The sequence below is a fragment of the Eulemur rufifrons genome, chromosome 3, assembly GCF_041146395.1.
Source record: "Eulemur rufifrons isolate Redbay chromosome 3, OSU_ERuf_1, whole genome shotgun sequence".
Taxonomy (NCBI): Eukaryota; Metazoa; Chordata; class Mammalia; order Primates; family Lemuridae; genus Eulemur; species Eulemur rufifrons.
The window spans coordinates 5,181,647-5,297,134 of record NC_090985.1 but is presented as its reverse complement, the minus strand read 5'-3'; the positions used below and the strand labels follow the sequence as shown (position 1 = coordinate 5,297,134).

At 41.5% G+C, this 115,488-nt stretch overlaps 1 protein-coding gene and 1 non-coding gene across 2 annotated transcripts; both read right to left on the bottom strand.

Annotated features, from left to right (window-relative positions):
* Positions 1-5,473: 5,473 nt before the first annotated feature.
* Positions 5,474-103,221, bottom strand: IQGAP1 (IQ motif containing GTPase activating protein 1). The gene is made up of 38 exons (XM_069466585.1): positions 103,072-103,221; positions 101,275-101,374; positions 73,625-73,781; positions 72,055-72,132; positions 67,433-67,509; positions 62,960-63,027; positions 61,601-61,714; positions 60,871-61,049; positions 58,811-58,895; positions 54,036-54,199; positions 53,127-53,211; positions 50,160-50,323; positions 49,814-49,974; positions 48,176-48,300; positions 45,418-45,581; positions 38,478-38,568; positions 38,123-38,290; positions 37,220-37,362; positions 32,527-32,697; positions 31,771-31,854; positions 31,603-31,674; positions 31,434-31,503; positions 30,867-31,075; positions 29,983-30,138; positions 29,569-29,732; positions 28,888-29,112; positions 25,291-25,431; positions 25,114-25,198; positions 23,781-24,013; positions 23,045-23,177; positions 21,885-21,987; positions 21,271-21,406; positions 20,422-20,509; positions 16,971-17,183; positions 16,081-16,247; positions 13,742-13,864; positions 9,958-10,066; positions 5,474-7,685 (listed from the first exon to the last, which is right to left on the bottom strand). The coding sequence occupies exons 1-38, from the start codon at positions 103,124-103,126 to the stop codon at positions 7,572-7,574; spliced, it is 4,974 nt and encodes a 1,657-aa protein (XP_069322686.1). The 5' UTR covers positions 103,127-103,221; the 3' UTR covers positions 5,474-7,571.
* On the bottom strand, positions 12,264-12,367 carry LOC138382297 (small nucleolar RNA U13). Its single transcript, XR_011233384.1, has one exon. It is a non-coding gene; the product is annotated as a small nucleolar RNA U13 (small nucleolar RNA).
* Positions 103,222-115,488: the final 12,267 nt, after the last annotated feature.

Here is a 115,488-nt window from a genome sequence, read left to right as displayed (position 1 = left end):
GTCAGCCGAGTTTCTCCACTATGAAGTTTCTATTTGTTTCCTTTTGTAATCAATAAGCATCTTGAAGGGAGATAACCTGAGCCTATATAATTACCCTGTTATTCAGCAAACTTACACCCACAAGTTTTAGCACCCGTTGATGTTTCTTTCCCTCTCCACATTATTTGTTTATATCAGGATGGGCTCGCGCACTCTTATTCTATCCCACGGGTTATAATTCATTACGGTGATTATTTTGGTACTTAAAATTTTCCCAGATTTGACCTTCAAGCTGGCTTGTGTCCTTTTCACATGTTCTCATTCATTTTTTAGTGTTTCTTCCTTTCTGGGCACCCCGTGTGTTCTGTTCATTTTGTGCTTTTCCTGCTTGGCCCTAGAAACAGCCATTTCCCAAGGACCTCGGCTCCCCGTAGAAGGCACTGGGGCGCTGATTCTCCTCATTTCTGGGAGCTGGTTCTGCCTGGGTTGGCCGTTTCTAGGAGGAGTTATCCTTTGTCTCATCACATTGTCCTTCCTATCATGCGCCTTTCCAATGCCATATTGTCCTCTGCCACGCAGGTGTCTGCGCCTCGGCACCTCCAGGAATTGGGGATGTGTTTCCCCACAGACATGGCTCTGCGCAAGCACAGTAGGTGTATCAAGCACACGTCCTTACATAGTCATATCAAAATTGTTTTCTAAACAAGGAGAAGCAAACTTTAGACAGAACAGATATCTGCACCTTAAGATGAAAAGTTTTAATCAAATTTACCAAACTAGACATGTAGAATGGTGTCCAGAATTCTTTAGCAAATGTGAGTTACAAATGCACATTTTTGCCTTTTTTTTTCTTTTTTTATTTTCCATTTTAGAGTCAGAGCTGCATTGTACATGTTTGCCTTTTTTTGTTTTCTAAGTACTGTTTACCATTTGCTGAGAGCATAAGGTCGGGTTCTGTTCTAGTCTCCTGTTTCTCCAGCATTTCACAGACTGTTCCACGGAACGAGTTCCATAGGTGGCTCAGAGGAGCTTCCTGAGAGTAAGAGGGAGGGGATTTCACGGCCAGATACAGTCGGGGAGAGCTAGGTTGCAGCGAGGCAAGCAGATTTTTTTGGCTGTAAGACTTCTCAGAGCTTTTTAATATGTGTTGTGACTTCCAAGTAGAGTGACGGAAGCCAGCACTTCCCAAACCTCCTTGATCACGGAATGCTTCTTGGGGAGCACTTGCGGCCCAGTGTCCCACTGTTCGTCCCCCAATATCCAGTAAATCAATTCTATTTCCTAAATAGCTCTAGAATTCACCCACCTCTTTCCAAGCTCACAACCACGATCCAATTCAAGCCACCACGTTTCTCACTAATTGAGACCTTAATTGGTCCACTGTGTATCAGTCAAGGTCCCAGCAGAAAACAGGTGGCGCACTCAAACGGAGTCGTTGGAAGAGAAGTTAATAAAGAGGCAGGAGTTTAGGGAACGGCAGTGCCCGCCGGGGCTGGTTACAGCAGGAATCATTAGTTCTAGGCCTGAAGGGACTGGGAGGAGTTGCCTGCGCGATGGGAGGTGATGCAGGAGCTGCCTGACAGGCGCCAGCTCACAGTGACCTGGCGGGATCCACCCTAACTTCACCTGCGTCCAGACATCCATCTCCCGAGGTGCCTCCCATGGCGGAACCAACCGGAAGCTAGAGACAGAGCTGCAGCCCCTGTGGCCGGCTTTCCCAGGGCACCGGGCGGGGGTGGAGAGTGGGTCTGGAGGGACAAAGAGAAGATACACGGCACGGCCTGTTTGAGCTTAGCCTCGCCGCCCACATCCATCCTCCACATTTCCAGAGCCCACATCTCTCCTCGCTCTTCTTCAAACCCATCAGCATCCCCCGTTACACTTGGAATAGAATCAGCAGTTCAGGACCAGCTCACGCGAGCTGTTGGCGTCTCCTCCCAACTGTGCATTCAGTGACTGATGACATCAAGCTGTGGGGAAGTATTTATACCGCACAATTGGCAAATGCTACTAATCAGGGCATTCCTTTCTTTAACTGAGCTGCATATCTTAAGATAAAAATATTCTATATAAAATTTTTTTGGTTGCAACTCAGGAAGTGTTTTTCTCCATTAAACAATTTCCACTGAAAAAGCTTGGAAGCAATGACTGACCTAGTGGTGAGGAGCTGTCCTAGCACCCAGACCATAGTCTCCAAATACCACGTCCCCTAATAGTCACCGGGGCTCCTCGGAGAAGTGGCTGCTTCCAGGTCTGCGGTGAGAAGTGTAACAAGGTGAGGCCAGAACATCGTGTACCAGCAAGCGAAGGAACTATCAGAGACGACTGGGCCATGTCAGAAGGACCCCACAGTAGCCATGAAGGTATTTCTATTGGCCAAAGAGAGGACAGTTTCAGCATTAATGTATATACATATGCATGTATGTATGTATATACATGCGTTGGATTGAAAGACATCACATATATTAAAAGTCCAGGAGTTCATGCTTTTTAAAAAACCTCACTGGTCACCTTCAGAAGATGCTAGGGAACCAATTATTCCTGAAAACTGGTAAATAAAGCTAGAAAATGAATCATTCATCATCTTTTCCAATATTAATGTTCTAAAAAGCAACAAAATAGTTGATGAGAGGAAATTATTTTTAGAAGAATTCTGTTAAATGAAGAAAGAATGATATCACCATTTTGCAACCCCTAATAAGAAATCTAGGCCGCCGTTGCCAGTGGCTGCTGAGTCCAGGTGGTGTGTGGGGAAAAGCTGCTGGGAAACTGCCATGAACTGGTTAAGCTGGCAACGTCTGAATCAGTGGTCAGTCTTCACATCATAAAGATATTCATGTAAGCCCCCGATGTGACGTAATAGGAATCCTGAAATACTCTTGCCGACAGTTTGAAACCGAGTCTGATCCACAAGGATGAAATGAGAAACCCAGCATGAGATTCTACAGGATCAAACTCAAATAAATTGCAAGGAAAAAAAGAATTTGTAGATTTTAGAGACTTACAACTAAATGTAATGTGTGGATCTTGCTAGGCACCTGATGCAAACATATAAACCGTTTAAACTGTTAAAAGATGAATGGGGAAATTTACATAATGACTGCATATTTGATATTTTAAAATTCTTAATGTTTAGGTGTGATAATGGTATGGGGATTTTTGTAAAGTCCTTATCTGTGAGTGGAGTCACACGCCAGGTGCTGTCAGCGTCCGAGGCTGTCACGGTGCACGGTGAGATGTGATGCCGCATCCCTGGCCTCGGCCCACTGGGAGCCGGGAGCGCCCCCTTCCTCAGGCCACACAAAAATACCTCCCAACGTGGCCGAATGTCTCCTGGGAACTGGTCCCCGTTGAGAAAGCTGTGTTGGGAGATATGTACGGAAGTATTTGTGGTTGAAATGATGCCATAGCCGGGATTTGTCAAAACAGCCCACAGGGGCGAGGGTGGAGGTGACACGAGTCTGACCATGCGTTGGTAACTGGAGAGGCCGGAGGTGGACAAACGGGAGTTCATCATACTGTTCCCTCTGCTTATATGTCAAAAGTTTTCCATACTAAGTGTAAAAATTGTAGTGCCAAGTATTAAAATATTTCTATTTCCCCAAAGCATCTTAGCATATTTGAATAAACGAGTCATCTTTAAGTCAAACGGTTATGAGTGTAATTAAGTCATTTAAAAAGTCTTGGCAAAGCCCTTGTCTACTTTCCAAGTTCTGAGAAAAATAGATGATCTAATGATTAGATAATAAATTATTCTCCAAATTGAGTAATTTTGTTTTTAACAGAATTGAAGGACCTCATCATGTTATAATTTATTATAAATCATTGAGGGTTTTTTGGATATTTCCTAAGAAACGGGTGACATTCCTACAATAAAACACCTCAATGTTTCTCAGAGCTTACATTTATAGAAATGAAAAGTAGGAAAAGAGTTGGTCATGAGCCTTAACTCATAGCAAATTTATCCATAAAATTTTAAACCTTCATTTTACAACACCTTCATTTGTCTCAATAAGAAATGCATTTCAAAGATCTTTTAGAATTCTACCTCAAGACAATATATTTCGTTACTATGATGACATATGTACTAACAATAAATGTAAGCGTGCAAAATGTTTTTCTGGATTTATAGCCTTATGGTCACAGAAAATAAATTTTAATTTTTGTTACAGATGAATCAAAAGTAAGACATGCTTTAAAATATTATATTAGGATAAAATTCTGTGAGAGAAGTGGACTAGAAATATGAGTTTAAAGAGAAAAAAAGTTGTAAAATTTCCAACTGGCCAAGAGCTTTGTTCATGCACTTTTAAAAGTGAATGATAGTGGATTCCATTTGCTATTTTTATGGGCTAATTTTTATCCTGAAATTCACATTGTTGGCAGTTATACACATTACAACTTAAACATAAAAATTTAGTTGTCAAATTTAAATGTGTGAAGGGATATCTGAGTTTTCTCAAATTCTTTTCAGGGTTACACAGGCAAAGGTGTGGCCAGCATGGCTGTGACAGCTCCAGTCCCCTTTATTCACTGTGCCTGCTAGTGTCACTCCAGCTTCCGTCGTACTCTGACTTCCCTTTGTCTCGTTCTCCTTGTTTGATATTATCATACCTTAATAAGCACCTAACTCCCTTGATTCCTTTGCAGACCGTAGAGCACAAGTTATAAAAAGTATTTCAGGTTTCAATAACAAACCTACCAGACAGCATCACCTCCCGTGAGAACAGACTCCGAGGGGCGACTTGCGCGAGGTCTCACCACAGGGACAGTTGCTTCTTACCTCCCCGCTTGCTCAGAGTCGTGTGGGGTCACCCCCAGCCACCTGCACAAACCATTGTCACCTCCGATTTTTCGTTTTATTTTAGAAGTGTTCCGTTTGCCCTCTTATTTCACACTGTCACTAATTTTCTAATGGCGACTCCAGCCAGTTTACAAACACAACAGGATGCATAAAGACGTTTACATTTGTAAGTAGGCTGCCCTCTGACCCCGAGGAAGCCACTTTCGCTGTTTACTTTTTCCACACCCAATTTCCCCCAGTCTTTTCTGGTAATTCGCATGTAACACAGGATAGAAGCGCCCGGCGGGCACACCCGCCCACGTGCTCAGCACCCAGCGAGCTGTCCACGGCGTGTTAAATGCCACTGCCGTTGTCAACTTCCAGCCACGAGCCCGTCAGAATTAAGTGCCATTATGTTTGCTTCCCCTCACCCCCTTGCTTGTATGTTGAAGATACCTTAAGCATGTAATAGAAGGATACTTTGTAAACGAGGTCAGGTAAGGATATTTTAAGTTTAAAAATGGTACACTCAACATTAAAAATCACTTTGAGATATTCAGTGACTTGATAGTGGAATTGCGTTTGCTCCTTTAAAAGACTGTAAAGGAAGGGGTTGTTTTCTGTTGTAGTTCTAACTATTAAGTCTCACTGTAGTTGACACTGTTTAGCAGGAACTGCTAACAATGAAACTGAGAAAAATAAACACAAACATGAACAAATGACCTTTTATTTCATACAGAGATACAAAGGCAATTGTGTGCAGCACAGTCCAGACTCTCGGGAGGAAGTAAATTCATGGTAAATGTCATAATGGCTGCTTGAAGAGAAGGTCAAAGAAGGAGAGATGAGACAGAGAATACTACAGCTAATAAATAAAATCTGTAAGCCACGTGGTGTGGGCGCCACAACTTGAGTTAGGGATTCTCTATGCTCTTAGTAATTCTAGAGTCGTCATCACATCAACATTCTTGAAGTGCATTTTGTGCTATTTTGCAGTGGAAGTTTCTCATTAAGGGAACTATAATCCTTACAAATAATTGAATCATTTTATTAAAGGAGTTACAAACTTTGCTGATTATTATCTGTCTGGATGTGGCCTGTGAGACGGATACCCTCTTTTAAGGAAACAGGGTTGACACACTTGGTCGGTCCCAGTTTTCGAGGTGATGCTAGTTGTAATAGCATATTCTTTTAAGCTGAGAAAAATGTTTACTAAAATAACTGTCTTCCAAAATACAGCAAAAACCGAGGGCAGGGTACTGGTGAGCCCTTCCCCGCGCTGCGCGCTGGGGCTGAGGAAACGATCTCACAGCAACTTCTCCGGCACCTACACTTGTAATAGGGACACGCAGCACTTTGTTATTAATTAAAACAGTTTATTGGCTTTAAATATACATCAGCAAATTTTTAAATGTATATTAAGTTTTATGATAAAAGAACACTGAACCAAAACATCAAAGGAAATAGAGGCTCAGTAGCATGATTTTAATGTATTTTCCTGGATAAACATTTTTTTCAAAAATAAGTATACATGACTTTTTATCCATGAACAAAATCTTCCTAAATTCAATGTTTAGAAATGAATTAATTTTGACTAGGCCCAGAACACTGGGGTTCATAAAATAAAGGCATAATGTGGGTAGCAAAAGAGGAGAAAGAAACGGGGGAAATTTATTTTAATCTCAAGTGTGACGTGGGTTGGCTGGTTTTGTTTGGTTTTGTTTTAGACTATTTAAGGCAGGATTCTCTCTGCAACCCTGTAGATAAATCCTAGTGTTTTAGCTATAAAAGTTTTAAGAGTTCAGATATACAGATAAACCAATTTTTTAAAAAACTCTTTTCTTAAGAGTATTCTAAAGGCTTTTGTAGCATTATATAAATCTTTAAAATTCCTATTACCCACATTTTAAGAAATAAATCTATGCTTTAATAAGGCACTCAAGATATAAAACAGTTAAGAAAACAATTACATTCTATGCCAGGGCGAACCCCTTCCTCCGCTGTGAGGGCGGAGAGGACCGTCTCCGAGAACTGAGTCGATCTCTGTGCACCAGTAAGAACGGGCGGGTGCCTCAGCCCGTTCTGAATTTACCAAAACAGCCAAATTTTATCAGTGAGATTCCCTCATCCACTGGTGAGGGAGTCACACAAATGGAATTGCTGAAACTTGATGGTGAAATTTAAAAACGGTATCTCCTTTTTTTCTAGAAATGCTTCCTTTGAACACAGAACGGTGACTTGCATTAGCTCCTGCCCATAGAGGTAAACAGAATGGAAAAGAACCAATGATCCCCCACATACTTCAATCTTACTGATGGGACAGAAATATAACGGAACTTCGCTTCTAAAGGACAACCTAGTAAGTGTTGATAATTGGCCTTTTAGCTGTGCATCTCATATGTATGTGTGTTCCTGGTGCTAACAGTTCCCCTTCTGAATAACAAGAATTCAAGTCCTACTGTCCCCACCGCTAATTAAAACAAACATTAAAGCTTACGATACAGCAATGCAACCTCTAAGACTGTAACAACAGAGAGATTTTACTGGAGGTTCCACACTTTCCTAAGTGATGGAAGAAAATGAAGGATCCAGAAAGGTCAGACTAAGCCTGAAACAAAATTTCACTATGAAGAAAGGACAACGAATGTCCGGTCAGAGCAGAGCAGGTAACAGTGTGGCGTCAGGAGTGTAGCAGACGGAGGCATGGCTGCCGGCGGGGCCGTGCCCCCAGGGAGTGAAGGAGGAGCCCAGACAGGCCGCCGTGGGTGCTCCTTCCCTTCCTCGTCCCCGGCCGGCAGCAAATGATCAATTACTTCCCGTAGAACTTCTTGTTGAGAAGGAAGATCAGAAGGTTGACATTTACCTTAGCTCTGTCAAATAATTTCATGACTGCGACGCCTTCATATTGTAGCTGCAGTAGGTCCTGTTCAAAAAAAACATTTTGACAGTTAAGTCTGCGGAACAGGCAAAGAAAGGACGCGATGTGGGGAGGCTCCGGGCGGAGGGAGGCGAGCCTCTGTGCCAGATGTGACGTGGGCGAGAGAAAGTCCCCAGCTGGGAGCTGCCACCGCACAGCCACCCGAGAGCTGGAGCAACGGGCACGTTGACCGATGTGATCCGCTGGTTAATTTGGAGTTGGGAAGTCATGTTGTTCATATCAAAATACACAAAACAGGGAAAGAGAAAGAGGCACGCTCAGGTGTCACACACACCTAAGCTTTTTATTTCAGAAGTTACAATGACATTTTCCCATTTCATCTACGTTATGGGTCACCAATTTTAATAAATCTGGAAAAGGTGAAGGCATTTCAACCTGCGATGACATACACTAACCATTAAACACGAGACAAGGCTAGTAATGTTGTCTCAGTACTATCTACTGGCTTCTTCATTTCTGGTTCACTTGAGAAAGCTTTTCTACCCTGAAGGCAAGCGGAAAAGACGACTTCACATTCATTAGGCGGCCACCATGAGCTTGGCAACACAGCACATTGGATGGTATCTTGTTAAGTCCACACAAAATTCTACGAGGTGCGACCATCCAGCTTTAAAGATGAGCCAGCGAGGCTCAGAGATGCTGAACAACCTGCCCAACAGAACAGAGTCGGACGTGGCGAGTCCCGAGCCAGCCGCAAAGCGCCCGCTCTTCCCGCCACTGCCCAGAACAAGCTCGGCAGCTCCGGGTGGTCTCACCCCCGAACGTCGGAAGAGCGGTGAGGGAGAAGGCAGGAGGCAAAGGGCTTGAGGGGGCCCCAAAAGTCCAACCAATTCGTCTTCTGGAAAAATCCTGGCAGCCCCAGGAAAGCTGGGATATGTCACCTGTGCCCAGCATGATCCCACACGCCCGGCAGTCGCTCCACATGCATGAATTTGTACATGAGTGAACACATTACCTTGGGCAGACCGGCTGCCTAATAGAATTGGGGAAACTGAGGAAATAAGAGCATCGTTTTTGCGTGTGAAGTGCTTTAGCTTGCTACGTGCGTCACAGAATCCTCTCCCGTTTGTTCGGCTACCATGTTCTAAAGGCCTACTGGTCACCGAGAAGGAAACAAAAGGACTGAGGAGTTCGGCGTTTCGGGGAGGCGAGGCGAGTCAGTCAACACCCCCTGTAAACAGAGGGTGTCTCTAAGGGCCGCCGAAGCAGAGGGGAAACCTCTACACCGGCGTGGCCGGGGAGGCTTTCGGGGGCAGCGCACAGGCGAGCGCTCAACTAGCGAGGGAACGACAAAGGCGGGGCGTGAGACGCCCAGACGCGCCTGCGCAGAGGGGCGCCCGCGCGGGGCGAGCGCGGGGCAGACCGGCGGGCGCCGCGCACCAAGCTGACCGGGTCCGGACACTACCTGGGAACCCGCGCTGGCCCTGAGGTTTTTTTAATGTGCAAAAACTTTCAAAATAAAAATTAGTGCTCTTTATGCTACAAAAGAGGCCGGGCGCAGTGGCTCACGCCTGTCATCCCAGCAGAGGTGGGCAGATCGTTTGAGCTCAGGAGTTCGAGACCAGCCTGAGCAAGAGCGAGACCCCCATCTCTACAAAAAATAGAAAGAAATTATCTGGACAGCTAAAATTATATATATAGAAAAAATTAGCCGGGCATGGTGGCGCATGCCTGTAGTCCCAGCTACTCGGGAGGCTGAGGCAGGAGGATCGCTTGAGCCCAGGAGTCTGAGGTTGCTGTGGGCTGGGCTGACGCCATGGCACTCACTCTAGCCCGGGCAACAGAGCGAGACTCTGTCTCAAAAAAAAAAAAAAGGAATCACAGCAGAGTTCTTTTTGAATTTAAGATGCAATTTAGTTTACAAAAAAAAATTTACACACACCTTGTCAGAAGTGCATCTGGCCTTTAAGTGCCTATAACGTACCTACAGCAACTCAAAATGAGAAAAAAGATTTCAACCCACTAAGTAGGCTCCCAATTTTGCGCCGTCAACACTTGTCCTTAGGCGCTCGGCTCATTTCAGCTGCACCGCTAGGCAGAGGCTGCAGATAGACGCTTTCCGAAAACGTGCACAACTCGAGAGCTCTGCGGAGCCGCCGAGCAGACCCGACGCCGAAACCCTCAGCCCTTGCCCCGCGTGGAGCCGCGCCCGCCGACCGTGGCCAGCCTTCCCCGAGCGGGTCTCCTGGTTACCTGCCCCTCCGACCGTGACAAGAGCCGCACCCGGAAAGCTGCTGGGCCCACGGGGCAAACCCACCTGGTAATGTAACATAAAGGTCTCCATTTGAACGCCCATGAATTTGGCTTTCACTTCAAAGTCTCCAACTTCTTCTGTTGGACTGATTTCAAAGATAACATTTTTAAACCTGTTGAAACAAAACATCATAAGGGTGTGGTTTCTGTTTGCATATAAAAATCCTGTGAAACGGGGGAAGGAGACGAACCGAGTCTAAGGGTGCAAAGGGGCAGAGAATACAAGTCTGAAGTACTTCTGCAGGCAAACAGCGTGGGCTGCCACCAAGCGTGGGCTGCCACCAAGCGTCATCTGCTCAGGACTTGCAGAGAGGAGCGCCAGCCGCTGCCCGCAGCACTGCATTCTACTGAAAGAGGAACACTGAGGAATGCTACAAGTGGCCCGTGATGGGATGACATCCGGGGATTTTCTTGGCCTTCCACGTGGCTGGCCACTAATGAGACCTAATGGTAAAAGGAGAAAAAGGAAGAAATTGGGCTGGAAGGAGAGGCTGTGTGCTTGAATGCATGCATCTTCAAGGATTGGGAGAAGCACGTAAGTAAACAAAAGGCAGTCAGTACCACAACAACAAACGGTGGAGGTTTTCTGGAAAGAGCAGATACTATGTATATAAATGTGCTGAGAATAACCAGAGATAAATTTCTATTAAGAATATTTAAGGTATCATTCATTCTCAACATGTTACATGCCAGGACATTTTATAGCACCAGAAGAAGGAAAGATTACGCTGTTCCCCACGTGATGAAAGTGTATCACCCCAGAACACAACTGTGGAGTTCCCTTGCGTACTACGAACAGAGCTGAGAACCACGAAAGAGGCAAAAGAGGCCACCGAGAAGCTAAAAGAGAGGTCACAAAGTCCACGCACTGACACACGCGCACTTCACTCAAATGGAGCACCTCCCGGTTATTCCTTAAAGATGTTTATTTTAAGTGATAAATTATTTTAACAGAATCGGTTGGCCAATTGGTTTCTGAGCCCATAGAAACAAATTAAAAAGAAGTTAGAGAGGCAATTAGAGGAAGGCACTTGAACAGCAGTGGAAAATAAGGACCAAAAAAAGGGAAGAGATAATAAATATTATGAGACAGAGTTTTAAAAAATCCATAAAGTATTCAACAAAAAGCCCACAGAAAATAAAACAAAACAAAGAGGCCGGGCACAGTGGCTCACGCCTATAATCCTAGCAATCTGGGAGGCTGAGGCGGGAGGATCGCTTGACCTCAGTTCAAGACCAGCCTGAGCAAGAGTGAGACCCTGTCTCTACTAAAAATAGAAAAATCAGCCAGGTGTCGTGGCACGTGCCTGTAGTCCCAGCTACTCGGGAGGCTGCGGCAGAAGGATCAATTGAGCCCAGGAGTGAGGTTGCTATGAGCTATGATGATGCTACTGTACTTTATCCTGGGCGACAGAGCAAGACTCTGTCTCAAAAAATAAATAAATAAATAAAAAATAAAGACTAAGGCCCCCAATTGAAAAACTGACCAGAGAAAATATAGATAATAAGCCATGTTTAAAAAAACAAAACAAAAATAACCCTCAACAAGAAATCTAAGAAATACAAGTTATCAAAAAGACAAAAAAACTACTGAATTCAAAAACATCAAAAATTATATTATTATTCAATAGTAGCAAGGAAGTAGTGAGACGAGTACTTTCATACACACTTCAGATTATTGGTAAAAGTTTTGGCAAATACATATAAGTTTAAAATTTTTCTCAAGCACTCTGAAAACAGTATGCCAGGCTCCTCAAAAAATTAAAAACAGAGTATATGGTCCAGCAACCCACTTTGGAGCGTACGTCCCAAAGCACTGGAAGCAGGAAGCTGAAGAGATACCTGCATGTCCACGTTCACGGCAGCGCCATTTACCGTGGCCAAGCCAGGGGATCGCCCCAAACGTCCACCAGGGTGGATAAAGCACGCCTGGTGTGACACAGCCAGCCTTACGGAGGAAAGAAGTCCTGGCACATGCCACAACGTGGGTGAACCTTGAGGACATCATGCTAGGTAGAACAAGCCAGTCCCAAGACAACTAGTATGTGATGCCACTCGTGTGAGGAAACTGAGCAGTAAAACGCACAGAAACAGAAAGCAGAGCTGCGGTGCAGGGGCGGGGCAGGGGCAGGGGCGGGGCGCGGGGGGCGGGGCCGCTGTTCAGCGGGCGCAGAGTTTGTTTGCTGAACTCCTGCGGATCTGTCGCACAGCAGTGTGAATCTACTGAACACTACTGAACTGCACCCTTGAAAAGGGTGACGATGGTAAATTTTATGTATTTTTATAATTAAAAAATTATTTTTCTTTTCACATCAGATAGGTAACGTGCCAATGTCCTAACAAGGTTTGAGGGAGACACATCTCACACGTGAGCATGAAAACCCAATCATCACATTCACGAACTACAAAAGGATCATAAAAAAATTTTTTAGACTCTGGCCAGAAATTCCGTTTTTAGGCATCTATTATTTTTTAAAAATCGAAAGATCAAAGATTTACATATAAAGGTATTATCACGTGCATAATGATGTAAAAAGTAAAGTCCATTTAAGTGTTATACAATAGGTGAATGATTAAAATATAGAATATTACGTAGTCATTAAAATGACTACATATGAAAAATGCTTCCGACAATGTTGTGAGAAAAGGTTGGATACATGACTATCAACACTACCCGGGTTTACGATGAAGAACAGTGAGCAGGTAGCTCAGCGTGTGGGTGGGATCATCCTTACGTGACCAGGGCACGGAAGGAAACAGACTGAAATGCCATCAGTGGGTATCTCTGGCCTGCAGGATTATAGGTGCTTTCTCCTCATGCTTTGCCATATTTTCACACCTTGATAATGAATATATATTATTTTTAGAATCAGAAAAATGTAAACCTTTCTTTTTTAAAAAATGTCCTTTTTTATCAGACACAAGAGGAGAAAGCTCAGTGGCCCAAGTTCACAGGGCTGACTGGGTAGGTGCTCAATTAATGCTTGCTGATGCCGCTGGGCCCAGGACCCACGGGAAGACATCTGGTCACACCTGCGAGCTAAGAAAAGAAAAGAGGCGAAGTCCCTGGTTCCCAGCCACAAGTGGAATAAACTAAACTCCTCTTATTGTTACTCTTCCTTATTCTTGGTTCAGACACAGAAGAAATCCAAGGAATGGCTTCCTGCTTTAGAGAGGAAAAATTAAGGCCGGGTGTGGTGGCTCACACCTGTAATCCTAGCACTCTGGGAGGCCGAGGCGGGTGGACTGTTTGAGCTCAGGAGTTCGAGACCAGCCTGAGCAAGAGCGAGACCCCGTCTCTACTAAAAATAGAAAGAAATTAGCTGGACAACTAAAAATATATATAGAAAAAATTAGCCGGGCATAGTGGTGCAAGCTTGTAGTCCCAGCTGCTGGGGAGGCTGAGGCAGTAGGATCGCTTGAGCCCAGGAGTCTGAGGTTGCTGTGAGCTAGGCTGATGCCATGGCACTCTAGCCCAGGCAACAGAGTGAGACTCTGTCTCAGAAAAAAAAAAAAAAAAAGAGAGAGTTAAAATTAAGATCAGACCCCAATAAACAGATGTGAACATGCCCTGAGACAAATGCTTCACAAAACAAGGAAAAGAAATACTTTCTCTTTATGACAGACATTAATTCTGAGTATGAGGCCTAACTCTGCACATAAAAATATATAAATACATAAGAAAATATTAAAAGTAACCATCCGAAAAAGAGAAATAAAAGCAAGAAGATAAAAATGTGATAAATGCAGAAATAAAAAATCAACTAATAAAGTAAAAAAATACTCACTGATTCACTTGCAGGTCCTCAATTTCCAGTAGAACCCCTTTTTCGTGTAGTCTTGCTGCCGTGTATTTCAGAGAAATCTTTTTGCTTTTCTTTCCTTTCATTTCCCTGGGCTTTTTGGAGACCCTGTAAAAATTACATCATGTCACTTTCTGTAAGTAACCATCTACGATGCATCTTCACCGTTGATAATTCAAGGAACTGAGGTCAGAAAACAAACTCCCTACACAAGCATAAGTAACGTACCAATTCTAAAATGGCAAATAAATGTTAGGGTTAGCCTAAGCAATATCTCTGCAAAACAGGGGAGACATTACTAAATTGCTTTTATCTTTATTGAACTTGAGAACACTCTTGTGAATTTCAGTGTCTTAACCCTTCTATCTCCTTCTGGCAGTCTAAGCCCCTAACCCATAAGTGCGAGCTTCACACGCCAGCTGAGGGAATGGCACCAAATGCCGGGTGAAGTCAGTCTAAGCCCCTCAGCTGTGTAGGGAAAAAATAAAAATAACTTCAAATAAATAATTTTTTTCTTTTTGAGACAGAGTCTTGCTCTGTAGCCCTGGCTAGAGTGCAGTGGTGTATCACAGCTTACTGCAACCTTACACTCTAGGACTCAAGTGATCCTCCTGCCTCACCCTCCTGAGTAGCTGGGACTACAGGCCTGTGCCACCACGCCTGGCTAATATTTTTACTTTTTGTAGAGACGGGGTCTCACTATGTTGTCCAGGCTGGTCACGAATGCACAGATTTTTATCCAGCCATTACATTTCCAGGAATTTATCTTCAGAAATACGCTCACATTTGCAAAATGACATATGAACAAGAGGTTGTTACAGAATGTTTTATAATAAACTGGAAACAAATGTTCAGCAAGGGAAAATTGATTACATAAATTGTAATATCTATCTATACAATGGAATTGTATGTGGCCATTAACAAAGAAATACAAATCTAACTCTGTCTGCTTAGAAGGCCTATAAGCAAAGACGACTCTGGCAACGAGCACTCTGGCAACGAGCACTCTGGCAATGAGCATACCTAGTGTCTAGATCTTGGTTCTAAATATCATTCTTCTCTTTTTTTTTTTTTTTGAGACAGAGTCTCACTCTGTTGCCCGGGCTAGAGTGAGTGCCGTGGCGTCAGCCTAGCTCACAGCAACCTCAAACTTCTGGGCTCAAGCGATCCTACTGCCTCAGCCTCCCGAGTAGCTGGGACTACAGGCATGCGCCACCATGCCCGGCTAATTTTTTCTATATATATATTTTAGTTGGCCATATAATTTCTTTCTACTTTTAGTAGAGACGGGGGTCTCACTCTTGCTCAGGCTGGTCTCGAACTCCTGACCTCGAGCGATCCACCCGCCTCGGCCTCCCAGAGTGCTAGGATTACAGGCGTGAGCCACCACGCCCGGCCAAAACATCATTCTTCATTAAAAGCAACCAGGGATGTTTGGGGCAATAGTTCATTCTGGGCCTGGGGAGGGAAACTACAGGTGGAACATGAAACATCTTAAGTCAGAAAGTCAGGAAGTGCACAAAGAATGGCAGGGACATGTCACAAGGTCACAGGAGCCAGCTCTGCAAGCTGGGTGAGATGGGTCTGGTTTTCGTGCCTTCCCATCTGCCTGAGCGACCACAGGGAGTCTCGGGGAGGGAGAGGAAAGGACAATGTGATTTAGGAGTGAGCGAGCCAGTGAGAGGGGAAGCAGATGTGGCAAACTGTTAAAAACAGGTGAATCTAGGTGAAGGGTACATGGCTGTTTCTTATTCTATTCCTTCAGTCCTTCTGAGACTTGAAAACTCTTGAATAGTTAGGAGTGAAAAATAAACTAACCCTACGAGTAGAACCTGATCTTATCACCTCACCCCTCTGGGTTTTCAGGTCCCTCCCTGTAAAATGGGCACGCTGATGGCTCGTGGCCAGTGCCAGCAAGGCCGTGCCAGACTGTCCTCAGCACCTGGGACAAAGTTGGAGTCTGTGATCCTCTCCCCAGAAGGTAGAGAGGAGCCAGGAATCTAAATTTTCATAATATTCCTTAAGTGATTCTGAGGCACACCCAGGTTTGGGACCACTAGATGTTCTCCTTTCCATGATTCTAGGGCCAAGAAGAGACCTGGGAAGAAGGGATGCTTAGCTATGTATTATTTACGTCATATACTAACGAATGGACTAGTCAATTATACAAACAATTAAATGCAAAATAAAGGACTAACGCAATAAATAGACCCAGTGTGTTAGGTAAAAATTTCCAAAGTCACTTCGGTTGCCTCTACTTATTTTTCCCCACCCTAATTCTTTCCCCTGATATCTATTCTTTGAAAAAAAAAAAAAATACTCACTTGCCCTTGCTGGCTAAGTTATCCAAACAGGTTTTGATATAGCTTTTGTAGTAATCCACCTGCTCCCCATAAAAGGTGGCCTTAGAGTTCAGAGCAGCATATGTTTGCTGTAATTTCACCAGTTCAGCCTTCCTCCTCTGTCGGTATCTCCTCTGATTCCGAATGTCCTGAAACACAGTTATTAGGAAAATAAGAACAGATGTCATATGCTTCTTGAATCATCCTAACATTAGAACCCAGTGGTGCTTAACTCTGCCTTGAATATGACCATGCATTCTTAACAGGTCATCTGTGTTCACAAATTAATAGAGAAATTCAGATAATTCTTTTTCCCATTTGTATCTTCTAGTGGGGAAAAATGTGTTACTTTCAGACTTACACATTTTTAGAATTTACTTACAAGGCTGGTTCAGACCTCTTAAATATGTTGTTGGGATGGGGAGAAAAAGAGAATCGTAACACAGTGATCACCAAGTCCCCAAGTGTGCGTGGCGTTATCTCACCGCAACAGCAGAGACTCCTAAACTCTCACCACCGAAGCCATTCGCTTGAAATGATTTGCACAAATCAAGGACTACTGTGAATTTATTTTTCACAGTAATCATGAAAAATATCTGGAAGAATTCTCTAAGGCCAAAGTCCAATGCAGCCATCGGAGGCTCTAGTGAGGGTCTTCTCCCTATTAATTTAGGCCATAGAATAAGCCACCTCCGGACAGGCAAGGCCCTCGGGACAGAGTCAGAAGTGGCTTCTCAGCAGGCAGGGCACCGACTGCCTGTGAACTGAGGCTGTGCTGTTATCTGAACAGCTGCTGTCTCCACTGTCTCTTTATGAGCCTCTCAAACAGCTTTAAACGAGGCCAGGCCATCTCTGTCCCCCAAATGCAGTACCCTGGCAATGTCGTTGATCAGTTCCTGGTATTTGTTCTTTGGGTCCACAGTTCCAAGCTCCGTTAGCTTCTTCAAACCTGTGTGGATCTTCTGTTTCTTCTCCTGAAGAGTGAGGTTGCCATCTTCCTTTCCAGACTTTGGCTTTTTCATCTTATCAGGAGTTTTGGCATCACGCATGGCCCGTCTCTGCATGGCCCTCTGATGTTCTGCTTCCTACAGATGAGAAAAAGAAGTTCCTGGCAAGTTCGCCACACTAAACCTTAGCTTCAATTTACGTAACATATCTGCACCTGAATTTCTTTTGTTCTTAAACTCCATCCTGGAAGCAGAGGGGAACAAATCTTGCCCCCTGCTAAATGACAGATGAGAAACTGCATAAAACAGAGGCAGATCTCTTTCCATCTAGAAGCGATTACATCCCTGAAATCACACAACTTCTTAGGGCTTCTTTCCTGGACTCTGGGTACGACTGGGTGATTGGACTCCACTATCAAATCTCTCATCACATTTTGAGACACAAAAGCCCTTTAATTGTATTCCAAACGCAGCTCTGTGAATGTTATAACTGCACTAAGGCAACACCAGTACTCAGTAAACCCTTGCTAATTCTTTTTACTACCTTGTCCAGGCTGAATCATGCTCAAACCTTCCTGCTGCTTTCGAACATGCTGCAAATGCCACGATCTCAACAAGGAAAAACCTCCCCTTGATCCTGACATCTTTCCCAGTCACCATCTGATATTTGCTGTCCCCGTTTAGAAAATGATCTGCACTTGCTGTTCCATTCTTTCAGCACTTTCTTCTCTCTTTAACTCCTTACTGGCTTCTGTACCTACTGCTCTCATCACCGGTTACCATTCCCTCACCCCAAATCCAGTGCCTTTTCTTTCATGCATTTTCTTCTTGCCCTAAGCATGGGTTGGGTACTTCCAGTGACTCAGGGCCATTTCTCTGTTCACTCTCAGTTTGTCAATGACAGCCTCCCTGTTGACAGATCCCAATCTTTGTGGCTAAGGCTCCAGTGCCATATTTTGGGCTGTTTGCACTAGGATGTTTACATTTGGAATGGCTTATAGTTCAGACTTGTAATTCCTCCCAAATTGGAACAATTTCCTTTCCTAATATGCCTCTTTCCTCTAGTGTCAACACTACTCTTTTCAGTTCCTGGTTATACCTCTTTCCTTGCCCCTCACACACATCTAATCAATAACCAGTCAGAGCATCTAAAAGCTGAGAGCTGTCACGTGTCTTCTGTGCAGCCTTAAGAGTTTTCCAGAGGCACCACAGGGTCCCAGAGGGCTGGGTTCCAGACGCCCCATTCTTGGAGCTACCATAGTAGCTCCGACTTTACCTGCTTTGTATACTGGGCTTCTAAGAAAGTTGTCATTTAATGAAACAGATTCCCATGCTTAAAATTTAAAAATGAAAGACCTGACCTACTTTCTCATTTGACAAATGAGAAACAGGGGTCTCAGACATGCAGTGACTCACCCAACCCTTCCCATTGCCATGCTCCACTCCCCAAGCCCCCTGGACCTTATCGCACACCTGGATGACTCAACTGATGGCACTGCCCAATTAATTAACATTAAAAGGTCTCCAAGCCTATGAAGGCGCTACTCCTTATCTCTGCAGTGCCGGATTTATATTTCACAGTGATCTCAGTAATGGGGTGCCTGTGCTTCACTTCTCACCACTCACCCCCACCTACACTTTCATCTGGTCAGGTCCTGCTTGTTTCTCCTTTGCACCTTTGTCCACACAGGCTCTCCTGCCTAGCATGTCCTCTCCTATGTGCATACCCAAATCCTACCTATTCTTTGTAAGTTTGGTTCAAGTTCCAAATTTTTTAAAAAATAGAGATGGTCTCTGTCACCCAAGCCAGGGTACAGAGTCCCGATCATGGTTCACAGCAACCTCCAACTCCTGGACTCAAGCGATCCTCCCACCTCAGCCTCCCAATAGCTGGGACTACAGGCACGCACCACCGTGCCAGGCTAATTTTTAAACTTTTTGTGGAGACGAGGTCTTGCTATGTTGCCCAGGCTGCTCTCAAACTCCTGGCCTCAAACAATCCTCCCACCTCATCCTCCCAAAATGCTGGGATTACAGATGTAAGCCACAGTGCCTGGACCTTTTTTTTCTTTTTTAATAGACAGAGTCTCTCACTGTATTGCCCAGGCTGGAGTGCAGATGCTATTCACCAGCACGATCATAGCATAGTATGGCCTCAAACTCCTGGTCTCAAGTGATCTGCCTGCCTCGACCCAGAGTAGCTGGGAATACAGGCATGTGCCACCGCACCTGGCAAGTTCTACTTCTTTTATGAAGCCTTCCCAATGCATTACTCTGCATTGGCCTCTTTCCTGAAACTTCTATCATTTGTATAGTCAATACCATAGTTAATTTTTAATGGTCTTATCATTATTTCAGGTATATATGTCGTATTTCCCCAACAAGATTATGAGTTCATTTAGTTTAGGAGCCACACTCTGCATTTTTCTTCTACCCACCAAAGCACTTAATAGAATTCCACCTATATAATATTCAATGAATTACAGTCAGCCCTCTGCATTCATGGATTCAACTGACTCTGGATCAAAAATATTTGAAAAAAGGCTGGGCGTGGTGCTTCATGCCTGTAATCCTAGCACTCTGGGAGCCAAAGTGGGAGGATGGCTGAGGTCAGGAGCGTGAGACCAGCCTCACCAAGAGTGAGACCTGGTCACCATGAAAACAGAAAAATTAGCTGGGCGTTGTGTCATGTGCCTCAACGCCAAGTCCCAGCTACTTGGGAGGCTAAGCAGGAAGATCGCTTGAGCCCAGGAGTTTGAGGCTGCAGTGAGCTATGGTGACACCACTGTACTCTAGCCAGAGCAACAGAGTGAGACTCTCAAAACAAACAAAAAACCAAAAAAACTTTGGAAAAAAAAAAAACAACCAATGAAAAATAACAAAAAATATTACAAATTAAAAACCAATACAGCATAACAACAATTTGCATAGCATTTACACTACATTAGGCATAAATAGTCTAGAGACGATTTAAAATACACAGGAGAGTACAGACAGGTTATATGTAAATAAGGGACTTGAGCATCCTCGGGTTTTGGTAGCGGCAGGAGGTGCGGGTGGGGGCTATTTGGGTCCTGGAGCTAATCCCCTGCACTGGATGGACTCACTGAATCTGCCCCAGGTTAGATGAATACATGCACACTCTCTGCATGTAAGCGCCAGTAGTGAGCTTCATGTGCTAAGAACATCTCCTTCTGGATTTAGGAACCAGTAACTTTCTCAGACGAGCCCTAACTACCACCAGGCTCCAATTACGTCCATGCTCACCCCCAGGCTACCACCTCTTACCTGCGTCTCCCCTCCTTTAACGCTGGCACGCCTATCACAGGAGAGCTTATCTACCTTATGAAGGAACGCATTAAATCCTAAATTTTACCTGTTCGTTCGTGGCTGGTGTTTCTAGGATTTCAGTCAAGGTCTCTCCTGGTTGGAACCGGATGACATCCACAATTAAACGTTTTGTGCTGAAATGAAAAAAGTATTTAAACATTAGCAGGTGGGCCGGGCGCAGTGGCTCATGCCTGTCATCCTAGCACTCTGGGAGCCAAGGCGGGAAGATCGCTTGAGGTCAGGAGTTTGAGAACAGCCTCACCAAGAGTGAGACCCCATCCCTACTAAAAATAGAAAGAAATCAGCCAGGTAACCAAAAATAGAAAAACTAGCCGGGCATGGTGGCGCATGCCTGTAGTGTCCCAGCTACTCGGGAGGCTGAGGCAGGAGGATCGCTTGAGCCCAGGAGTTTGAGGTTGCTGTGAGCTAGGCTGACGCCATGGCACTACTAGCCCGCGCAACAGAGCAAGACTCTGCCTCAAAAAGGGAAAAAAAGAAAAAAAAGGAAAAAAGAAATAAATATTCCCAGGTGTTCTAGCTCCTCACAAGTGGACCTAAGCAGCAGCAGTACTAACGCCACCTCACAGAGGTCCCATGAGCAGCTGCTAATATACGGTACTCAAGGCCCAAGGCTTGAGTTAATCGTGCATATAATATAAGCAACTATAGAACAGAGCAGGTACCACGGTTAGGATTTCTAAGATTTAAATTTCATTTTAGCATATTAGCGAAATAAGGCAGAGAGGTCCTGTATCAAGTACAGTATGTGACGTCACCAGAGCTATGATGACTGTGAAAGGCCAGGATGACCGACTCAGGTGCCACTGAGCAGGCTCACTCACCAGAGCCAAGCGATCTCTGGATCACACTTCGCTCTCCTGCTTTGCATACTCACTTCAGCAAGATGGTCCGAGCATCCATTTCTGCATTCTCATCTCCGGGCACATCAAACTTGTTGGTCAGCGTGAGAGATACTTCTGTCTTAGCCAGTGCCTCCTTATTTGGGTCATTTAAATTGCCAGAACTTTCCCCTGAGGTTTTGGAAGGGTAGAACAAGTACAATTAAAGGAGATATTGGGGGGAAATAATACCACTAAAAGATGCAAATCTAAGATGATACTTAAATAAGCCAACACGTGCAATATGGCAAGAACACTCTTTACTGAGAAATGAAAGAAAGTATTAAGCCAAATGGTAAAAGCAAAGGATGAGCAATAAAATAATTTCAAAAATAAGTGACAAATCACTTCAACACTGTAATATCAATTCTCTCTCAAAGCACCCTTTTCCTTTGCAGGACTTATAATGTCTTGTTTTATAATTATATGTGCATCTGTATTTTAAATGATCTCTTCCACGGACTTCAGTTCCTCATAGACAGGGACCACCTCTGTTTTGTCTCCCAATCTACACCCAGAGTTCGGTACAGGACAGAAACAGGAGGTGACCATTACAGCACTCCTCTGTCACGTTCCCTCTCACCATCTGGGCAGTTAAGTCAGAACTTACCTATGAGGGACTCGATGGTGGGCACCTCGCCAAGGTCGTCCAGCAGCTCGTGGATGGGATCGTTGTGCTCTGGAGCGATGGCGTCCTGGTGATCTAACAGGAGCTGCACCAACACCCAATGATCAATTCCATGTCCACACTCAACTCTCTACCCCTGACCCCTGCCCACACTGCCTAGCAGTGACCTGCACAGAAGAGGTTAGACAGAAAAGCCCCTATAGTCAGAGAACTGGCAAGCCAATCCTCAGGAAATTAACTCCCCAAAATCAATATACTATATAAAGCACCACACTGGGCTTTGTTGAAGAACATATATGTTATGAAGGATGGAGAGAAAAGACTGGTACTCTCTTAACCTCATGGCCATAAGGATTCAAATGTTCCCTGTTTAAGGAAGAACAATGAAACCCACAGAGTTCAATACCTGAAGTCATCAACGTACCCTACAACCTGTTCAAATAACTCACATTCAGACTTTTATTTAATGTTTCCAGTGTACAGCATCTTTTAATTCATAGAAAAGTATACCCAACCGATGCTATCATATCTTAGCAGCACTCAATAAAGCCTTCCAGATGCCATCATCCCAGGGGACGTCCTCAGAAATAATAGTACCTGAAATTTCATTTACGTTTCACATGTGTCCTCATTTCCTGTTCTACATGTCCCCAAAGGTGAAAGAAATGAATCATTTGAAAGATCTGAAGAGGGAGCACCCAAGGGAAAGACCCACTCCAAGGCTACACAGAGGAAGAAGCTGGCATTGTTGGCCATGTTAGAAAAATGACGCAGAGGGCTGGGGTAAAAAAGAAAGAGCAGTAAAAACATTATTTTAACAAGCCACTACTAGAGTGTGTGGACTTTGGAGCCCAGTGCTGGGGATTCCGATTCAGTAGGCCTATGGCAGGGTCCAAGAAACTTCATTTTTAACTATCAGCCCATGTAATTCTGACACAGGTGGCCCGGGTAGAACTTGTAGAAACTTAGCAGTAGATATTGTTAAGAATAATAAGCAAAGGAAGAGAGACAACAAGGAGAGGTGGTGTCAGTAAGATCACAGGAAGGTGAGATAACTTGGTTTCCAGAGATGATAAGCAGCAGCCAGGGAAGGTAATTAAGGACAGAGCAACAGAATTAAGTAATTAAAGAAAAACACTTACAGTGTGGGTGTTGATGATTTCACCAATGGAGATGTAGATAACTGGTTTGGTGAGGGTTACCAAGTCGGAGTACTCATCCACATTAAATTTATCCTGAAGCTCTGGGACATCACAGGCAGTTTGGAAAAACCGCCTGAAAATAAACACAGGAGGCAGCCCCCCAACAAGGGACATACTCATGAGAAACTGGCAAGAGGACACTCCACAAGCCCATCATGCAATGATTTCAAACAGAAGCCAGTCGAGACAGTTAATTCTAGACAAAGTACTACATGTTCACTTGACGGCCTTGGGATAGCGACTGATAACTTCTCTCTCTACCTGGTTTTACAGTGTTAGTTCTACCCACAGGAACCACTGAACTGTAATTTAAAACATTTCTCAGACACCGGAGCCATCAGGAGAAGCAACTCTCACTCTGTAACAGTGCGACGAGGCACTGAATACAAAACCAGAAGTTAATTTGCAAATATTAAAAGCACTCTCCAATTCTTCTCTGATTATCAAGTAACACGTGCCTAATGCATAACCATTGTTTTTATGTTAACTATTGTCTGTTTCATATGAAAATCCTCTTCAAAATAAATGTATCATCTTCTGGGGCCCTGAGCACGTCAAACACGCATCCTACATGGCAGTGCAGGGGAAGCCAGGGGTGGTATTTAATCTTGTCTTTCCCTGGGAGGTAAAAACATACCCACGGAACCTTTTGAGTACCCTGCACCTTTCCCCTTACCTGAACTTCTGGTAGGACTGGGAAAGATACTCATTAATGATGCTTAGGTGAGCATTATCTCCCAGAAACATCTTATTGGAGGCAGCGTGCTGCAGCATCTTTGCGATGGAGCCCAGGTTCCGGCGTTGGTCTGTGGTCAGCTGGCCTCCTGCCGACAGGTCGATGATGTCAAATGCATCAGGAGCAACAATGGCTGGATTCATGTATCGATAGTAAAGCAAGTTGCCAATGATCTGGAACGGATGGCACAGAAAGATGAGTATGAAAAACCACACCATCAAGTAAGCCACAAATGACTTTGCTAGCAAAGAAAACCAGAAAATGCAGTCCTGTGAGGAAAAAATAAATAAAAATACACGCACACATGCACACATGCAAACACACTTTCTCTCAAGGCCTAGATAAAACCACCAATCATCCCTTTGTTGGATGTGGTTAAAAAAAAAAAAGAAAGAAAGAAAGAGAACAGAACTGAAAACCACTACCAGTAATTAACGAAAGCAGATTCAGAAGGTAAAAATGACAGGCTCAAAGTCTGTTATCAAGCATTTGGGGGCATCTTTTGTTCACATATCACAGTAGCAAATGAGGCTGCTGTCATCTACGTGCACTTTTTACTTGCACACAGGTGGGCTTTCGTTATAAGAACCTAATGAGCATAGTTAAAATAAGTCCTTAAACACGACCTAATTAGCACAGTGCAACCTGTCCAACCCCCATCACCCTCATGCTGCAGACTTCAAAGGCCAAGTTCATGCCTTTGAAATTAAATTCACTCAACACACATCTCTTCCACAGAAGAATTCGGGGGCAGTCACAGCATTTCCCCTAGAGTTCATTCAGAAAAAATAAAATTAATTCACCTGAACAGAAAGTCTAGAATCGAGGCCTCACTGTAGGAAAGCACAGAACTAGGAGAGAGAAGAAAAAAGCATTCAGATTAAAAAAAGGAGGAGGAGCACGGCTGGGTCAGAGTTCCCAGCCACAGCCTTAGCAGAAGCAACCGCGCTTGCAACTATTCGCCTCGCCACCAGCAGAGGGAGCAGTTCTCCAGCGAAAAGATAGGACTCAAAGAAATTTATCTCCAGACAGGAAAAATCCATCTTTCTCTACTTGTCTGCTGTTTATGCACCATTCAAACTGCATAGGAACGGTTCCACACTGAGAGAGTTAGCGTTTACGTTTCCAGTTGCTCTCAAAGGCTCACAATCAATGGCGAGTTGCTGCCGGGGTCCTCAGGCACTAAAGATCCCCGGCCTGACCGAGGTTTATTTAATGGCTTTTCCTACAGGGCTGTACAAGGGCAGGAATCTGCCAGCTCTCAGACTCTCACCTTCAGCAGCTCATCCTCACCAGCATCAGGGAACTTCTCATGCAACGAGTCCTTCAGCACTTTGGCGATGAAGCGCATCCCGTAGCTGCGGGTGGACAGAGCTCAGTGAGAAGGGCCAAGGGGCAGGAGGGCACTAAGGTCGGCCCCCCCGGGGTCATGACCACTGCCGGCACTCACGGGATTTTGTCCACAGAGCTGATGATGGCGGAGAGGAACTTGTCTGTCACAGCCCGCATGTTCCTGATGGAGTTGTCCAGCCGTGTCTTCACCTCCTCGTGGGCCAGAGCTTGCTCGGGGGTCACGTCATACGGCAGTTTGCTGGGAAAGCAGAAAAAATCCCCAACTCCGTTAGACCAACAGCCAGGTCCAGCCTGAGGCAGGGACCACGTCCTTCCTCAACAGAAAGACCAGAGAGATCAGTAACTTACGCTTCTGCGCACAGAGTTGCTAAGTGGGAGGGCTAGAATTTGAACTCAGGTTTTCCACTGTGAATCGGGTGCCTTGAATTGTGTGCCAGGCACTATGATAGGCGCTTGGGAATCAAAGGCAAGACACAAGATCCCTTCCTGAGCAAACAGATCATCATAAAGGAACAGTGCTAAAAATAACAAGTTTAGCAAATGCACCGCAGGACCATGGGGAAAGGGCTTCACTCAGACTGGAGAAAGCAAGGACGGCTTCCGAAAGGAAGCAACACCTGAACTCAGGAAAAAAGGAGAGCTGGAGTCTTCTAGGAAGGAAGGTCAAATGCAAAGAGGAAGAGGAGGAGAAATGAAGATGGAAAAGTAAACAGGAAGCAGGCCATGGAGGACCCTATGCATAATACTAACAAGTCTGGACTTTCCTAGAAGCTGGGATAGGGGTGCCTTAAACACAGACCTAAGCTAGACATGTTCGCACACTGTGGTCCCAACCACTTAGGAGGATCACTTGAGCCCATGAGTTTGCGACCAGCCTGGTCAACAAGAGCGAGACTCCCATGTTTAAAAAATAAAATAAAATTTTAAAAATTAAAAAAAAAATTGGAGATCTTCATTTTAAGGAAGATTGCTGTGGGCCATGGAGGAATGAACTAAAGATGGACAGGCACAGACAAAAGAAACAGGGGACCAGTGCCATGGTCTGATCAAGAGATGCTGAGAGCACAAACGAGGACGCCACAGTGGGGACCAAGAAAAGGCCTTGGCCTGACAGATACTAAGGAGACACCATCAATGGGACCTGGTGGCCCTTCAGATGCTGGTGAGGGAGGAGACGGTTACACATGGGAGTTGAAGCTAGAGGTGCCGGCAGGGTCACTGCAGGAGAGGGCACAGTCGGTCAGAAGGAACTGGCCAGGACAGTCGATGCACTAGGACGCCGGGCCAAGGCTTAATCGGGAAGGAAATAAGGAAAGAGGGGCGAAAGACAAAACAAAGTGTGTGTCTGTGTGTGTGTGCGTGGGAGGGGGTATCAAGGTCCTGGTACTTTCTTGGATCATCTGGGTGGGCCCTACATCCAGTCCCAGGTGGCCTCATAAGAAAGAGGCGGCTTGCTATTCGGTGCACACAGAGGAGGCAGTAACCACCGAGGCAGAGACTGGAGCTGCGTGGCCCAGAGTCACGGGAAGCCAACAGCCACCAGGAGCTGGAAGAGGCAAGGAACAGACTTTCTACTCGAGTCCCCGGAGGCTCTGCCGGCACCTTAACTTCAGAGATATTGATTTCAGGTTTCCGGCCTCCAGAACTGTGAGAATAAATTTCTGTCGTTTTAAGCCACCATCTATGTGGTGATTTGCTGTGGCCGACATAGGAAAGCAATACAAGTAGACAGGGACACAACTCCATTTGCCATAGTGTGGCTGAGTTACGACAGGCAAACTATGAATACAAGAACTCTGCAAAAATTAACAGAAACATTCGGTGAGAAACAACTGGATTTATGGGATAATAAAGAGGACTGCATATTTTACCTGTGACATTTAATAAGTAGTAACAAGCAAAGAGAATCAAAGTGCTAAAAACAATGGTTATAGTCGGAAAATAGAACATTAAATTTCTAAGATTTCAGAAGTGACCATTCCCAAGAGGTGACAAGATCCCCGTCTGCTGTGTGTGGAGGCTGACGTGGAAGAGGACAGCTCACGGCTCCGTGATGCTCACATGTGGGATGAGCTCCCACCGCACCGTCACCCTCGCAATCAGGGGTATTTTCAAAAAGGGTAAAATCAATTTCCCTTTTATAAAAAGCAAAATAAGATGCCAGTTTCTTATAGGCACCCATAAGAAAAAAACCCTGAAATGTCGAGTGGAATTTTGATCTAAAAATGACTGACTCATGGACCAGAGGAATTAACTTAGTAGCTTGAGCCAGCGTCCACGGGCCTAAGACCTAGGGATGCCCCGGGTTGCGGGCAGAACTTCCCAGACAAGTACTGCAGTTGGCTGACCACCTTCCAGGACTTGGGCCTCAGATGTGCAGGCCAAAAAAAAAAAAAAATTTTTTTTTTTTAATCACACCCAGCACAATGATCTGACTCCTGGTGACAGACTTATGTAGTACTAAGAACCAAATCAGATGCCAAATGATTCCCAGCAGGGAATAAGCTCTTTCCAGGAATCAGCAGAACACTCCGTTCTCTGCCCAGGGTATACCTGCCCCTGGTACACATGAAAGGCAGGACGCTGCAAGGCAGTGCCAGTCTACAGACCAGTCGTTGATAAGATAAGGAGACTGAGCCAGAATGTAAATCAATACACGCTTCCTTCATTGAGAAAGTCTCGCTATGAAAAAAAGTCAGTTAAAATAAACACTGTGCTTAGTGACACAGATGATTTTCCATTATTGGTCTGCAAACCACACTTTGAATAGCAATAGCACGGGAAGCTACGCCTCCTAAGCCCCAGAGAGCTTCATGCATGATCTAACACTACTCCACAACAAGAAAAAACCACAACTGCTCACATCTCCATTCCTCACCCAGGCTGAATGAGGCCAGAAACATTTTGGCTCCGTGAACTCAACTTTCCCAGCATTACTCATATTTGATTGACACACTTTTGCTTTAGATAAGTGAATGTTGGTAGTTAAACTACTGTCTCGCAGATTAATCTCCTATAATATGTTAATTTAGTTAGCCCAGCTTTAAATGTTCCAAGGCAGCTCACCACTCACCCCACACCATTTTCTCTTTCCTTTAATGAAACACAGTGATCTCCCCCAATCTACATAAACCTTCCCATTCAACAGCATCTCTAGTTACGCCAGAGTCCTTTCAGGTCCTCGACCCTCCACGTTAGAGGGTTCAGACACGAACACTCTGCAAGGCGGGCCCCATCTTATCCCGTAGGCCTCAGCTAAATGAACTCTCACCTTCTCAGACAGGCTTTCCCTAATCACCCTATGTTAGCTCCTACTACAGTACCCCACATAAAACTGCACACAACTGCCCTCAATGTTTAATAATACTTTTACGGATCTGTTTGTTGTCTCTCCTACCCAATCAACTACAAAGAAAGGGCAGGGAGCATGTCTGTTTCATTTATTATTGTATGTTTCACTATAATAATTGCATTATTGTATGTGTATCTAACACAGTGCCTGGCACATAGTTAAGTGTTCAATAAATATTTGCTAAATAAGTGAATTCGTTACCAGGTCAACAATTTACAGAACAGTTTTCTAAAGAAAAACTATTTGGATAATTCTCTGTTTTTAAATCAAAGGTTAATAACTACATTAATAAAAAAGAGAAAAAATAATAACATGAAAGAAAAAGGGTTATGGTCACCATACCTTGCCTCTCCTGTCTGAGACTCCATCTGATTAACCCAAGATTTGTAAATATCCACAGGGTCGGTTTTAATGTTGAGAGATTTGTCGTCCATAATCTCCTTCACAACTGGGGCCAAGATCTGCCGCAGTGCGTTCTGGCCCCGGGCGCCACGGTTGAAACTTACAACCATCTTAATGACGGTAGGATTTCCTGTCACGATCTCTTGAATCTGATCTACCTTTGACCTATAAATCATCAAATACAAATTCAATTTCAACTAATCACAGAACCTATAACTTAAAAGATCCTTCCTACTTAAAGATCCTCTCTCCTGGAAACAGCCTTTCTCTAGAAACATCTCCCAGCACTCACAGGCCCTTCCTGCAGCTACACAATCATGGGAGTCGTGGGTAGGTCCTCTATTAGACAAAAACATGGACTCTTCATGTTTGGATCAGTTTTTGAAAGTATATCTCAATACAGAATGTTCCTAAAATTTAATTTAGCAAATTATCTTCTTCTACCCCCTCCCCGGAAGTATCAACACTTTATATTAATTTTAAAAGTGCATGCTTCCTTAGGGTAAGCATTATTCACAAATTAATTGAGATAAGAAAAGGCATAGGCAGACGTGACTCTCAAATCGGGTGCCTCTGCGACAGTGGGAAGGAGCCCCGGGCCCCGTGGAAGCCTGTTCATACTTGATTTCCTCCTGGAGCGCCGTCTTGAAGAGCCGTAGGAGCAGGTACTCCTCTCGCTGGTTGGATGCATAGTTGTAGAGTGTGAAGATTACAGAGTCCATGAACTTGGTGGACTTGTTCTGAGGCATCTGAAAAATCAGCTTGGCCAGATAGGTGGGATTGGTCTGAAACAAATCCAAGGGAAAAGTCCTTTCTAGATAACAAAGACTGGTAAAAAACAAACAAACAAATAAAAAACCCTCAAACTTTTTAAACTTGAAGGATAAGAAGGTATAAGTAAGGAAAAATAAGACAGCCTTTCACTCACCCCTCAGTGGAAATCAGAATATTCCCTGAGGGATTTATGGGTAAGGTTTTCCTGTGCAAAAGTAAATTAACTAAATTTGCATAATACTGATTCCAGGAGCTACTTACCTGCAATAAATAAAACAGATGCTGATAAGCTTCCAATTTCTCTCTTTTCTCCTTGCTCAAAGCCTTGAGACCGCCCTTCTGTTTGTTTATCATCATCATATCAGATAACTGTTCCTTATTTTTTTTAGTAAGTTTTTTACTGTGGGAAACCACATCCTATAAACAAAAACCAATACATAGATCAAAAAGCTTTCAAAGATGAAACTCTGGGCATTGAGGAAGGGTCTTGTAGCACTTGCACGAAGGTCTAGCGCACTGGCAGATCCCCACTGAGTATTTTAGAACCACTGCACTTTACCCTGTTGTCAGTACACCCATCAAATCCGTTCCTACTTCTTCCTATAAAAAACTTGAGCCATAAAAATGTCCACTGACTCAGGAAACCAATTTCTAGGAATCTGTCATAAAAACAAGTCTTAAGTACAATGAAAGTTATGCAGACATTAAGACATTAACTACAAGGTTATTTATAATAAAAACTTGGAAAACAACCTAAATGACAAATACTCAGGGGGGAAAAAAAAGAGGTAAATCATAGTACATCTTCAAATGATTTATTATGCTGCCATAATAAATAATATAATAAATATACTTTAAATATTATAAATAAATAGTATTTATGACTATATGGGAAGAGTCTTAGCCTCTAATATTAAGTAAAAATGTAGGGCACAAAATCATGCTAAGGTGGTGGAATTAGGGGAGGATTTTTATCTTCTCTATCTAAAATTTTGTTGTTTTATTGTCTATGTAATTTTTAAAAAATTTATGGCATTAGCTGAGAAGAAAGTCAGCCTCCACCCACCCCACCAGTCGGAAAGTGGAAGACAGGGGTGACACAGCAGGACGAAGTGCCCGAGGTCCCCGCTGGCCCCGAGCCGCACCTGCAAGGTGATTTTATTTTTCACTAGCAGTCCGATTTTGATATCCATGAGATTGAGGTCATTCTCCAGCTGCTGGTTGGAACGAATGAGGGTGATGACCTCTTCCCGCATTTTCATAAGATCAATCTCCTCCTGAAAATCCTGATCGCTCTGGTCCAGCAGGTGGACAAATTTTCGGACCACAATCATAGGAGGATCCTCGGCATTGACTGGCAGAAAGAAACCATGCATCAGACACAGAACGGAGTTACCAGAAAAAGTTCTGCATCTTGGGAAATACCAGCATTGTCTTGGAAAAGTAGTTCGATTCACACATAAGATGTTTATTTTTGAGACGTGCTAACACAACCATCAAGTGCAGTCTTCTCAGTCATGCCACTGCTATGTTATGACACAGGCTAAGAAAGCAAGCAACGAGACACCCATCTAGCCACATGTCAGCAAAGGGGCTCGAATCACAAGCAGCGCCCACTCCCCAAGCCTTGCCTTCAGGACAACAAGAGATCCGTGGCGAATACCCAGAACCCGCTGGCTCTCACCACGGCCTCACTCTTCACGCTTACTCACTGAGAGTCTTGTAGTCATCACGAGCTTTGTTTGCCCGAATAAATGCCTGGATTTTGATAATGTCATTTATCTAAGGAACAAAAAAGAAGACGAAACTCCTTTGTCTGTCTGCCCACCAAAAATACGGCAAAACCGATTCTACTGGCCGTTATCATCTAAGGGTACTTACGTGGTCTCGGAAATACTGCAGGCGATCTCTGTAGCGCTTCCTAGCTTGATGCATCCTTGCCAGGGACTGGATCTGTGGAAAACGGATCCTGGGCATTAGCAGAGGCCTCCACCTCGACACATGTCACACTTGCGCCGCACACGGCGCAGCCCTGCTCAGCTACCATACCTTTACAACTTCATCTTTATGCGAGCGCAGATAAGCCAAACGGTCTTGATACGCCTTCTTCTGCTTGTATCCTCGCCACTGGGACTGAAACCATCAAATATCACATGACTTGTTATTCCCCAAGACTGGTGGAAGCTAACAAAAAACTTCATCTTGATGCATTATGCAAGTACGATTTCATGATGAAGCTTTAGAAAAAACCGCTTGCAGCAGTGAGGGGGAACGAGGGCCTGGGCTGTATCTCCACCAGGGGAACACAGTGGCTAAATGCCACTCCCCTGACGTCAGCACAGCACTTCACACCATGCTAAGTGCAGCCACAAAGATTCATTTGCTGGCTTCTTATAACAAATCAGGGGAGGAAAATAAGATAAAACGGGGATATTAGCATCTCCATTTTACGGACAAGGAAACAAATGAGAGCAATGCACCACTATCTAGCGGCAGTGGAGCCACAGTTCCTGACTCGGAATTCTTTCTGTGACAGTGTGTTATTCCGTCACCAAAGCAAGATCACAATTGTTTCACTCAAGGCTCAAATGTTACATAAGACAAGAAGAAGAGGTGTCTAGGAACTGCCACCAAACCGCCATCACCACCAAGCACACCAGGATTACACTGGCAGTAAAGAGGTACCAGCCAACAAGACTGAGAGGCCGGAAGTCAAAAAACACACCTAGCCCGTCAATAAGAGCGGGCAGTTTGCCCCGCTGTCTGGGAGCCCGCTTGCTGTGTGCCTCACAGACTCTGAGATACCTGAATGCAGGTGATGGCGGGGATTTGTTTCTTCAGGAAGTTCATCCTGGATCGGAATTCCTGTCGAACCAAGTACCCACGGCAGCAAGCCTGCAGCTTGGTGATCAGGCCTTCGTTGGCCAGCCACAGCTGCTCTCGGTTATACGCGGCCGTCACCCCAGAGATGGAACTCTGAAACAGCATTGGGTCACATTTGAAGACGCTCATAGGTGAGAATGGACAAAAATTTTAACAAAGTATCATCCACAGCATACAAACTAACCCCTAAAAATGTTTCCTCAGTCTATACTAGATCTTTAGCTAAGCAATGGGAATAAAGAGCTCAAGTCTGTTTTTCAAGGCCAGGCTGTTCTCACATAAAAAAAAAAAAAAAGAAAACAACTCATAAACAAAAACTTGATCATCTTTTATCTCATGCCGTCTCATTTAGCCACGCACCCATCCAACACTGACACGCCGGGCACCGTGCTGGCTGGTCTGGGGTCACCGCTGACGAGAATACGGAGTGACAGGTACCCCACAGTGCTATGTGCCAAGTGCTGGGACCTAGAATGCCACAGCGTAGGACACCTCAGGGGAACTGGCCAGAGAGGAGGACCAAAGCCTCATCTCTAGGCAGATTGCAAATGGTCTTGAAAAGCAGCCCAGAGGGTTGGGACTCTTAGCACAGGTCCTGGAGAACCAGCACACTGTCAAGCAGAGGAATGGAACATCCAGATTTATTTTTAATAACAGCCCTGTTAGGAGAGTAGCTGACAGGTTAGAGAGAAGAGAGACTCGCATCAAGTGGGTGAATTAGGATTCTGCTGTCATGATCCAAGTGAGAGATGACCTGGCCTTGAACAGCCAGTAAGCACATCTAGCCACCCACCCAACGGCCACCTTCTCCCTTCTCCTTGGTGTCAGAGCTTTGATTTTTTCCTGGGCAATGATGGTGTGCTTTAAAGGTTACATGAGCTAGGATAGTTCGCAGGCTGTGAGCACAAGTAGTTCGGCAAGATCTTTGGGAAAGCTCCCTAAGAGACGGATGGGCAGCCGGCCACCGGCCTTTTCTGCTTTTCTTTCCCTTCCTCCTACTTCCTCTCTGGACTGCCAGCTTGATGGTTAGATCTCCAAGCCATCATTGTGGAAGACAAGGTGACCTTGAGAATGGGAGCCACATGCTAAGAATGACAGAGCACAAAGACAGAAGGATCCTTGGACAGATGACATCACAGAGCCACCATACCTTCCCTGGCCTGCCGAACTCCAGAATTATTTTATGTGAGGAAAAAATACGCCCTCATATGTTATCACAGCCACTGTTTTTTTCTGTCAAACTGTGTTTGAGGTACCTGCTGGACTTCTAGACTGCAAATGCAAGGGCAAACCCGGTGGTGAGGAAAAGGGCTAAAGTCTAGAGGTACAGATGTTGGAGTCACCCTACAAAGGTAAGAGCTGGAGCCACTGGCTCAAATGAGGCCACTACGAAGCATGTGCAGAGGAGGAGAGGGCCAACAGAACCCCAATATAACTCAAGCAGAGGATGAGCAAAGGGAAGTAGCAAGAGACATTAAGAAGGGACATTCAGAAGCAGGAGAACCAGAAGAGAATTGCACTGGAGAAGCCAAAGGAGTTGAGGGTTGAGGAAGGGACTTTAGAGAGGTCAAATAGGATGAGACCTCCTAACTGAATCCGGCAACCAAAGGTTACTGAATTTGAAAGTAAGAGGTTTTTTTTTTTTTTGAGACAGAGTCTCTCTCTGTTGCCCAGGCTAGAGTGAGTGCCATGGCGTCAGCCTAGCTCACAGCAACCTCAAACTCCTGGGCTTAAGCGATCCTACTGCCTCAGCCTCCCGAGTAGCTGGGACTACAGGCATGCACCACCATGCCCGGCTAATTTTTTCTATATATATTTTTAGCTGTCTATATAATTTCTTTCTATTTTTAGTAGAGATGGGGTCTCGCTCTTGCTCAGGCTGGTCTTGAACTCCTGAGCTCAAACGATCCACTCACCTCGGCCTCCCAGAGTGCTAGGATTACAGGCGTGAGCCACCACGCCCGGCCGAAAGTAAGAGTTTTACCAAAGTAAAAGCTAGACGAGAAACCACACTTCTTAGCTGTGAGCTAAGAAGTGAATGGTGATGGAGGATGAATTAGTGAGGGGAAGACTAACTGTCAAGGCACTTAGCAAGGACAAACAGAAAGCATGAATGTAGATGAGGCCAAATCGGGAGATTCCATGGGCTCTCATTATTTTTTCCCCAGAGACAAGGGATTTAAAGATGATCATGTAGGCCGCTACCTAACACATAGTCCTGGGGCCAGCGGCATCAGCATCACCTGGCAGCTTGTCAGAAATGGAGATTTGCTCAGGGCCACGCCCTAGACCCACAGAATCAGAGTCTGCGTTTGAACAAGATCTCCAGGTGATTCATACACACGTTAAACTCTGACAAGCGCTGATCTGGATTGTATACAATAATCGAAAATATAAGAGGGCTGGGCGTGGTGGCTCATGCCTGTAATCTGTAAGCACTTTAGGAGGCCGAGGTGGGAGGATCACTTTAGGAGGCCGAGGTGGGAGGATCACTTGAGGCCAGGAGTTTGCGACCAGCCTGGGCAACATAGTAAGACCCTGTCGCTATAAAAATAAATTTTAAAAAGGAAAAAAAAAGAAAAGAAAATATCAGAAGAGGAGGAGTACAAGGTCTGTAAGGAACTGGAAGAGGATGAAATCAAGCAATAAGATGGACAATGAGCTTTGGAAAGGATAGATCTTACTCCTCCAGAGAGAAAATGGCAAGGGATTCAGTGAAAGTCCAGGTAAGTTCAAAGTGCAGAGAGCAGGAGTGGCGAGAGGGCGGATCCATCCCCATGTGACGGCGAGGTGTGCAGGTGGGGCGGGGTGGGCAGTTATGTCACGTGCTGAAAACGGGATAATATCACTCTCCTGTTTAAATTCTTAGGTCCATATGCAAATTGCTATCTAAGCATGAGCATTTCTGTGGAGGTTAACAAGATTCTCAAAGGGTACTTCTCCTAACAAAGTTAAAAATCACGCTGCCAGAAGATGCCACGCGGATGCCTGAGCATTGCACATTAGGCCCTCAAGCTTCAACCCCGGCCTCCCTCCGCCTGCTCTCCTGCCACACGGCACCTGCCCGGCCACAGCGCCATTCGCCTTCCTTGAATGGCCCGTGTTCTTCCAGTCCTCGGTGCCTTTCCCTTTCTGTCCAGAGTAGCCCTTCCTCCTCTTCTCACCTGCCATAATACTATCTATGCTGCCTTCCTGTAGGACAAGATTCCACTTTCCCTCAACACGTCCTTTATCGTGCTGTTACCAGAGCAGCACTTCTCTCTGCCTTACTGCGGTACTCAGTTCTACGTCTGCTGTTTTCACAACACGGGAACTAGAAGGCAGAGACTCTCTGATACATTTTATATCCCCTCAATGCCCAACACAGAGTCCAGTGAGTTTAGTCAAATGTGATCACCTGTGACATCATTAGCGCTGAAGGGGAGACACTGGAACGGTGTTTCCCTACTCGCAGACCTTTATCCACAGGGAGAAATCATCTATCTGATAGGGAAGTCCTTAAGAAAAGGACCATTTAACTTTTTCCGTATGTGTATATTCTACTGGTACACAAGATTTGGGACATGCTGCCAAGTAGATAACATTTTAAAAGCCCTTTACTGTCCTTTTTCTCTAGGAATCTTTGATGCCTATTAGTAGCATGTCTAACGGTGGCCTACAGGAGCTTATGGGCCCTCAATTTATATCCTCTCCCTCGATGTTCCTTAGACAAGGCGGTTTCATTACCATGAGCGCAGCACCAAGTTACAAGTGCTCCACAGCCCGACAATGACAATGCAAGTGCCCAGCACACACAAGCACTGCGAACTTGGCAGCTCATGTTAAAAACTAGTAGGGGGCATAAGACAAGTACCAACATGGCAAATTCACATCCAAGTAGATTAAATTCTGAATGAATACAAAGCTCTCCGAGGGTTTTAAAGGAAGATGGAAGGGGGAAGGAAAGGAATTAAAAAAAAGATTCATTGAGGAGGTGGCTCTTGAGATGGGTGTGCCCAGAAGGACAGAATTTTGACAGATAGCAGGACAGAGACATATGACAGCAGGGACTTTGTTTCATTCATGACGACATGCCCATTGCTTAGAAGAGTGCCTGCTACATTGAAGGAGGTGTTCAATAAATAACTGTTGATGAATGAATAAATTCTAGTAAGAAAGAACATAAGCAGAGACACAGAGGATGAAAAAGCACTTTAAAAGTTGTTATTAAAAAAGGTTGACTTTATTTGACAGTGCAGGTTGTATTCTAATAACAGTACAGTTTGGAGTTTGTGGAACAGTCAGAAAGATTGAAAATGTAAATTGAGAGAGATTTGGCAGCAGTTGCATTTAATGAGGAGTCAGAGCAACTTTTCATTTTTTCTTTTCTGGATCATTCAAGTTTTCTTTAATAAGCACAGGATTTGTCTCACATAATTCTACAATTCAGATGTTTTACTAATTCAGGCCTTAGTCACTCCCCCAACCACTACAAAAAACACTACTCCAAAACAGTTCATTACATAAATTTTAGTCTAGGGCTTCTGACCACATGCCCTATTCCTCTAAACTAATATTAGCAAAAAAAAAAAACACTTTCTCTCAGCTTTTTCTGATGTGAAGGAAGGTGACCTACCTGGATCTCTTCCCGAGAAAGTTGCGTAGAATTTTGCACAAAGTTTGGGGGTTCGTCCCATCCTCCTTCCTGGGTCTCCAGGTTGTGGTAATAATAATACCCACCTTTCACCCAGTGCTTCACCCACTTGCTATTATTGTCTCCTGGCAGAAAATAAAGAAAAGATAAAAGAAACCCAGAGCCACACTCCCCAATTATATGGCCAATACTACAGGATTATTCTAGTCAGGTTTAACAATCTAAACGAAGACCATTACGAACACCTGCTCCTTGGATCGATGCAAGTGAAGGGGCATCCTAAGTCCCCGTTAAGTTATGGCTTTGCAATGTCTAATTCAGCTCATTCATATCTATAATAGAAGAAGAAAATACCTACAAAGTCCAATTACAGAATTAACTGTGATTGATGTTGTTCTTTACAAAGCCTATATCTAAGACCTCTGTGTCAGAAAATCCTTCCGATAAAAGGTCTGTGATCATTTGGCCTCTCCAGTTAATGAGAAAGGCCATGAAATGAGATGAGAAATCTTACCTTTATTCCCCTTTTTTGCAGATAAACTACTTTTAACTGCCTATAGGCTTAGATAATCGGAGCCACTGACACGCAATGAAAGATAAATTCAAATATTTTGATCTTTCCCACATTCTTAGAAAACTGGTCTTGTTAACATAGCTGTCCACAAGGGGGGGGCAAAAAGAACTTTCAAAAATCGGGATATTAAAAAAAAAAAAAAAAAAAAAAAAAAAAAAAAATCGGGATATTATCTCCTTTAAAACAAGCCTAAATACTGTACGTCTACACTAAAATATCTGTCCCTCTAGCTTGTCCCTTCCTCTACATCTGTCTCCTCATATACTCAAGTGCTTAGCTTCAGGGCACACATTTATTTTCCCATAACTCACCTGCTGCCAGTTTTTTCTTCCTGGCTTCAGCAAGGTCACTCTGGTAAGTGTCACCGCACTCGGGGATGACTCCATATAAGCCGACATCAGGGGAACGAAGGGCACTCAGTGTCTTCCCAACATCACCACTTTCCACTGCCTCGTTAATGGCAAAGACTCCTAAAGCAACTAGCACAGAAAAGAGCTGTTACCAGAATGGTTTAGAATGTGTCTAAATTCACACACCAGTTCACCTAGCTCACCTATAGGCAAACTGCTCCCCCAGATCTATCTTGGGCAAGCTGAATACTGAGACATGGAGCACGCTGTCACCCCCACACTCCACCAAAACGGAAACAAAACGAGTGATACATACACCTCTGTGCTTCCTGAGTGTCTTTGTTGGACTGCCAGACTCCACCTTGAATTTCATCCAACCATAACACAGCTGACTCGTCCTGGGTTTCCTACACATCATTAAAAGCAAAACAATATTAAAGTCATGAAATTGGGGTACATGTGATGAGGGGGGCTTCTGAGACCTAGTTAGACATGGAGAAAGAGTTTTAAAAAATAAGAGACACACAGGTCAGTCAAATGGAAGCAGCCAGTCATCTGGTAAAGGTTATAAGGGAAATGGCTCGATGCAAGTGAGGAGCACTCGGAGATGAATTCAGGTGGTTCAGGAGGTCAAGAGCAGCCAACAGGGGCCAGAGGACCAGATAAACTGGACAGGGCCCCATGACTTATACAGTGACAAAGGCCAGAGATGCATATAAATATGCACTTATTCTAGAAAGCCTCTTTTGCCAACAATATTCAGAGAAAGTTAATATTCTCTATGACTACCAATGTTTTAAGACTGTCAAGTCTTACTTTAACCAGAACCTTTGAATTATCATATTTAAAGCCGCCAGAAGTCACTACAGGCAATCTAAACTTACCACCAGCTTATATTCCAAAAGTGGATGTTAAAGCAGTTGCTGGGAACTTAAAAACCCATGTTCACATAGACACATTATAACACAGTGATTAGTTTCCTCAGTATGGCCAAGAAAAGCCTCCCTAGCCCATAGTTTGAGTTGGCTGCTGAGGACAAGGTGATAGAGCAGTAGCAGTGGCTTACTTTCCTCTTCCTAAGTATGATTTTAAACAAATTTTTTAAAAAAGTATAGTTTGTTGGTGATCATTTGTTCTGAAAGTCAATTTAAACAGAATTGGGGCCGGGCGCGGTGGCTCACGCCTGTAATCCTAGCACTCTGGGAGGCCGAGGCGGGTGGATTGCTCAAGGTCAGGAGTTCGAGACCAGCCTGAGCGAGACCCCGTCTCTACTAAAAATAGAAAGACATTATATGGACAACTAAAAATCTATATAGAAAAAATTAGCCGGGCATAGTGGCGCATGCCTGTAGTCCCAGCTACTCGGGAGGCTGAGGCAGTAGGATCGCTTAAGCCGAGGAGTCTGAGGTTGCTGTGAGCTAAGCTGATGCCACGGCACTCACTCTAGCCTGGGCAACAAAGTGAGACTCTGTCTCAACAAAAAAAAAAAAAAAAAAAAAAAAAAAATAAACAGAATTGGATTAATAGAAATATCTTCCTCTTGTGTTTTCCAATTCTGAAGAATCTGGCTCTCAACCTCTGATTAAGGAAAGTATGACAGCTTGTGGATTAACCCCAGCTAGTTGTTACTGTTACTGATAGTTGGCACAACAGGTATTCTACTGTCTACCTATGCTCAGCGTGAGAGTCAGAATTGGAAACCACTACTGACGCCCAGTTAGACTTCAGTGGTCGTACTCGGGTTATGTAAGCTTCAACTGGGTGTCCTGTGATGGCTAAGATGTCCCTAAGGTCTTTATAGAAGGTATCAATTCAGCAGATTAATGTGGCAGTCTTTTCTAGAAAAGCCAAGGCACCTTGGGTTTTTAAGTGGCCAGGCTGAGAGAGTCGTGTTTGTGGTGATCTTGGCAGACCCAACAAAATTAGCATGCTCTTGAAGCTTGAGCTGACAGCAAGTGGGACAACTAGCTCAAAAATCCATTTAGATTGCTTGACGTGAATATAATTTGTCAAGGTGCCAATGAGGCAGAATAAAAAACTCAGCCAATAACCACAACTGTGTGGCCAGATGAGGCAGGGTCTGAGCTCCGGGGCAAAGTGGAAAGGTTCACTGCCTAATGGCCGAAGCCACAAAACCTTGGGGGAGGCTTGGCTTTCCTCCTGCCTTATTATGGGATGACACAACAGTTTAGTCAGAGCGAAGCAGCCACAATCCCTGCAATTTATAAAGAGTACTGGTGACAGGATAAGGCCAAAGGAAAGCATTTGAAATTGAAAGCAGTGATTTCTCTCCAATGCAGAGTTTTACAAAGAAAGATCATTTGACCTAATTATGGTAGGTGCTGGCCTTACAAATGAGAAGCACTGTCCCAATTTTAAGCAGCTCACAGTCTTGGGGAAAGGAAGAGAGTAAACAGGTAAGGAGAATGCAAGAACAAATCACTACTAGCTACAGAACCTCGCACCCTCCTACCGCCAGTCACTTTCTATTACTGAAAATAGGAAATGACCACACACAATCCCAGAGTCCTAAGAATAACTACTGGAAACACGAAGCGATAGTTCCAACGTGAGACGGCACAGTGAGTCAGCCCAGGCCTGTAAACTGAGAAGCCACGAGCAAGAGGGCCGAAGGTCTATCTCCACGAGAAGCAGCATGAAAATCCTTGCGTCATAAAAACAGAAGCATTTCCACAGAATCAGGCCATTTTGGGTTTGCTTAGCCTAATCATACACCAGATATCTGAGTGGAATCTGCTGTAAGCAAAGCTGGGAGGCTCAGGCAACCTCCCTTCCTTACGCTGAGAGAAGGGCAGAGCTCGTGAAGAATTCTGACCATTCAGAGTTCTGCCTTCCCTGCTCCATGCAGACCACAGTAAAAGGAATAAAGTAAAACCTTTCATACGTACTCCTCTAAAAAACAAGCAATCGAGCTATGGTACGAAAGGCAAGAAAAGGAGAATGGACCAGTGTGGCAGGGAAACATGATACAGAAATGCCCCTCACCAGGAGGAAGGACACGAGACAGCACACACCCCCTCCCAGTGGAAGGAAAGAACAGGTTCTTTCTGCTCCAATTAGATCAAATAAGGTGACAAAACCCAAAATCCTCCTAGTAAAGTTTATTAACTCAAATCACTGAGCAGAGCGTTAAAACCTTGGGCTAGACGTTATGGAGAATATCAAAATAAAACAGATTTACTGTAAAAATGCTGTATAAAATATATTAAAGTACAGCCCCCTAACAACTCTGACACTTACAAATACATTGACTGCATTTCAGAAGAGGTAAAGAGATAGGGACCAGAAATAAGAATTAAAAAAAGGAGTGAGGCCAGGTGTGGTGGCTCACGCCTGTAATCCCAGCAGTCTGGGAAGCAGAGGCGGGAGGATCACTTTAGGTCAGAAGTTCAAGACCAGCCTGAGCAAGAGCAAGACCCTGTCTCTGCAAAAAATAGAAAAATTAGCCAGGTGTGGTGATGTGCACCTGTAGTCCCAGCTACTCGGGAAGCTGAGGCAGGAGGATCGCTTGAGCCCAGGAGTGTGAGGTTGCTGTGAGCTAGGCTGACACCATTGCACTTTAGCTTGAACAGAGCAAGACTCTTGCTCAAAAAAAAAAAAAAATCTTTTCCTTGCTAAATTTGGAACTCAGCAATAATTATTTTTAAAAACACTCCCAAGATGGCTCATAGGAACTTAGAGGCTAAGCTGATGCCTAAAAAAAGATAATTCCACCTAGTATGTGGTTCACCCAGTTAGGCCTGGCAATGTTTAATAACTTTTCCTTTAACTGGCTCCCCCCCGCCCCCGCCACTGCCTTTGATGAACTCTAAAAAGTTATTCCATATCAAAAGGAAATGCTTCCAACTCTAGTCACATCCTGTAAAAGTTTAACTCCTTTGACCCAGACATAAGGAGCAGACAGCCTTATAGCATGAGTGAGCACTATGTAAGTTATATCCTCAATTTACTTTCCTCCTTAGACATGGAACCAACCTAGCTTATTCTCCCAAATCCCACTCCTGACGGGAAGGCGCAAGCCTCCTTTTGGCCATTCCTGGCAGCACAAACACTACCACCACCAGCCTGTACAGAATCGTGGCAGCCAGGTCCCACATTAGAGATTCTGAATCAGAATTTGAATTAAAGTGTAGGAATCTGTATTTTTAAAATGACTTTTTAAGTGTTCTGATGATCCACCAAGTTTGGGAAGCTCTGATCCAAAAAAATGAATCTTGAGACTTCCATTTCTAGTTCCCTAGAGCCAACTACTTCTTACCTGAGTAAATCAGTAGATCCCTTCATCTCGATTTCCTGGCTATGAAACAGGAGCTGTGATTCAACCCTCTCCATAGGATCAAGTGACACTCTGCATAATAATGCGCCTCTTAAATGAAACCTGGTCCTATCAGACGTTTACATGATTAGGGCATGTTATGTCAACTACTGTCATGGTACTGTCATCAAAGCAGATCTGTCAACATTATAATATTACCCACAACTCCTCCACCTCTAACCCTAGTTTATAGAGCTCAAGTGGGTGTCAGTGTACAAAAAGCTCTAATACACTAAGGGCTTGGTCTGTTTTTCTACCCTGGCTTCCCAGAAAAAATCTGACTCCCTGAATTAAAATTTTCTTTTAGCTCTTCCTCTTGCTGCCTCGCTTTAGGAATTTTCAGAAAAGGAAGAAAAGAAAGCTATGGTTCTCCCTATCTAGTTGCTGTTACTTAGGAAGCATTTAGGGCCGGGCGCGGTGGCTCACGCCTGTAATCCTAGCACTCTGGGAGGCCGAGGCGGGTGGATTGCTCAAGGTCAGGAGTTCGAGACCAGCCTGAGCGAGACCCCGTCTCTACTAAAAATAGAAAGACATTATATGGACAACTAAAAATCTATATAGAAAAAATTAGCCGGGCATAGTGGCGCATGCCTGTAGTCCCAGCTACTTGGGAGGCTGAGGCAGTAGGATCGCTTAAGCCCAGGAGTCTGAGGTTGCTGTGAGCTAAGCTGACGCCACGGCACTCACTCTAGCCTGGGCAACAAAGTGAGACTCTGTCTCAACAAAAAAAAAAAAAAAAAAAAGGAAGCATTTAAAAGGAGATGAATCACAATTAGAAAGACAGATGTAATTATACTGTAATCATGCAACTAATATGTTAGGGCCTACTACATATGACGGAACTTCCTAGATAGCAACAGCATAAAAAATGGTACAAAACTTGCCAGTTCCCTCAACAAACTAGCTACGGGGCAAGACAAATGAACTTCTTAAAAGATGGGTTTATTACAATTACTTTGAAAAAGTGTATGTTCATAGCAGCATCATTCCTGATAGTCATAAAGTGGAAATAACTTGTATGCACCAGCTCGAGAATGGATAAATAAAATGTGGCATAGTCATACCATGGAATTTTATTCAGCAATAAAAATGAAGTGCTGGCTGGGCGCGGTGGCTCACGCCTGTAATCCTAGCACTCTGGGAGGCCGAGGTGGGCGGATCGTTTGAGCTCAGGAGTTCGAGACCAGCCTGAGCAAGAGCGAGACCCCATCTCTACTAAAAATAGAAAGAAATTATATGGACAGCTAAAAATATATATAGAAAAAATTAGCCGGGCATAGTGGCGCATGCCTGTAGTCCCAGCTACTTGGGAGGCTGAGACAGGAGGATCGCTTGAGCTCAGAAGTTTGAGGTTGCTGTGAGGTAGGCTGACGCCACGGCACTCACTCTAGCCTGGGCAACAGAGAGAGACTCTGTCTCAAAAAAAAAAAAAAAAAAAAAAAAATGAAGTGCTTGATACATGCTACAACTTGGATAAACAAAGCTAAATAAAAGCAGCCAGTCACAAAGGACCACATATTGCATGATTCTATTAATATGAAATACTCAAAATAGACAAATCCATAGACAGTAGTAGACTGATGGTTGTCTAGGGCTGGGGGAGGTTAAGGGAAAATGATGAGTGACTGCTAATGGGTACAGGGTTTCTATTTCAGGTGAGGAAAATGCTCTAAAATTGATTGTGGTGATGGTTGCACAATTCTATGAATATACTAAAAACCATCGAATCATATACTGAATTGTATGATATGTGACCTAGGTCTCAATAAAGCTGTTATTAAAAAAAAAAAACTTATGGCATTATCTACTAAAGCTTAGCATATATGTATTCCCTATAACCCACTAATTCCACCCCTAAATGTATACCTAATAGAAATGCATATATATATTTACCAAAACACATGTACTAGAATATTCACAGAAGCACTATTTACAATAGCCAAAAATTAAAAACTAAAACTTCACCAACAATATATAACCACACGATGGAATGGTATAAAACAATAAGAATGAACTACTGCTACATGTGACCACATGGATGAATATCACTAACATTATGTTGGGCAAAAGAAGCCAGACACAAGAGAGCACGTAATGTATGAGCCCCCTTAGATACAGCTCAAAACTAGGCAAAATGAACTCGGGGCATTATAAATCAGAATAGTGGACACCATCGAATGGAGAGTGGACAAGGACAGAAGGGACACGGAGGTTTCTGTGGTGCTGGCAATGCATTCTACAATCTGAATACCCATTATGTCGTATGCCCACTTGTGAAAGTTTATGCAGTTGCACACTTATATAACTTGTGCATTTTTCTGGACCTTATATTTCATTAAAGAGACATGTCTAGGCCGGGCGCAGTGGCTCACGCCTGTAATCCTACCACTCTGGGAGGCCGAGGCAGGCGAATTGTTTGAGCTCAGGAGTTCGAGACCAGCCTGAGCAAGAGTGAGACCCCGTCTCTACTAAAAATAGAAAGAAATTATATGGACAGCTAAAAATATATATAGAGAAAAAATTAGCCAGGCATGGTGGTGCATGCCTGTAGTCCCAGCTACTCGGGAGGCTGAGGCAGGAGGCTCGCTTGAGCCCAGGAGTTTGAGGTTGCTGTGAGATAGGCTGACGCCATGGCACTCTAGCCCGGGCAACACAGTGAGACTCTGTCTCAAAAAAAAAAAAAAAAAAGAGACATGTCTACAGCTAACAACAAAGAACAAATACCCAAATTATAAAACAGCATGAGCCCCTGCGAGGTAGAATCTATGTCTCATATTTTTATGTCTCTCCAGTGCTCCGGATCTAAGGGTGCCCAGAAAGTATTCACTGAGTGAATCAAGGGAGACATCCCTACCTCTGTCTTTGTTCTAGGAGGGATGAAGTGTTCTCAAAAGAAAGGAACAATTTTGATGCCACTCACCTGGGCTTTCTCTCTCTTTGCTCTAATCAGTGTGTCTTGGTAATGCTGGGCCACTTCTGCCAGGACTCCCTCGAGTTTAGCTGCAGGAATCTGTAGGGCCTGTAGAGTCTTTTGGGCATCACCTTCATCCAGGGCTTCGTTAATTAAACCAATGGCTAAAATCCCTAAATACAGAGACAAAAAGGTTATTTTAATTAAGAAAGTATATAATCAATCTTCAAACATGCTAATTATAAATCCACCTCAGAGTAGCTACGATTCAAACTTCAATTTGTCATCCATTAAGCAGTCATTTTTATAATTTAGTGTTTGTTTCATTTAAAGTAAACTCCCTTGTATTCGTGTTCCTATTGAATGCTCAGGTCCTTTTGTTTCTTTCTTTCTTTTTTTTTTTTTGAGACAGAGTCTCACTTTGTTGCCCAGGCTAGAGTGAGTGCCGTGGCGTCAGCCTAGCTCACAGCAACCTCAAACTCCTGAGCTCAAGGGATCCTCCTGTCTCAGCCTCCCGAGTAGTTGGGACTACAGGCATGTGCCACCATGCCCGGCTAATTTTTTCTATATGTATTTTTAGCTGTCCATATAATTTCTTTCTATTTTTTTAGTAGAGATGGGGTCTCGCTCTTGCTCAGGCTGGTCTCGAACTCCTGAGCTCAAACGATCCGCCCACCTCAGCCTCCCAGAGTGCTAGGATTACAGGCGTGAGCCACCACGCCCGGCCTTGTTTCATTTTTAATTCCTCTAATTTAAAAGTGATAAGGATTTTGATGAAACTGGCTTTACAGTATAGCTTTCAGGCAAATTTAAATGTGTACTCAAAACGACTGTTGATTCACAAAAAGTCAGAGTTCAACAGATCTTAAATAGTCACCTAATTGAACATTTTTATACAAGAGAAGACGAGGCTTAGGGATCTCTTCTCCACGATTACACAGCAAACAAGCAGATGGAAGATCCAATCCCAGGGCTCCCTGCTGCAAGGCAAGGCTCTTCCCACTAAATCAGTTGCATATTCTCACAGGAAATACAAATTAAAAGTGGAAAAGTTCATTCCTCAGGTATCTTAGGCAGCTGTGCCACTTTTGTAAGGACTCTGTTGCATTACAAAGTTTGGCTGGTCTCTGTCCCTGGTTCCTGGGCGGGAGCGTCTAAAACCCTTAGAATATCCTGAGTGATAGGTATGTCTTGTTACCATGGCTGGGCCCCTCCGACTACACCTGAATTTAGGCTAACCAATGACTCCCGGTAGGCCTCTAGATAGTTTTCAGATGGAGGCTGGCCATGCTGGAAAGATCAACCATGTGATTATAAGATCGAGTCATGTGATATCAGCTTGGCCTCCTGACCTCCATGGAGTGGAGGCCAACTGGAAATTTGAGTCTAATCACAGGACCTGTAATTCAATCAAGCATGCGTGCGTACGTAATGATGCCCACTTAAAAACTGGATGCCCAAAGCTTGGGTGAGCTTCCCTGGTTGGTGATACACTCCAAAGTACCAGGAGGGTGAGGTATCCTGAGAACACAGAAGCCTTGTATTGGGGACCCTCCCAGACATTGCCCTATGAGTCTCTTCTTTCAGCTGGTCCTAATTTATATCCTTTATAATAAAACTGTAATCATAAGTCTAGCAGTTCCCTCACTTCTGTGAGTCCTTCTAGCAAATGACTGAACCTGAGGGGGTAGAGGAACCCCCAAATTTGTAGCCACTTGTTTAGAAGTGCAGTGGCCTGGGAACCCTGCAGCTTGCACCTGGTATCTGAAATGAGAGGAGTCTTGTGGAGAACTGTGCCCCCAACGTGTGCAATGGGTTGTAATTCCAGGTAGTGTCAGAACTACCTATTACAACAGTGCTGGGGCTCAGAAAACAGTATCCCCAAATGAAGGCCTCAGAAGCAAAAGTTTTTCTCTGACCTTCTCCTGCGCTCCTGTCTCTCAGTCCCATTCTCCCCTGAGGCTAGCCATAGAAACTAGAATCCCTCTTCCCCGAGGCAGGTCACGGGAACCAGAACCTAGTCCTTTTCCTTCCAGTCAAAAAAAAGAAAAAAGGAAAAAAAAAAAAGGAAGAAAGAAATCAGAATCCCCTTTCCCAGAAGCCAGCCATAAAACCTCAAATTATCCTGTATAAAAACTGGCCATAAAGAAATTATCTGACCTACCTTGTGTGACTGCAGTCATAAGACCCCCACTCCAGAGAGGCCCTGCCCCACACCAGAAGGAAGGAACGCAGCTCAGAGAGGCCAAGAAGAATCTGGACAGACAGGCCTTGCTGGGTTTCCCAGTCTATTAACACTAGATCATACCCTGTTTTCCAATCATATTCCTACATTGCTGTCCATGCTTTGTTGAACCTAAGCATAAAAAGGTAAAACTTCCCCCATATCTTGGAGGTATTCATTCTGAAGGCTCCCATGTATATACATTAAATAAATTTGTATGCCTTTTCTCCTGTCAATCAATCTGCCTCAAGTCAGTGATTTTTCAGCAAAGAGGACCTTGGTCCCTACAACCGCATTTAAAATTAACAGATCATGTTCAATTTACCTCCTAAAAAATTTAGTTCTTATTAGATACATACCTAATTACAGCAATTGCCTAGTGTTTCAAAAACAATATACAACCTTAGACTTTTTAGTTATAAAGATATTTTTCAATCTCTCACCCAAAAATCCTGCTAGGAGTAGTATTTAGAACCAGTTCATAGAATCACACCATCTTTAACGGTGACATTATTTGGGGGGGGGGACAGGAAGATTACTCACTCTCATGTTCCTCTTGTACCACCAGGTTCACATGGTCCACACAAGCTTGGATGTCATTCCACGTAATAAATTCATTATTCTCTGCATGTGCCTGAGCTTTCAGTTTCATCAACTCATCAAGATATCTGTCCCAGGACCCCAACAAAAAAGATAATGAAGTGCAGCATTAAAACAAACAAACGAACAACAAAAACTTCAGGATTATTATGGAGGATAGGAATGAAAAGACTTAGGAGTAAAATCCAAGGATGCCAGGGCACCCTAACTGTTTGATATATTCTAGAGGCCAGTATTAGGACTAGGGAGCTACCTTAAAATGTGAAAATGCACATTATTCTCACAATGGCCTGTTACATATTCTAAATTCCAGATAGGACAGACTTTAGAATCAGAGGAAGCAGCTCAAATAATTCCTCTGAAGACAAGAAAAATGGAAGGAATGATAGATTAACATATCATTCAATACTTTCTTATTATTGATTTAGGCAAAGATTATCAATTAGAGTTTAAAATATCATGTGAATGACTGATGGGGAACCAGACATTTTGATGACACCAAAGGTACAAAAAGAGACGATGTTCTGCTGACAAATGAAAAACATAAATATACAATGGAGGTGTAAGCTGTCTCCCTAATCCAAAGATCAATCTTAGTATCTCTAATGGTGGGAAAAGTAGATTTCACATGCCTCTTGATATGAGGCAATATGAAAGACACATCACCAAAAGTGTTAAAAGTGAATTGGGGCGAGCCTTTAGCTCTAACTTACAATTTACAGGAATAAGTCGAATGTGAGAAAGCAACCAGAACTATCTATAACATGGCACATTTTAGAGGACAATTGGCCCTATCTCTTTAACAAGTCAGTGTCATGAAGAAAGGGACAATTTTAGATTAAAAGATACCTAAGCGGCAGGCACAGTGGCTCACGCCTCTAGTCCTAGCACTTTGGGAGGCTCAGGCAAGAGGATTACTTGAGGTCAGGAGTTTGAGACCAGCCTGAGCAAGAGCAAGACCACATCTCTACCAAAAATAGAAAAAATTAGCTGGATGTGGTGGCACACACGTGTAGTTCCAGCTACTCAGGAGGGTTAGGCAGGAGGATCACTTGAGCCCACGAGTTTGAGGTTGCAGTGAGCTACGATGTACGACGACATTACTGCACTCTACCCAGGGCAGAGTGAGACTCTGTCTCCAAAAAAAGAATAAAAACAAAAAGAAAACAGATACTTAAGGGACACAACAGCCAGATGTAACACATGATACTGGACTGAATCCTGATTTGAACAAACCAGCTAGAAAGGAAAGTTCTGGAACAACCGAAGAAAAATGAAAGTGGACTAGGTTTAGGTAATATTAAATAAGTATTAATTTTGTCAGGGCATGAGATACTGTTATCTTGGCTGTGTAACAAAGTGAGACAAGCATGCACATATACATGGGAGAATGATGTCATATCTATAATGTACGGTAAATCCTTCCGCATAATAAAGAATAAAATGAATCTGAGTAGAACAAAAGAAATGTATGACCACACTAAAGTCCTAACGCCTGCGAAGAGACTAGGAGTGTTGCTACACAAAAGACAGAGGTAACAGCTAGATCACGGATTCAATCCACTGACTCTGGGCACCCACCTCTGACAGTTTTCTTCCTCGATATTGGTCAGGCCTGTGACTGAACTGCTCAGCTGCTTCCACACCGTATTCACGTCTCCCGATTCCAGCGCCCTGTTGATGAGGGCCACCGATGACAACATCTCCACTGCGACAGAGAGCTCTGGATGGGTGAGGTTATGCTGTACAGAAAGGGATGGGGGAAACAGGAAAGACATTCTTGAATACCAAGGAAGTCAGAAGTTCAATAAAACCATAACAAGACTCAGTTTCTGGAAGAAAGGTCTTCCTGACCACACGAAGAAGTGGGTATTAAATTCACCTCCACCCCCGTTGCTCACAAACAAGACAGGCTCAGTGAACTCACCTGGGGACTCTGCTGCTGCAGAGTAGCCAGCTCCTTCTGGTAGAGGTCGGCGGCAAACGGGTACACCTGGGGCAGCTGGGCTTCGGGATTCATCAGCTCCAGCACAGTCTTCTCGGCAACACCCTTCTGGATCGCGGCATTGATCGCTGCCACTGCGGCCAGTCCTGTGCAGAAGGCAGATCAGAAACGCAGTACGCTGAGAGCCCGAGGGGAAGTGGGCGACAGTTTTCATGAAAGAAAGTTACAGTCTATGGAGGAACTATCAGCCATAAAGTCTGAAGTGGAACTGTCACCTTTAAAAAGCAGCTTCCTTTGTATGAAGGGTGAACTATATGGCATGTGAACTAAACCACATCTCAATAGAGGGGTTTAAAAAAGGGGCGGCCTCCTAACTGTTCTCCTCACCCATATCTTCTTTCCACTCAATTCACCCTGTCTGCCACCACTACTCTCCACCCAAACCATCTCCTCCTTCCCCTGTAGCCTCACAAATAACACGCCAGCTTCTTAAGGTGCCACTCAGCTTTCCACAATCTATCCAACCATTTATCTTACGTAGCTCTGCCCATCCACAAAAATGTTATTGTAACTACTGTTCCTTAAATACATCTTTTACCATCTGTACCTCTGCTCCTATTTCCTTTTTCCCTCATTATCCTGCATTAGGAACATTCTTCTCTCTCCTTTTCCACCATCCAAATCTCACCAATCCCTTAACTGGCCACCTCCAGATCTCTAGCCAATCATGAAGTGCTTCCAGCCAAGGTGAGCCTATACTGACTCCAGTTCTACTTGTAAACTGGAGGAAATAAAACAGACACATAGACCAATGGAACAGGGTAGAGAGCCCGGAAATAAACCCACACATTTACACCCAAGTCATTTTTGACAAAGGCACCAAGAACATACACTGGGGAAAGCAAAGTGCTGTGGTCTGTGGTTTGTTTGTGCCCACCAAACCGCATGTGGAAATCTGATCCCTAGTGTGGCAGTGCTGGGAGGCAGGGCCTAGAGAGAGGGGTGTTTGGATCATGAGGTGAAATCCCTCATGAATAGCATGGTGCCATTCTTGAAGCAGTGAGTGAGTTCTCGCTCAAGACTGGATTGGTTCTTAGGGGACTGGATTAGCTCCCGGAGAGTGGGTTGTTATAAAGCCAGGATGCCCCTTGGGTTTGGTCCCTTTTCGCATGTGCCCACTTCCCCTTTGACCTTCTCCACCATGATTTGATGCAGCACAAAAGCCCTCACTAGAAGCCAAGCAGATGCCAGCATCATGCTTTTGCATAGCCTGCAGAACTGTGAGCTAAATAAACCTCTTTCTTTACAAATTACCCTGCCACCAGGTATTCCTTTATAGCAAACAAAACGGACTAATACAGTCTCTTCAACAAATGGCACTGGGAAAACTGGATAATCATATGCAGAAGAATAAACGTGACCCCTATCTCTTCACCGTATATAAAAATTAAACCAAAATGGATTAAAGACTTAAATGTATCACCTGAAACCATGAAATTACTAGACAAAAATATTGGAGAAATGTTTCAGGATACTGGTCTGTGCAAAGATTTTTTGAGTAAGACTTCAAAAGCATAGGCAACAAAAGCAAAAATAGACAAATGAAACAACATCAAGCTAAAAGGCTTCAAAAGAAACAATCAATAAAGTAAAGAGACAACCTACAGAATGGGAGAAAATATCTGCAAACTACCCATCTGACAAGGGATTAATAACCAGAATATGTAAAGAATTCAAACAACTCAATAGCACAAAAACCAAACAATCTGATTAAAAACTGGACAAATGTACTGAACAGACATTTATCAAAAGAAAACATACAGGCCGGGCACGGTGGCTCATGCCTGGAATTCTAGCACTCTTGGAGGCTGAGGCGAGAGGATCACTTGAGCTCAGGAGTTCGAGACCAGCCTGAGCAAGAGTGAGACCCCGTCTCTACTAAAAATAGAAAGAAATTATATGGACAACTAAAAAATATATATACAAAAAATTAGCCGGGCATGGTGGCACATGCCTGTAGTCCCAGCGACTCGGGAGGCTGAGGCAGTAGGATCGCTTAAGCCCAGGAGTTTGAGGTTGCTGTGAGCTAGGCTAACGCCACGGCACTCACTCTAGCCCGGGCAACAGAGTGAGACTCTGTCTCAAAAAAAAAAAAAAAAAAAGAAAGAGAGAATCTGCACTCCCATGTTTATCGCAGCACTATTCACAACAGCCAAGATTTGGACTCAATCTAAGTATCCATCAATGAGTAAATGGATAAAGAAAATGTAGTATAAATACACAATGGAATATTATTCAGCCATGAAAAAGAATGAAATGCTATCATTTGCAGCAACATGGATGGAACTAGGGGTCATTCTGTCAAGTGAAATAAGCCAGGCATAGAAAGACAAATATTTTCTCACTCATATGTGGGAGCTAAAAAAGGGGATCTCATGGAGGTACAGCATTGATTGGGGTTACCAGAGGCTGGGAAGGGCGGTGGGGAGGAGGGAATGAAGAGAGATTGGTTAATGAGTACAAAAATACAGTTAGATAGAAGGAATAACATCTAATATTTGATAGTACAGTCAGGTGACTATAATAAACAATAACATATAATTCATTCAAATTAGCTAGAAAAATTAGAATATTCAACATAAAGAAAAGATAAATCTTTGAGGTGACAGATATCCCAATTACCCTGATTTGATCATTACTGTTGCATGCACGTATCAAAATATCACATGTACCCCCAAAATATGTACAACTATTACATATCAATTAAAAAACAAAACTGGCAGAATTCTACTGCCACCAACAGTAACTGGTAGTTGATTATGGTTGGCAGGCTCAAGGTGGGGAGTGAGGGGTGACAGAAGCTAATCTCAGACCCTTCAATGACATAAAGCCACAACTTTCCCGTCCTACTGCACACTTCCACGGACACCCAGCTGAGGGGACCCTTACTTCGCTGGTACTGCTGGGCAGCACTGTTTGCAGCGTCCACTCCAGACTGCAGCTCCTCCTTCTGCAGGGGGTCGGCCTGGCCGCTCTGAGGAAAGCAACGAACACTTATGTAAAGATTGCTTGTGCCTGTGCTCCCAGACCTCACGGTTCTCAGAGCTCTGCAGCAGCCACGAGGGACAGAGAACCACAGACGTAAGTGACAGCTCCAGGCCACATGCAGCCAAAGTGGCAGCCCTAAATAGAGCCCAAGCCCCTTGCCAAATCTGGGGTAGAGTGACTTTCCAGATACTGGTATATTTTTTAAAATATTCCGTACAAAGCATCAAAATGTTCTGAGAGAAAACGTTTACAGAATCTTCAGCACATTAATGCTGCTTTACTCTGACCAACAGATGCCAGGAATTTGTAATATACACACTTGCCCTTATTTAGACAAAAAAGAAAGCCCCCCCATGTTTGTTCTAAAATAACCCACAAAGTACAATCCCATATAATCTACCCTCACTGCACATTAAGTACTTTCCCAGTGTTGGCCACAAGAAACTAATGAGGTGTGGCTTTTTAAAGTGGAAATTTGTGATGTAAGAATGTAAAAAAAATTCAGGTTTTCCCCAATAGCTTTTAGTCGGGGATAGAGGGAGATGGTAGGAATGAAGGGGTGGTTAGACTAGGGCTGGCGGCTGGGGGTGGAGTGGGTATTATTTATTTTAAAAGAGAATTCGCTGCTCTAAAAGCAAAAGAGAGCTGAAAACAATATGTATTTTACCTGAGGATTTAAAAAAAACTAATTTATATGCAGGAGAAAAAGTTGTACTAGAAAAAAAAGCTGCAAAAATATCTTTAAATGCTGGCATGGGATTCAAATGGACAAATACAAACTCTTGCAGCTCCAGCCTCTAGAATTTTTACCTGTCTCTTCTGCTGTTTATCACTCAGGAGCTGCTTGAAGTACCAGTCACTGTTCTGTTGCTGCAGTCCTCGAAGACCCAGAGCTGGTGACTGCAGAGCCTTGAACAAGGCCAGTGCAGCTCCCTGCTCCAAAGCCAGGTCGATATTGGCTAACGCAGAAATTGCTGATGAGGAAAAAAGGCAAAAGCTTAAGAAAAAACTACGTTAACACAATAGCCTAGAATATTTTTCCTTCCCCAAAACCAATCTCAGTTCCAAATAAGGGAAATATAACTCAGAGAGCCTTTTTTTCTGTAGTATCTCAGAAGCATTAAGATCTTGGGATTGGAAAGGAACCTTAAAGTCACCCAGTGCAGGGGTTCCCAGCAAGCTGTTCATCAGATTTCTCGCAGAGTCCTAGGCCACACCCGGGCCTACTTAAAGCCTTCCAGCTGCAAATATTAATAGCTTGGCACCAATATGGGTAGTAACGTAAGAGCCACCAATGCAGAGTTGTCCAGATGATGCTTACAGACCATTAAACAGGAGACAGTATCTGCCATGGGAATTTACTACATCTCTGGACAATTCTGTTTCAAAAAAAAATTTTTTTTAACTTCTACCCTGAAGTTCACACTGAATACATTCAACTCCCCCTTCCTTGTGACAGTGCACTCCACACGAACAGCCCTAGGTCCTTCAACCATTTCTTACATAGCATCATTTCGAATCCATTCACTATCCTGGTATTTCCTGAACATGCTCCACTCACAGGGAGTCAGTGCTCAAGGTAGCAAGGGTGGTCTGACCAGTGAACAGTAGAAGGGGCTCTTACCCTTCTCAATATTCTCTACCTAGTCATGGAAACTGAGGTCACACAAGCTCTTTAATATAGTATCTGACAGTGAAAACACAGATGTTCCTTCATCCGGAAACCTTCTTCATAGGGTTAATTTTAAGATTAAATGAAATCATATACATAAAAGCACTTTTATATTGTAAAATAAATAAGGTATTAGGTTAAAAGTCAAAACCAGATAATTTCTGATTAGAAATTAAATCAGAATCATAATTACTTTATTACTTTTAGTTTCTCAAGTTTTAGAAGAGAAAATGCCTCCCTCCACCACTGTCCACGGATAAACATCTGATTTTATCAAAGTAGCAAAAAGAAATCAATAAAATGCTAAAAATCACAATATCTGGGGCATAGCAGTACTTTTCAATTTTAAATGTTTTCATTAGTAAAAAACAAAATAAATAAGCTGTTAGAAAGAAAATCAAAACAGCCCAAGGGAAATAAAGTCTCAAATACACTAGAAAATGGGAAGTGGGGGCGCTGGGAAAGAGTAATAAAACAAAACCAAGAGGTAAAGGAAGAAAAGGTTAAAAAATGGCTATGGCTTTGTGGTCTCACTGTAGGCTCCTAAGAGATTATTTCTTTCTTTCTAATAATTGTGCCTGATAACCATACCAAGGTGGTGGCTTCTTAAGTCATGGCCGCCGGTCTATGTGGCCGTTAGCCAACCAACCATTCATTCTTTCAATAGTATTTACTGAGGACCTGCTATATGCGGGAAATACGGCAGTGAACAAAACAATTATCCCCGTCCTCAGGGAGCTTTCACAGTAGCTGGGGACAGAACATAAAATCAACATAGGTAACAGCCATACTTTCTCTAGGCATGTACCGCAAAATCTCGGTATCTATCTACAAAAGCATCCAGTCAATTACGCTTTTTCTAGAAGCATAAACTTACTACTTATACATGTAAATGAATATTTCCTAACATTTATATTGCAAAGATGATAAAGTTTAAATTATTCAAATATGTCTTCCTACTGAACTTTAATTATCTAACTCTAACTTTCCTTATTCTACTTAACAAAAAATAAAATAAAAAACTTTTTTCATTTGTAACTATTGGCCTATTGCTTTCTTTCTGGGGCAGTGTTAATGGCCTCATTGCTGGTTCTCATTCCCTGCGCAAAGAATCTTATCTGTAATTACATTAAGACAATTCCTGGAACTGAAAGTCCCTATGTTTTCCTGCCATATAGCTTTCCCTGGCCTCAGACTTTCTCTAGAATTAGGAAAAGATTGTTCCTCTGCAGGGAATTCTGTCTTATCCTCACCCTCTTTATCTATCCTCAGAATCCCAGTGAAGATTCATGTACACTGAACCCACTCAAAAATCTAAGCAGCAGTCGTCATTTCCTTCTCTATTCTAAGACTGCGCCTAAAGCACCTTTTGTGCCTTGTTCTAATCAAGCTGCCCTAAAATCATTCATTTGAATGTTTATCTTCTCCCATTATATTGAAGGTTATTTGAGGGAATTTTTATTATTTTGCTCTCCTGACCACATATGATTAGAACAGTTTAAGAACATATACGGCCGGGCGCGGTGGCTCACGCCTGTAATCCTAGCACTCTGGGAGGCCGAGGTGGGCAGATCGTTTGAGCTCAGGAGTTCGAGACCAGCCTGAGCAAGAGTGAGACCACGTCTCTACTAAAAATAGAAAGACATTATATGGACAACTAAAAATCTATATAGAAAAAATTAGCCGGGCATAGTGGCGCATGCCTGTAGTCCCAGCTACTCGGGAGGCTGAGGCAGGAGGATCGCTTAAGCCGAGGAGTCTGAGGTTGCTGTGAGCTAAGCTGATGCCACGGCACTCACTCTAGCCTGGGCAACAAAGTGAGACTCTGTCTCAACAAAAAAAAAAAAAAAAAAAAAGAACATATACATATCATTCTTTCCTTACATGTTTATAACTGACTCTCATATAATTATCAAGGTAAAGCTACAAAGGTTATAAAATCCCAAATAATAAAGTAGGAAAAAAATCCCTCAGTAAAATAAAAAGGATTTTATGGAGTCTATGCAACAGGAAACATGCTGGACTTTGTTCTCATAAAGAGAATGAAGCATAAGGACACTCCAGTTTATATTTGCTGACTTAAGTCTTCATACAGATTCAGCACAAGACACCACCCGTACCTGAATGGAAGGTCATTCAAAGCATCAGAAGGTCATTACCCTAAATGAACCAGAAGGTAGCAGAATACCAAAACTCCCGGTCAGGATTTAGAACTTCATATAATATGGAGTTGGGAAAATCTTGTCAATCCTCTCTGGTTATCAGAGTATTAGTTCAAATGAGAAATTAGGAGCTCCAAATGAACAATGAGAACACTGGTTACTATTACTGTTGTTGTTATCATCTTGAGCAAAACAAGATCAAGACAAGCCTAACTGATTGAAATCAAACTTATTAGTTCTTTTGGTGAGTCTAAACCTATGCTAGGAATTATGAGGACTTCAAAAGAAGCAGAATAAGTAATCTCTACTTTAACGAGTGTATAAAGATGTCAGAAATAAAGAGCAAGCAATACAAGACAATGCATAATTAAGCACAAAATTGTGGTGATTAGCCTATTAATGCTGTTGGAGATTTGAAAGACAAGTATATTTGTGAACTGAGATAGGCACTGAGGTGAAAATTGAACTGGATCTTGAATGGTGGGTACGACCTGGATTAGGTAAGAGATGAGGCAGGAGGGCACTACAGTGAGGTGATTACATGATTAACAAAGCGGTAATCCTCTTGTTCATTGAGTACTTACTAAATATCAGGCAATTTAAATACATTATCTCAATTATCCACATAACACCTCCTCTAGTGCAGGTATCCAATGTCACACAGCTGTTAATAAGAGGATAAGAGATCAAATCCCAGGTCTATACCACTTCAGAGCCAGACTCTGAGTCATGAAATGAACAGAATGAATATGGGAGACAAGCAAATGAGTTTCTATAAAGAGTAATCAATATTCATGAAATATTGTACAAAGAACTCCACTAGGCTAAGGATCCACATTTTGTCTGGCAAGTGATAAGGAGCCAGTACAGGTTCTTTAGCAGAGAAGTGCCAAAATGAAAATGATACTTTCAAAAAATTAATTTTTCAAAAGTGTATAACACATATACAAAAATCAATATTAAAAGCATAATCTCATTTTTGTTTAAATATGTTTTGAAAGACATGCATAAAAATGGCAATGGGGTTATTTCTAAGTGATGGGGTCTAATTTTTTGTTTATTGTTTATATCTGGATAGCTTACATTATTCTTTAAAAGAAAAACAAAACCATAATGATTCTTTAAAAATAGGCAAATAATTTTTTTTTTTTTTTTTTTTTTTTTTTTTTTGAGACAGAGTCTCACTCTGTTGCCCAGGCTAGAGTGAGTGCCGTGGCGTCAGCCTAGCTCACAGCAACCTCAAACTCCTGAGCTCAAGCGATCCTCCTGTCTCAGCCTCCCGAGTAGCTGGGACTACAGGCATGCACCACCATGCCCGGCTAATTTTTTCTATATATATTTTTAGCTGTCCATATAATTTCTTTCTATTTTTAGTAGAGATGGGGTCTCGCTCTTGCTCAGGCTGGTCTCGAACTCCTGAGCTCAAACGATCCGCCCACCTCGGCCTCCCAGAGTGCTAGGATTACAGGCGTGAGCCACCGCGCCCGGCCGGCAAATAATTTTTTTGGAACAGTATGTTACACGGGGTGAAAGACTGAAGCTATAACCCAAAAGACCAGCCCAGAAGCTACCACGGAGGACAACAACTGACACGGAGGCACAGCACACAGAGCACTGTAGCGAGCGACAGGCCCTACACAAATCCACTAATGTCTAAAATAAATCAAACCGTGTCGCGAGTCTGAGAATAGATCAACACCCACATTATTCTGTAATACCCCCTTGGGTGCCTGACTCAGGAACACACTTACTATTGACTTTGTTTACATTGCCTTGGATTTCAGCTTGAGTGAGCAGCTCCTCATACACGTCCCTTTCCCTCTCAGCGTTTTCTGTCTGAAGATGAGTAAAAAGTAGAGTTAAGTTAGCTCAGGTGCCTAAGACGACCACAGAAACACATTTGTGTTCTCCCTGACCATAGCAGAACCAGGCATGAGTATGTGTAGTTTAAAATCCTTTACAAGCTGGGCGCAGTAGTGCACACCTATAATCCCAACTACTTGGGAGGCTGAGGTTGGAGGATCACTTGAGCCCAGCAGTTCAAGACCAACCCTGGGCAACATAGCGAAACCCCATCTTAAAAAAGAAAAATCCTTTACAAAGAACAAAGCAGAAGGCTACATGATTATAACTAAAACCACAAAAAGCAGATCCATTTGTTAATGACGAGCACGGGGGCTCTTCCAGAGTTGGGCAAGAGCACTGAATAAACCCTGCTCTGTTCACTTACAAAGCAGCACATCCTTGCCCCAGACCTGAGCAAAATGGGAACATACAGGTTCACAATCTTGCAGCCTCTACTGGTGCCACAGGCAGAGGCACGGCAGCAGCATCTTCTCGGCAGGCCAGTTTGGCACCTATCCTGGGGGTTAAAATCCCCGCTTTATGATATGAGATACAAAGGACGTTCTGAGAGTGAGCTTGTCTTCATTTTTGTCATCTGCATATGTGCCCAAAGAACTGAGAGGTTTTAATCACTAATTTCAACAAGGAATGAATACATTTGTATAAAGCCTTTTTTTTTTTTTTCCTTTTTAGACAGGGTCTCACTCTGTCACCCAAGCTGGAGTGCAGTGTCATGATCATAGCTCACTATAATCTCAAACTCCTGGGCTCAAGGAATCCTCTCACCTCAGCCTCTTGAATAGCTGGAACCATAGGCATGTGCCACTGCACTCCGCTGAGGTTTTTTGTTTTTCTTTTTTTTAATGTTACAGATGGGAGTCTCACTATGCTGCTCAGGCTGGTCTTAAACTCCTGGCCTCAAGCGATCCTCCCACCTCGGCTTCCCAAATGTTGGGATTCCAGGCGTGAGCCACCATCCCCTAACACATATAGGTCTTAAAGGACACTCTTATCTTCAGTTTTTCCAACCCAGAATCATTCAACTAACTTCCACATACCCATAACAATAGTACAGAGTATTTCACCCTGGAGAATCTGGAAAAGGAGAAGGGCTATATTAATATTTGGAAACCATCTTTCAAAAGGGAACTATTAATTTTAAATGACTACACTCCAGAACTTTATTTGCACAAAATTCAAGAAGAAAGTAGAGGTCAAAATGGAGTCTAGGCAGGGAGAAGTGGCTCACGCCTGTAATCCTAGCACTTTGGGAGGCCAAGGCAGGAGGATCGCTTGAGGTCAGGAGTTCATGATCAGCCTGAGCAAGAGCGAAACCTCGTTTCTACAAAAAATTAAAAAATTAGCCAGGCGTAGTAGTGTGCACCTGTAGTCCCAGCTACTTGGAAAGCTGAGGTAGAAGAATTGCTCAAGCCCAGGAGTTTGAGGTTGCTGTGAGCTATGATGATACTACTGCACTCTAGCCCAGGTGACAGAGTGAGACCCTGTCTCAAAAATAAAAAGGTGGTACATGGGCAACGTATGTAACTTGCAATTCTGTATCCCCCATAACAATAAGATGATATAAAATAATAAAAAAAAATTTAAAAAAATGAAATTAAAAATAAAAATTTAAAAAATTTTTAAAATGGAGTCTAAAACCAAAAGATACTATGTAATTCCATTTATATGAAATTCTAAAAAAGGCAAACTATAGTGATAGAAAATAGATTGGTAGTTGCCTGGGGTCAGAGGAGGAAGGGGGGCAGATATTGACTGCAAAAAGGCACTACGGAACTTTCTTGGGTGATGGTTAAATGGCGACATATATTTATCAAAACTCAGACTGCACGCTTAAAATGGGTAAATTTTATTGTATGTAAATTATACCTCAATAAAACTGACCTTAAAATGGAGCCATGTCAAATTATGAAACAATATAAATTAAGAATACGTATTCCATTTTTACCCTGTTTTTAGCATTTGCCATTTTGTCCTGCTTGGCCTGGTAAAGTACATCCTGGTACGTGGATGCCAAGGGCTCTTCAAGATTTACAAGCATGGCATTAGGATTTTTCAGAGCTGTAAACGTGTCAGCCGGAATTCTACGGTCAATAGCTTCATTGATAGCAATAACAGCAGCATGTACTAAAAAAAAAAATTCAAAGCACAGAACCCTGAAATTATATAGAGTAAAGGATTTTCATTACACATACAAGACAACACTGCAACCCCCTATTACAGAGAGAGGCTCCTGTTCATAGAGAAATAACTGGGATCGGAGGAATGGCTTCCCAGATCCCATGAGCCTGGTCTCTTCCTTATGATGCACAAAGCCAGCCACAGCTCCACCTGTGATCCATGTTTGGGATGCTGAATTTGGAATCTCACAGGGAAATGTTCCTAAAAGAGTCTTTCAAGGAACATTTACTGTGGAGATGTTCACCCTTAATTACCAAGTAAATATCATAAGAAAATAAGAAACTTAATAGGGTGCTGAAATGTAAGACTTACTTTCTAAATGTTTTTAATCAAATTAACCACCTATTCCCAAATTACAATAGCATCGAATATTATAGCAGTGTTTACATATATGGACTTAAACTTGCTAGCAAAATTCATAATCATCACTCTAGCATTAATTATTGGAAATGGTGGCAACAATCCCATCTGAACCCACAAAATATTTCTCTTCTTACATGCAGCCTCATCCACAGAGAGTTCATTAGCCAGGATGCCCCCAATCTTGCTGAAGGCGGGCATCTGGATCCCGTACTTCTCCAGCTCAATCTTCATGTTGTTGATTTCTTCTTCTGCAGAACAGAATTAAGACCCAATCAAGCAAGTTAAGCACCTTTCCACAACTCAGAGAAGGAAACAGATTCTTCAGCTATAAAAGGGGATTAAATGGCATCTATCTCTTAGGGTTGTTATAAGGATTTAATGAGATAATACACGGAAAGCACTTAACACAGTACCTGGTCATACGATGCACTCAATAAACATTAACCATTATTATAATTATCAAGGACATAAGCAATAACTATAAAGTGAGAAGGCCCTATAGCAGTGGTCCCCAACCATTTTGGCACCAGGGACTGGTTTTATGGAAGACAGTTTTTCCACAGGGGAGGGGGGAGTGGGAGGAGGCAGAGCTCTGCGGCCTGGTGCCTAACAGGCCACAGGCCCAGGGCTTGGGGACTGCAGCCCTACAGGAAATAGTTTTTCAAAACTGCTACGTGTGGCATTTCCTACAATGAACTTAAAAATGGAACAGCTTTAACAGGAGCTCAACAACAAGTGAATGCCAAACTAGTCAGTTATCCAGGTCTTTACAATCCATATCACTAGCTGCTATTCAACAGTTTCGGTTCTAAGGCAGAAAGCCAAATGATAAACAACACATAAGGTTTGGCCCTTGCCCCAGGTCTGGTCAACAACTTCCTTGGAAGGAAAATATCATAGATAAAAGCTTTACTACCACAATTTTAAACTCCCAGGCTTAGAAAATAATCACCAGTTTGAAAGGTTTGAATCTGTCTTACCCCCAACCAATGTTAACACTGCCTTTTTCTCTCCAAGCTCCCAACTCTTCAAGCACCTGACTATTGCAAATAGAAACACCAACCCAAATAAGGTTAAATTTTAAATTTATTAAATTGTCATCTTTGTATCATCTCATTTCCCACTCTCCTCCTTACTTTCCCCATAACAGGTGCTTGCTGGAAGGGAAAAGGAAATATTGTTATAAAGCTTTTTTCAACACACCTGAACACTTAATGTTAGATGTTAACATTATTATGTTAATGTTACTCCCAATTTACATATAAGAAATCTGAGATTCACTAATCATGCCCACGTTGTAAGTGAAAGAACAGAGCCTGAAAGTCCCAGTTTAGTGTTCTTTCCACTACTAGCAGACGCAGGTTCTTCATATTTCTTTCATCTCTGTTGTCAGAGTGTTTTTAAAGCCCTAGATCTTTAAAATTGGTACTGTTGACTCTCCAGGCTATTTCCACATAAATTAAACATTTCTTTCCAAGTTTGTAAGTCCTTACCTGTGAAGTCAACCTTTCCATACAGGTCTTGAATCTGAGGAGCTAGGCCTAGTTTGAACAGGTACAAACTAGAAAACAAAATATGCAAAGAGTTAGGCCTTCCAGCCATACCCAGCTGCTGCTCTGAAAGGGGAATATCAGCGTAAGGGAGAAAATGGAAACATTCTGAACACAGAGACCTCCGGCACCTATCACAGTCCCCTTTGCAGTTATAATACTTTGCCTCAGAGCTTTCTTTAGTTTTACATAACAGCACTGTCCTAAAAAGTCACACAATATAATGCAAACAGCACCGGACTGGGAGAAATCAGTAAACACAAATTCAAGTCCCAGTTCTGGCACAAATTCAATGTGAATATGTTAACGTGAATGTTAATATAATTAATATCAGTGAAGTCTCTTCATTTCTGCTTACCATGCCGTGATCAGTAAGTTTTATGTAACAAGACATTTTTAAAAAGGCTCATGAAAATGATTCAGATAGCAAATCTTACTTAAACTGAATTCATATTATTGATGAAAAGTTTAATCCAGGTAAATTTAAGAGTTTTAAATAAAGCACATATTATGTATTTTTACTCTTTAGATTAGGAAAAAAAATCTACTAGACTCTAAGCTTCACGAAGGCAGGGATAATACAAGTCTCACTCACCAATGTCTAGCTAGAGCCTAACATTATATTAATAAATATCAATATTTCACAGATGGAGAAATAAACGTCCACAAGCCTGTGTTAGGTTAAGTGGATTCTAAAGTCCTACAAGATTCAATAAATTAGAAGCCATCAGAAGGGCACTTTACAGAGACTGACATGAGCAAGACACTGACAGCCTTACAATAAGGGAGGAAATAAAAAATATATAAGAATCATAGAAACTTAATAGAATGGTCTAAAGTTATTGCAAATAATGTACAAACCTCAGTATCATCTAAATACATACATGCATCATGCATACTGCATTCATAGAACTGACTAGAATTTAAATTATATATAATAAACCCAAATGCATGATATAAAACAAAAAACACATTGAGTATTCAAACACATTAGAATTTATACATCCAGGCCAGACATGGTAGCTCACACCTGTAATCCCAGTACTTTGGGAGGCCGAGGCAGAAGAACTGCTTAAGGCCAGGAGTTTGAGACCTGCCTGGGTAGTGTAGTGAGACTCCATCTCTACAAAAAAATTTAAAATTTAGCTGGGTGTGGTGGTGTGCTCCTATTATAGTCCCAGCTACTTGAGAGGCTGAGGCAGGAGTATTTCTTGAGCCAGGAGTTCGAGACTGCAGTGAGCTATGATCACACCACTGTACTCCAGCCTGGCTGACAGAGTGAGGCCCTGTCTCAAAAAAAAAAAATAAAAAATAAAAGAATTTATACAACCACAGCAGCTAGTCATTTTCTCAGAGAAGTACAAGTATAAATCATATGTATATAATTAAGTCCTTTTGTTCTTTAGGATAAAACGCTCAAGATGGAACTACATAAAGTTCCTCTCTCAGATGATTTTAAATCTTTTCAAAAAACTCTCTAAAGCAAAATAACTTTCTATATGTGTAATATGTTCCCTTATACATTTTTCTCCACTAATGCAGCCCACCTGCATTCTAAATCAGTAGTAATATTTTTCTCCAAGAATTTATTTTATTCCTATTTGGAAATAGCAAAGCAGTTGCCATGTTTTAAGTCCAGGAATGTCACTTTCATAGCCCCAGGAAGAATGAGTTAGCTTTTAATGTCTTTCAATGGTAGATTAAAGATGCTACAATGTTATCACTGGTTGATATAAAAAGTAGAAGATAAGACATGGCCACCATCTTTCTTTCATCTCTCTTTAATTATTAGGTAGTTATTAAGAGTATTTTAAGGAGCTACTGGAGCTATGAATGGATTCATAATGGGCACTTAGGTCCTCTCACCCAGAAACAAAAGTACTTAGCCTCACACCTAAAACTTACAAACCTTAATGGTAAACAGCATTTCTGAATCTTTGTTCCAGCTCTCCCATGCCAATTTTTACAAATAAACTATTAGGTACCTATAACTTCAGCCTATAACTGAGATTAGATTTCTTTTTCTTTTTTTCTTTTCCTTTTTCCTTACTTAAGCTGTACTTTGTAGCAATGGGAAGCAGTAAGCTATGTTAACCTATCTGGATTCCAATTAGATTTGCTAAATGCAGAGTAACCTAGAAATCACTATACTAATCTCCAAGATTATTAATAAAGACCCTTAAGCACTGCAGTTCATTAGAAAATAGAATGTAGTACAGGTACACAGTCCCTTATCTAAATTCTTTTGGCCAGATATGTTTGACTGTAGAATTCCTCAGATATTAGAAAAGTTTTACAGTTTTACAGTGTAGAATTTCTCAGATACTAAAAAGGTTTTACAGTATTATAAATATATTCCCAGCAAACCCTGGGGCAGCACCCCCAATCCAACATATTACTTTTCTGCAGAGAAATATTCAAATAATACTATGTAGATAAATATTCTAAATAACCTGAATTATCAGGTTTTGCCAACAAATGAACCTGCATCAAACTTAAACAACTTTCAGAGATCCTAGGTTTTTTTTAAATTTAGGATAATAGACTATGGGCCTATTTAACCCCTAAATCAGTTCTTAGAATAGCCAAACATCAGGGGAAGTGGAAAGAAAGTATACAAATATATTCAAAATAATGGAGAACTGAGGAGTTATCTGAGAGTGAAATGTTATCTGAAAAGTAATTTAGTATGACTGAAGTACAGTTATTATCTCTGGAATAATGCCAATCAAGATTTTTTAAAAAAGGGCAGGGAGAAAACAGGGAGATAATGCTTCTCTGTCACTGGTGATCCAAAGGGAGATGGTGCCTTACCCAATACAATGAAGTGCAACCTGCCTTGAACACTGTTGTGTTTTATGGTAAAAGAGGCTCTGAGCAGTTATAAACACATTCTACGTTTTATCAAATGTTGCCAACTACCCTTCAGGAAAACACCATAAGAAAGAAACCATAAATCACGAACCAGAACACATTGCTCTCTCTACATATATACTTTCTAAGCACAGATTGCATATTCAAGAGAAATGGAAAACAATGGTGGACTTCCTCTCTTTCTCATTCTGACCCCATCATTAGAAAGGCACAGTTAAGTCTGCATCTCTAGTTCAGAGAATGCGAGGCCTGGGACCCAAGTTACGTTGCAGAGAGTAGTGGCTACAAAACTAGCAAGAGAAGGATTCTGCCAGCTTAGCCTCTGTACCTGCCAAGTTCACATATCCATTCTAGGTACAGCCCTCACAAGGTTATCAACACAGACTTCAAGTAACACAAAGCCAATCACAATACCCAGAAATAAGCCGATTTTGGCTGAGACACGTACATTTGAAATTGCTACACTCTCAATATAAGACATCCACTAGTCCTCAGCTATATTCATTCTTTTGTGTGTTTCACATCGATCCCAGTGATACCAAAGATCTAATACATGTCTGATCAAGAAATTGGAGATGACAGTTTTCTTATCAATCAATATTATACATACATTCACACATGTAATCAACATTTATTAAGCAAACATACAGGATGCTATATAAAAAGAGCAGCTCAAGCAAAAAAATCTCATATTCAAATCTTACTCACTTCTGCCATCCTCTCCTTTAGTCCTATGGCCATCAAATAAATTTGCTTAAATACTTCCATAGCACACTACAGGGTGAGCACCCAAATCTGAAAATCCAAAATCCAAAATGCTCCAATATCTGAAATTTTTTGAGGGCCAACATGATGCTCAAGGAAAATATTCACTGAAGCATTTCAAGATTTCAGATTTGGGGTGCTCAACCGCTAACTATAATGCAAAAATTCCAAAATCTGAAAAAAATCCAGTATCTGCAACATTTCTGGTCCCAAGCGTTTTGGATAAGGGATACTCATCCTGTATGAGCATCAACATCCATCCCATCCCACTCTCCCTCCAGCATACCACTTTTTCCTCTAAATTAGTACCTTGTTGATTCTGGGGACCTGAAATTAAGTCATATTTCAAATGTATCACGAAACTGTGGGAAAAATTATACTGTTTCAGTTCCTAGTATCATATTTGTGTTGGTATAAAATTATTTAATGAATGAACAAATGGCTCAATAATGGCAAGGACCTAGATGACTACTCAAAAGAGACCAAACCCCAAGTGAAATGCATAGTTCACAGAAACCCTCTATCAATAATGAAAGATTATACCATAGTTTTAGAACCAAAGTATCTGCTATTATGGGAATACATAAATTCCTTCTTTATACTCCCTAGAAAAAAAGCAGCTGTTTTTCACTATTTTGTTAGGATAACAGTATTCTATTTGAAAATTCTGAAACTAATAAAAAAAAACTTTTTCATCTTACACTATGGATAAAAAACTGTACACTCAATTCAGATGTTATTCCTAAATTGCTTATTTTACCAAGAAAATCTGATTACCTGAGTGCATGGATACAGTAGATACATCTTGGCATGTTCTTTCGATCATAGATATCTGTAGTTTCTGGGTAAAAAATCTAGGAAGAAACAAAAGAAGTAAAGTATCCATCCACTGTGTTCATTTGACATTCACCAATCATCAACAATACAAATAAAACTATGGACAATTAGAAAACATTGTTGGTATTCAGCAAATAACTTCACTAGGGTGAACAGACATTTCATCGTAAGTATTTCAAGGGATAAAATGTTATAATACAGAATGAAAAGTACTACTTGGAAAATCCCTATTTGGTCAACCCACTGAATTTCATTAGGTATGTGAAGGTGATTTACTTATTTCAGACCCAGACACAGGCTCTAGTCCAGTTTAAATCAGTGGCAAGTGTATGAGGCTTAAAGAACCATACTCTTCGTTACTCTCTACCATGCCTATATGGAGTAATAACAATGAACATTTACTAAGTGCTTTAGTTTGGGCAAATTGCTACATTTAGACATTGACAAAAACTGTAAAATATTAAAATGTGCTATAATGCTTGGGGGAAATAGGAAGATACACAAATGAAGTAGCTAGAAGAGAGGATGTACATGGGAATGTGGAAGACCAGCACTTTCCTTGGTAACACTTACCACAATCAATCATTTGTGTTTATCTGTTTGGCTACTCCAACAGAGTACAAGCCACATGGAAGCAGGGACTAGATCTGTGTTATTCACTGCTATATCTTCAATACCAAGCCCAGAGCCAGGGTCATGGAAGCAGCTGTATATGTGATGAGTTAATGAATGAGGTAGGATAGGAACAGAGTAGGTTTAGACTGGGAATAGCCTTGAATTTCAAGACCTATTCTCATAGTAATGTGACACCACACAATTCAATCTGTAATTTAGGGAAACAAGGAGCAACAGTGGATTGGAGAAGTAAAAGACTAAAAAAATGAGGTCCTTAAAATGTAAAGAATACATTTCTAGAAAGTAACAGAAAAATAAGCATGGGTAGATAGGATAAGATCAGATTATTATGAGCACCTTGAAAGTTAGACTAGGTTCTGCCGGGCGCAACGGCTAACGCCTATAATCCTAGCACTCTGGGAGGCCGAGGTGGGTGGATCGTTTGAGCTCAGGAGTTCAAGACCAGCCTGAGCAAGAAGTCACTATCTCTACTAAAAATAGAAGGAAATTAGCTGGACAACTAAAAGTATATAGAAAAAATCAGCCGGGCATGGTGGCACATGCCTGTAGTCCCAGCTACTCAGGAGGCTGTGGTAGAAAGATTGCTTGAGCCCAGGAGTCTGAGGTTGCTGTGAGCTAGGCTGACGCCACGGCACTCTAGCCGGGCAACAGAGTGAGACTCTGTCTCAAAAAAAAAAAAACAAAAAAAAAAAAAGGTAAGTCAGACTAGTTTGAACTTGATAAGCAGGACATAAAGAAGTATCCTAGCTTAGAAGCTAAGGATAAAAACAGACCTTCAGGAAGATCTGACTGGACAGGACACAGGATATGCTGAATAATGAGATTAGAGCTGAGAAGGCAAGCTGGGAGGCTGCTATAACAGTGGATGGATAAAAAAGATATTTCAAATAAATGGAGATGGCTTGGAGAATGACTGGATTTAGAGGTCGAAGGTATATGCAATGTTTTGAGACTGGATGACTGAGAAAATGGTGACATGGTACCATTTACTATAGAGGAGGGGAAGTTCACTTGGGAAGAAGATAGATTTAATTTTAGATATGAAAAATTCTAGGTGATATTACAGAAAGCTATCCAAGGAGAAATGCCCAGAAGCCAATTGAAAATACTGTGTTTATCTTATAGCAAACAGTCTTGAGAATAACTGAAACCATGAGAATGGCAGAAAATATCTAAAATAAAGACTGCATCTTAAGGAATGTCCATAACTAGGATATGGAAGGTAGAATGAAGAAAACAGGACTAGTATGGCAGATTAGAAACAATTTAAAAAATCAAAATCAAAGTAAGAAAATAGGTCAGGCACTGTGGCTCACGCCTATAATCCTAGCACTCTGGGAGGCCAAGGTGGGAGGATGGCTTGAGGTCAGGAGTTTGAGACCAGCCTGAGCAAGAGCAAGAGCAAGACCTGTCTCTAGTAAAAATAGAAAAATCAGCCAGGTATGGTGGCGTGCACCTGTAATCCCAGCTACTTGGGAGGCGGAGACAGGAGAATCGCTTGAGCCCAGGACTTTGAGGTTGCTGTGAGCTAGGCTGATGCCACAGCACTCTAGCCCAGGTGACAGAGAAAGACTCCATCTCAAAAAAAAAAAAAAAAAAAAAAAAAAAATTTCAACTATTTCAGAGAAAAGGTAGCCAACAATACCAATTATAATAAAGAGTTAAAAAAGGATAAGAACCAAAAAATTATTGCATTAAGTTTCTACAATTAGCCTGTATGTACCATATAAAGAGATTAGGAAGGAACATCCCAACAAACACTATCTATGTATTGTCAATTATATATCATACATTATGAGCAACAATACATTTTTAGGCTAAATATCTTTAGTTCATATTCTCAAAAGGAATCATGTAGGGTAGACAGTTCGAGGCTTATAGTCCTGATTACCATGTTGTCCCTGAAAGCCTTTAGTAAATACTATGTTTGTTGCAATTGTGGTCCAGTACAATACACTACTGTTAGTAAACAAAAAAAAGTAATAAAATTATATCATTAAAAAAGCATTTTATAGTAACATTTCTAGCAACAGCAAATATTAAAAAGCTCTTAGTACCATTCAAAAGTGGTTAAATTGTCACTGCCCACTGGCAATATACTACATCAAAAACAGGAACAGGAAGTTACAGGTGCATAGTATAATATTTCATACTACATAGTATTTTATACCATATAAAAAACAGGAACGGGAAGTTACATGTGCACAGAAAGGCCAAGCAGCTGTAAGAACAACATATTGCATTTCCTGATATTTGTGGGGCCTAATTCTCAAATATCCCAGTGGCAAGGAAGAGAACTTCAGCACTTGCTCTGAAAAAAAGAGGACAAAGGCTTGTCTTCCGCAAAGACTCAGCTCTAGATTGAACTCACTTCAACAGCTATATATGCAACAATGAGCTTGGCACTATGTAAATCCCAAATATTCATGTCCAATTGGTTTTAGTAACCTTCTGATATTCTACACCTCACTTTTTTTTTTTTTTTTTTTTTTTTTTTTGTTGAGACAGAGTCTCACTTTGTTGCCCAGGCTAGAGTGAGTGCCGTGGCGTCAGCTTAGCTCACAGCAACCTCAGACTCCTCGGCTTAAGCGATCCTACTGCCTCAGCCTCCCGAGTAGCTGGGACTACAGGCATGCGCCACTATGCCCGGCTAATTTTTTCTATATAGATTTTTAGTTGTCCATATAATGTCTTTCTATTTTTAGTAGAGACGGGGTCTCGCTCAGGCTGGTCTCGAACTCCTGACCTTGAGCAATCCACCCGCCTCGGCCTCCCAGAGTGCTAGGATTACAGGCGTGAGCCACCGCGCCCGGCCTACACCTCACTTTTTAAAAATCTTTTTTTTGGTTACACAGATTTGGATTCCACAGGAAAAGTGTAAAGAAAATAAAAATCACCCCTTAATCCCATCACATGGGAATGAAAATCCTATCTCTTTACAGATTTTTTCCCCAAGGATACTCACTTTATTTTTACACAAAACTAGTGATCTCATCTTAGCCAGAACACAAACTCTTATAATTTTAAACTGGTTGCCCCCCACCCACCCCCACACACACACTTAATACATCAAAGACAACTTCCTTTGTTTACACAGGTTAATAACCTTTTTAATGGCACTAGTATTTGACTGGCTATAACAATTAATACCCCGAGTGAAGAAACACGTAGTTTCGCTATCGACTGTTTTCTATCATAAGCAATGCCTTTATATATATATCTTTTTGTGCTTGTCTGATTGGGTTTTTTGGGTGATAAGTGGAATTCTTAGGTCACATGATGTAAAGAAAAAAAGAAATCAATCAATCAATCCATGCCTCCAAGAGTGACAATAGAGCATGGCCTTTATGGTAGGACTGGGTAGTTAGAAATGGCAATTTCACTAAAAGCAGCACTAGATACACTCCTGAGCAAACAGTCAGAGGATTCACACTACCATATCAAAACTACAGCCATCACCAAAAACATATGTAGGAAGTAAATGTCATTATATTACCTTCACAATTTAAAATATAAAATGACCCTTCATACTCTCTACAGATTTCTAAAATATTTCCTGTTTCCTAAAGTCAAATTTTAATGTAACAACTTTGTGAATAAATAAAAAACACTGAATTTGTACACTTTAAAATGGCAACTCTAACAGTATGTGAATTCTACCTAAGGAAAAACAGTTTTAATGTAAGTCTCCAATATGATGTAGTAAAAGTAAATATCATCATGAGGAATTTCTCCAGGGTGAGGTGAAACAGTTATGAGGAATAGAATAGAAAAAGAACGAAACTATTTTCTAAATCAAATAGAAGAAAGAGATCTTTTAGTATTTAAAAAAAGAAAAATCACCAAACAGTCTGAGAATAACTTAATAGGTAGAATGAGAGCTGTTATGCCAAAACAGCCAGAAGTATGACTATGAAGTAAGTTACCTTAGGCAATCCAATGTCATCCATGGCATTCAACCACTGAATCACGTTATCAGTGTGTCTGAAGTGGAGGCCAGTTGCCTGGAAGAAATAAAAATACCATTAGGCACTGGTGGCTATATTGAAGCAAATACTAAATAGAAAGTCTCCTTGGAAAAGTTTCCTTGTGACGCTTTAGAAGATCTCCTTAAATATGAGGTCATTGTGCTCACGTTCTATTACCAAGAAGCCAAATCCACATCTCAGCTCCTCTCACTTCAGAGCCAGCTGGAGAACCTTCCTGTGTGCAGCGTGTTCCACAGAACACAGGCTTTGGAGGTAAATTATCTCGGATTCAGTTCCTGACTAGGCCATTCGCTGGTGATATTGGGCAAATCATTTCACCTTTTAATCATTTCCCCCATCTAGAACACCTATTTGATATGTTTTTGTAAAGATTAAGTGAGATGGTGCGTGTGAAGTAATTAGTGTGGTGTCTGAACACAGAAGATACAAAATGACAGATATTACAAAATGTATCAATCAGGACTTAGATGCTACACTTAGAAATACTTGCTTCTAAACCTCCATGTCTGCTATTTTTGAGCAAGATTTACTCTCAAGAGGGCACAAAGACTTTAACTGTTGCTGCCAAGTTTCCACTTTCCTTTGCTATCTTGCTATTCTGTCAACAGAACAACTCAAGTTGTCTTCAGAAAAACTGTTTATTTAAAACTCAACATTTAAATCTTTGCTTTTGATTAAGGAAAGTTTCTGTTTAGCATGTTAATTTTGGCTAAAGACCTACCTCTTCCTTGTTCTTTTAATTTAAACATAAAATGGAAAAATTTCTTTCGACACCATCTGCAGCCTTACTCATTCTGAGTTTGGGCCCAGTTCTTACCGTAGACCACTCTTACATTTGCTCCTGGTTATGCAATCCTCCACTATCTTTTATACTCATCCTTTTTTTCAAATAAGAGTTCACAGGTAAGCTCCCTATAGGAGCTCTGTAGACATAAGAATTTGGTCCTGTCAACATCCCAACTTAGCTAAGCAGTCATCATTGTCTTTTTTTTTTTTTTTTCCTTTTCTTTTTTCTTAGAGCCCTGGGCCACAGGAATCAAACCCTTTCACTTATCTCAATTTTCTGAAATTGGATCACTTTCCCATTGTACCTTGAACTCCAATATCATAGAGTGATGTTTCTTCCCACAGTTGCTATTACTTTCAACTTGCCAGCAAATCTCAGTGTTTGGTGAAAATTAGATTTAAAGTAGTAGTTCCCCTAGTTATCTCCTCTACCTTCTAAAGAAAACCTCAGGGGACTGTTTTTTGCCCCAGGACTATGAAAACTTCTAGATATACACCATCATAAGAATTCTACCAGAAATATAGACAGCTCAAGTTCTTTTACTACTATGTCTTGCCTTTGCACTAACTTCTCCATCCTGCCAGGCATTTTAAAGGCTATATTTTGTTGGAAAAAACATACCTTACACATATTTCTCAATAACTCTCACACAGAATAAAGTATGCTAACCTTCTCGCTCTAGTTTACAGAAATCTAAGCACCACGTAAGGAAGGACTCACCTTGTATCTGGTCTGCTCTCGATCGTAGATTTTTTTCAGGGACACCACTTTGGGAGAGAAGAAGTTTCCTAGTTTGGCAAGGTAGACCCCATTCCTAAGTCCCTCCTCCAGTTCCGTGGTGGGAGGCAGATCTTCCCCCAGGCATGCTTCCATCCACCTGCACAAAAAGAGAGAGGACAACGAAAACAGAGAAGGGAGGTCAGATTCTTCCTTAGAGAGTTGAAGCTTAATTTCCACTCTCCCTAGAGAAGTTTAAGTCCAACCTAGCAACACTCTTTTACAATCAGTCCCACATACATGCTAGCCCTGGCCCGGTGAGATCTCAGAGGCAGGGAACTTGGGAACATTCCTGAGCATGAATACCACCTTCTCCACCCCACTCTCCTCCACTGCAGCAACACAGCCAGCTGGCTCCCCAGATCCTGGCTGCCCCAGGAACTTCAGACCCCTTTCCTCAGTCCTCAGGTTACTCCCTGAGAAGTCCTAGGAAAAACCATTTGAAACTGAAGCCACCCTCTCAATTGGGCAGAAGCTTAAATTTGTTGCTGATGTTCTTTTCCAGCTTCAGAATTTAGAATCCACAGTGAATTTCTATGTTCAGGTTTTATGCACGTTTGGGGGTTATCAAAACAGAGTCAATTAGCTAAAATGCTGAAAGAAACTCCTATGGAAGCAGTAAATAGTGAATTCTTTAGTGTTTTTCAGAGGCAGGGAAGGGAGGAAAGGAAAAGAAAACTGTATTTTTCCCCTTGAATACTTCTGATGAGATTTCAGGGAAGCCTAAGATAAAGCAAAGGAAAGTTTAATTGTGTATATTTTCTACCAACAGAAAGGTAAGTAACCAAAAATCATTTACGGCAATGGTTTTTAACCACTTTTTGAGCCGTAGACTCCTTTGACTGTGTGGAAAGCTACAGACACTTCCCCAGAAAAATGTACATATATTTAAACTTTACATGTAATTTCAGAGATTTCATTGACTTTATGAACCCCAGATTAAGAACCCCTAATTTGAAATTATTCCACTCAGTTTTACAAGACTGATATTATCCTCACATTCTTCATTATACTGGAAAAGAAAATTCCCAAAACACCGGATGTTGCCTGGTCTGGTTTACCAAAGTAATAAATCTTTGAAAAGGCAAATGAAAAAAAGGTTCAAGATACAGCAAGCTGAAATAAAAACAAGATTTACTGCCACATAAAAATTAGACATGTTTATTGATACACAGAAATTTAAATTAAAATACAAATAAAACTGGAAGAAACACTTGAATATGCCCTATATATACATACACATATATCCACAAAAATGAATGAGAAAAACACTAACATAGCCAGGCACGAGGGTACATGCCTGTAGTCCCAGCTACTGGGGAGGCTGAGGGAGAAGGATCTCTTGAGCCCAGGCGTTCAAGGTTGCAGTGAGCTATGACTGTACCACTGCACACCAGCCTGGACAACATGCAAGACCCCGTCTCTTAAAAAACAACAATGACAAAAAACACTAACATACCAACAAAAATATAGGCTAAATAATATGTAAGTGTGTTATGATCCCATTTATGTGTTTTATATATTCTTTACATTAATAAAATTGCTATAGAGTATGAATTTATCATACTTTTATAAATTGTTACTTTTATAATTCAGAATAAATTTCTTGTATTAAGTCCATCTGAGAATACTATTCAGAATCTTTTAAAAACAAGGAAAAACAACAATCTCCCTATTTTTCCCAAATTCTATTGAATAGTCACTTAATCTCACTTTCAAATCTATTCTACCTTTAAAGTAGCTAGTGTACTGACAAACAGTAGCTACTTAAATAAAGGCTAGATGGATATATGAATGGGTCAGAGAATTTTCTACACCCAATAACGATAAACTTCTCCTCTGGCTTTTCTTTCAAGTAGTAGAACTTAAATTGTCAAAAGGGGAAAAAAGGAACAAATGAGTTTTTCAGAAGTAGTGCCATAGTAAATTAGATACCAACTGGCAACAGCTACAAAATTTAATACCTCTACAAGAGCCTAAAGATCAGAAGGGCAATGTGGAAAAGAATGGCAGTTGCTGGTATGGAAAAATAGTTGTAGTCCAAGGACACAGCTCATATAATTGGCTTTCTAATATTTTACTGCTAAAAAGGATACAGATAAAATCATTCTGGCAAACAAATCCTGGCAATCTCAGCTCTCAGGGGATAATCTAACTTGGGTTCTTATTAACAGGGGCAAACCTAACAATTATAGCCTAAGCCAAAAAACAGCCCTATAGCACATAATAGTACAGAGAAAAAAATACTCATTTTCTTCTCCAAATGAGGTGAACACACAGGGAATACCGTGAATTAGAGAACAGTAGATACTTTTGCCTTGAATTGGAGCCAGGTACCAGAGGTATTTAGGGTCTCCTCTTCTCTGAGATTACTAGACTGAGGCCAAAACAAAAGGAGGGGCTGAGTGTGGTGGAATGCAGTGAGCCTGCCTGTAGGCCCAGCTACTCCCTACTCTGGAGGCTGAGGCAGGAGGATCGCTTGAGGCCAAGAGTTCAAGGCCAAGCTGCACCATGATGAAGCCTCTGAATAACTGCTGCACTCCAGCCTTGGCAGCTTACCAAGACTTCACCTCAAAAAAAAAAAAAAAAAAAAAAAACTAAAAGGAGGGACTTTAGTGACATCTTCCACGCTCCTTTATCTTTATTTTCTCTACTCTGACTTTGATAAAAACAGTTCCGATTAATGACTGGACTCAGACATTTCCTACATGGGGTAGAATACTTTGCATATCACATAAGTGTCAGGTCAGAGGAAGAAAAGCCAACTGTGATTTGGTGGAAGAGGTTAAGCAAAGGGAGAGAGCTAGGCTCACCCACCATTCTAAGTTGTCTCACAATGGAGTACCACCTGATTTGCTTAACAGAACAAAATAAATCAGGACCAAACTGCTTTGAAAAGTAGGGTGCCATCTTACTATAAATTTTAGTGTTAGTTTTAAGTAGATGCCATGTTACTATAATTGTTAATGTTAGCAGAAGTTTAGATTCTACTTTAATTCCAAGACACAACAAACCCTCCTTTCAGTCTTTCTCTACAGCTCACATGAGATTTTCCCTCTGCTACTAAATCACAGAATCACAAAAAGTGACAGCCAGGGACCTCACGCACTTCTGGAGCAAATGCCTTTTTGGTTTTCTTTGTTTAAAATATAATACATATCCATTAAAGAAATTACTAAACATTTCTCAAAATTTTATGACTATTTCCCGTGTATTATAGTTTCTGAAGACTAAGTTATATAAAAATTCTACCAAGTGCCTAATCAGTTACCCATGTGGGACAATTATGTCATTTTTTACTATTTTCAACAATTTAATACTGCAAGGAATATCTTCGCACACAAGGTTCTTCTGTATTTAGAATTCCATAGGAGAGGTCATTAGAAGTATAACTCTAGAATAAAAAATCATAAACATTTAAAAGTGCTTTTTTTTTTTATTGCCCAAAAGCCTATTCAAAGGCTGTACCTATTTGCACAACCCCTCATTTGCAAATATGAGAATGAGGCTTTATCCAAGGTCACCTGCTAGCTAGTGGCAAAGGTGGAGTAACAAGACTCCGATTTGGATTTCGAGTTTCAAATCCTCCCCCTCTACACCACGGTTGCTCTGACCACATCATCCCAAAAGCCTAAAGGGGCTGAGCTGCCCAGGCTGTCTAAACAGGGCAAAGTTTCATATCTACCACCTAGGAAAAAGGTGATATCTCTCTGTTCTGTCCACTTAATGGGGTTTTAGGTGTTTTAGCTTAACTGTAAATCCACCAGTGATTCTCAACCCAGACACAAAACTGTTTTATAAAACTTTAGCATTTAATTTAGCTTTATAAATACATTTAAAAGTAAATTTATGCACAAAAGTAAAATCATTGGCCAACATAACTTTTTACCAATTCTCATATTTAACACTGTCCTAGCAATAATCATAGAACCTCAAGGTTGGTGTCTCATTAAAGATCTTCCACAGCCCACCTCGCTCCCCTCCTACCTTCCACTCCCTCCCCTGTTTGATGCCTGAATGCACCCAAATTATCTTAGCCACATCATGATGCAGGCTGAGCCTGAACTCTGCTGCTGACAGGGAATCAAACATTCAAGGTAATTTCATTTCATTTCTGGACTCTAGTAGCCAGAAAAGTTTTGTTAAGCCAGCATCAGTTCTCCACTGGCCTTCTGGAGCAAAAGAACGTATGAAATAAAAGTATAATGCGGCTAGAACTGTCCATGGACTTAGAAAGACCTGGATTTATATCCTGTCTCTGGCACTTTCCAAGACAGCGAGCCACTTAACAGTTTCTTCATTTGTTATAAGGGGATAACAGTACTTTCCAAATAGGTTTGTTGTTGAGGATTAACTAAGACTGCAAATAAAGTACAAAGCCAGCACAGTGCCTGGCTGGGTATTGAAAAAATATTTTTCCCTTTCCTCCTGTTCCCTCATGATGAGTCACATGCTAACACTTCCGTAAGTAAAATGATTCCAGTTCCTTCAAGCACTCTTCATAAAGAGACAATAATAGCACCCACCTACAGAGTGTTTGTGAGAATTAAAAGAAATAATACTTATAAAGTGCTAAGAATAGTGCCTGGCACGGAGTAAGCAAGTGCTCAGAATGTCACTGGGTACTGCCATTAGCGTTGGACATGACTCCCTGGCCCCTCACATCTCTCCTGCTTATGTCCACGTTCTCCACCTGAACGCCGTGTTCCAGGTGTTGTCTGACCAGGCTGAGATGGAACAGGATTATCACCTTCATTCTAAGCACTCCGTAAGCACAAAGCCTCAGATTAAATTATTTTACTGCACTTTTCCAACCAACAGTAACTCATTTTTTTCCAAATACAGAGCTGCTAAGCCGTATCTCTACAATGCCATATTAAAAACATGATTTGCATTCATCTCTATTATATTTCTTCATTTAGATTCAGCCTACTGTCCCTAACATTGGCATCTTTTGTGATCCTATTTCTGCCACCCAAAATATTAACTTCCCCTTCAGCTTCACATCATCCACAAATATTAATGGGTTTTAAAGAATGAAGAGGAGTTTAGCAAATGGCCGGCGCGAGAAGGCCTCCAAACAGAAGAAATAGCATGTACAAAGGCAGGGAGGCATGAAAAAACAAGGTGTGTCACCCAGGAGCTCAGCACCGCCAGTGCTGGAAGGTGAGCGCAGGGGCCTATGGGAGGAGAGGATGAAAGAGTCAGCAGGTTGGATCACGCAAGGATCATGCAAGCCTTGTTTGTCAGGCTAAGAAAGCTCTACTTCATCCTAGTTGTGGGAAACACTGAAGGATGACCTGATCAGATCTATTTCAGAAAATCACTTTGGCAACAATGTAGGGTCTTTTAAATTTTCATTAGCAAACAAGTACAAATGTCTTAACAAATAAGCAACTTAAAAAAAAAAAAAAGCAACTTCTGAGAATATCATACTAAGTGGTAACATTAGCACACCCTACAAGTCAGCAGGACTGTCAACCTCAGTCACAGAGCTCAGCGACAAAACTTGTTTCTTTTTTTTTTTTTTTTTTTTTTTTTGTTGAGACAGAGTCTCACTTTGTTGCCCAGGCTAGAGTGAGTGCCGTGGCGTCAGCTTAGCTCACAGCAACCTCAAACTCCTGGGCTTAAGCGATCCTACTGCCTCAGCCTCCCGAGTAGCTGGGACTACAGGCATGCGCCACTATGCCCGGCTAATTTTTTTTTTTTTTTTCTATATAGATTTTTAGGTGTCCATATAATGTCTTTCTATTTTTTTTTAGTAGAGACGGGGTCTCGCTCAGGCTGGTCTCGAACTCCTGACCTTGAGCAATCCACCCGCCTCGGCCTCCCAGAGTGCTAGGATTACAGGCGTGAGCCACCGCGCCCGGCCAAAACTTGTTTCTTATATTTCTCACAAAAGATGAAGAAAGTGGAGAGTGGAGTTCTTAGTCCTTCCTCTCACAACAAGGGATATAAAGATTCAACTTTCTCCTCAAGTTTAACCCCAGCAATGCTTGGCAAATCTAACTCAAATACAAATTATAAAAAAAAAAAAGTGATAGCAGAAATGAAACACAACTACTAAATAGGAAAACACTAACATTTGAATGGTTCATTTTCAATATAAATTACTTTTTAAAAATCTCTAACACTCCACATGGCAGATATGAAGCTAAATACGTTACAGGCATTATTTCACTTGATCTCTGCAACAACCTAGATAAGCAGTTCTTATTTTACAGATAAAGAAACTATACGGTTCCAAAAAGCAAACTGTCCAAGATTACCCAGCTGTTAAATTCACACGTGAACCCAAGTTGGTATGATTCTAAAGCCCATAGCCTTAATTGCTATTGTACACTGCTTCCTTCAAAAATAATAACAGCTACCATCTACTGAACACTCACTAACAAAAGCTCAAGTCTGCCCATTGTGGTGGCTCATGTCTATAATCCTAGCACTTTAGGAGGCCGAGGAAGGAGGATCACTTGAGGCCAGAAGTTCAAGACCAGCCTGAGCAAGTGCAAGACCCCATCTTTACAAAAAAAAAAAAAATAGAAAAATTAGCATGCATGGTGATGTACACCTATAGTCCCAGGTACTCGGGAGGCTGGGACAGGAGGATTGCTTGAGCCCAGGAGTTTGAGGTCGCAGTGAGCTATAATCTTGCCACTGCACCCTACCCCAGGCAACAGAGCAAGACCCTATCTCAACAAAAAAGTTCAAGTTCTGAAGTCGGGCTTCCTGAAGCATCTCACACCACACTATATGACTTCATTAACAACCCTTACTATATCAAGCACCAAGACAGGGATCTGTTACTAAACATTGGTAAAGTAGACACAATTAGTGCAAAAATTGAGGGCTTATACAAAAGCCTGTCTTCAATTACATAGTAATTGTTACATATCTTTCAAATTTAGTCTGTTTTTATAAAGTTTTGTTTTATGCATATTTTAAATCAATTCTTAAAAAAAAGTTATCCACTCTGACAGCCACATATTCATTCAGGAAACATTTCTAACTTATGGCTCTATACAACACTTATCAATTGCATAATATGTGCTGAATACCAGTCCCTACCTTCAAAGAAATTGCCCTCTGGGAAGAGAGATGCTTAAACAACTAGCTACAATAGGAGATGATACTTGAACTAGGCTTTGTTAAGATAAATTATATTTAGACAGGTGGAAAATGGAGAAAAGAGACATTTAAGATAGAGAAACAGCATAAACAAAGGGCAAAAAAAGCACTAAAACAAATGGCATATCAGGGACTGACAGATCATTGTGGTAGAGGAGTAGGTGGGGATGGATCTGGATATGTTAGTATTTTAACCTGAAGGCAATGGGACCCGCAGGAGGCTGTGGAGTAGAAGAGTGGCCCGGTCAGATCTGAGACTTAGAAGGGTAATGTGGACAGCAGCATAGAAGACAGATGCAAGGGAGAAATATTAGGCAACTATTTCAGGAATCCAGGTGAGAGATAATAAGGTCTTTAGGGCAATGGCAGAAACAGAAAGAGAAATGATGAGCAATCATGACCCCAGGTGACAAGCTGTCAGATGGGTGGAAGGCAGGGTTCAGGGCAGTGGGGAATATGAAGGTTCCAGATGATTGGAAAAGGAAAAAAAAAAAAAAAAAGGCAAAGTTAGTTCCTGACTTCACATTTTACAACTAACACCAAATGGATTAGATTTTTAAAAGCCAAAAATATATGTGCATATATATATAATCTTGAAATGGGACAGGAATTTACAAACAAGACCATAGAAGCAGAAATCAAAAAGAAAAAGATAAACTGGCTAGTATTTAAACTTCTATAAGGCATTTTTTAAAAAAACTAAATAAAACTTTAATAGAAAAGGTTACTGGAGGGAAAAAAATCACAACATATAACCAAGAGCTAATCATCTCCTAAAATCTTTATAAATATGTACAATTTAAAAACTTGAAATAAATAACAAAATGACAAATATTTCCCTACAAAAATGGGCTAGAAATGCAAATAGGCAATTCACAAAAGAAGAAATATAAACAGGCTGGGTGCAATGGCTCACAATGTAAGCCCAGCACTTTGGGAGGCAGAGGCAGGAGGATTGAGGTCAAGAGTTCAAGACCAGCCTAGACAACATAGTAAGACCCTGCCTGTACAAAAACAATTTGGTTTTTCAATTAGCTGGGCATGGTGGCACATGGCTCTAGACCCAGCTACTGGAGAGGCTGAGGCAGGAGGATCACTTGAGCCCAGGAGTTACAGGTTGCAGTGAGCTATGCTCACACCACTCTACTCCAGCCTGGGTAACAGAGCAAGACCCTGTTTGTAAAAAAAAAAAAAAAAAAAGAAAAGAAAAAATACAAACAGCCAGTAAATACAATAATTTTTTGAAAATTTCTCAATCTTACTACTTATCAAAGAAATGCAAATTAAAGTAACAAAATCACCATCTTCAGCCATCAGGCTAGCAAAGATAAAAAAAAAAAATGATAATAATTTATTATCCAGTGTGTGGGGAAACCCCACATTCTCACACACAGTTCCAGTAGAAAATCTGGCACCGGTACCATCTCTAACAAACTTACAGAAACTTCTATAAAAGGAAAAAGAAAAGGTTTTGTTTTATTTTTAAAAGATGATTTGGTGACTTGTGGCATGGATGACTAAATATAAGATGATGCCATTAAACAAGACTGAGGACACCCACAAAACCAGGAGAGGATGATAAATTCATGCCTGAGACATACTCAGCTTGAATAGTCAATGGGACACCCAGTTAGTGACATCCTGCATGCAGTTGGAAATACCAGTGTGAAACTCAAGAGAAAGACCCGGGTTGGAGACCTAGATTTGGAAAATGGCACCACAGGAGTGGATGAACTCACCAGGGAAACAGGTTGCAGAGAAAAATTTTATTTTTTTAATTTTTTTTGAGACAGAGTCTCTCTCTGTTTCCTGGGCTAGAGTGCTGTGGCATTAGCCTAGCTCACAGCAACCTCAAACTCTTAGGCTCAAGCAATCCTTCTGCCTCAGCCTCCTGAGTAGCTAGCTGGGACTACAGGCATGTGCCACCACGCCTGGCTATTTTTTCTATTTTTAGTAGAGACAGGTCTCGCTCTTGCTGAGGCTGGTCTCGAACTCCTAACCTCCAGTGATCCTCCCGCCTGGGCCTCCCGGAGTGCTAGGATTACAGGTGCCAGCCACCACGCCCGGCTGAAAAATTTTAAAGGTGAAGGACAGTGCCTCAGAGAACACTAACATTTAAGAGGGGAAAGAGGAAAAGACAGTCACTGTAGCAGAATGAGAATCAGGAGAGCATTACATGACAGCAGTCCTGCTGGAATTTCAGCAACTTCAATGCTGCAGAGAGGGGTGGCAAATAAGGAAGAAGATCATCTGTGACCCCTTGTAAGGGGAGTCTCTGGAGTGGTGAGGGAAAGGTCAGATTACAATCACCAGAAAAGTAACTAGAAGTGGGGAAGGAGAGGCAGCAAATGTAGGCTTCTTTTTCAAAAAGTTTGAGAAGGAAAGAAGAGAAACTGGGGAAATGGAAAAAGGGTTAGTCTGAGATGGCAGCATGTCCAGGGAAGGTGTCTTTTTTTTTTTCCTTGAATGATTAAAGAAGAAGCATATATTTGCAGTCTACAAGAAAAGGATAAGGAGGGACCAAAGAACAAAAGAATGCAAGGTTCTGAAGAGCAGACTTAGCAGCTGGCTACAGAAAGGAACATGTCCACTTCTTCCCTGAAAAAAAGAGGGAAGGAAATAAGAATGACCAAGAATGACATGTCATCTAACTCACCTCTCTGAGCTTCTGTTTCCTGTCTGTAAAATAGGATTAGCAACACCTCTGAACCTCATAAATTTGCTGTGAGGATTAAATGAGATAATATATGTAATACACTAGTAAGCTCTAATGGTAGCTATAGATTTGTGTATGTATACATGAGGATGTGTGTGAAACAGCTAGATTCTCAGAAATAAACCTACTTTTAGAGTCTGACACTCAGTAACTCACGTAATACCTGTCTACCTTGTCCTACTGATAACATTTTTCAAAGGGAGTAAATACTTGGTCCTACCCGCTCAACCACTCAGCAAGACAAAGAAATGACTATACTGAAAAACTCTACTGTGGTAAATCTTAAAACAAGCCCAGACCAAGAGCATCTGTAGAAAAGAATCAGGGTGGAAATCTGAATTAGGGGTCTGTGAAGAGGAAACCAGCTGAACAAGTTCTGTAGAGCACATGACTTCAGCGGTTTCCCCGCTCGCTGCAATACAGAAGGGGAACACACCAATGCCGGAACTGACTACTACAGCCCATTGAGATTCAGTTCCTCCAGGAACAGCTCCTTGGGCACCACACCCAACTTGCAGAGCAAATACCCCTAAAAGCCAGAGTTACTCTATGCTAAAACCTCCCAAATTTGGCTGTCTTTCCCCACAATTAGGATTCTACTAAACCACTAACACATCTGAGCACCACCTAGGCACTGGAAACAGCTTAGTCATTTCAATATAATGGGGTAAGTCCACATCTGAAGAGGAAGGAATGCAAAGTATTAGATAAAGCATTCTTCACCAAATGAAGAGGGAGGGAATCAGGTGCTTCCCAGAGAAACTGGCATTTAGATCTTGAAGGATTCGTGGGGGGCGGGGGGGGGGGAGGAGGAGAGAGGAGGAGGAAGGGAGGGAGGGAAGAGAGATAATGGGGAGAACGTGTCAGACCAAGGGAACAGAATATGCAGAGCTTTCAGGGGATGTGAAACAGGAATGAAAGGATAAGATTTGATTTAAAAGATCACTCTGATCAGTATGGACTAGGAGAAGGGGCTAGTGAGGGGAAGGAAAGGAGACAGTTAAGAAAGTACTGCAGTAATCTAGGCAAGAAATGAAAAAGTTTTGTTTCCCAAGCCATACGAGCAAAATGAGAACTCTTGATAGCATCTGTTTAAAAAAAAAAAAACTTCTGAGTATAAATTAGGTCAATCTGAAAAGCTATAGGAATAAGTGAAAGACAGAGGGAAATCTTTTTGCTTCTTTTAAGTAATGTATTTAACTTCTGTGTTTATTTATAACTAATACAGACCCCATCCCTGAGCAAATCATTTCATTCTTAGCATGACTGAATAGGGCAGGTCAAGCTTACTTGCAAAAATTGAATGTCTAATTGTCATATTTCAATAGGATCCCTGGTCTTATATGGAAACTAGACTATGGTGATGGGTTGTACAACTCGGTAAATTTATTAAATATTACTGAGTTGTATACTAAAATGGGTTCACTTTATAGTATGTAAATTATACTTTGATAAAGTTTTTTTTTTTAAAAGTTCAGGCTATTAGGAAGAACTACTTATTCCCAGACCCAGTCAACCTGTCTACCTAGCCATCCACCTCCATATTTACCGTGTATCGTGAAGCATGAAAAAAATCCTGAAACTGAATTACACTGATAAAAGCTACATCTTAAAAGCTACAGCCTGCTCATTACTAATTGTGAGCAGCTCTTTAGGAAAAAAACAGGTGACAGTCCTCTACAAGGTGAAAGACGGATACATATGTCTTTGCAAGAGCAATCCTCGCTAGAACCCTGGGAACAAGGAGAGCCTGTACAGCAAGTATGAATATATGTCAAAAATTTAATTTTCAGATCTATTTACTTAGTAAGAACATATGAGGAAGAGGATTTAACTGTGATACCCACTAAGGACATAGTCCTTGTCCTCTAAGGCTCACAGTATATTAGGGAAGAGAAAGGCTATAATAAAGATATAACACACAGAGGAGATTACAGAAACACAACTCTGACCTGGGGTAAGGGTGGGTGTCCAGGCAAGCTGGAGGAATGCTAACTGAATTTTTCTTAGATAGGTAATATATTTTTAACACAGGTCAATAATTCAACATGGTTCAAAAGTATAAAAAGATACCCAGTTAAAAGGAAGAAAACTTCACGAAAGGAACAGACAAGAGTGGCATATGCTACAGAGATTAAGTACCAAAAAGCTTCCATTGGACAGAGCAATTAGGCCATTGCTGATATGAGCAAGAGAAATTTCAGCGGGAGAAAGGCAGGCACAAGAATTCCATCCACATGAGTTAGGATAAAGAAGGGAATATAGAAGTTTTCCTTGAAGGAATAATGAGGAGACAATAATCAGAGGTGAGTCTAGGATTAAGGAAGTGCATCCTGAATGGGTGAGGTTATTCACCTGCTAAGGAGAAAGAACCAATGGGAAAACAGCTGAAGTTACAGTGAGAAAAAAAGTATTGGAATAAGAACCCTAGAAGACAAGAAGGGATAGGATCCCAACCACAGACAGAAGGTTGAGTCTTAGGAGCAAAGATATTTCTCCCATCACTATAGGGAAGGAGGTCAACATGGCATGTTAAACGACATGGAATAAATTAGTCAGGGCCAAAATTTGAGGAAGATTGTTGAGAAGATAGAGGTCATCAAGCCATAATGTAGGAAGCTAGGGATGGAGATGCCCACTAAGAACAAAGGTTTCCTAAAACTTTTAGGTGAGCGGTCTCACCTATCTCTGCCAACTCAAATATTACCTTCAAAAGTCACCTCCTCCATGAATCCTTCCCATGACCTACCATCGGAAATAATCTCTTCTTACTCTAAATTTCCTCTAAACTATCCTACAGCACTTTATATCTCTTTACCTCCTAACCTCCTTTTCTAATTTATCTTAGAAGCATGGTAGTTTAATGAAAGACACACACTGTCCTTTCTCTCTTGCTTAAGGACTGTACTACCCCTGGTTTCAATTATAACCAAATAATAATAATAAACAAACAAACAAACAAAAAAAAACCCCAGAAAATTACCCCCACCTCTTAATCACCATAACACTGACATTCTTTCTCACCACAACCCCCACAGACCACACAACTCTGCACTAACTCAATTGAACAACATCCCTGAGCACCTACTTTGTGAAAAGCAGTGTGGTAAGAGGTGCTGCTGGGTACCAAGTAGAAAAAGACAGTCCCAACTCTAAAGGAGCATGGAGACAAAGACAAACACTCATATTGTTATGCTGTCCCTTCTCTCCCATATAATGTCAGCTTCATCTTGCAAAACCCAGCCATAAAATAATCTTTCCCTAACTGAACTCTCACACATTAACTGTATGCATCATTTCCTTGGCAATTATGTATTGCCTTGTGACATTTAGACCTCTCATTCTCTGATGTTGGGTAACTTTTCAAATGTTTATGCCCTGTCTGTCCAATTAATCTGTAAACCTCCTAAGGGCAGGACTGGGTTATACTTTAGCATCCTCTCCAGTTCTGCCAGGGTGTCCCAAACAATGGAGGAGCTCACAAATGTTTTTTACTTGCTTTAAAGTAATGATTTACTTTATTGGCGGTATTTTTCCCAACTTCCTCGCATGTCAGGAAAAATGAGCAATGTAATATTATCAAGCCATTCAAAATAAAAATAGTTTTTAATAACATAGGAAATGAAAATAAAATTGTTTCTAAAATAACTTGAGAAACTACTTAGGTTGAGAACATAGTAACAATCTTCCATGAAACTGTTACACAGTCTATGCTTGAAAATCTTCAGCAACATGAATTTTCCCAAAGCAGCTCCGACACTTTTTGGAAATTTCTTATCACTATAAAGTTCTTCCTGGCATTAAACAGGTTTCCACTGCCTAGCTCTGCTCCCCTGGTACCACTCATGATAAATTGAACCCCTCTTCCATTTCTCAGGCATTTTTTAGTAATGTAGGCAAAATGTTAATAGAACAATGAATGAATTCCTATACTGGATGAGAGGCCAAACTTCTGAGATTCTGATTTTATATTCCCTCTAAATCTTGTTTCCACATTAAAATGGCCTCAAGTCCTTTCAATTATTCTAAATACATTGTAATTTACAGACCCTTTATCATCCTGGGTCATGCTCATCCAACATGCTCTAGTCCTGGAGCAATAACCAAGTCTCAACTAGTGGATTAACACCCACTGATTGGGAGTGGCTCCTCGGGTTCTGTGTTGAAAAGGATTCTGCTCTATCAGCAGTGCTTGCTGTTACTACGAAAGAACCCACCACAAATCTAACATCCTTGCTCTAAACTATCAAGGTCCCTGTTAAAAGTATGGCCTCCAGAATTGAACACCAATTTCAGGCAACCTCTGATCAGTACGTAGGACAATAGAACCGTCTCTTCCTTAGTTGCACATACCACACATCTATTAGCACATACCACATATCTATTAATGAATTAAAAAATATGTCAGGTTTCTTTCATTTCTTTTTCTTTTCCCACTAATGCTATTTCCACTAGTGCTACTTCTCTCCCTATCTTGTACTTAGACACTTTTGGAACCCCAATATAGAACATCACATTTATCTCTATTAAATGTCATCATTAGATTAAGGGTATTTTGAAAGCAGAATTTGTCATGCCATGTACTAACTCTCCAGCAAAAAATTTAATCTACACATTATTGGTGAGCTCATATATAGTCCCAATAAAATTGTTTACATATAACATGCCCTAAAAAGCTTTCTCTGCATTAAAAACCTAGCAGCTCTTTTCTCATTACGATAAAATTCATAACATAAATTCACTATTTTTAAACCATTTTAGAAGCATGCAATTCAGTGGCTTTAGTATATTCACAATGTTGTGCAACCATCATCACTAATTCTAGAACGCTTTCACAACCCAAAAACAAACCCCACACCCATGAAGCAGTCACTCCCTATCTAGCAGTTCTTTTTGAATCTGATTTATTCAGAAAGTTACAAATCATCTTAATTATATTATAGTCTAGTTCACATTTATCCAACCCATCCGCAAGAGTATCATAAGACATACTTTCAAATGCCTTGCTGAAATCTAGACATGACTGTGTTTTTCTGATTCACCAATCTGGTAACCCTGTCTAAAAGGAAATGATGTTAATGTGACAGGGCTTTTCTTAGGGAGCCCATGTTGGCTCCTGAACATCAATTTTCTCGCTAAGTGCTCATAAACTATCTACTTGACAGTGTGCTCTGGAATTTTGCCTGTCTAATGTTTTGCCAGAAACTAGTTCACTAGACCAGAGTCTGTGATATCTTCTTTTCCTTTTTAATAATTAGTATATTTGCACTTCCCATTTTTAAAAACCATACTCCTGTCTTTCACAATGCCTTCAAGATCAATGACACCAGTTCAGCAATTATACATACCCAATTAGTACAATCATGGCTTTAATTTAAGCTCTATGAGTCAAGAGGAGAAAACTCAATGGAGAACAGAAGGAAACAATAATATAATAAAACATAAAACAGTGAGAACTGACCACGAACATGTCCCAAATCCTTATTTGAAATAGTATCTCAAATCCATACTGCTAATACAGAAGTGTTTCCCAAACCAGAATACCCTGAAACATTATTCCTAAGATGAGTTGTGAGTAAAGAGTGACAGAAAGTTAGGTTTGCGGAAGACTGCATACACTATCCTCTGCCTTGGAGATTCAGAATTCACAGCTCCACAACAAGATTTTAAGTAACCTGTCAGTTAAATAATTTGTTTAACTTTGTTTATTTAACCCAGTATTTCTGAAATTTGTTTCACCACCAAACCTTTTCCTTCAATGTCACAGCACTCATTTAATATTAAATAGAATATACCTCAAAATATACTGATATATAAAGTCAGCCACATTGTTTTTCAAACTCTTGTACTCTCCTTTAAGACAAAGAATAAACTATGTTAGTTTGGCAAGTCTATTCACCTCTTCCCAGTCTTCAAGTCAAAGCTGTTAATCCAAAACCTGTTTTCTCAATGACCACTTCATTACACACTATTAATCTGTTTAACTTTACAATACAACTTGCTTGAAAGCACTCTGGAAAATTCTAGCCCATTTCCCTAAAAAGATATTTAAGCCATATGTTTCAAAAATCTCAACAGTTGAAGCTGATCTGTTCTGAAAAAAAATTAAGATCTTGGTTTATATACTAGAGCATATGGCACATTTCAGAGCACTTTTCATAAGAGAGCCATTGCTGATGCTCAAGATATGATCCAAAATTCTGAAAGGAAAAAAAAAGAAAAAAAGGCAGGATCTCTACCTTACTCTCCACATCAAAATAAATTCCAAACGTAATTTATTAAAGAGTTAAATGTTAAAACTCTTTACATCTTAAAAATACTAGAAGAAAACATGTGGGAATGTTTTTATATAATCTCAGTACAACATAGATAAGGATTCTCTAAAAATGACACAAAAAACCCAAAACCTAAAAATAAAAAGATGAAGAAGTTCAAATGTTATACAAAGTCCAAATTTAAAGGACAAACTGGAATAAATGTACCATACATACAACGAGCCAATTTCCTCAATATATAAAGAGCTCTTACAAATCAATAATAAAAAGACTAATAATCCAATAGAAAAATCAGCAAAGGATTCTGCCAAAACAGTTCACAGAAAAGGACATACAAATGGATTTTAAACACATGTAAAGATATTCAGCTTCACTCCTAATTAATCTGAAAACGAAACTACAATGAAATACCATATTCACTATGAAACTGGCAAATGTAAAAATAACTTATAATATTCTGGGTTGGTAAAATTATGGGGAAAACAGCCCTGTCATACGTACATTATTGAAAGACAGACATGTAAACTGGCACAACATCCAAAGAGAACAAGTTGGCAATATTTATAAAAACTAAATATGCATATTCCCTCTGACCCAGAAATTGCTCTTTTAGAAATTTATCTTGCAAAAATAGTCACACAAACACAATGACTTACCTACCTACAAAGTTGCTAATCACAGCAGTACATAATAGCAAAAGCTGGGGAGAAAATGTCCATTGAGAAGTTAAATCCATAACTGAAAACTAAGCAACTATGAAGAAAAACAATGAGGCACTCTATTGTATTCACATGGAATGAGTCTCAAGATGCAAAGCAAAATGTATAGTGTGTTACCATTTCTAAATAAAGAAATAAAAGTGATTTGTAGGGGCTGGGCGTGGTGGCTCACGCCTATAATCCTGACACTTTGGGAGGATCACTTCACTTAAGGTCAGGAGTTCGAGACCAGACTGAGCAAGAGTGAGACCCCATCTCTACAAAAAGATAGAAAAATAAGCCAGGTGTGGTGGTGCCTGCCTGTAGTCCCAGCTACTCTGGAGGCTGAAGCAGGAGAATTGCTTGAGCCCAGGAGTTTGAGGCTACAGTGAGCTATAATGACACCACTGCACTCTAGCCTGGGCAACAGAGCAAGACCCTGTCTCAAAAAAAGAGTGATTTGTATTTATACACACAGAATATCTCTGGAAGCATACACAATCATAATAGTAGTTTCATGTGAGAAAGATAACCTGGTGGCCGGAGAAACAAGACTAAGGAGATTTTTTTTCCAGTGTATAGCTTCTGAATTATGTATCATGTCCATGTATTATCTATTTTTTAATTAAGAAAAAAAGTTTTAAATAAAAAAAATTTTGATTAAGACCAAATCTGTCTAAAAGATATCTTTGTGAGGATTCTCAATTTTTTAAAGGAAAATTCCCAAAGTCAAGCCATTGTCAAGCACTACCTTTTCGAACTATCAGTGATAAAGAAGTGTTGCCCAAACTAATGACACAGCAATATGTCTTCAGGGAAGAAAAATATTTTCTTATAATGGTCATGGAAGTAGGTAATTTTTGTTTCCTTTTAGCTGTTTTAAAGGTCAACTGAGATACGTTATTCATAATAAAATGACGTGTTGATTAATGACAATTGCATATCTGTGAGACTTTTTCTATTTAAATTTTATTTTGTCATTTTCCTATCTTTAATGGTCATGGTTTTTTCCTCTTCTTCTCAACTTTCCCGTTTCTCATTTTTCCCCATTCCTTCTTTTGTTTCTCAGTTCTTTCTACTTCAGTGTTTAGGATCACCAATTAATCCTATTCAAGAAAATACTTTGTTTCTTATGTTGCTAATCAATGATCCCAAGCAACAACCTGATACTTTTTAACTTTGTGATACCTATCAAAATAACAGTATTTCCTTCTACTACAAAAATTTCACAGTTCTTCTTTAGAGTCCAGTATTCTCTGAGTCCCAACAGAAGCTGAGCTCTGGGCTGGCAGCTGCCTCTCCAATGTTCCTTCGGCTTTTTGTTATGATTTCCAATGAGTCAACAGGAAGGTATTCCAAGTAAAGGAGAAAGAGGCCTTTAGACAGGCCTTTCCTCCGCCTACAACCCCTAAAAATACTTGCCAAATAATCCAAGGCAATTTCCAATCCAGTGTGCCACTCCTGTCTGCGTGAAGTCAACTATTTAACAAACAAGAAATTGGTAGGAAGAAACACCTTTCTAAGCTGAATCCAAAGGAGATATCAGGTTATGAAGGAGAAAAGCCATCGGGCAAAGTCCAACAATCTAGTTAGACGCAAAAATACACAGGACAAATTAGAGACTGGCCCTCATAAAGTCAGAGCTGCAGGTGGAAGAGACTCTGCAATAAGAGGCAAGAACAGCTCTGATTCCCGCAGCCACTTGACAGCTGGGCAAATTAATAACGTCTCTGCCTCTGGGCACCAGTTAACTTGATGCTGGACTTAAATGTTACCCCTTTGATGTCTAAAAAGGTCAAGAGCACTAACACCAGTGTCACACAAACCTGGGCTTGAATTCCACAGATAATTATATGACCTTGGGACAAGTGATACTAACTCATTTTTTCCTTCTTTAAAATAAAAAAAAAAAAATGCCTATCTCACAGTACTGTTGTATGTAAATTTTATCATCATTCTGCTTAATTAATGGTAGTTACTATTGTTGTCATTATTTTTAGACATAGAAGTAGTACTGTAGCAGCAGCCTAACATGGTAGTTAAGAGCAAGGGCTTTGTAGTCTTTGCCAAACCCGAAATCTGGATCCACCACTTACTGGATGAGTGAGTTAACCTCTCTGAGCTTGGTTTTCTTATCTGTTCAATGTAGATAATAAGTACTTCATGGGGCTTCAAGAATAGCTAATTAGATAAAGTATATAAAGTGCTTAGCACAGTACCTAGCACATAGTTAAGTACTTGATAAATAGTAATGACAGTGACACTGAGGAAGGGGGACAAGCAACAGGAGGACACTGACTTTGGGACAGAAAGGAAGTATTTTAGATCTGGATGGCCTCGCAAATTGCAGGTTTTTGGGTTTTTGTTTTGGGAGATTTTTTTTTTTTGGCTTCCTTTTAGCTGTCTTAAAGGTGAAGTATGGAAGTTTCCATAATTAAATGCCTTATATAGACACCTAATTCTTCCCAACACAATTATAAAAATTTTTTTTTTTAAATACAACATTTGAACTTATACAAGTGAACTCTTGCTCTTTGAAATAATTAACCAGATCTTCCACTTATATGCTTAAAATTTAACTCACATACTGTCAAACCACGGGGATCAATCATCTTATTTGGAGGGTTCCAGTAGAGGGAAAAAATCAAGCAGCAGCGTCCTGATTTGATCAGGTAGGCCTCAGCCCTCAGAGTTCAACTGGCACTTCACAAGCTAGCTCAAGATATGGTCTCTAGGCAACCAAGCTGTGAATTAAACAAACAGCCCCGGTAATATGAATCACTTCCGGATGGTCTTGCTTTGCCTACCAGCACTTTCTTACACAAATACTTCTTGTTAAGGGGTTTATTTAGCAACCCCAATTGGAAACAACTAGGAGTCCACCAAATACTACATGGCCTAAAAATGTTCAAAACAGATCCCACTACCAACTAGTATTCCCAAACTGCTACGCTATGAAGCAGAAGCAATAATACAGAAATCAGAGACAGGTCACCATACAAAGCCAGAGAATGAAATTCCTACAATATGGCAAATTGGATCCTTAAACATATTTTTACTATCTTGTCATTAGAGGCATTAAAACACATAAATGCAATTACTGCTCTAACCCATAAGACCAGAAGAAATATATGCCAAATTAGTTCAAACTAATGGGCCACTTAACCCAGTCAGACTTTTTCCCCAACCGTGACTGGTGGACAATCCATAGAGTCAACTGGCCAATTAGCACTGGTTTCCCTTGGCCACACATAGTTCAACACCTCCTGATTATAAGGGGAATTGGAAAAGTATGTAACCCAATTCTCTTGGCTCCCACTTCTCTTTTCCACCTTGAAAGCATCTTACATGTGCCACACTATTCTCCATGAACTAAACAGAGACCATTTAATATATTAACAAGAGTGGAGAGGGAAGAGGACTTAGTCGAAAATGAAAAGTACTCTAGAACAAAACCATTAACAGAACCAAGGAAAAAAAATCAAGACTGTAGAAAATCAAGTCAGTGAAACAAAAGATATATGTGAAACACATCTAGAATGCTGCTTTAACATAAACATACAAATGAAGAACAGACTATGCACATCTAAGACTGAACCAATGAATCAGAATCAATTATTAAAGGTAAAACAATTTCTACGGCGGAAATAGAACAAAATAGATATACAAATTACATTTAAAAAAGATATTACAACTCAAGAAGAGTCTCTACATTATGGGCAAAACTGATAAGCCACTATCATCAACCCTAACATGTAACTTAGAGAAATGTTTATATTTCAAGGAACAAGAATCCTACAAGTTTCAAATCACAAAAGAAGTAGGGGGAAAAATCAAGTTACTTGTCATCAAGCTAAAATTAAGCTAGCTTCAGATGTTGATTCTCAATAATAAGAAGTACAAGCAAATGAAGTCATAGATAGAATAAAAAATCCAGAACTATATATTATTTAATATTTGACAAAGTAGACATCAATTGCTAGTAGTAAAAAAAAAAAAAAAAGGACAGTTTTAAAGTGATATTAGAATAACTTAGAGACAACATAAGATTTAAAGACTTCAAAAAATAAATAAATAAATCATAGAAAACCAAACAGACTACAAAATGGCAAATTTTAGCAAGGTTTTAGAGAAATTAAACTACGTTGTGCATAGATAGAAGAAATTACAAACAGAAAGATTAACATTTAAACTCCATAAAATTTAAAACTACAATGAAAAACCAAATAAAATGGAAAATCAAGGAAAAATGTTTGTAACAATATGACAGAAGGCCAACATCCATATATTAATATAAGAGAGCTCATGAAAGTTATCATGACGCCAGAAGGTAGACAAATGACATCAACAGAAAATTTGTGTTAGAAAATAAAATTGGTAAACAGATATGAAGGAAAATGTTTAACCTCTCCAGCAATTAAAGCAATATAACTTAAAACTGTAATAAACCTAAATAAATTATGAATGTTAGATAGCAACTGAAAACAATTACAGTAATTAAGTTAGAGACGTCCGTGCTGTCTCATGATGGCAGGAAGGCACCAGCATTCAGCAGAAACCACACTTTGATTTCCCAACCATTCTGTTTTTCACTTTCAGTACAGTATTCAATAAATTATATGAGATAGTCAACATATTGTTATAAAATGGGCTTTGTTAGATGATTTTGCCCAATTATAAGCTGTTGTCAGTGATCTGAGCACATTTGAGGAAGGCTAGACTAAGCTACGATGTTCAGTAGGTTAGCTGTATTAAGTATATTTTCGACAACGATATTTTTCAACTTATGATGGGTTTATCAGGATGCGACCCCATCATAAATCCAGGAGCATCTATATAGCAATTTAAATCTGAATTTGTGATTACAACTATCTAAAAATTAAGTACTTGCGGTCTTCTCTTTTACTTAATCTCTTCCCTTTTTATTATAAAATTCATTGTCATTGTAAAAAGCATTTTAAATATATAGTACAACATTAAACAAGAAGGAAAAGTCTTTTCACACCCTCTGCCCCCATCCTCTGTTTCTGGTGTTTCCTTTCAGACAAAGCATAAGTCTGAAGTGAAATAACTAGGGCTACCAATCTTTAGGACCTAGAAAGTACCCAGAAAATTTCCAAAAAAAGTGTATTAATGCCTCATCATCTTCATATTAAATCTGCTTTTGCCCAAGCAGCAGGATAAAGAATACATTTATTGAGCGCCTGCGGTATTTCACTGTGCCGATGCGTAGCATTCCCATTCTGCAAAGTACAAGTTTAGGCTCACTTCCTGAAGCTAAACAACTTGCAAAACCAGAACCAGAACTCACACCTGCCAAAACTGAAAGTTTCATTCTTTTCACTTCACCAAGATATCTCAACATTCAAGATTTTCAAAGATATTCTATTCGGACTTTTTGAATTTCGGTTTTACTTAATTATAAGTATTATGACAGCATAGAGTCATATGACTCTTCTCAGTAATGACGAGTACTAACTAGCTGACTGCCTAATACACACCAGACTACTCTCCATATTTCCTAATTGTAAATTTTGCTAAGTCTTTCAGCTACACAGTAAGGTAAAAAGCTCTTGGCAGCCACACTGGGAACTAATACTCCCATTTGTAACATTGTTACTATGTGACAAAGCACTTAGTTTCAATCACTTTAACAAATACACTTTTAAATGTAACCCACTTCTCATGGTAGAATCTGTCCAAGTCAATTGCACTAAATTAAGTTTCAGAAAAGAGAGTGGAGATTTCTATGTCATCATTTTAAGAATTAAGAATAAATCCTATCCCATACATCCCTTGATAATTACGAATACACGAACACATCCAGCTCCAAGTCCCAATGTGCCTTTAAGTAGCTTCATGCTATAGGCCCTAATCACACTGGGTCACATGAGGTGATTAAACTAGTTTTCTCATCTGTAAAAGGAGAGTTTGGGTCAACCTCCTAAAAATGATCTCCCTCAACCTTTAAGCGATGCTCCTCTCTTTGAGAAGTCTAGAAGCTGGTGGGCAATGCTATTTATTTTTCCTAGTCACCTCACCTATCCACTCTGTTTTCTTGCCTCTTAAATGTCTTAACTTCTGTTTTCATGATCACAATGTACCAGCCTGGATATATCCACATGTTCTTGGAATTCTGGTAACATTTAGAGGGAGAGGTCTGAAGAGCCCATCCCAGAAGATGTTCTATGCCAACAATAAAGACATGCACAAAAGACTTTGTTCTCAAGAGCCAATTTCTTTCCAAGATACTTTTTCAATTCCCCTAAATTACAGAAGGGTAAAGTGCTCCTATTTAGTGCTAAGCTCTACTTAACACTGTGGAGTTTCTGAAAATTTCCAACCAGCCACAGCCCTTATTTTCTCTTCTACAAGAAGTGTGTGCCCTACCCCTTGAACTGCGGTATGGGCACTCATCAGGAAAAAAGGTGGCCCAAGACAGATTTGAAAATGCACAGCAGGAGGTCTCTGAAAGAAGTAATAGTATCGACAAACTCAGAGAGTGCTGGAATTAACCTTCTTCCTGTGACTTTTTTTTTTTTTTTTTTTGAGACAGGGTAAGAGTGCAGTGGCATCATCATAGCTCACTGAAACCTCAAACTCCTGGGCTCAAGTGATCCTCCGGCTTCAGCCTCCCAGTAGCTGAGACTACAAGCACACGCCACCAGGCTTGGCTAATTTTTCTTTCTTTCTTTTTTTTTTTTTTTTTGTAGAGACAGGGGCTCGCTCTTGCTCAGGCTGGTCTTAAACTCTTGGGCTCAAGCAATCCTCCCACCCCGGCCTCCCAAAGTGCTAGGATTACAGGTATGAACCACCACACCCAGCATGTGACCTTTAACCTAACTGAATTTTCTTCCATTTCCAGTACTATTCATACTTTCTCCTCACAGACAGACTTCCCTATTCTGCCCTGCCTGGTATGTTCTCTTCTTGGTTCTTCTCACCTAAACTTCTTCTGATCTATTACTTCCTCCTGTCCAAGACCTGAACACCTACCCTATCTCACATATTTAAATATTAAATTTACCTCTTTCAATTGAATGAAGATGTATCTCTCTCTCCTATACAACTACTTCTTAACCAAAACAAATGCAAAGCCCAATCTGAATAGGCAAAAGGATAAAAATAAACTTACATTTAAGCATAAATAGTCATTTAAGATGTTTCCCTTTATAAAGTCCTAGATCTACTGTGCAGCCCTTAGCAAAAAGCCTTGAATCCTTAGGTGGTAATTCATTAGTACAATAGCTTAATTTCAATATTGAAGCTACTTTCCAAACAAAGACAAGCAGAAATCTCTATATTTTCTATTTCCTAATCACTCCCCATACACAGTTTATGAATCACCCCTAACTTTTCCCACTTAACCTTTTGAAAAAACACAAACCCACATTCACAACACACTCTCATCTCTCTACACACACACACACACACACACACACACGCACACACTCCTACTTACACTCACTGTCTCCACACATTCACATTCACTCTCTCTACACACTCTCCTCTCTTTTCTGGAGAAAGAGCTGTTACAGGTACGGGAGAAAACAGAGTGCCCAAGATATACAATGGGGCCACTGTACTAAAAGGTGGAGCTTTTAGTGGGAGGAGTAGAGGTATTATAAATAGAACTGAAGAGGGGGACCTTTTCTCCCTTGGATCTCTCTGATCTTTATTCCTGGCCTTGGAGACGCTGTAAATCCCAGACCTTGGGGCTCCTCCAACTTGGGAGGTTATGAAGAAAACAGGATGGGGCCAAACCAGAAAGGCAAACTGGGCCTAGTGCTAAGGGGAAAAGAGGAACCCTAAGAGCGCACAAGACACAGGCCAGCTTACCAGGGCAGGAGAAAGGACTGGGAGCAGAAGCCCTAGCTAATAATGAAGAGCACGTGCTCTGTCTGTGGTTACCCAGAACACTTTTTAGGGGTGGCAGCAGCAACATTAGGTGGCTAACAGGGATCCTAGTCCTCTTTTCTTACCATAACATTCCCAGACTTCTTTTCTTAGTCCTCTCTAGTTATAAAATCTAAATAGGTGCTTCCAAAGTTGATTTTCTAATCAAAGCTTTAAATAAAAAACAAAACACTGCATCCAGATTTTATAAGATTGCCTCCATAAAATAAACCAGGCACATTTCCATGATGCCAGGCCAACAGGCAGACTGTGCCAGCATAATAAGCCACTATTATGCTCTCCCTTATGACCCAAAGCAAAAAAATAAAAATTAGCACAAATTTCTCCACTTCCTTAGTCACTTCCTAAGTATGCAAAATCACCCAACTAAAAAACACCCCAAGGCCAGGCGTGGTGGCTCACATCTGGAATCCTAGCACTTTGGGAGGCTGAGGCAGAATTGTTTGAGGCCAAGAGTTTGAGACCTCGTCTCTACAAAAAAAGCAGAAAAATTAGCTGAACCTGGTGGCCCCAGCAACTTGGGAGGCTGAGACTGATCACGTGAACCCAGGAGTTTGAGGTCGCAGTGAGCTATGACGGTACCATTGCACTCTAGCCCAGCAACAGAGTAAGACCCTGTCTCAGAAAAAATAAAATTAAATAAATAAAAAACACCCCAGAGGATCATGACCCCTGAGTGGGTTTTAAAGAAAATGGGCTACTTTTCTACAGGAAAAAACACCTGACAGAAAAGAACATGCTCCGGAGCAGATACAAGTGAGACGCCTCGCTAGCGCAGCACTTGAGGAAGGAAATAAGATAGAGAGCGTCATTCTCTTCAGGCTGTCATAGCCCAGCATAAGGCAGAATTCTAAAAAGGTTTTAAATCCTGTTTCTCAACTGGCGGGGAGAACCATCAGAATCACTAGAGGCACTGAAAATACAGTGGGCCCACCAGAGCCATGGGTTCCACATCCACAGTCAGCCAGCTGGAGATCAAAAACATTCGGGGGGGAAAAGCCAATAAAAAATAATAATAAAACAATACAAGTAAAAAACAATATCATACAACCACTATTTACATAGCATTCACATTGTACCAAGCATTATAAGTAATACAGAGATGATTTAAAGTATACCACTTGTGTAGGTTATATGCAAGTACTATGCCATTTTACATATAAAGGGACTTGAGCACCCGGGAACCAATCTCCCGAAGACACAGAGGGACTACTGTATACAGGTGCCGGGATCCTCCAGCCCAGGCCTATTGAACCAGAATCTCTGTGGTAAGGCCCAGATAGCTACATTTTTTTAAAGCTCCCCCAGATGATTCTAATGCACACAACTGGTTAAGAACCACTGTATAAAATGATGGAAACTATTGTTCGATAAAGAAAACTACAGTAGACCAAGAAAACTCAGGCCTCAGTTTCCTCATTGAATGAGATGGTTCAACTAGATTAACAGCGGGCAGAGAGGCTGTTAGCCAAGACGCCATCTGTAAAAAGGGAATTTTTTTGGAAATCCAATATTAAAACGAAGGCAGAACTGCTTGGTTGGAGGAAGGAAGGTGTATGGAAGCTCTTCCCTCTCCTCCTCAGGTCACCTCCAAAGAATCACCAAGGCTCCACAGAGCACAAAATGATCGCGGACCAGCTGCAGCTTTCAAATTCTTTGACCTTCCAAAACTAGAACTCTGCAATTTAAGTGGCAGAGGACTTAATATTTTTCTTCCCTTACATATATTTCATATGAGAAAATGTTCCATTTTCTAATGACATATTCACCTCTTGCTTCCATTTAGAAAGATGAGACTTACTATCCTCCTCACCTAAACCATCACTAAAACCCCAGCCATTTTCCCAGAAGAGCTTTAAGCTCAAAAGGGAGAGGGCACACAAAGTGCAGGTTAGTGGCTGCCCCACAGGAAGGAAAAAGAATGGGACTGGGAAGGGATAAAAGGAGACTCCAAATTCAGCTAAGTTAGTTAGTTAGTTTGTTTATTTATTTAGAGCAAAGAGAAATATCAGAAGGATAACACTTGTTAGTTCTGGGATATAACGATGTTTATTGTATTGTTCTCCGGACTTTCCTGTAGTGTTTTAAGATTTTCAGAATTAAAAAACAAACAAACAAACACACACTCTTGTTTATTAGCACCATTTGAAACATCCTTGATTTTCACTGAACTCTGATTACGATTATCACTTACTTGCCCTTTCCCAAGCTCACCTAGAAAATACAAGACCCATAATTACATCTATCCACCCTGGGGCCTTGTGAAGGAACACAAGCACCGGAACAAAAGAAATGAATTACTGGTAACAAACTGACACTCTAAAATTAAGACCACAAGGTCTTGTGGCATCTGAAAAAGGAAAAGAGTAGCTTGAAGTTCAGGTACAAAGCATGCAGAGGATGCTGCCTTTGAATATTGCCAAATGGGTAGACCTATACCCACAGCACTATACTTTCAGGCCTCCCAAAGCAAGTACCCACTCCATAAATCATGGGAAGAAGGGACTCAATTCATACATAAATCAAAACCAGTGAAGAATCAATAAAACATTAAAGCCAAGAACTTCAAACCCTAAAAATGCTATTTCTTCCCCTCAGTTGGTAGTGCTCAAACATGCACCATAAGCTTAAGACTGAACAGCACAAATCTGGGAATTTTTCAGTACACTTAAATGCCCATCACAGTGTTTCATGATAAACTGCCATTAAGGCTACTTCTCCCATGAATAAACACCCTACCTATACTAATTCCCTCAATTACCAGCCTCCCACAGTTACATCTACAACACACACAAAGAAATCTTTATCTGTGCACATCATACTAGTCCCCTTCTCCCAATCTTCTCTCCAGCCAATCTTTACCTCTTTGCTTCTTCCAAATGGCAAAGGTACTCATAAGCCACATTCTGACGTCTCCTTTCATCCATCTCCTCTGCAGTAAGTCTCTCATTATCCAGGACAGCTAAAACATTAGAGAAAGAATGTAAACACCAGGATCTGTAACCTTCCTGAGTGATAAAAGAATGCCACAGCATCAAATTCCTGACAGTCACCTAGAAGGTCAGGGTAACCTGTGGATGTGTGGACAGCCAGGTGTACCACAATGACCTTCCTAAAAAAAGAACTACGCAGTTTCAACTAAACTCATCTTGCCGCTTTTTAAAAATGTACGATAAAGAAGAAAAAAATTTTTAAATGTATGATAATATAAACATGTGCCAAGTTTTAGTGTAACCTTGAAAACACTGACTTGAGATTTGGGCCCGAATTTGTCCTTGCCTATCTGCCAGAACTCCTTCCAAATACAGATCTGACCATGTTGTTCCCCTCTTTTATTAATAACCAAAGCCAGTAGCTATTGAGAATTAAGTGGCAGTAATTATACCAAGCATTTTACATGTATTCTCTCACTGAAACCCACAACAATCCTCTGATTAGCACTCCTATTTTACAGACGAGGAAATTGAAGCTGGGTGAGCTCAGCCCCACAGCCAAGGGGCAGGGCCTGGATTCAAACCCAGACAGTCTGTGTCCAAAGCTTGAGCTTAACTTTGAAGCAGTGTGCCTCCTTCATGGGCACCCAGGGTATGGAATAAATTCCTAACTCCTTGGGAAGGCCCAGGCTGGCCCCAGCTACTCTTGGAAACTCTTCTCCCAGCCCTTCCTCCCACCACTCACAGCGCCCCTCTACTCAATACCTGGTTCGTGCTCTTCCCTCTTCAAGTCACGTCTCTTGCTCCACCCTGCCCTGTCAAACCTCTCTACACAGCATCCTTCAAGACTCTATCCAAATGTCACCTCCAGTGTTCATACTGCCTGCCCCGAGCTCCTGCTCCTTACCCACGTTCCTCTGTACAACCAGTTAGTTCACGCGAGCTTTTATCTTTATTGCACTTCATTATCATTACCCTGTACACCTGTCTGTCTCTGATTAAAAAGTTCTTTGAAGGCAGGGCCTGGTCTTACTCATCTCTAATTTCACAAACGTGACACAATAATTCTTCACATATAACTGTTGATGAGTGAAATTATCCTTTAAAAAAGAACTTTATTCCCAGAATATAAAATTGAAAACCTCAAAACCCCAAAGGTCAGTCCCCCCCGCAGTTTAATGATGTCCCAGGACGTCCACAGAAAATGAGGAAGTCAGAGGACTTTTTTTTTTTTTAATTTTACTTTTGAAATCCTGACGAGAGAATTAAGCTGGGGAAAGCTGAAGTGACTCGCCCAGGATCGCACCTCTCAGCTAGCCTCGGGCCGGGCAGGTCCAGACCCTGGGTCTGCCTCGCAGGCAGCACTCGGGGCAGCACCGCCGGCGGAGCCCGGTCTCCGGCCCGGGACACGCCCTGCACCGTTCTGCCACCTCACCCTAGGCCGGCTCCCCAATCTCGGCCAGGCTGGGCGGGAGGCGCCGGGTGGGGCTGCTCCAGCCGCAGCGCGGCTCAGGCGGGGAGGCCTCCCAGGGCCCCTCCGCTGCCTCGGAACCCAAGGGGCGCGGGCTGGGGACCTCGCCGCCCGCCACCCAGCCGGGCCGGCTCTTCCGGGTCCGCGCCGCCGGCAGCCGTCCTACCCCACCCGCCTCCCGAACCCCGGGAAAACCGCGCCTCGTTGGCGACGAGCTCGGCCCCGAAGCCCCCGCGCCGCGAGCCCCGTACTCACAGCCATAGTGCGGCCGGACCACGCCCAGCCCGTCAACCTCGTCCGCGACGGACATGGCGGCGGAGCCCGGGTCTCTGCAGAGCAGGCGGTGAGACCTCGGAGGCGCGGGCGGCGGCAGCTGCAGCTCCTGCCAAGTGCGCGGGCTGCCGGAGCCTAGGCCCCGCCCCGGCGGCGGCCACGCCCCGGGGGCCCCGCCCATTCGGCCCCGCCCGGGGCGGGCAGGAGGAGGCGGGGACACAACCACAAGGCCCCGCCCATCTCCGGGCCTCGTTCTGTTCCCAGTGGGCGGTAGGAAGAAGGCGGGGCCCGCCGCCCAATCAGGCTCGCGCTCCGCTGGGAAGGTTGTCCCCCGCCTGCAGCCCCGCCCCCCGGGCCACCGCCCCGACCGCAACTCTGACAGAAAGGCTGCGGGTGTCCGCGGCTTGAGATCAAAATCGTGGGCCACCTCCCTCCCCGTGCCGGCAGAACTAACCTCCTCCGCACCAAGGCTCAAGGAAGGCAGTCCTTTGAGGTGGTCCAGGGTGTTCTCGTTGGACGCAAGCAGGACCCAAACTGCCATGAAGGACCCCACTCTCCGCACAGTGTGGCAACCTGGCATCAGTCACCAAATTAGAACTGCTCAACTCCCCAAGTATTGAGCTGTGTGTTTTTCCAAACTTCCTACCTTTAGACTCCCTGACATTGTTCTTTGCAAGTTCTTCTGTTTTTAGAGGACTCTTGGCCCATGTTAGGGATACCTGTTCCCCTTGCACCTGTGGCCTGCCCTTAAAATATTGGTATTCAGCGGAATTCTGTCCTCAGTCCTCTTCCGTGTTTTCTTTGCCCACTCTGAGTAACTACGCTCACCTATAACTGCCGAGATAACCCTAAATATATATCTACAGACCAGACTACCTGGAAGCCCCTCAGTATTTTCAACTGTCTGACAAACACTTTCACCTGAGTGTCCCACAAACGCTTCAAATTCCACGGGTCAAGTACTGACTCTGCTCCTGCTGTATTCTCTGTTAATAGTAGCACTCAATTCCCAGTCGGGACACCGCAGGCTCCTTGCCTCATGCCCTACATCTAGTCTGTGTTATTTCTAAGGTGTCTAGCTTTTGTCTCTGTCCCCACTGTGATTACACTGTTTAGATTATCATCACCTCTAGTCTCCCTTCTGCCAACCAGATCCTCACAGTCACCAGGGTGTTCTTTGGAAAGTGCAAAGGCAATTGTGTTCCTCTTTTTTATGTGTTTTTCCTATTACTCCCTTCATGATGCGGTCCAGGTTCCTTAGCATGCCAAAAAAGCCCCTTCACAGCCTGACTCCAGGCTTTTTGTTTCAGCCATTTTCAATTTATTCACTCTTCCTTCAAACTATTAAAGTAGTATACTTGAAAACCTATTAGAGCAAAAAAAGCCCATAGAAAAATGGCCAAAGGTTTAATTTATGAAACTTACAAATTCAAAAGTGATTTCTATCGTAAGCTTTTAAGTTCAGCTAACCGATTTTATGATTCTATTTATAAATCTAGCACATTTTACCAATCACTTTTCATATATCAAATGATTTTTTTGTCCCATTCACTAACCTAATTCAACATCTACAAACATTTAAAATTATGTCTCTAAACTTAATATATTAGATTTTTCTCCCAGCGACTGGGAAGGCTGAGATGGGAGGATTGCTTGAGGCCAGGAGTTCAAGACCAGCCTGAGAAACATCGTGAGACCTTGTCTAAAAAAATTTTTTTTTAATTAGCTGAGCATGGTGGTATGCAACTGTTGTTTCAGCTACTCAGAAGGCTAAGGCAGGAGTATCCCTTGAGCCCAGGAGTTGGAGGCTGCGCTCCAGCCTGGGCAACAGAGCAAGACCTTGTCTCTAAAAAACTTATAATGATAAAAATTTTTTAAATATTTTCTTTTTAATTCCTTCAATTGTCTTATTTAAACTTTTTCAAAGCTTAGTAATCCTTATAAATCAAATAAACTTACATATATAATGAAGCTAAATTTCTCTTAGATGGCCCAATTCCATATGTAAACTTAGTAAAGTTTCAACTCAAAAACCTAAGTTTAAAACTAATTGAATTACACATTTAAAATAAAAGTTATAAGGCTGTCACTCTAATAGGCCAACTTTTCTTAAATATTGCAAGTACATAAAATGTGAAATATGCACATACTTCTTTTTAACCCCGACAAGTTAATCCCACAGTTTACTCCATCCACTAAGGCTTTCTGTACTTAATTATAAAGTTTCCCTGAGTTGAAAGACACAGAGCTGCTAAGACGGTACCAATTTAGTTAACTGAGATTATTTTTGATCAGGTCTCTACCAGGCATGAGTCCCGGAGCTGCAGACTTTCAGAGCCATTCTTCTCACTGTGCCAACTCTCATTTTGTGCCCCTTTTAAATTATTTCATGGACTTCAAAACTAATTACCTAATCCTCTGCCTACTCTCAGAAATTCAGCAAGTCTTACTCAGTTTAACTCTTGATTTTATTTGACATTCCCTGGCTTTTAAGGTATGGGTATATATTCTAATGTTAATTCTAAAGCCCTTTGTAATGGGCAGGATCCAAAGTGTAAATGTCTTTTCTTTCTAATGATAAAGGTTATGAGTTTAATGCATTCTTGCATTCTTTCTTAGGACCATACACTTCTAATAGGATTTTAAAGCAATATCCCATTGAGTTTTAGATATCTTACCTAGGTTTATCTGATCTGTAGTAACACATTATTGTCATTCTTCATAACTATAATAACTGAAATACACTGAGGCCTTACTACACTAAGTGCTTCATATTTATTTTCTCATCTGATCCTCATAACAATAATTACAAGATAAGGACTACTACTATATCCATTTTACACTTGAGAAAATGGAAAACTGAGTTACCTGAAGCCCACACAGCAAGAAGCAGAGCTGAAACTCAAACCCAAGTCTAATGACAAAGCCTACATTGCTGGTCAATAAACACAAGATTCAGAGAAATACACACTAAGATAATAACATGCCAGTTATCACTTCTTGCCTATCAGAATAGCAATGTTTTGTTTGTCTTCTTAATTGATATTATTAGCAAAGGGGTGAAAAAGCAACCGCCCACATGCACTGCTAATAGGCTATAAATTGATATAATCTTTTTGAAGACAAATTTGACATTATACATCTATCCCTCAACCAAGAAAACTCACATCTTGGAATATATCATAAGGATGCTGTGTTTTTATTAAATGTGCAAATTGGAAATTACTTAAATATTTGTCACTAGGTGTTTAAATCAGTGATGACACCTATACACAATGGTGGCACCTATACACACAGCCATTAACAGTGATGATTTGTGGTTCTGGTCAGGTGTAACTGGCTACGGGAAACAGAGACCCACTTGTTTTGCCTCTAGAGGAAAAACAGCTGGAAGGGAGGCATTTATTATAAAAGTATATAAGGACTGGAACTGCAGCGAGAAAAAACAGGACTAAGGGGAACTTGAAGGCATGGTTCCATTCCTCTGGGCATCTCTGCTTCTCCACAGAACAGCTGTACTTTCCTCTCTTTGACAACCAGCTTCATCTGTTCTAATTTTTTCTGTTCCTTCACAACTCTTATTTCTGCTTGGCTTGCCATGGCCTTGATTGAAGGTCATGGCATCCTTACACCATCAGCTCCAATAAAGATCGACATAGCTGCCCAATTCCATAACTCATAGAGTGGCATATGACTGATTCAGCTCATCCTTCCACCTAGGGGTATATCTCTGACCACCCACAGGTGAGCTGACCTTGGATCAGATGCTGATCCTTTAGTTCAACTAGTTGTGATCACAAGATACAACCAATTAAGGATACAGAACTATGGGCTGGGCATACTTCCTTCAGTAGGAGGCTGGGTAGACTAACAATGATCAGTATTTCTAATAGGGTGGTTAAATAAAAATAAATTATGAACAATATATTATGATACCATTTTGCTTTAAAAGTAGATAGATTGATAGATAGATAGGTGCATGTGAATAGAAGCAGCATTGAAGCATATACACCAATATATTAGCAGTGGTTTCTTCCGGGAGTGATATTACACAGGATTTGTGTAGGGTTTGTTTGTGTCTCTGTATTTACAAAGAAATACTATTTTGTCAGTAAATATAAATATGAATAAAATTAATAAATATGAAACAAATAAAACTAAATGGCAGAATGATGAGCTAAATAGTCATTTTGGGAAATAAAAGTGGTTCATGACCTCAAGGAATTTATAAGCTAATAAGAGTCAGCAATATTAACAGGTTATCATGAGATAAGCACCATAATAGAGGTTTAGCTGGGAATACCTTTTAGCCTCTTATCTGCCTGGGAAATTCCTATCAACTTCCCAGACCCAACTCAAATGTCACCTCCTCTCCCAGGCAAAATTAATCACTTCCTCATTTATTTTCCAGTAGCACTTTAGAAACCACTTATTCCCAACTTTTTTCACATTTAAATGCTCCTGAAATCAGGATAGATCTTACAATCAGTATTAAAAGAAACTAACCAGGCCGGGCGCGGTTGCTCACGCTTGTAACCCTAGCACTCTGGGAGGCTGAGGCGGGTGGATCGCTCGAGGTCAGCTGTTTGAGACCAGCCTGAGCAAGATCGAGACCCTGTCTCTACTAAAAACAGAAAGAAATTATCTGGCCAACTAAAAATATTTATAGAAAAAATGAGCTGGGCATGATGGGCGCATGCCTGTAGTCCCAGCTACTTGGGAGGCTGAGGCAGGAGGATCATTTGAGCCTGGGAGTTTGAGGTTGCTGTGAGCTAGGCTGACACTACAGCACTCACTCTAGCCCAGGCAACAGAGTGGGACTCTGTCTCAAAAAAAATAAAAGAAAGAAAGAAAGAAAGAAAGAAACTAACCAGCTACCAGGTAGAAAAATAGATAGAAAAGTAATATAATTTTCATTGCTTGCAGATGTGTGAATTTAACTAATTTCCCAGAAAAGATCAGAGAACTTTCAGAGCTAGAACTGATGACAGATTCACACTTTGGGAACAACTAAGTGGGTCCAAATATACTTAAACTCTACATTAAAAGTTTAGCTCCAACTTTGATTTAGAGAAGAGGCTTGTAAGTAATTCCAGGGATAAATGTGTGGTATTATCAATAAAGTTATTAAAAAATATATATAGTTTTTAGGATATTTTTAACACCCCAAAGCTATTGAAATTTAATGGCATATCCTACAAAGGTGTCGTCAATTCCAAAAAGTATGTAACTTTATATGACTCTGTTAAAGCACTTAGCTCATTGAATTATAGTTAGTTATTTGCCTGTCTTTTCCTAGATGATTAACTCCTCAAAGACAGAAATTGAGGTAAATAAAACTCAGTGTGAACAGCTAACAAATGTAGCATTCTTACAGTCAGAAATTTAAAATTTGCTTTTTATGTAGTTTTTTCATGATTATGCTTTGTAAGCTGTTACATGATAAAGAAAAACTATCATCATTATGGTCTGTTTTTTTCAAATGTGTTGGCATCATTTTTTTTTTCTTATTCCATTGTCAATACTCAATAGGCATCAATTTTTTTAAAGAACAAAAAGTAAGTTTATTTCTCTTGCATGTTCTGAGGTGAATGGTCTCAGCTGGTGGTGTAGATTTTTCATGAAGTCACTTAGGGGACCACTATCCTTCCGGCATGTTGTTTCACAATCTAGGACACTGTCATCATCTGCAGGGTTGGAGAAAAGTCATTTCAGGTCCCAATCTTTGTATTCTCTCCTCAATTCTTAGAATCTACTAAATCACCTAAATGCATAGCAGACATACTCTTCTGAGCAACGCTGGAGAGTGGTGTTTACAGAAACCAAAGTCTACGAATGCCTCATAATTTTCCATTTTCATAAAATCCTCAGGAAGCTCCCACTTGCTTTCTCACAGGAGCCCACTGACACCTGCCATCATTTTTGAAGTTGGATTATAATGTTGAAGAGGGAACGGGCTATATTCTATATTCCTAAATTATTTTCCATAGCAGCTAGGCACAAAACAGGTACAGGTATTCACAAGTGCTCATTGCTGAGCACTAAAGTCTTTTTTGCTGGACAAGTTAACATTTGCACAACCCTGGGAAAAAATGTACCCCTTTATCTCCCATCAAATTGTACATTTTTCCTGGAATCCTGCCCCTGCACCCTGAATGCTTTTCATATATTTTATGTAGAATTTCCTAGAAAGATGAATTCCCTAGGATAGATAGTAACACTTTTGACTGATTTGGTCCCTTGTCTTGTATGAGAATATATTGGGCTTTGGATGCCAGTTTCTTGTGAAGAGGCTGGGAAATCCGAGGCTATAGCTTCTCAATACCCTCAAAGATCAAGTGTCAGGCCTCAAAGGAGAGCTTTTCAGGAAATTGTAGCTATGTTTTGGTAGGCAGAATTCTAAGATGACTGCCCAAGAGTCCCAATGCTTGGTTATTCAATCAAACAGTAATCTAGGCACTATTTCGAAGGGATTTTGCAGATGCAATTAGGGCCACTAAGCAGTTGATCTTAAGATAGGGAGACTGTACTGGTCATCACATGAACCCTTTACAAGCAGAGAGTTTTTTCTAGCGGATGGCAGACATCAGAGACTCAAAGCATGGGATGGATTCAATGGGCCATTGCTGGTTTTGAATATGGAGGGGACTACTTAGAAAGGACCTAAGAGCAACCTTGCAGAACTTAGAGTGACCCTTGACTGACAGCCAGCAAGGAAACAGGGACCTCAGATCTACAACCGCAAGGAACTTGATTCTGCCCATAACCTAAATGAACTGGGAAGCAGATTCTTCCCCAGAGCCTCAAGATAAGTCCACCCAGTGGGCATTTTAACTTTGACCTTATAAGACCCTGCGCAAAGAACCCAGTCAAGTTTGCCTGGACTTCAACAGAAAGCTAATACATATGTGGAGGGGATTGGGATGATTCATAAATAGTGTTGCCAGATATGCTGATGATAAAATTTTGTATAGAAAGAACTGTGAGCTAGCTGGGCACCCTGCTCCTCCTTGGCAGGACTGACTCCATATAGTTGATGAGCCTTTTGAACAGCTGTAAGCCCACAATAAATAAGTTGGGTAGTCCGTTTGGTCTATGCAATCGCTGATCTCATTTCTTTGTCTTCCTATAAGTTGAACACCTTGGGTAAACTGAGACTAGAGATAGAATGGAGAGGACATTTGGCAAATTACAGAATATCATCTGTCAAGTACCAGTTTTCATCTTCATTAAACTTTAAGTGTTATCTATTACTGCTTAATTCTCCTTCATCTTCTCATTTGGAGGAAACCTATTTTGCCTTGTCCTTCAGGTATTCAGATATTGTGTATCTTGTATTTGAGGTATTCTGACTTTAGACACTTCAATCTTGGTTTTTCAGGAAGGAGCAAATGTTTTTAACTGCCTGTTTGTAGTCACAGCTATTTACCAACTATTTACCATGTTCCAGAACCTATTAGGTGTGTTCCATATATTGTCTCATTTAATCTTCACAATAACCCTGTGAGGAAGTATATTATCCTCATTTCACACATGAGGAAACAGGCAGAAAGAGGATAGGTGTTTTCTCAAGGTCGTAGGATTCAGAGTTAGGAATCAAGCCTAGGTCTTTCTGATTCTAAATCGTCTGGCAAATCACCATTGAATACTGTCTTCTAGTTTATGGGCAGTGTGTCAGTGAGAAGGTGGTCATTTGTCTCCTGAACATGCCTAATTGCCTCTGCAAACCTCTCAGCAAACATTTATGAACACCGGTGTCCTGGTCTAGGGACAACTTATAACAGCAGAGACCCGGAAGTTGTGGGAGGAAGCCAGGAAGTCAGCCCAGAATGGAGTTGGGGCATTGGTTTCCGGGCTGGGGTTAGAATAGGCCACAGGGCACCACTGCAGTCTCAACAACTCATCAAGAGACTTTTGGGTGTGTGTGGGGGTGGGGGCAGGTCAGATCAAAGTATGGGAAAAAGAGAGTAAGGGGCACCAGGAACATCAGACTCCATCATAGGGTTAGATCCTGAGACAAGCCTGCCTGGGCAGGGTTCCCCCATGGCATACCCCTTAAACATCTACGGAGACGACAATGGGCTACTAATAACAACACCTAACTTGCATGAGTGCCCTCTAAGTTTTAAGTACGTGATATGCTTCATCTCATTTGACCTTCACAACAATCCTATGAGGTAGGAACTAGAATTGCACTAGAATTCTCCAATTTAACGATGAGGAAACTCTGAGGAGACTCAGAAAGGTTAACAATTTTCCAAAGATTACCCCACTAGTTAGTGACATAGCCAGGATCCAAACTGCACTTGACCCAAAACCCGTGTATGTGAACATTAGTCTCCACTGCTGTGCCACTTTCATCCCTACTAGTGGCTACCTAGAGAGCTGGGTCGAAAGCTCTGTGAGGCTACATCCACCGAAGAATGTGATGGACACTGCTATGGTTTGGATAGGGTTTGTTTGGCCCTACCAAGTCTTATGTTGGCACTTCATCCCCAGTGTTGGAGGTAGGGCCTGGTGGGAGGTGTTTGGTTAGTAGGGGTGAGTCTCTCATGAATGGCTTGCAGCCATTCTCCTGGGAGTGAGTGAGTTCTTGCTCTTAGTTCCCAGGAGAATGGATTGTTGAAAAGAACTTGGCATCTCCTCTCTGTCTCTGTCTCCTTCCCTCCCTCTCTCTCTCTTTCTCTCGTGTGCACATGCTGCTTGTCTCGCCATGTGATTTGCATACACTGGCCTTCTGCCCTGAGTGGAAGCAGCCTGAAGCCCTCACCAGAAGCAGATGTTGGTGTCATGCTTCCTGAACAGCCTGCAGAACTATGAGCCAAATAAACCTCTTTTCTTTATAAACTACTCAGCCTCTCCAGCCTCAGGTATTCCTTTACAGCAACACAAAAATGGACTGAGATAGACACGGACATGACAAAGCACTTTCAAAGGGCTGTTCGGGGGCCGGGCCCGGTGGCTCACGCCTGTAATCCTAGCACTCTGGGAGGCCGAGGTGGGTGGATTGTTTGAGCTCAGGAGTTCGAGACCAGCCTGAGCAAGAGTGAGACCCTGTCTCTACTAAAAATAGAAAGAAATTATATGGACAGCTAAAAATATATAGAGAAAAAATTAGCCGGGCATGGTGGCACATGCCTGTCCTCCCAGCTACTCGGGAGGCTGAGGCAGAAGGATTGCTTGAGTCCAGGAGTTTGAGGTTGCTGTGAGCTAGGCTGACGCCACGGCACTCACTCTAGCCCGGGCAACAGAGTGAGACTCTGTCTCAAAAAAAAAAGGGCTTTTAGGCTTCAAGACAGAGATCTGGGCGAACAGTTAACAGTTGACTTTTATTAGATTATATAAGAAAGTTTCCTAGAGGAAGTGGTTTTTAAGCAAGGCTTCCAGGGAGACCAGTGGAAAGGTTGAGAAAAGGCACAAGTTGGGGAAACAATATAAACAAGACCAGGAAGCCAGGAAGGTGTATTGTGCATGGGCACGTGTGTGTGTGTGTGTGTGTGTGTGTGTGATTGTGCCCTGCTTCCTGCCTAGCTCACTTCACTCCAGCCTTCTCAAAGAGCAGAGCCACATGATGTTTCAAGAAGTCTAAGTGGAATCTCTTTGGAAAGATGCTGTACTCTTGGCAGAGGGTGCGACATCCTCTTTCTTGAGGTACCAGGGGTGCCAGATGAGGAATGTGTGGATGCTTTGGGCAAACAGGGTTATAAACATCTTCTTCCTTTGTCACCCCTCATTCCCTTTGGGACTGGTATTTCAGTGGCAGAAAGCTCACATCCTTTGTGAAATACCACTTTCCCATGGGCTCCTCTAGAAATTTAGTATGGAAAAACCTTACTGAGCCTCTCATGAGATTGCAGACAGCTAGGGACATTTCTACCACCACTTATATTGCCAGAACAGGGCAATGTAGCATTCTGCAAGACTTCAGTCACCATTAAGTTATGTAAATACTAACACAGAAATAAAAGGGAGAAATGCACAGCTATGCACTGATGTTCTTCCTAAGACTCCAGTTAGTTAATTGACGCAGGTCCAGTCTGATAGAGAAATGACCAGTTTCTAACTTCCTCCTCACTGTATAGAGCAAGCTCTCTGACCATAAGCATCAATCTTTTTCAGTTCGCTGGAGTTATTGGCAACAACCCCATGTATTAGAATATCTTATGTCTTATATGGTAGAATTCATGTGTGATGGTTAAACAAAGCTTTATTTCAAGATTATGTCTTATATTCATGTACTCATTCATGTACCAACTGGCCTAAGTGACACCTCCCTCAGGGAGCCTTCCTTGACTCTCAAGATAGCCCTTCTCTGGCTGACATTTACTTCTTTGTATTGAAACCATGTGTCTGTATGTCTATTGTCCTCAACCACTCTATGTGCTCCTCAAAAGAATTGTCTTGTTTATACCTGTATCCCCAGCACCCTGGACTAGGCCTGGATATAATAGGTGAGTAATGCGTATTTACTAAATTAAATTAAATAATTAGATACAGGTGTGGTGGCTCATGCCTATAATCCTAGCACTCTGGGAGGCTGAGGTGGGAGGATTGCTGGACCCCAGGAGTTTGAGACCTGCCTGAGCAAGAGTGAGACCCCACCTCTACAAAAAATAGAAAAATTAGCCAGGTGTGTTGGTGCATGCCTGTCATCCCAGCTACTTGGGATGCTGAAGCAGGAGGTTTGCTTGAGCCCAGGCATTTGAGGCTGCAGTGAGGTATGAGGACAGCACTGCACTCCAGGCCTGGCAAACAGAGTGAGACTCTGTCTCAAAAAAAAAAAAAAAAAAAAAAAAAAGATATAATGTGGAGTTGGACCTGTAGATTTTGTTTATAATATGCCTATAACTCTGAAGGGGGAGGACAGCTGTGCTGGGACCTAGACTTAGGCTTAAGTGCTGAAGTTTAGATGTTTCAGTTGAACCCAAGTCACCTGGATAAAGAAATGTATGTACTTTTAGTATACAAATGACAGATTCAGGGCAAAAGCCCTGATCGATTATAAAAGCAAGCTTTGGCTCAAGGATCCCTAGACTGTCTTGTGAAGAATCTGATAGGCAACTAAAATGGGTGGGAACAACCTGCCATCCTGGCTGCAGGGAGGAAAGCCAAACATCAGTGGACTGGGAGCTCACTGCGGACAAAGCATCCAGTGTCTGGGACAGAGGCAGGGTCATCCCAGGAGATGAGGCAGGAAAGGAAGGTTGATGCCAGAGCCCATGGAAGGATCCTTAATTCTGCAGTAAAGGAGATTCAGCTCTCTTCTGCAGACAATAAGAAACAAAGGTTTTACAAGCAGAGGAGGAGTAGGATTTGATTCAACAAAGATTTATGAAAAGTATACTTTGTACTAGTACCAATAAGGGCATAAAGTTGAGTTAAACATAGTCACTGCCCTTGAGACAAGTACACAAATGACTGTAATACAAGATGAAATAAGAAGCGAAACCCAAGGTGTAGAAAGAAAGGGCTATAGAGGTCCAAAGGAGAGCCTTTCTGCTGGATGGAGATCAGAAATACTTGGGGGGGGAGGTGTCTTAAAGGGACCTTGAAGAATGGGTACTTTACGAATGAACACGGAATTCCCTGAAGAGACAACATAAACAACCAACTTGTAAAAGTTGTTCGACTTCCCTGCTAATCAGGGAGATGCATATTAAAACCACAATGAGATATCATTTCACATCCATCAGATTAGAAAAATTAAAAAGTCTGACAAAACCAAGAGTTGACAAGGAAGAATAGTGATAAGAATATCAATACACTCCTGGTGAGAATGGAACTTGGTACAATCACTTTGGAGGATAATTTCATGATCTCTAGTTAAAGAAGCACTTACCCTATGACCACAGAATTCCATTCCTAGGTATACATACCCAGAGAAACTCCTACACATGTACACAAGGAGATGTATTAAAATATTGATAGCAGAAATGCATGTGACAGCAAAAACCAGGAATGACCTCAATGGCCATCAGTATGAAAACAGATAAACTACACTGTGATTGTATACTGAATATTAAAGGAAGGAAATGAATGAAGTTTAGCTATAATACATGTATCAACATGTATGAACCTCACAAACATCATACTGAGGGGGAAAAAAGTACAGAATACTTACTTTGATAGTTTGATACCCATTCACATAAAGTTTAGACAAGTTTATGCAAACCAATATTATAAATACTTATGCATATACATCTAGATATAAATACAGTATAAATATATATAGTGATAGAAAATATATTTTATAATTATAAATTTTCCATAGGTATAGAGAGAAAGAGAGAGAAAACACATAAATATACGGAAAGGCATAGGAGTGAGAAATGCCAAACTCTTTTCTTAAGCTGCGTAGTTGGTACATGGCTGTTCATTGCACTAATATTATAACTTTTC

What these genes read in the sequence shown, in the direction of transcription:
- IQGAP1 (XM_069466585.1), bottom strand. Translation starts at nt 103,126, where the DNA reads ATGTCCGTCGCGGACGAGGTTGACGGGCTGGGCGTGGTCCGGCCGCAC. An exon ending in GAGAGCAGACCAGATACAAG is followed by an intron (nt 72,133 to 73,624) that starts GTGAGTCCTTCC and finishes TATTTCTTCCAG; the next exon opens with GCAACTGGCCTCCACTTCAG. An exon ending in GAAGAAAAAACTGGCAGCAG is followed by an intron (nt 37,363 to 38,122) that starts GTGAGTTATGGG and finishes ATTTTCTGCCAG; the next exon opens with GAGACAATAATAGCAAGTGG.